This window comes from Canis lupus, chromosome 11, assembly GCF_048164855.1.
Source record: "Canis lupus baileyi chromosome 11, mCanLup2.hap1, whole genome shotgun sequence".
NCBI classification, from domain to species: Eukaryota; Metazoa; Chordata; class Mammalia; order Carnivora; family Canidae; genus Canis; species Canis lupus.
Genome location: NC_132848.1, coordinates 71,762,227 through 71,901,989, shown reverse-complemented (window position 1 = coordinate 71,901,989; position 139,763 = coordinate 71,762,227). Strand labels below are relative to the sequence as shown.

General features: G+C 56.2%; 2 protein-coding genes and 2 long non-coding RNA genes across 4 annotated transcripts; 3 read left to right on the top strand and 1 right to left on the bottom strand.

Annotated features, from left to right (window-relative positions):
- Positions 1 to 36,530: 36,530 nt before the first annotated feature.
- LOC140600461 (uncharacterized) lies at positions 36,531 to 43,986 on the bottom strand. Its single transcript, XR_012003738.1, has 3 exons — positions 40,744 to 43,986; positions 39,411 to 40,431; positions 36,531 to 37,191 (listed from the first exon to the last, which is right to left on the bottom strand). It is a non-coding gene; the product is annotated as an uncharacterized lncRNA (long non-coding RNA).
- A 3,074-nt stretch (positions 43,987 to 47,060) lies between these two features.
- LOC140600462 (uncharacterized) lies at positions 47,061 to 51,579 on the top strand. The gene is made up of 2 exons (XR_012003739.1): positions 47,061 to 47,690; positions 50,811 to 51,579. It is a non-coding gene; the product is annotated as an uncharacterized lncRNA (long non-coding RNA).
- LOC140600486 (uncharacterized) lies at positions 48,155 to 51,579 on the top strand. Its single transcript, XM_072768764.1, has 3 exons — positions 48,155 to 48,242; positions 48,702 to 49,566; positions 49,982 to 51,579. The coding sequence occupies exons 1-3, from the start codon at positions 48,155 to 48,157 to the stop codon at positions 50,061 to 50,063; spliced, it is 1,035 nt and encodes a 344-aa protein (XP_072624865.1). The 3' UTR covers positions 50,064 to 51,579.
- A 1,520-nt stretch (positions 51,580 to 53,099) lies between these two features.
- On the top strand, positions 53,100 to 131,849 carry TGFA (transforming growth factor alpha). Its single transcript, XM_072768740.1, has 6 exons — positions 53,100 to 53,415; positions 79,105 to 79,158; positions 116,976 to 117,096; positions 126,171 to 126,320; positions 128,011 to 128,120; positions 129,119 to 131,849. Exons 1-6 carry the CDS (start codon positions 53,376 to 53,378, stop codon positions 129,124 to 129,126), a joined length of 483 nt encoding a protein of 160 aa, XP_072624841.1. The 5' UTR covers positions 53,100 to 53,375; the 3' UTR covers positions 129,127 to 131,849.
- The last annotated feature ends 7,914 nt before the right edge of the window (positions 131,850 to 139,763 follow it).

Here is a 139,763-nt window from a genome sequence, read left to right as displayed (position 1 = left end):
TCGAAGTTGGAAATAATTCTTCAAGTTGGATTTTTTTTTTTTTTTTTCAAAATTCGAATTGCCCCGAATTTTGGAGCATTTCTCCACTGGGCTCTCCTCGCCACTGTGGCTACTGAGAAGCACAAAGCCACTAGATTCCTTTTATCTGTGATCTGGTTTTCCTCTCTGGGAGCTTGGAGGATCTTACATTCCGACAGTCCTCGGTGACGCCCCGTCACGTGGATTTGCAGGCTCCCACTGGGCCCTTCGAGTCTGGAAAGTCAGGTTCTTCAGTTCTGGGGATTTCCTTAAACTATTTCTGATGATCTGGTCCCCTTAGCCTCCCCCGTTCTCTTTTAAAAATTCCTCTTGGTCAGATTTTGGGTCTATTCCACTTGCCCTCTAACTTCTCATGTCATCTCTCTTCATTTGTATTTCTTTGTTCTTTTGCTCCACTTTCCAGGAAATTTCTTCCTGGAAGAAACTTAGCATCTGGTTTTTCTACTGAGTGTCTCATTTCTGCCATCCTGCTTTAATTTTCAGGAGCTTTTTTGTTATTGTTATTATCGGGGTGGGGGGTTGGGTGGACACAGAGTTCTCGCTTCATCGACGTCGTCTCTCCTTGTTCTCCAGGAGTATTAATGGTGGTTCTAAAAGAGAAGTTTTCTTCTTACTCACATTCATTCCATTTCTTTTAGATTATTTTTTTTCTTCTCTGAGAGAGAGGGAGAGGGTGGGGCGGGGCAGAGGGAGAGACAGAGGATCTCAGGCAGGCTCCATGCCCAGTGTGGAGCCCAACCTCACAGCCTGAGATCATGACCTGAGCCGAAATCAAGAGACGCTTAGGGGGCTGAGGCACCCAGGCGCCCCTAGGCTCCCTTGCACCTATTTGCTGGGCCTCTCTATCCCACAGCAGAGAACTCCCCCAAGGTCTGAGCAGCCTCGACTGTCTGCTCTTGACTAACACTGGGCTCTGAAAACAGCGACTGGGAAGTCCTGGACGTGTGAAGGCCTTGGCAGGTGGGATCCTGTTCCGGGGGGTCACAGGTTGTGTACCGGGCACCTGCCACTGGCCTCCTTCTCGGGCTGGCCGGGCTCCCCAGGAGGAGCCTGCATGTCCCTCCCGCCCCGAGCCTGTTCCCCGGCAACACACAGGCCTCGGCTTCCCTCTGTGCGGAAAGGCCTGTGCCTGGTGCCACGTTGGTGCAGCCCCGGGGCGCCCGGAAGGAAGAAGCCTCACCGCTCCTTGCCAGCTCTCCACCCCCCAACCCCGGCTTCGTATGTGAGCCCCTCCCGTACCCCCTGTTCTGAAGGCGCCCGGTGTAGCCCATTCCTGAGCCCTTGGAGGGCTTGGAAGGTGAGTCGGGCTGGCCGCCCCCGCAGTCTGCGGACGGCTCCACCAGTTCTGCTCCCGGGGCTCCTGCACAGCCGCCTGGTTCCCAGCTTCACAGTTTTTGTGGCTCTTGTTCTCCCCATCGCCCGTCATGAGTTTGTTTTCGTTTTGTTTTAAAGTTTCTTCACTGGGGAGAAATGCGAGGCGTATATTCTATTCAATCGGGCACCTGGACCCGGAGCGTCTCAAAGCCCGTTATCCAAACCCAGTGACAGCCAACATTTTCGATTATTTATTGTGATCTGGGCAGTCATCTAAATACTCACACGTACTAACTCATTTAAACTCTCATATCGGCCCTAAGAGATAAGGACGATCATTTTCAAATGGGGAAACTGAGGCCCAGAGCTATTATGGAAGACCTCCCAATCAGTACGTGATAACGCTGGGATTCAAGCCCCTAAATGTGGGCCCACATCTACACACAGTCTTGCTCGAGAAATGTTCCTGTATTTACTCTAGGACCCAGTGACGAAAAGATGTAGCGTGATCTGCTCCGATTCTCTTCAGCAACTTGTTTCTAGTTAAACTGTACCTTTGTTCACTCTGCCTGTCTTGCACCAGGCACTGTGTTCTGCTCTCGTGTGGTTTTCAGTGCGTCCGTGTGTTGTGGGTATTACTGGGCACACTGTACGTATGAGGACCCCAGGGCCCCGGCCGGGTGGGGGGCAAGGAACCTACTGAAACCTCTCGTAGTAACTGGAAGACAGGAGATGCAGATGCAAGACCACATGGCTTCAAAGCCAAGGAGGGCTTCGGGCGGGCTCAGAATTTTGGAAGGTAATGGTCAGCACCAGGAAGCAGATCGTGCTCCACGTGCCCAGACATTTAATAAAACGCCCGTGGTTCGTTACTTTGGTTTTCTTCTTCAATCACACGCATGTTGGATCCCTTTTGTCTGCGACTCACATCTCCAGGTTTCTCTGTACATACGAGTAGGTTCCAGGATGGGGTTAAATGTATTTGCATGAGGTGGTAGGGAGGAAGCTGGGCAAGGCCTAGAAGGCCGTCAGACCGCGATGCAGGTGGGCTGCCGGGTGACGGAGAGAGGGACAGGGGGTGCGGTGACCTAGACTGACGCCGAGTCAAAGGAAAGCTTCGGCAGATACACTGAAGGGTCCCCCGTCTTCACGACAGTCAGTCACCGGCTGACAAATGTGTTACAGATTTTAGGCACAAAGGTGGACCCACCTCAGTGACAGTCCCCATAACCAGAGGTCCACGGGGTGTGTTTTCACGGCAGCCATCGTCATCTGCTCTGCATTGCTGAAACCATTTTATTTCAGCCTCACATTTTTAAAAAGATGTTATTTATTTATTTGAGAGCGAAGGAGAAGGCAGGCTGGAGGGAGAGGGAGAGAGAACCTACACCGAGCACAGAGCCCAGCGCGGGGCTTGAGCTCAGGACCCCGACGCCGTAACCTGAGCGGAAATCGAGAGTCGGCCACGTGAGCGACTGAGCCACCCTTGGAATTCTAGACCCAAAATCGTTTTTCCTTAGAACTTTGAAGGAATTGGATCCGTTGTCTTTTAAAATCCGGTTGTGGACAAGCAACCTGATGACAATCTGATTCCTGATTTTTATGTTTTTCAGATTTATTTATTCATTTGAGAAAAAGAGCGACAGCCCGCGAGCATGAGTGGGGGAGGGGCAGGGGGAGAGGGAGCACGCGGGAGCCCAGCAAGGTGCTTGACCTCAGGACCCCGAGACCATGACCTGAGCCAAAATCAAGAATTAGCCGCTCAACCGACTGAGCCGCCGAGGGGCCCTTGTTTTCTGATTTTTAACGACTGTCTCTTTGCCTCCCCCCCTCCCCCTCCCCCCCATCCCTCCCTCTCCTCCCCGCCCCCCAACTCCCTGCCCTGCTCCCTCTCCTGGCTCTGGGACGTACCCTCCCCTCAAAATGCAGAGAGTCATTAAAGATGTGTGTGGGGGTCAATACTGCTTGGACTTTTAAAATCCGGAAATTTGGTTTCTTTTGAGCCTTAGGGAAGTATCTTAAATTATTATTTTTTTTATCCACTTTCTCTATTTCTCCTCCGGAACGTCCTCCTCTCAGGAAGTATTCGACTTCCTGGATTGATACTTTCAGGCCTTTTACCTTTCCTCCCGGGTTTCCAGCTCTTGGCCTTATGTCCTAGGAAAGCGCTTGGACTTGATCCTCCAACTGCTCTATTCATTTTTTTCTAAACAATTTTCTGTTTCTTTCCAACGGCGCCCTGCTCTTGTTTTTGTCCGTATCCGCACGACATCTTGAAAACCCTGCGGATGCTCATCAGAGGGCTGCTTTCACGTTTTCTCCCCTTGGCCTGGTCCCTTCCCAGTGATGTTGTGCGGCTGTTGTTCCACACTCAGGTGTCTGTCTTCTGTCTGGTGATCGCCAATTCCTCCCTCGTGATGGGAGGCGGTGTCGCCCTTTCCTTGCTTCAGCCGCTCTGCTCGGCCTCTGCTGGGAGTGGGCCGTGCTGGCGGGGTCCCCCGCGGGCGCCTCGCTCTTTAGGATGAGCGCGGAGACCGCCTGACCCGAGCTGGGTCTTCCCGGTGCACGCGGAGCGCTCGCCTCACCAGCACCGGGACACCGTCCCCCCGGCCCCGCAGTCCCATGTGGCCCCTGGACAGAAGTTCCATTTATCTAGAGAAGAGCCTACATTGTGGGCCTGAAGGAAAAGGCTAGGCTCCTTCCTACAGCTGACCTCTTGGCAAAGGAGCTGAAAAGCTTGCTGCCTCGTCCTCTCAGCTCTCTGATGGTTCTAGAAAAACCAGGTGGGAATGGTGACAGCGGTCGCTTTCCACGTCCTCAGCAGAAGGGGCCCCTCCACCGGTTGCTCTTGGAGGTCGTGCTGTGGGTCCCTCACCGCGGCCCCTGGCCCGGGGAGCCGCTGCGTCCCTCGCCCGGACGGCTGTTGCAGCCTTCCCCTCTTCCTCCTGAAAACTCCCTCTCAGCTGAGGCATTTGCCTCCCGTTTCACTGACTGCAAAGAAACCTTCCACCAACGCCCGACGGGACACGAGCGCCGGCCCGTGTCTCCTCTCTGCCCTCCTCCCGTGACAGCGTGGACAGCCCGTCGTCCCCGCGGAGACACATCCTCCCCTGTCCACCGGGCCTCGTGCCACCTGCCGGCTGGGTGACACCCCTGCCTGTGCCCCCCTTGCCCCTCCGCCCCCCTCCGCCTGCAGCCGTCCGGGCGCCGTCTGGGCCTCTCCAGTACCCTCTCTGGCAGGGCGTGCGTCTGTGTGCTTTCTCACGTGGTCGTGTGGGGCTTTATCGCCTCCAGAAGCGGGGAGGCGGGCCTAATGAGGCTCCTTGAACCTTGGGCGTTTTCTGGAAACCTGCTCCCAGGGACGGCTGCAGTCAGGCAGGTGGCTGGTCCCTGCCGCCAGCAGAGGGCAGTCCCGGCACCCCAACAAGCACCTGCGTGACGGGCACTCCTGGCGGGCGCCTCCGCAGGGGACAGAGGGAGGCCTCGGTCATCGCTACTGCGCAGCGGCCGGGAAGCTCCGATGGACTCGGCTTGGAAACCAACCGGAGCCAAGGGGTGAACGTGAACATGATCTTGGGTAACTGTACGTGGGTTTGGCTGCTGCGCCGACAGGGTGTTCATCAGTGAAGAGGGCCGCACTCCCACTGCCAGCTGGCTCGGCTCCTGCCCGGGCCGCACCACCGCCTCTCAGGGTGACCTGCAGACGCTAATTCACGTCTCGGTGCCCGTCCACGTGGTAGATACCGTCAAGCCCTCCCCTCAAATGTAAAACCCACGGGGACCCAGGCAGCGAGGGGGGGTTACTCCAGCCCGAGAGGTAAGTTCGTGCAAAGACCGGATTCCTAGGTTAGAGGCGAGAACCCACGTGATCATCTAATAGGTGCAGACAAGGCGTTTGACCAAATCCGACGCTGCTTGTGATGGAAACATTGCACAATCGAGGAACGGACGGGAACGTCCTCCGTCCGGGAAAGAACATCTTTGAAAATTCCACAGCTGGCGGCGGGCTTCGTGGAGAGAAACCAAATGCTCTCCCGCTAAGCTCAGGAGCAAGACAAGCTCTGTTCTCCCCAGTTCCAATCTAGAACGTACCGGAAGCTCTAGCACGGGCAACAAGACAGGGAGAAGTAAGACTCGGTTTGCAGATGACACGCTGTGACCTGGAAAGGTTGGTGTGGGAGCCGTCCTGGCCACCGTCCCGGCCCGCTGGCTTCCGTGGGTCCCCACGTGCTCCAGCTCGGCCGCCGCGGCTGCTAGTGAGGCCGGGCGACCGGGTGTCAGGCCCATAAGGCCCCTCCTCCGTCCAAGGCCTGGGCCTCTTCGTGGGTCAGCGGACCCTCTGCCCGCACCCCGGGCTGGGAAGCCGCCCTCAGCCCACCCAGCAAGGTGCCCCGTTGAGCCGCGAGCCTCGCACTTCCCCGAGTCGTGCTGCAGATGGGCTGTGCGGCGTCCCGGGCGACACCGGGGGTCCCAGGCCGCGGCCCTCCCGGCGGGCCGGCCATCCAAGGCGGGACGTGGCAGGAAGGCTGCGCCAGGCGCCTGGAGACCAGAGCACAGGGAGCAGTGATTCGCACCGGATTCCTAGCGGACGGCTGTCCCCAGGATCCGAGGGTCGGGTGGGTCGCCGTCCAGGGAGCGGAAGCAGGGCAGAAATCGGAGGCCGCGGGGCGCAGGCGTAGACGCCCGTGCTGGCGGGGGCTGTGGAGCAGCCTCGGGGCCGAGCGCCCCGTCCTGGTCCGTGCAGCGGACGGCCCCATCCTGGCCCGGCGGGGACGCCTCTGGGGACCTCGGACCCAAGGGACCAGCCCAGGCCCTGGACACTGGGGGGGCGGGTTGGGCAGCTTCGCGGAGCCTCACTTTCTGAGAGAATGAGCAACACTCCTGAAGGCCCCCTGCCAGGTCCACCCACCGGTGGTTGTTGATAGAGGCCGAGTCTAGACGCCCGCGTCCCAGTGCGCGGGTGCAGCCCCCGGCCGAGGGCCCAGCTCAGCGGGAAGCAGCCCTCATCCTCGTTGTCGTGCGTCTTCCATAAAAGTCCTTGACGTGCAGGTGAGTGGCTGTCGCCAGGGCTCATGCTTCCACCGGCGCGTATTACAGGTGAGGGGGTGGCCGGGCAGCCAGACGCCGCGGCCGAGGCCCCGTGGAGGCCCACCTGGGTCAGGGTGGGAACGCCGAGGGGTGCCCCGTGGGCTGCGCTCAGTCCCAACCCCGCCCCGGTCGCCCCAGTGGAAACCGCGTCTCCACCCCGGGCTGCCGGGCACACACCCCCTTGCTTTCTGACGTCGTTGAGTCTCGGGCTGCAAATTTCTGTGACGTGTAACCAGACGTTCCAAGCACAAGGCAGCCCCACGCATGCTGCTGTGCGGATTTCGTGTGTCGTGGGAGGAGCGTTCACAGGCCCCCACGCACGCGGCCTGTGTTCGAGTCACGGCCCCGCCGCTCGGGTGCATGTGGCCACCGCCGATCTCCCCAAGGCCCTTGACTCCCCACTTGCTCCCCCGTCAAGGGGAGGCCCCGCTCCACGTCGCGGGGGTCCATGCGGGTTAAGGAAGGACCATCCAAGAAGGGGTCCTGTCCCTGTTGTTCCCTAGTGGAAGGAAGAGAGGACACGCCAGCGGAGGGCCAGGAGAGGGCTGCTGGCTGCCTGGGGAAGGAGGCCCACCGTGGGCGCTTTGTTCCCGTGGGACCGGGGACGACTCAGGGCTTCGTCTCAAGAGGATTCGGTCACACGGCGGAGCCTCCAGCTTGGAAGTACACGATTTGTCTCCCCCTCCCTCTGCCATCGCAGCCTTTCCTGCAACCCCGAGTAGGGCCTGACCCCCGGACAGCTGGTCATCCCCGCCCCGCCAGCCTCAGCCAGGCGGCCGCAGAGAGAGCCCCGTCTCCTCCGCCTGGAGACGGGGGCAGCCCGGAGCCCAGGTTGACGTCGGGCACGGTGTCCTCAGGGCTCCGCAGGCTGAGCGGGGCCCTGCGCCGCGTCCCCACCTTGCGCCTTTCCGTGGCCGCCGTGTGCAGAGCGGGGCAGCAGATGTGTCCACGGCCCCGGCTGCCCCGGATGCTGGGCCCTGAGGACCCGGGTCACCAAGCCAGGTGCTGAGCCACGGGGCTTCCCACAGTCACAGCAGCCGGGCCCGACATGGCATAAAGAGGAGCATCGTCCTGGCAGCAGAGACGGTTCCATGCACACGGCTGGGGGTGGGACCGCGTCTTACTACCTGCCCTCGCGGCTCCGATGCCCAGGGAACTCCCCGCGAGTCACGGAAGTCCTTCCTTTCTGTCGCGACAACCGCGCAGCGCGAGCCGTCCAAGCCCCGTGCGCGGGCAGCAGCGCTGTCTGCACAGTGTCCCACAGACCCAGCTGCACATTAACCTTTTTTGTTCCTGCGCCGAGAGACCATCGCCAAGACGTCTGGCTCATTCCTTTCTTTGTCCGTGGGTCCGACCTGACCGGCTGATGACCCTTAACCTCGTCCACGGTCAGCACCCCCTCCCTCTCCGAGCTCCCCGTCCAGTCGCCCCCGAAGTAGCAGCCGGCAGGGGCCCCACCACCCACGTGACCGAGGTAATCGGGGTGGACACCAGTAAACAACTTCCTCTTGTTTCCTGCCTCCAACTTATCCACACATACCCCCCCCCCATCTTTAGCTCTGTCCCTCCAGACTCCAAGACCCGGGCGTCTGGACCAGGGCCCAAGCCAGGCTCTCCCCTGCGTCCCTGATTTGTGGTTTGCACCTTGCCTTTGGGACCCGGCTCTGCTAGGCAGCTCCTCCCTTCCCAGAACCTTCAGGCACCCCCTGCTCTACTGGCTCTTCCCCTTCATCCTGGAACTGCTGAGGTCCTTCCTACCCTAAAGCATGAGTACAAGACCCGCCAGCCAGCTCCTGCCCCAGCCCCCCGTCCCCGTGAGGTCAAGCTTTGAGAAGCGAGTGGACACGTGCTCTCCCTCCTCCCTCGCTCCCTTCACTCCCTCCTCTGCATTCAAGCTCCTGCCTGAGCACCTCGATGCAGCTGCTCTGGAAAAGGCTCCTCGGCTCCTGGGAGGCCAAATCCAGGGGCCCTGTCCTCTCCCGCGGGGCCCTTTCCTGCGGAGTCTGTGCACTGGTCACTTCTGTCTCCCAAGTCCCAACCCCCCCCCCCCCCGTTGTTTCCAAGACCACCCTCCCCTCTCCTCCTGCCTTGTTCCTCTGCAGGTTCCCTTCTTGGCAGGCTGCGCTTCCCTCTCTGTTCTCAGCACGTGACCTCCTTCCTCGTCACTTTACTACCATGTTGTACGGAGGCCGTTCAGACAAGTGGCACCAGCCTCGGCTTCTCCGCTGTGCCTCCTCGCGCTGGCGTCACTGCTCGGGAGGTGCCTCCACTTGGAGGATCCGTAAGCGTCTTGAACCCAATACACCTAAAATCCATCTTCCTTTCCCCCTTTCTGAGAACTGCTCCTGCTCCCGTGTTCCCAATCGTAGAGTATAGTCACTTCTTAAAATCCCAAGCTACAGGGGCGCCCGGGTGACTCGGTCCCTTAAGCATCCAACTCTCTTGATTTTGCCTCGGATCCAGATCTCAGGGTCACGAGATCAAGCCCTGTGTCCAGCCCCATGTCAGGCTCCTTGCTGGGCAAGGGGTCTGCTTAAGGTTCTCTCAGGGCGCCTTGGTGGCTCAGTCAGTTAAACACCTGCCTTTGGCTCAGGTCATGATCCCGGGGCCTGGGATCGAGTCCCACGTGGGGAAATCTCTGTTCAGCGGGGGAGCCTGCTTCTCCCTCCCCCGCTCCCCCTGCTTGTGCTCTCTCTCTCTCTCTCTCTCTCTGAGTCAAATAAATAAAATCTTTTTTTTAAAAAAAAGACTCTCTTCCTCTCTCCCTGCCCCTCCCCCCTTGCTTGCTCTCCTTCTCTCTCAAAAAACAAAAACAAAAACAAACCCAAGCTCTAAACCGACCGTCTAGACTCCTTCCTTTCTTTCATTCCCCGTTCTCCAGCCATCACCTATGTCAATGTCATCCCCTAAATATCCCTAGGATTTGTTCTTTCTCCCCGTGCATCCTACCACTATCTCTTCTCAATAACTTTTCATTTTGTTAGATTCCATTTGGGTCATGTTCAAATGCCCCCGAACGCATAGCTTCTAGAACAGTCTGCATAAAAGAAACGTCTTATTGTTTTGCTTCCATGTGTAACAGGAACAGATAAATTTAAAGTTTTAAAATTCCTGCCTGACTTCTGCTTCTGGGAAGATAGAGTAGATGCAGTTTTATTTATTCCTCCTGCTAAATACAACTAAAAACCCTGAATAGTATATGGCAAACCAATGTTAAAAAAAAAGAGCCTGAAAGGTATAGAGAAGAGGGTGGACAAGCTAGGGACCTTGAAATCCAAGAAACCTCCATAGTGATGTCAGAGAAAATCACCTAAAACAAAAGATCTAAATAAGATCCAGAGCTTCAAAACACAATATTAAAATATCCAGGTTTTTTTTTTAAGATTTTATTTATTTATTCATGAGAGACACAGAGAGAGAGGCAGAGACACAGGCAGAGGGAGAAGCAGGCTCCACGCTGGGAACCTGATGTGGGACTCGATCCTGGGTCTCCAGGATCACGCCCTGGGCCGAAGGCAGGTGCCAAACCGCTGAGCCACCCGGGGATTCCCCCCAGTGGATGGTCTTAATAGCAGAATGGAAGGACAGAGGAAAGAATTTGTAATCTGGAACATAAAACAATAGAAATGGGCAAATCTGAATAAAAGAGAGAAAATAAGGTGAAAAAAAGAATGAGCAGAACCTCAGGGACCCGTGGAACTATAACAGAAGGCGTAACATTTGTCTTATTAGAATCTTGGGAGCAGAGAAGAAAGAGGGCAGGACTGAGAAAGCGGTTGAAGAAATAAAGGCTGGAAAATCCTCGAATTTGGTGAGATATAAACCTGTAGATTCGAGAAACTAAGTGAATCCCAAACAGGACAAGCCCAAAGAAATCCAGACCAAGACACATCCTAACTAAAGACTGAATGTTTCCCCGCAGATTGGGAACGAGGCAAGGATGTCTGTTTGCTCCACTATTGTTTAACATGTTCTCAAAGTCCTGCTGGTGCAACAGAAGAAAAAAAAGGAAATAAAAGCATACAAATTGAAAGAGAGAACGTAAATGCGACCCTATTTGCAGATGACTTGAGTGTCCACATGGAAAATCCCAAGGAATATACCCCAAAATATGTGTTAGACCTTCCTAGGACTAATAAACCTTCTAGGATCCAGCAAGATCACAGGGTAAAAGATAAACCTATGAAGACTGTATTTCTATATACCGGGGATGAACACAAGGACCCTGGAATTAAAAATGCGATACCATTGAGAATCACTGAAAAGAAAAGAAATACTTAGATATAAATCAAACAAAACATGTGCAAGACTTCTGTGCCGAACAGACCGCCATACTGATGAAAGAAATCAAAGCAGATCTAAAATAGTAGGAGGGACATAATGTGTTTATGGGTTAAAACACTCAACATAGTAAAGATGTCAATTCTTTCCAGATTGATATACTAGCTGAACATGATTCCTATCACAATCTCGGCAGGATTTTTAAAAATATAGACAAGATTACTCTAAAATTTATAGGGAAAGGCAAAGGAACTAGAATAGCTCTAACGATTTTGGGAGGAAAAAAAGAAGAAGAAAGTAGGAGGAATTAGGCTACCCAATTTCAAGACTGACATAGTTACAGTAACTAAGACAGAATTCATACTAATGAAGGGCGAGACACATAGATCAATGAGACAGAACACGGAACACAGAAATACATCCACATGAATTTGCCCAGTTCATTTTTGACAAAGAAAAAGAAGCAATTTAATAATAGCCTTTTAAACAAATGATGCTGGAATGCCCGGGTGGCTCAGCGGTTGAGCGTCTGCCTTCGGCCCAGGGCATGATCCCACAGTCATGGGATCGAGTCCCGCATCGGGCTCCCTGCATGGGGCCTGCTTCTCCCTCTGCCTGTGTCTCTGCCTCTCTCTGTGTCTCTCATGAATAAATAAATAAAATCTTAATAAAATAAATAAAATAAAATAAAATTATTCTGGAACAATTAGCTATCATAAGAAAAATGAAAAGAACCTTTATCTAAATCTCCCCTCTTACATAAAAATTAACTCAACACTGGATCGTGAACTTAAATCTAAAACTATAAAACTTTTAGAAAAAGAAAAAAAAAAAACCATAGGAGAAAAATCTTTGAGATCTAGGCCGGGCAAATTCTTAGGCTTGACCCCAAAAGCACAACCCGTAAAAGGAAAAGTTGATAAATTTGACTTTACCAAAGTTAAAAATGTTTGCTCTACGAAAGGCCCTGTCAAATGGCTGGGAAGACAAGCTATAGGGTGGGAGAAAATATTTTTAAACCACAGAGCTGACAAAAGACAAGTATCTGAAATAAAGAGCTCTCAAAACTCAATGGTTAAAAAAAAAAAAAAAAAGCAAACAATTCAGTTAGAAAACGGCCCAAAGCCATGGAGAAAAGTTCCACGGAAGAGGATGCAGAACCGGTAAGCGCGCGGCAGCGGCTCCGAGCCCCTAGCCAGCAAGGAAACGCGATTCAAACCGCAGCGAGGTGTCACGACATACTTAGCACAAGGACGCAAATTTTGAGAACCATGCTAACGGGGCCCAACGCCGGCCGGGACGCCGGAACTGGACACGATGCCGACGGCAGCGGAGAGCGACGCGGCGGCCCGGGACAGTCTGGCAGCTTCTCTAGAACTCGGGGACGCAGCCGCCAGCGGGCCAGGTGCTGCGCCCCTGGTGCTTATCCCAGAGAATCGACGACTTCTGCTCACACGCAGACTTGCACACCAGGCGTTTACAGCTGCTTTACCTTGATGGCCCCGACCTGGGCACAACCCAGGCGTGTTGCAGGGGTTGAAAATAGGGAAACAAACGGCAGCACGTCCTTGCATGGAAACTGCTGCCCTGGCATGACTTTGGCGTCGCCCTGCACCCCAACTCCCGAGGTGACGGGTCGCTAGGTGGGGCGCGGGAGTGCTCGTGTCATGAGCCCCCACGGGGTCAGCGTCTCCCAAGGGAGGCTCCGGCCAGAAGCCCCGCCGGTAGCCAGGGGACCCCGGGAAACAGGAGCGGTCGTGCCTGGCATTGGGCTTGCAGGCCTGAGCGCCCTGCGGGGACCCGGCACTGCCGACCACTCACGGAGAGGCCAGGCTTCCTGTGGCAGCCCAGGCAGGCTGGGGCCACGACGCAGAATGAAGGGGGTCGCCGCCAGCGACACACGCGGTGACCTGGACCAGCCTCTGGGAGTTAAGCCGAACGGAAGGAGCCCATCCCCCGGTGTCGCGCTGTACAATCCCGCGTCTTCAAGGGTCTCAGGGCCACACAGCTGCAGCCCGGTGGGGCCGGGAGCTCCCGAGGGGCCCAGGGACAGGACAGACGTGGCCCCCGAGGTGAGCTGCGAGGACGCCCGTGCTGCTGGGCACGTACCTCGACCGCATCAGTGACCGACTCACGGTCACTGCACCAGGGCTGGCCCCTCGGGGAGGACGCCTGGATCTTGTCGGCCAAAGAAGTGCATGTGATAGAACAGGACAGGGAGAGAGGGGAAGACAGCGAGACAGACAGACAGGGGTGAAGGGGCAAGAAGCGGAGGAAAAAGCAGAGAAATTTAGACCTAAGCACTCGCCCTAAGAGACTGAGGACGCGAGGGCCCACACCTACACGGACGTGCGCGGACCTGGAGGGCGTGAGCTCAGGGAAGTGAGTCAGTCGGAGGACAGTCAGCACAGGGCCTCACACGGGGATACAGGGACTAGTGAAAGGGACCGAAGGGACAAACTGAGGGTCTGTGCAGGGGAGGCGGGTGCGGGGAGGGCGTAGCCGGGTGACGGGCCTGACGGAGGACTGAGCACGGGCTCACGCGCAGCTGATGAATTATTGAAAACTACATCTGAAGCCAATGATGTGCTAATGCTGGTAAATTGAAATGAAATCATAAATAAATAAATATGTATAAATAAATAAAATCTGGAAAAAAAGACTGATGAGAAGTCAAAGTCTGGGCGTAAGAAGAATATTTTACAAAGGATTTAGGCCATATTTTGGCCGCTTTGCTGAGTAATCCCCTCTTCCAGATCTAGAGAAAAAGCTTAGTAAATACCTGCCTATGTTAGTTATCAATCTTTTTTTGGCGGGATCGTGTGTGTTTGGCCGGGACCCCACAGCAGGGTCTGCAGGCAGCCTGGCGTGTTCGGGTCGGGCTGGTGGTTTGTCTGGGTTTCGCCCCTACAACTCTGACAAGAGGAGCCCCGGCGTCCACCCCCAGGTGCCGTGGCCGGGCGGGCGGCAGGTGGGGTCCACGGGAGCTTGGAAAGTCCCCGGAGAAGAGGGAACTGCGGACATCGAGCTGGCACCGGGGCGGGGGCGGCGCTCAGGGCCGGGGGCCGCGTGGGGCCGCCCTTCAGGGGCCTCCCTGTGAGCGGGGCTCGGCCCATCTGCTCATCCTGGGAATCGGCATCAGCTCCGAGCAGAACCCGTCCCGGAGGGGGCGGCGGCGGAGACGGACCGAGGTGGAGCCTCTGGCCCGCAGAGCCGGTCAGGGCGGGGGCCTGGGGGTCGAGTGGGCCGCCCGCCCGCCCACCGCTGCAGCGGGTCTGCGCTCAGCCGGGGCCCAGGGCAGGTGGCTGGCGGCAGAGGAGGGGAGAGGGTGTGCAAGGCCGCCGTCATCCTGGGGCGCAGGTCACAGCCGCCAGCCTGAGTTCTGAGAGCTCAAGGCTGAGGCTGCAGGGCCCGGGAGGGGAGCTGGGAGGGGGGGACCCGGGCCGGGGAGGGGAGCGCTTCCCCCAAGGGCCCCGAGCGCCCGGAAGGCGGGAAGAGCCGGGCACCCCAGTTCCCTCAGGAAGGCCAATCTCCTGCCCGGGAATCGGATTCTGGAAGGAAGCGGAAGGAGGGCCTGGAGCTGCGGGGCCCTGGGGCCAGAGGGGGCCTGACTCAGCCTGAGGCCGTGGCGGGTGGGGTGGGGTGCAGAGGAGCGGGCGGCCTGGGTCCCCGGTAGGTCAGAGAAGGTGGGGAGCGGGGCCTCGGGGCCTGAGCCTGCAGGTGCCGCCTGCCCTCTGGTGCTGGCCTCCCCTCCCCTCCCCTCCCTCCGCTCCCCCGCCCCTCGCGGCCCCCTGCGGGCAGCTCATCCAGACCCAGAACTTCCTTTTCTTTCCTTTGAACCCGCTTAGGTCCGTGAGAACCCGTTGGGGCCCCAGCTGCGGCCTGGGCAGGGGACTTGGGCCACGGGCACCCCAGGCGGCCCCTGGTGACATGGAAGCCCTGGGCACCGACTGGGCCCCGTGCCCTCTCCCGGGCCTACAGGGCCGCCCCCATGCCACCCTGACTGGGTGGTCTCCCCCGAGCCCACCCAGGTCTTCTCCCCACCGAGGCTCTGGCCCCAGCCCGTGGGAGGCCCTCCTTCTGGCCAAGCTGCAGGACGCCCCCCCCCACCTCCCCCCTGCCTCTGCTGCACCCCTTCTCTGGGCTGTGGCCGACATAGAAGCTCTCCGGGTGGAAGAGCCAACCAACCCCAGAGAGAGAGAGTGACCAGCCCCCAGCTGGTGGGTGCAGCCGGTGCATGGCCCCCGGGTCACCGCTGTGCCCTGGGCCGCCCAGCCCCAGGCCAAGGGGTCGCGGTGCCAGGGCTCCTGGGCCTCTGGCTGTGCCCTGGGACCAGGCCAGCCCCTAGTCCCCTCCCGTGCACGCCAGCTGAGTCCCACCCGCGGACGTGCTTCTAGCCTGTGTCCCGGGTTCCAGAGCCGTGGCCCCAAGGACCCACCTCTCCGCGTGGGACCCGCGTTCCTGGAAGGCAGAAACCAGCTGCTTGGCTTCCGTATGTTGTGCAACGACTTGTGATTCGTGGAAGACAGTCAGGACCGGCGACCACAGCAAGGGGAAGAGAGAGGGAAACAGAGTCACCTCCCACCCTTCCTGGGGGGGGTGGGCTGTGCAGGAGGCGCCTCCCACACCTCCCGGGGCCGGGCAAAGGAGACGAGGCCAACTTCCTCATAAACCAAACACTGTCCCCCGGGGCCCCTGGGGACCAGAGCCAGCAGCGGCCTCCATTCAGCTCTAGTGGGTCCCCTCGGATTGAACTCGGAGGGAAGGAGGTGAGGACGGGAGGCCGGGCCCGGCGGTGGTGGTGGCAGCAGCCTCCGGACCCCTGTGTGGGAAGTGGGGCTCCATAACCCGGTGGAGGCCACCAGCCTCTCCCCCTCTTCCCCTAAAGCCTCAATAAGCACCCGACTTTCTGCCTTAACTCCCTTTCCACTTGGAAGATGTAAGATGGTTTCTGTTTTGTCCACAGAAATCTGGTGGCGTGTGTTGTGTAGGAAAGGCGGGCCTAGAATAAAGTGACCCGCAGAGCTCCTCCTTAAAAGGGTGACGAAGATCGGAAAACCAAACAAAGCAGAAACTAAAGTCAGGATGGCAATAATAATATCAAATAAAGAAGAATACGGAACATTCTATCAAGACAAGATGCGAATCACAAAGAAGATAGAAGGTTCATGAATATTTATGTTCTGCATGAAACAGCCCCTCCATAGGAACAATAAAAATCTTAGAAATTGATAGGACTATAAAGTGAACAGTGACATTACCATTTCTTTTATGCATTTTGATTAATCAAGCTGACCCACAAATAAAGGAATTAAATAATGCAATCGACAAGCTTTTCACATAGTCTACAAAAACTTAATTCATATCCCTATAAGACAGCCATTAGACATTCATAAAGTAAGGTAATATATTTGGTCGTAAAAGAAATTCCAATAAGTTCTTAAATGTAGACTCTCTTTGACCATAATCCAGCAAAACAAAGCATTACTAAGAAAAATATTAAATAATAGAATCCAAGTACCAGGAAATTAAGCAATATTCTTCCAAATAACCCTTGGGTAATAAAGGAAATAAAACATGTAATTAAATAGTGTTTTGAAAATAACCATAAATAATAACACCGGGTTTCAGAACTTCTGGCATGTGACAAAGCCATACTCAGAAAAAATAAAAAATAAAAAAAATCTTATTCTAGAATGCTATTATTATTTTTCTAAAGAAATAATGAAAATAATGAATTAAGTACTCATCTCAAGAAGCAGAGTTTTGTTGTTGTTTGTTTCCTCTGTAATTACGGAGGGTGGTTTCATCTCCTTACTCACCGACCTCTGACAGCCTTCACCGTATAATCTTTTTCTCCCAGATTCATTGAAGTATAATCAACAAACAAAAATTGTGTCTATGTTCAAGATATGCAACTCTGATTTTCGTATATATTGGGAAAGGGTCACTACAATCAAGCTCATTAACACATCTATTACCTCATATGGTTACTGTCTTTTCCTCCCTATTATTTCCGTGTCCGTGAGTGGCGACCGACCCCCCGTGCCCCTCAAGTGTGCGTACGGAGTTGTTAACCAAGGTCACCGTCCTGTACTGAGCTCTCAAGAACTGGCTCATCTTGTGAGACTGAACCTTTGTACCCTTTGACCATCGCCTCCCCAATTTCCTCTCCTCCCAGCCCCCATTCTCCCCTCTGCTCCTACATGTTTGGCTATTTTAGACTAAGAAGCAACGTGCTTTTTTTTTTTTAATATGACATAAATGTGAACCTATTAAAAAGTATTAATACAATGAAAGCAGGACTTAATTCATTGAAAAACAGAAAAGTATCATTGATAGTTCAATCCAATCTGGGCTCCTTAAAACAAAAACACATTGGACAACACCTAAAAGAGGAAGTAAAAATAAATAAAAAATAGTAAATAAGTAAAAAATACTTATTTTTTTTACTAGGTAAAAAATACTTATTTTTTTTTCTAAGTAAAAAATAAATGAATAAACTTTATAAAAAGGAGAGAGAAAGAAAAAGAAAAAACTGCTGGCTGGTTGGAGGATCTTGATGAAATGGGCTGATTTTCAAATTTTAGTCCAGAATAGACTAAACAGGAGGAGAAAGTCTGATGGTACTGAAAGAAATTTAAAAGTCGTAGAAGGAAACCTGTAGTCCCAGAGTTTGGATGACCCCTTGGACGCCTCTAGGGCACCACTCGGAGTCCTCCAGACCTTAGTTCTTCTCTCAGCGCAGGTGCCGCGGGACCCTGAGCAGCCAAGGTAAGAAGCAGTCCGTGACCTTTGGGGCAACCTCCACCAGGCTGGTGGAAACAGGTGGGTAAATGCCCCCCCATTTCTTCCCCCAGGAGCAAGCCCTGAGCTGCGCGTCCTACAGTTCACGCTGCCCATCGATGGAGCATCCTGGATCAGTGAGTCAGCCTGATAACACACCCTAGCTTTGCCTCTCCGCCTTTCCCTGTTTCATCTCCCTGTCCCTCCCTCACTCCCATCCCAATCCCAGACCTACTCCCAGATGAACAATCATACATGAGCCTTGGTCTCAGGCTCTGCTCTGTTTAGTTTTGTTTTTTTTCCAATTGGCTTTTGATTTCATTTTCAGTTTGAAAATCTTAGTTTTTACGTTGGCATGTTTAATTCCTCTATATTTAAGGTGGTTACTAATACATTTGCATTCACGTTGACTTAATATGTGCCTATAATTTTTTTAAAGATTTTTGTATTTTTTAGAGAAGTTTTAGGTTTGCAGTAAAACTGAGAGGAAGGCACGGATTCCCTGTGTACCCCCACCGCCTAGCCTCCCCCGTCATTAACATCGCTCACTAGATGCACATTCATTACACTGACCACCCTACATTGACACGTCATGATCACCCAAAGCCCATTATTTACCTTGGGTTCATTCTTGGTGTCGTACATTCTATGGGTTTGGACAAGTGTATATAACGTGACCCCATCATCATAACATCATGCAGAGTATTTTCCTTGTCTTGAAAGTCTTCTGTGCTCCATCCATTCCTCTCTCCCCCATCTCCCTCCAACTCTGACAACCACATATCTTTTTACTGTCTCCATAATTTTGCCTTTTCCAGATTTTTGTATAGTTGGAATCACATCATATGTAGCCTTTTCCGATTGGTTTCTTTCACTTAGTAATATGCATTTAAGTTTTCTCTGTGTCTCCTCATGCCTTGATAGCTCATTATTTTTTAGCACGGAATATTCCATTGTCTTGGATGCCCATTCACCTACAGAAGGGCTTCTTGGTTGCCTCTAAGTTTTGGCAATTATGAATAAGGCTGCTCTAAACAGCTACGTGTAGGTTTTAGGTGGACGTAGGCTTTCAACACCTCTAGGTAAACACCAGGGAGTATGATTGCTGCATCATATGGTAAGAGTATGTTTACTTTTATAAGAGACTGCTGAACTGTCTTCCAAAGTGGCTGCACGTCTTTGCCTTCTCACCAGCAATATGCAAGAGTCCTTGTTGCTCCACGTCCTTGTGGCATTTGGGGTGGTCCATGGTCCAGATTTTGGCCATTCTAATAAATGCATACGCGTATCTCATTGTTTTAATTTGCATGTCCCTGATGACACATGATGTGGAGCATCTTGCCGTGTGCTTATTTACCATCAGTATATCTTCTCTGAGGGGGCTTTGTCCCATTTTTTAAAATTCGGTTGTTTTCTTATTGTTAAGTGTCAAGAGTTCTTTGTGTATTTTGGAGCGACTGAGTGGCTCAGTCAGTTAAGCGTCTACTTTTGGTTCAGGTCATGTGTCCAGGGTCCTGGGATAGAGCCTCACGTTGGACTCCACACTCAGCAGGGAATCTGCTTCCCCCCTTGCCCTTTCCCCTCCTTGTGCTCTCTCTCAGATAAATAAGTAAAATCCTTAAAAAAAATAAAATAAAATCCTTTGTATATTTTGAATAACATTCCGTTATCAGATGTATCTTTTGCAAATACTTTCTCCAACTCTGTGGTTTATCTTATTCTCTTGACATTATTTTTAGCAGCACAGAAGTTTTTAATTTTAATCAAATCCTGCTTATCAACTCTTTATTTCAGGCCCATGATTTTGGTGTTGTATCCAGAAAGTCCTCACCATACCCAAGGTCAACCAGGTTTTCTTCCATCATCTTCTAAGAGTTTTATAGTTTTGTTTTTTATGGTTAGACCTCTGATCCATTTTGAGTTAATTTTTGCAAAGGGCATAGGTCTTTACCTAGATTTATTTTTTTGCATGTGGATGTTCAGCTGTTCCTGCATCATTTGTTGAAGGTGCTATCTTGGCTCCATTGTATTGCTTTTTCTTTCCTTTTTTTTTTTTTAAAGATCTTATTTATTTATTCATGAGAGACACAAAGAGAGAGAGAGAGAGAGGCAGAGACACAGGCAGAGGGAGAAGCAGGCTCCACGCAGGGAGCCTGACATAGGACTCGATCCTGAGACTCCAGGATCATGCCCTGGACCAAAGGCAGGCACCAAACTACTGAGCCACCAGGGATCCCCCTGCTTTTTCTTTTTTGCCAAAGATCAGTAGTCTGCATTTATGGGGTCTATTTCTGGGCTCTCTATTCTGTTCTATTGATCTATTTGCCTTGTCTTTTGCCAATACCACAATATCTTGATTGCTGTAGCTTTATAGTTAAGTCTTAACATTGGGTAGGTAGTGCCAGTCCTCCAACTTTGTTCTTCTTCAATATTGTGTGGCTATTCTGGGTCTTTTGCCTCTCTGTGTAAACTTTAGAATCAGTTTGTCAATATTCATAGAATAACTTCCTGGGATTTTGATTGAGATGGCCTTGAATCTAGAGATGAATTTTGGAAAAACTGATCTCTTAACAATACTGAGTCTTCATATCTGTAAACATGGAATATTTCTTCATTTATTTAGTTATTCTTTGATTTTGTTAATCATAGTTTTGTAGTTTTCCTCATATTGATTATATATATATATTAGATTTATACCAAACTATTTAATTTGGGGGGTGCCGATATAAATGGCATTATGTTTTAAATTTCAAATTACACATATTCATTACTAATATCCAGGAAAGTGATGGACTTCTGTCAATGTGATGGATTACATTAGTTGATTTTTACATGTCAAACCATCCTTGCATATCTGGGATAAATCCCACTTGGTCATGGCACAAAATCCACATCCCACAAAATTAAAAACTCCTGTGCTGCTACAGATAATGTCAAGAGAATAAGAAGGTAAACCTCAGAGTTGGAGAAAGTATTTACATAGAGTTCTTTTGTGTATTGTTAGGTTCAATGTGCTAATACTTTTTTTTTTTAATTTTTATTTATTTATGATAGTCACAGAGAGAGAGAGAGAGAGACAGAGACACAGGCAGAGGGAGAAGCAGACTCCATGCACCGGGAGCCCGATGTGGGATTCGATCCCGGGTCTCCAGGATCGCGCCCTGGGCCAAAGGCAAGCGCTAAACCGCTGCGCCACCCAGGGATCCCAATGTGCTAATACTTTGTTGTAGATTTTTGCGTCTATGTCCATGAGAGAGATTGCTCTGTAATTTCCTTGTAATGTCTTTGTCTGGTTTCAGTTATTAAGATAGTACCGTTAGTGTGTCTGGGTGGCTCAGTTGGTTAAGTGTCAGACTCTTGGTTAAGTGTCATGATCTCAGGGTTGTGAGATCAAATCCCACATCAGGCTCCATGCTGGGATCCTGCTTAAGATTCTCTCCCTCCCTCTCCCACTGCCCCTCCCCCCTCTAAAAAATAAAACAAAATGAGCTAGGAAGCATTCAACTCTGTTTCTATCCTCTGAAAGAGATTGTAGAGAATTAGTATAATCTCTTCCTAAACATTTGGTGGAATTCACCAGTGAATCCGTCTGGGCTTCATGCTTTCTGTTTTGGGAGGTGACTAATTATTGATTCAATTTCTTTATTAGATACAGGCCTATTCAGATTGTCAGTTTCCTATTGTGTGAGTTCAGAAGATTGTATCTTTCAAGAAATTGGTCCATTTCATCTAAGCTATGAAACTTGTGAGCATAGAATTATTTATAGTATTCCTGTATTGTCTTTTTAAATTAGAGAGCTCTGTAGTGATATCCCCTCTTTCATTTCTGATATTAGTAATTTGTGTCCTGTCAAATTATTTTTCTTAGTTAGTCTGGGCAGGGGCTTATTGATTTTATTGATCTTTTCAAAGAACCAGGTTTGGGTTTTGTTGATTTTCTTTATTGATTTCCTATTCTCAATTTCATTGACTTGTGTTCTAATTCTTATTTCTTTTATTTTGCTTACTTTGGGTTTAATTTACTCTTCTTTTTCTAGTTTCCACAGGTGGAAACTTAGATTATTGATTTTAGGTCTTTCTTCTTTTCTAGTACATGCTTTCAATGATACAAATTTCCTTCTAAGCACTTTTGCTGTATCCCACAAATTTTCACAAGCTGTGTTTTCATTTCCATTTCATCTATAACATTTTAAAATTTTCTCTTGAGATTTCTTCTTTGATCCATGTGTTATTTAGAAGTGTGTTGTTTAATCTCCACATATTTTGGGATTTTCCAGTTATTTCTCTGTTTTTGATTTCTAGTTTAATCCCATTGTAGTCTGAGAACAGACATTGTATAATTTCTATTCTTTTAAGTTCATTAAGATATGCTTTGGGGCCCAGAATATGGTCTATCCTGGTGAATGTTCCACGTGAGCTTGAGAAGGTGTATTCTGCAGTTGTTGCATGAAATCAACTAGAGATGTCAGTTACATCCAGTTGATTGACAGTGTTGTTGAATTCAGCTATGTTTTCACTGACTTTCTGCTTTTTTTGGGTCTATTTCTAACAGAGGAGTGTTAAAATCTCCAATTATGATAGTGGATTCATCTATTTCTCCTTTCAGTTCTAGGCTCTGCTTTTAGGGAAACCCAAGCTAAGATAGTTGGCACCAGGAGTGGTCCTAGAAAGTGGACCTTCAAGAAGGGACTTTGTTGATGGGTCATTCACAGGTCATATGGCCATCAAGTCCCCATAGCTGGTGATAAGTGGATTGTGATAATTCCTGACACACATTGACATCAAAATTACCAAGTATCTTACCTATGGTTGACTGGGTTAAAGTACAGATGAAAGGTGAAGTGTTAGGTTTGGAGGGGCAGGTGCTTGAATTATTGGAGGTGATTGGAATTATAAGGATTTTGAAGTTGTTTAGTTTTTATCAATTAAATTGGAAGTCTTGAAAAAAATAAAATGATGGAATCAGGACAGCCAATTCTCAGCACACAAAGCATGCTGTGTAAGCCAGATTGCTTCTATAGAAACCTTTACTGAAACCCCACTCTCATTTCCAGTGGCTATAGGACACACCATGTCAAAAATCTGGCCCAGGATCTAATTGTGCTATCAGAATAGAAAAGGAAGCAATATGTATCCGTAATATGTGTCGCATGTTAGAGTCAGAGCCCTGATACAAGAAAGAATGAATTTGTGAGACAAGGATGAGGACATTCGAATGTATGACTCTAATGATTTTAAACCCCTAGATCCCCCCTGAATTGTCTTCCCTAGGAGAATGGCTGCCTCTCCCTAATCAGGGGGAGCAATCTCCTCTTGCCTGGAGACTCTGCAAAGACCTCAGCTGAGGCAGATACCTTGCAGTGTCGACTCTCATCCCTTCTACTTATGCTCAGGCTGACAACCATGATCATGTCTCAGACCAGCCCGAGGCTATAAATATGGTTCTTGCTCCAGGAATTATAAGACCTAATTCACAGGTATTGGCAAGAAACAGGGGGAACATCTGGAACTGGAGCTTGAAGACATGAGATGTAAGGATACAAAATATAAGGCTGGGCAGAGACTAAACACTGAGGAGAAGCACTCCCCAGTGACTTGGGATGTAGTATTCTGAAAGGACAGATTCAAACAATTTGATGGAAAGTTATGTCACGCCATTAAGAAAAAATAATGAAGGAAAGTTTTTAAAAATTGCTCCAGAGTGGGGTGCCTGGGTGGCTCAGTAGGTTAAGCGTCTGCCTTTGGCTCAGGTCATGATCCCAGGGTCCTGGGCTCGTGCTCCCTGCTCAACAGGGAGTCTGCTTCTCCCTCTCCCTTTACCCACCCCCCCACTCATTCCTTCTCTCTCTCTCAAATAAATGAATAAAATCTTTACAAAAATAAATAAACTGCCCCAGAGAGTATAAAACTATAAGGGCTTTCTGCTTTATAAAATAAACCAATTTATAAAATAAAGCTAACATAGCCCTGAAGATGAAAGTGACAATAAAAATTACAGATCAATTTCTATTATCAGTACAGGGAGGAAATTCCTAAATAAAATATTAGCAAATCTTTTTGAACTGTATAATTTTGAAAATATACCACAGAGTATCCAGATAAGTGTTTATTCCAGACTCCAATGGGACAATCAGAAATAATACATTCAGAGGGAAGACGTGTTCCTGCCTGATGGTACTGTACCAAACTGTCTGCAGGATTCATCTGTCATCTTTTGGAATAAATTATTGTTCTGCTTTCTATGAAAGAATATTTTAATATGAATAATAGGAGAGTGCTTAGTAGTTATGCTCTAAAAATATATATTAAAAACAAAGGTTTTACTAAATATCACTAATAACTTGTTCAAAATATCCAATGGAAAGAAAGATTCCCAATGACCACAGTTACAGAAACTGCAAAATATCTAAAAAATAAATTTCATATGAAATAAGCAGCAATTTGCCCACTTAGACAATACAATATACAAATAAACAATATATTACAACAAATGACATTAGTTGAGATAGTCTTGGAGCAATAAAAGCTTGGTGACAAAAAGATTGATGAAAAACATTAGAAAGTCTAGAAACAGATCAAAATATACATAACACTATAGTGTGTGATAAAGGTGATCTTTCAAACTAATTAAATAAAGAATAAAATTTTCAATAATTGGTAAAATGGCTAACCATTTGGGAAAAAAATGAAGTTCCTACGTCACACAATAATTCAGCATCTCAACGAGTAGATTAAAGATGTAAATGTAAAAAGTGAAATTATAAAAACCCTTAAGGAAAATAAAGAAATAGTTACATATATTTTGGGGGTGGGGAAGGACTTTCTAAGACAGATGTTATGAAAGAACTAGATCACTAAATTTCAACAACATAAAAAGACATCAAAAAAATTCCTAAGATTAATAGTCAAATATCAGTTTGGGAGAAGATATTTGCAATTAGTAAAGGAAGCAAAGATTCTACATCCATAGTATATGTAATGCATTTATAAATTAATAGGAAAAAGATGAATGGTGGGAGAGAAAAATGAACAAAAAACATGAGCATGAAATTCACAAAAGACAAAAAAACACATGATACATGAAAAATTGGTCAAGGTCAATAATGACCAGGAAATGCCCACCTGGGTGGCTCAGTTGGTTGAGCATCTGACTCTCGATTTTGGCTCAAGTCTCGATCTCAGGCTTGTGAGATGGAGCCCCAGGTAGAGCTCTGCGCTCAGCATGGAGTCTGCTGCTGTTATCTCCTGCCCCACCTCCTGCTTGTGGGCACACATGTGTGCGCTCTCTCTCTCTCTCTCACTCAAATAAATAAGTAAACCTTTTTGAAAATGACCAGGATGGGGATCCCTGGGTGGCTCAGCAGTTGGGTGCCTGCCTTTGGTCTGGGGTGTGATTCTGGGGTCCCGGGATCGAGTCCCACGTCGGGCTCCCGGCATGGAGCCTGCTTCTCCCTCTGCCTGTCTCTCTCTCTCTCTCTCTCATGAATAAATAAATAAATAAAATATATTTTTAAAAAATGACCAGGAAATGCAAATTTTTAAAAATGAGATACCATTGTACACCTAGCAATTTGATAAACACTTAACAATGAAAATAATAACTAGAATTATAGATGACATAGGAAATGAGTGTCTTCCTACCCTGCTAATTTGAGTATAACAGGCACAAACTCTTTGAAGGACAATTTGGAAATAAAGATCAAAAACTCGAATAATGTTTATATATTTTTGAACCAGAAATTGAACATGTGGTGTCCATTCCAGGGCATTTGTATTAAAAATATGCACTTTGACTTAAAAAAAAAAAAAAAAAGCTTTGACCTCAAAAACCTCATGGCCATTAGCAAAAGCAATAGAAGAAATCTAAATCTAAAACAATAGGGAATACATTAAATATATTAATATGTATTGTTGTATACAATCCTAGGCAAACATTAAAAATAATGTCTTGCAGGCATCCTTAGTGACTTGGAAAAGCAATTTTCTACTGTTAAATGAGAAATCCGTTTACTAAGTATGCGTACCACATTTTTAGTTTCATAAAACAAAATATAACAAGATATATGTCAATAGGGTAACACTGGCTTGTGGAATTCCTGTGTAGTTTCTATTATCTTTCATTACTCTCTGCCTTTTCTAATAGGCAACATAGCACTTTTATAATGTTTTAGGAAACCATAAATGCTATAACAAACAAACCTACAAGCTACCATAGGGTCATAGGCCAGAAGTGGCTTGTTGGCTGCCCAGGACACAAGCGGCAATAGGAAATCGAAAATGAAGTTATTATTCTTACATTAATTACTATTATTATGGAGGCACAATTGCAGTCTGTGGGCTGCCGAGTTCCTGTTATTACCTGAGTCTAGGGCTTGAGGGAGTCTCCTAGGCCCTCTGGTCTCTCCCGTCAGCACATCTGCGAGCAGCGCACAAACATCCCCTTCCGGGTGAATTAGAAGCGCAGCAAAGACCATCCTGGCTTCGGGATGGATAGACGGAGCCAGGGGGAAGGAGGTCTCCCCATCAGGGCAGGGAGCCGGAGCCTCAGAGCCTAACCCGCCCTGCCCCCGGGAGGGCTGTCACCCAGCGCCCTGCAGGGACCCTCTCGGGAGAGCCCAGTGCTTGACCCCGGGACCAGGAGCGCTCTGCCCCACAAACACTCTTGTTCCGACGGGGCCTTGCTGGCAGTCAGAAGGCCTTCCACGAGGTCGAGGCAAAATCCGCGGCCAGGAACTGCCACCCGCTGGCCTGGGTCAGAGGACACGGGATTCCCCGCGACCTTCTGCGCGGCCCTGGGTTTTGCTGGACTTCCAGCAGTTGTGCGACCCGCGGGAGAAGGGACTCCTTGAATCCAGAACAGCTCTCCATGCCCTGCCTTTTTATTTTTTTAATTTAACAGCTTTTGTGGTAAAGATTCACATGCCCTAAGTGTGCAATTCAGTGATTTTCAGTAACTTTACAGCTTGCCAACTCTTACCGCACTCTAATTCTAGAATCTTCCCATGGCCCCAAGAAGAAACTGCCCTGCCCTCTCCCCTCCCTACCTGTCCCCTTGGCTTCTGGTTTCACGCGGGGACCTGTCACGAGCGCATCTCTTGACTACATTGGAGACTAGCATTCGCCTCCACACTTTCTTTGTGAACTATTCACACGAGTCTTCCCTGTTTTCTCAGGCCCAATTCTGGGGACCCCTGGCTAGCGGGGGTTGGAAGCTGCAGTGGGTTCCGCTCCGTGGCTCTGCCGAGAGGCCACCGTCCAGGCCGTCCCCGCCCACCCCGGCAAGCGTGGCCAGCGTGTCTCAGCAGCAGGAGCAGGCCCTCAGGCGAGCGAGGACCTGCGGGCCCCCAGAGGGACGACTGCTGGGGAGGCTCCGGCCCCTCCGCTCTCACCGGGAGCAGAAGCCTTACACTGTGAGAATACAGCCGTCGTTCCCCAGTCGGGCCACAGGCTCCTGATTAATTCCCTCGTGCCCCCCTCAGGACCATCCCAGGGCAGTCCCTCAGCCCGCTGCACGCCCAGCCCGCCCCGCAAATGGTTTGGGGTCGTTTCCTAACCCTCCTTCTGCAAGGGGGCCTGTCGCCACTATGGTTGAGCCAAACTGGGGTGTCCAAGGCCTCCCTCCCTCCCAGGGTGCTCAAGGCCTCCACCCAAACTACCGCTCCCCGACGTATCTCTGAGAGAAGGCGTCCCCTCTGGAAGTCTCAAATCGCTGTTTCTGGGGGTGGAGCGAAGGTGAGCGGTGAGAAAAACCTCGGAAAAGTGGAAAGAAAGCCCAGGAAAGGGGTTGAATTTCCCTGGGGCTTGCCTGAATCTGCAGCCTCCCCGCCCCCGGCCCACTGCAGCCATCCTCCTCCCCTAACAGCTTCTCTAAACATCCGTGACGTTCACAGCCCAGAGGCACGGGCTCACCAAAATCCTGGGATCTCATCGCGGGACCAAAGAACAGTTCCCCGCCGCCCCGACACTTGGCGACCGCGTTGCTGAAGGCGGTTCCCTGTCCCCGGGACACGTGTCCTGCCATCCAGCAGGAATGCCGAGGCTGCGTAAGCACAAAGCTGCAACTTGAAGCGATGGAGCAGACATCAGAGCCGGCCTGGGAGGGGTGCCGGAATGCTCAGGCCAATGATCTAAACAAAGACGATAAATATGCTAAGGCTCCAGCGGGGAAGTCGGCAGCTCCCAAGACCCAAGGAGGACACATGCAGGGAGGTGGAAGTCCTCAGAAAGAATTTTTCTGAAAGAAAGCTAGAAACAGAACACGGTGACAGGAATGGAGACTGCCTTTGACAGGCTGCTCGTAGACACCGGACACAGCTACGGAGAGAATCTGAGTTCCGGGTTATCTCAACACAATCCTTCAAAACAGAAGAGCGAAGAGGAAAAAAGGCTGAGGAAACAGAACAAAATACCCAAGGATGTGGCACAACCAGAGAAGGCGTAACGTTCACGTCATGAGAACGCCAGGAGGCAAGAGAAAGGAACGGAAGAAATATTTGAAACAATAATGACAGATTTTCCCCCAAAATGGCTTTCAGGTTGAGAAAGCTTAGAGAACACCGAGGAAGGCGGATGCCCAAGGGTTATACCTAAGCGTGTCATTTTCAAATTACAGAAAAACTGGAGGTAGATTTTAAAAATCATGAAAGAAGCTAGAGGTAAACAAAACCAAAACCAAAACCCAGCTTCTCGACAGAGGGACAAGGTCACCTCCGACTTCGCCTCCGGGACCTGCAAGCGAAGGGGCAGCGCAGCCAGACATGCCGGGTGTCCGGCGTCCGGTGCCGTGAGCCTGACCCTCAAACATGAGGGCGAAGTAAAGACTTTCTCGGACAAACAAAACTTGAGGGAACCCGTTGCCAGTAGAGCTGCTTCACGATAAGTGGTAAAAGAAGTCCTTTAGAAAAAAAAAAAAAAAGAAAAAGAAAAAAAAAGTCCTTTAGAGGGAAGGAAAAGAGTGAGTCAGAAAGCCAGGCCTACAGCAGGAAAGGAAGAGCTTCAAAGAAGCGAGTGAAGGAGGAAGAATACAGCGCCGGGAAGGTGCGCGGCCCAGCGGCGGGTGTGCCGGCCGTGATTCGCAGCCGATGGCTCGACCGTGGTTGTGCTCTCTGACTCTGACACCATCGACGGGGGAGCAGTTCGACGCCGACTTGGGTGCTGGGAAAATGTGACTGATGAGCGGAGAGCAGAGGAAGAGGGGGGCCCGCTTGGGGAGCCCCGTGGAAGCCCCGTGCACAGCTCGCCGCGAGGCATCGTGTCCCACACTCTCTGCAAGACGGCTCGCCCCCGACGACACCCAGCTGCGGGGCATGAGACCCGCTCCGTCGGTTGGCCGGCCGAGTCCGGGTGTCAGCCCGGGTCACGAGCTCCGTGGCGTGAGACCAAGCCCTACGGCAGGCTCAGCTCGGAGTCGGCCCCACATTCTCTCTGCCCCTCCCACTCGCACTCTCCTCTAAAACAAATAAATAAATCTCTAAAAACAGAAAAATCAAATTACTGGGGTGCCCCGGTGGTGCAGTCGGTTGGGCATCCAACTCTTGGTTCGGGCTGTGAGACCAAGGACCCGGGGAGACGCCTCCCTGAGCTCGGAGTCCACTTGAAATGCTCTCTCCTCCTCCCTCTGTGTCTCACACTTGTGCGCTCGCTCTCTCTCTCTCTCTCAAATAAATAAGTAGATAAATCTTTTTTTAAAAAATCACACTCCTGACATCCTAGAGCTTCCAACCCCTGACTGTGACTACACTTTCCAAAGACAGATCCGAAGGTGCACATAAACTCAGGAAGTTTTTAAGAAGCTCCAGCTCTGTGTTCTGGTTTGGAGTTTTCAGATTCTCCTCTTCACCAAGAACTCGACTCCAGCATCGCAGAATCAGCTTTGATCCCAGGAAGGGAAATTGCGAGGTTTATGCTTCCTGTCAGACCACGGTGCTTGAGTTTACAGATAACAGTATCCACAGGCTTTATTTTTTTTAAGATTTTATTTATTTATTCATGAGAGACACAGAGAGAGGCAGAGACCCAGGCAGAGGGAGAAGCAGGCTCCATGCAGGGAGCCCGACGTGGGACTCGATCCCGGGACCCTGGGGTCACGCCCTGGACCAAAGGCAGGTGGCAAACAGCTGAGCCACCCAGGAATCCCTATCCCACAGATTTTAAATATGTGCTTAAAGTTAGTAATAATAAAACATATTTTATTATTCAATAGGCTGGTTAAGAAGGAAAAATATAGGGCAGCCCGGGTGGCTCAGCAGTTTAGCGTCACCTTCAGCCCAGGGTGTGACCCGGGTCCCGGGATCGAGTCCCACGTCGGGCTCCCTGCATGGAGCCTGCTTCTCCCTCTGCCTGGGTCTCTGCCTCTCTCTGTGTCTCTCATGAATAAATAAATAAAATCTTTTTTTAAAAAAAAGAAGGAAAAATATATGTATTTACAAGCATACACACAGCAAGCATATATATATTTACAAATACATGTGTCTATATATAATACACGCTCCTCTGTTGGCATAGCAACAGAGATGGGCAGCAGGAGAAGGGTCTTCACGTGCGACATTAGGATAAAGATCAACTTAATGCAGTTGAAGTAGATGCTTTAAGCAGCACAATGCGGGCAGGTCGGCCGAGGCCTCATCAGGATACAAGTTCTCCGTGGCTCCTGATGTCCTGTCGCGGCATCTCCGAGAATCAGCTCCCAAACTGGAAAGTGACTTCATGGTTCAAAAGTATTGACCATTTTGCTTCTCTCTCTTAGCACCTGGTGGTCAAACTGACACTTTGGTGCAGAACTAATTGTGTTGGAGAGCCCAGCACCCATCCCTTCTGCTGTGGGTCGAAGGTGCGCCTTGCTGATGTCTCTTACCCCCTTGGAGCTAGTAGCAAACAGTCGACAACAACCTAGGGAGCTTCTACAGAAGACTGGGTTTATCTATTAATTTGTGTATGACCTTCCCTAAAATGTGGCACAGGGGTGCAGTCACAGCAGTTTTAGCGAGCCAGGGGGACAGCAACTGCCCTCAGCGAGCCCGTGGGGCCCATAGGAAGCCGTGCCGCGTCGCGTGGACTCTGCGTGGTGAAGGCTGGATTATTTTTACAGCTACCCCAACTGGACAAGGACAGCCACCACTCCGAGCAAGCGCGTGGGGCTTGTGAGGGTTTGCTATTAGCTGCTTGAGAAATACCTACACTTGGGTGATGGCAAGGGTGTCACAAGGGTGTCATTGGCTTGCTTAAAATAGCTTGTTATTTCCCGCAGGAATCTTGAGTTTAGCAGCATTTATAACCTCCAGAGGCCCTACTAGTTACTCCCTCATCACCCAGCCCTGCGTGCACCCACCATGTCCAAATGCATAGGAGGTGTAAGAAGGTGTGCAGAGAACGAGTTGGGCATTTTGGTTTTAGGCATTTGCTCTTAAAGGCTGTGCGGAATCCAAACTGTGGAAGTTGGGAAGGCTAAAGGGGGTTGTGCAGGTACATGCTGTCTTGGGGCCATTCAGAGACGGATATGACCACGGATATCTTGTTTGGGTTCCACCAACCCCACAAGTGGAGCACATGCATAATATCAGAGGAGACTGCAATGAAATCTCCAGATGGCCGTGTGTAGGGTTGACAAATTAGCTTGTTTAAAACAGGACACGAGGACTGCAACCAGCAGAAGTGAAATAAAATATTCTTAAAAAGGTGCTAAAGGTCGTATTCAGAGACTATTTATAACGGGAAGCTCTCACAGAGTAGACAAATTCAATCCATGGTCTACGAGCAACAAAACCCACGGGCTATGCGTGTCAGGAATATCGGCTGCAGTGACAGGACATGAAGGAGAAACAGGAACCGCCAGTGAGGGCACCTGGGGGCTCAGCCGCGTAGGCTTCCGACTCTTCGTTTCAGCTCAGGGCATAATCTCGGGCTCGTGAGATCCGCCCACATCAGGCTCTGTGCTCAGAGGAGAGTCTGCTTGGGATTCTCTCCCTCTCTCTCTCTCTCTGAAAAAAAAAAAAAAAAAAAAGGAACTGCCAATGAATATATTAAGAAATGATCAGCCTCACTAATATCTGAAGAAACGCAAAGTAAGGGACGCCTGGGTGGCTCAGCGGTTGAGCGTCTGCCTTCGGCCCGGGGCCTGATCCTGGAGTCCCAGGGTCGGGTCCCGCATCGGGCTCCCTGCATGGAGCCTATTGTCCCTCTGCCTCTGTCTCTGACTCTCTCTGTGTGTCTCTCATGAATAAATAAAAATAAATAAAATATTTAAAAAAAAAGAAATGCAAAGTCAAAGTTGGCAAAGGTAAAGAAATAGTGAAAAAGTTGTTTACAGAGTGCTCATGACAACATGGAAGGTGATTATTCATAATTTTCAGGTGGAAACGTAACCTCCATGGTGGCCAAACTGTCATTTGGGTCGCCCTTAATTAGAAGCCACGGGCCTACTCAGGAAACCCGAGTATTGCCCTTGGTACCCAGGCCAGGCTTCCAAAGCCGGAGACAGCGAGGCTGAGACTGGACACCCGCCCACAGCATACCCACTGTGACCACCGCAGGCTGCTGAGGTCCCCTGACCTTGACCTTGACCATCGTGTTTTTTCTTAAAAGGGAAATAGTCTGAGAAAGGCACAGAAACAATTTTAAAATAGACTGATAACGTGTTTGTCCCAGTGTGTTGATTTGATGGCCCCAGGTCCTATGCAAGGGGCTAGGGCATCTATGGGCGAGTTCCCGAATGCCCTGATCTTGAGGCCATTTTTCAACATTAGATCCACCACTCGGACTTAGTTCACCACTACCACATTAGTTAAAAACTGGATACTGATGTTTCTCTAGATCACATTTCGACGCGCAGCAGAGCACTAGAGCGATTCCTGCGGAGGTTGAGGTTAACACAGTTGTGGTCTGAAGCATGGGTGGGTCGCCAGATGGATGCAATCTGTTATTTACGGCTGTGTGATTGAGACGAAACCACCTAATCCCAAAAGCTTTAATTACAGAAATGATAATTTGCCTTTTCCTGCTGGTTTTCAGTATGGGTAGGACAAAATCTCAGCTAATAAGCAGGCCTCTGGCTTCATGCGGGCTTAAAATGCGTGCCTCCTGCCCGACTGCTATCTCCAGCTGCTTACTTGACATCTTTGCTTAGCTATCTCCTCTTAGACTCAGCTTGTCCAAAAGTGACATTCTCGCCACAAAACAATCATGTTCTAGTTCCTAAGCAACTAGAACAACGCCTGGTACATGGTTGTCGTTGTGTTCCCCTTGTCAGTGAAATGGCTTTTCCAAACTCCCAGTGGCCCGCGCCAAAAATCTCTCTCTCTCACGTATCCGTCAATCTCGCCGTTCCAATCCACCAGCAGTATTTTTCCGCGCACTCCCCCCGACTCCACAGGAATCACCCTGTTCCGAGTCACCTCTTTCCTCCACCTGCAGCATTGCGGGAGCCTTGTGCCCGACCCTACTGTGTGTACTCCCGCACCCTCGTCCTGTGCTCAACGTCATGGCCAAGGTGGTCCTTGTCAAACATAACTCAGGCCACGTCACGCCTCTGCCTAACGCCGCTAGTGGCTCCCATCGACTCGAACAATGAGCAAAGTCCTTCAAATGGCCCACGGGGCCCTGCACAGCCTGCCCCGCTTCCAATTCTGTCTCCACTACTCCCCCTGCTTCCCTTGCCCTCCTGTTATTCCCCCTCAAGGCCACATTCCCCTGCATCAGGGCCTTTGCACTGACTTTCCCTCACCCCAGATCACTCTATCCCAAATGTCTGCACTGCTCACTCCCTCCCCTCCTTTAGACCTTTGCTCAAATGTCATCTCTTAGTGAAATCTTCCCTGAATACCCCTTTTAAAAAGAGCTACTTGCCCACCTTGTTCTCTCTCCCTCTCCCGTTTTATTTTACTCCATAGTACTTATCACATCACATAGTTTATATTTTATTAGTTTATCATCTATTAACTAGAATGTGAGCCACACGAGGGCAAGAGCTTTTTGGAGGTTATTTTCTACCACCGTAGCATGAGCGCCTAGAATGGTGCCTGGTGTAAAAGCGCTCGGTGTTGATGAATAAATGAATGAATGCACTTTGATAGCCTCTCAACTGTATTTACATCAAACAGTGTGAAGGCTCTGGGTGCTATTAGCATGTTTTCTAGTAAAGAACACAGCCACATTTTGCTGTGGGAGTCAATAAAGGGCCAAACATCATTATGTTTTTACCTCATAAACATCAAGATGTCCCCAGTGCAAAGGCTGAGTCCTTATGCATGTGATTACTGTCGTTCTACTTAAGGACATAACCTCAAAACTGCTGTGGGTGTTTTTCCAGAAGTATTGGTCACCAACAACTTGAAAGGCGTATGACTCAATGTTCTACTATTGCTTCCACTGCAGCCCTGGGGGGATAGCTGGTTGAAACTGTCTCTTTGTTTGCCACAGTCCTGTGGGACCACAAATGCACGTCCCGCTGACCATAAGGGCCAGGTGATCAACGGGTGTGTCCCCCTGGCAGCGGCCACAAAAGCCAGGGCATGTGCCCAAACCTCTTCCAGGAAGACACCGATGACCTGGAGCAGGCCAGCGGGAGAAGGTAGAGATGGTCCCTGCCAGCCTCCTCGGCCTCCCCCGTCTCCAGGAGGGCCACAGGCAGCCCCTAGATGTGTGATACATGGAAGCCTGGCCCTGGGCAGCAGCTTTTGAAGTGGGCACATAGGTTTTATTCAGGGGGCGACTGGGAGATGGGTGCCTCTGTCTGCTTCCCCTTTGCTGAGCCCTGGGGCGTAGCCATAGCAGGTCCTCATGAGTCCCTTAGGATTCTCTCTCTTTTTTTTGCAATAGTCTTGTGGGTCTTCTGGATGCTTTTAGGGATAGGTGTCTGGGCCCATCCCTTGGGTGGAGGTCGTGAGAGTTGTGGTACTGGATGCTGAGTCCAAACCCCTTGCTCACCATGGAGAAGCTGGGAGTTGTGTGTTCCCTCCCAACTGTATGGAACTGTGCCTAGAGTGAAGGTTATGACGGGAAGGTTCCAGCCTTGTCTGCCCGTTGTGATGTGGGTGTTTTCTCACTTTCTCAACGTGTAGGAATCATTCAGCTAGTTTCTAGATTTCTCTCAGAGGGAATTGAGGAAATTTATCCATGTGTAGCTAGAGATGTGGGGTGTCCGTGGGAGGAGGTGAGTTCAGGAGCCTCCTAGGTTGCCATCTAGAACTGGAACCTCCAGGAAAAAAACCTTCCTGACATGTGTCTCGGCAATGGTTTTTTGCATATGACACCAAAATCATAGGCAACAAAAGCAAAATAAAGAGTTGGGACAATACAGAAAAAAAATATTTGCAGCAAAGGAAATCACAGCAAAATGATAAGGCACCTAAAGGACGGGAGAAAATATTTGCAACTACATATCTGAGAAGGGGTTAACATCCAAAATATGTAACAAACTCCTAAACTCAAGAGCAAAAAAGAACAAATAATCAGATTTAAAAATGGGCAATGGATCTGAATAGACATTTCTCCAAGGAAGACATACAAATGGCCAACGGGCATATAAAAAGGTGCTCGGCATCACTAATCATCAGAGGAACACAAATCAAAACCATAATGACACATCACCTCACTCCTGCCAGGATGCCTCTTATTAATTAAAAAAAAAATCAGCGTGTGTGACAATGTGGAGAAAGGGGAACAAGGGTACACGGAGGTGGAAATGTAAATTGGAATACAGCATAGAGGTCCCCAAAGAATTAAAAATAGAGCTGCCGTGTGATCCAGCAATCTCACTTCTGGGGTATTCATCCCCAGGAATAGAAACTGGGATCTTGAAGAGATATCCACACTCCCGTGTTCGCTGCAGCAGCACCCACAATAGCTAAGGTGTGGAAACAACCTGAAGTCTAGTGACAGATAAATAGGAAAGAAAACCTGGTCTACACATACGGCTATCGACCTGAGGTTTGTGCCCACCCCACCATGGATTCCTAGGTTGAGATCCTAACCCCCAAGACGATAGCGTTAGGACTGGAGTCTTCCAGCCGTGGTGAGGGCATGAAGGTGGAGCTCTCCTACGAGGGATTAGTGCGCTTTGCAAGAGGCCTGAGAGAGCCCACCTCTCCCTCCCACCGCGTGAGGACGCAGTGAAAACACACCAACTATGAACCAGGAAATGGATCGGACACGGGATCTGTCAGTACCTTGGTCACGGACTTCCCAGCCTCCACAATGTGGAACTTATTTATGAGCTACCCCGTCTCTTCCATTATAGCAGCCTAAGCAGACGGAGCCACAGGCAATGGAGTGCTTTCGGCCTTAAAAACGAAGAAAACTCTGCCTTCTGTGACAACATGGATGGACCTGGAGGCGCTAAGTGAAGTAAGCCAGACACAGAGACGTATCCTGTATGACTTCACTCGTATACGAGGCAAAGTCACTGAAGCAGGGAGTAGAGCGGTGATTTCCAGAGCTGAGGAGGGGGATGCAATGGGGAGGGGATCGCCCAAGAGCACAAAGCTTCAGTTCATAAGAGCAATAAGGTAAATAAGAGATTTACTACACAGCATTGTACCTATAATAACAATACTGCATTTTGGGACACCTGGGCGGCTCAGTGGATGGGCGCCTGCCTTCAGCCCAGGGCGTGATCCTGGAGACCCGGGATCGAGTCCCATGTCGGGTTCCCTGCATGGAGCCTGCTTCTCCCTCTGCGTGTGTCTCTGACTCTCTGTGTGTCTCTCATGAATAAATAAATAAAATCTTAAAAAAAAAAACAATACTGCATTTTATACTTAAAATTTGCCAAGAAAGTAGATCTTATGTTAAGTGGTCCTACTACACATGCACACTTTTATATAATAATATAAATACTACTACTACTACTACTACTACTACTACTACTAACAGACATGGAAGAAAACTTTGGGAGGTGATGGATATGTCTATGGCTCTGATGACGGTGATGGTTTCACTTATGCCCCAAGTTGTATGCGTTGAATATGCACAACTTTTTACATGTCAATCATAACTCAATAAAAAAAACACAATGTAGTGACATATAACAATAATTATTTTACTATATCCTTTTGTTCCTGTGGGTCAGGAATGCAGGCAGGACTTAGCTCTATGCTCCTGGGGTCTCATGCAGTCGTAGTCGGATGATGGCTGGAGCTCGGACGCCGGGGAACTGGAGCCTCTGGGGCCTTTCTCTCTTTTCATGAGAGATACTGCCCTGTAACTGATAGAATTATGAATAGCCCTTCACTTTCACTCTAAATAGGATAAATTAAATGATCACCCTAGGAAATACCACGTCTTCTTGCATTTTATTGAAGTGCTAACCTTCCTGAAATTTGCTTCTAGTTCTACCATAGGTTGTTCCCAAGAATCTTCAGAATTCTATTGATCCGTAGGATTTTTTACATATGCCCCATTTTCAGGTGTAAACAGTAGGACTTGGGTTTTTTTCCCCTTCATCTTGAACGAAGATGGTCTTTCCAGATAGATGTTGGTCATCAGGGAGCAAAAGTGTGTTGCCCTCGGCCACATTCTCAGTCCACTGTGTGATGAGCGTCTCCTCTTCAGCCCTGGAGTACGAGCTGGCACGCAGAGCGTCCAGATCAAATTTCAGTTTCTGGCAGGCACGCACCTGCCGTGGCTCCATTCTCCTGAGGCAGCACGTTCCCCCACCTAATTCTCCAGTCGTCTCACCCGAGGAGTCACCTGCAAACCCACAGTGGATAGTGCATACTGCCATTAGTGAGCCTCCTGCCCCCACCCCTGCCTGTTGTGCTTAACTTGTGAATAAATAGTGCACCTCCCAGGATATAATACAAAATTGCTGGTTCTCCTTCCTCCCATCCCTCCCCCATGTGTCCACACACTTCCTGACCAGTTATTTCCTGGGAGGAGCTGCCTCCAAATAGATGCCGCATCAGCATCCTCGAAGAGCAGCACTTCCATGGCATGAATATCCGCCTCGTGTTCTACTAGGTACAGACCTTGAATCTCCGGGTCTCTGACAAAATGTAGGGCAACTGGCTTCCTCTAGACCTCTATTGCGTGAGATTTTACCTGCATCGCTTTGCACCAATCCCACGTGTCCCACTTTAGAATTCATGAAAATGCTTTCTAAATTTACTTAAACCATTGATTGGGTTGAAGTTTCTAGTATTTTTTGAGTTCTTGTCTTCCTCTTCATTTTCATAAATATCATTTAAAAAAAAAGTTGGGCCGTCTCATTCGCTGCTGGCTAAATGGCATTTAAAGCTAGAAGTCACTTCTCGGTGGCTACCTATTTTTATATGTGTGTCATTAGGGAGAGAGGCAAGTTGCCAGAAATCTGTGAAATAGGACTGTTTGGTTTGGGTTGGGCAAGGATGGCGTAAGGAAACAGAGTCCAGGCCACAGAGAGGGCTATTGTCTCATCACGTATCATGAGCTATTTCTACAGGACCTGATTTTGTCCACACACCTCAGATGTCACTCGCGATTTCATCACAAAAAGACCCCTCTTCCTACCTCCCCTCCCTCAGGAGACGCTTTTCTAACCACCGAACCACCGCCTTTCCCACCAGTTGAAACCCCAGAGAGTGGAGGCCTCCCCGCAGCACGTTCTCCGCGAGGTGAGAGCTGCAGTGCCCACTGCTTGCTTCCCAAGCCTGCTTCCTGGGTTTATTCTTTTGCAAGCATTTGACCAGGTGGTTAAAGTTGGGAAAACACAAGAGAAAAGGGTGGTCTGGGGGGACCCTCAGAGGTAGAGGGTGAGCTTCATCAACATATCTAATGCAGAGGGGCTGGGGCTCACCCTTAGCAAAAGGGTCTCTATTCTTCTTACCTTTAAAAAAATCCCAAACACCAAAACACCCTTTTTTTTTTTTTTTTTCAAAATTTGTGATTTTAGACTTGCAGGGCTGAGGTAGACTTCTCAAAAACATGTTGGGTGGCGGTAGTTTTATGATTTTGCTTTGGTAAAAGCTTCCAACAAGGGAGTTTGTGTTATCGGAAGATCGAGGAATTTTTCAAAGATTCACTCATTTATCTGTGCAGTGAACATTGGTTGAGAATCGGCCACATTGTAGGCTGTGCTAGGTATGCAAGTTTCCAAAAGGGGAAGGTGGACGTAAAACTGACAATTTTGGAAGTCCTTGTGTAATTGTAATTGTGGTGTGAGTATAATGGTCATGAATTTAGCTAAAAGACCCCTCTACTTCTCCTACGTCAAATTAAATATTGCTTAAGAATCCACGTGCCCAGGTTGTTGAGGTTCACCCTGGTGGTTCCTGCTACCCTGGAGCTGATGCCATCCAGGAAAACAGGGTAGGGCCCATAGCTCAGGCCGGATGGCTCCCACTTTGGCGGCCCCGTATCCTGACCCGCGTGCCCCTGCAGCGGCAGTCCATTCTTCTGACGTTCCATTCTCTCCTGACCACGAAAGGCCACCGAAGAGCCCACGTTGGGAGACGGAGAGCCTTCAGCCCCAATCCCTCATGGTTCCAAAGTCCACTTTGGCTTGGGAGCCCAAGAGACCTAGTGAGGGGTGGGGAAGCATGGAAGGGCGTCAGTATCTGCACTTCGGGGTCAGATAAAACACCCTGAGATGGGAACAAAGGAAATACTAGGAGCGCCCTTGAGAAGCCGGCACGGTACTAGCAGAGTCCACGGGTGGCCTTGACCGTGTCTGAGCAAACAGGAGCCTGCCTGGAGGACATTTAGGCTGAGCCAGGAAAGGGAGTAGGAGTTAACTAGGAAAGTTTTAGACTCAGTAGCATGGAAGGGCGCGGGGGCGGGGGGTGGGGTGGGGGCAGAGTCTGTGTGTGTTCTGAGAATGTTGTTGCGGGTGAGAAGTCTATTGATGAATTGGAAGGATGAACTTTTGATTATGATCATGGCTTGGCGAGTTGGGCTACTTCAACTAAATCTCGTGTTGAGATATTTCTTACCTTCCTGGAACTTTTGGAGACATTCCCAAGGAAACAGGTGTTGGCTCTTGCTTCCTAGCTGAGTTGTGTAAGCGGCAAGGCACCCAGAGAGGTCTCCCAAATTTTAGGTTGTTCAGAATGATCTACAGGTAAATCATTAAACGTGTTCCAGGCTCTTCTTTGTTCTGCCTTCAATTTCTTTCAAATCATTCACCACCATCATACGTGTGAGAACGTGTCTGCGGGTGAGATTCCTGTGTGCGAAGAGCCGCGCAGGTGGAGCCCCTCCCAGAGGAAGGCATGCTCGTCATTCCTCGCGCCCTTAGTCACTTGCTGCTCCAGCTAGCTGCTCGTGGCTGTCATGTTCTAAGGTTGGTTTATTGTTTTTTTTTAATTGTTCCTTTCTCTCTCTCGTTTTTAAAATAAGTTTTTAGGAATAAAAAATGGGCAAAGCCAGCTTTCTTTTCAGAATCAAAATGCCAAACAAATGGAAAAATTATGGTATTTAACCTTTCCCAGTTTGAGCCCCCACAAATAAAGCAGCCAAGTCTTACATTTTCTTTCTTTTTTTTTCCCCTAGTTTCACATTTTCATCAGCCCTTTTACATACGATCCATCTTCTCTAATTTGGTTCCAAGTTTCAACTTCATTGCCAATTTTGCCAATCCCACTGTTACTTGGAAAGAAAAAGCTTTCTCTGTTACCCAGAAAACTATAGAAAGGACAAAGTGGAATATGAGAGTCAATGTGACTCATGGGGGCCACTTAGTCCTCATGTGAATCTGGTTGCTAACATTTCTATTATTTTGTGACAATGATGCCCAACTGTCATTTCTGTGAAAAACGGGGGGAATTCCTTTCTTTTTCATGCAGGTATTACATAAAACAGCAGTCTCATCAGCTGAGCTGGCAGGGAAAATCCAAAGAGGCCAAGAAAGTTCTGAGATCTGAATAATTAAGGTCACAAGAGGACCATGTCTTTAATTCCTCTTTGCTGAGGGTCCTGGTGGTGGTCACGCCCTCGCCTGGAGGGAGGGACGGCCTGTAAGAGAGAAGCAGTGACTTTCATTTAGCTTGTGGAGGGTACAGGAGGAGGGCAAATGTGTACCGAGCCCACTCTGGGCCACGCCCTGGACTTGGAACTCAGGGGCCAAGATTCGGATGCTCGCCTCGACTCCTCCTGGCTGTGTGACCCCGACAAACCCCCCAGTCCCCCGGGGTCTTGGTAGTACGTCTATGAGACAGGGCTACACCCGCAGCTCACCACACAAGGTTGAGGTAAGGATCAAGTGAGCTAATTATTCGGAAGCTCTGTGTAAGCAGTAGCACGAGCGCGAGATGTTGGTTATCTTACTCGGTGTGATCCAACAGCGATACCGCAGAACCTGTCCCTCCTAGGAGGTCCCGTCCGGGGGAATTCCAAGGTCTCGCCCAACTGGAGAAGCAGGTCACTTGGCAGATTCCTGTCTGGCATCAGGAAGCCCGTGCTAGCCAGCCGGCCAGATCGTCGTGATACCTAAGTCAAGGATCGGGCGAGAGCTACCGGAGGCAGACACACTCGTTCTTCGATGCAGGATGCGGTCTCAGGACGCAGGTGAAGGCTGGGTCACCGGCAGGAACCCGGTTGTGCTGAGCTCTTTCCTACTGTATTTGTAAACGTGTATTAAAATTAAATTAAATCTATTAAAAACCAGAGATCCAGCCACATGAGAGTAAGAAGTAGAACGGCAGCACAGAGTACCCCTCAGGCCAGGACTCCTGTTACCGTGGTTAGTGGAGAAGGACATGCGCGCTCCCAGGGGAAAAAACGAAGTGAATCCCGTGTGCACAAAGGCCAACTAAATGTAGATTAAAACCAATAAATAAAATGTTGACATACTGTCCTAAGACCGAGGGCAGCATCCAAGACCTCACCCGTCGGAACTACGTGTGCAGTCACCGGAAAGCTCCCCGCGTCCCGTTGCCGGTGGCCGGCGGGAGGCGGCGGGACAAGGCCGAGTGAGGGCAAAGGGCGGAGGTCGGCGCCGTGGGGCGCGGGCGGCCAGAGGGGCAGGGCAGAGGCAGGGCCGGGAGGACCAACAGAAGGTTCTGGAGCTGGTCTACAGCCAGAGAAACGGCCGTGGTGACGTGTCGCGCAGACCTCCAAACGACCTGTTACTGACCGTGCCTTCCGGTTATTTCTCAGAGGAGTCACTTCTGTTCTAGAAATAGCTCATCTCCCCATCGTAGGGAGAAATGCTCCGTCTCCCCTGGAACGCTGAGAAGTTCGTGACGTGCGGCCGAATGGCTCAGTGCGATCTCAGCTACGTCTCGAGACCCACTGGCTTGCTCTTCTTCTCCGCTCCCGCGGGGGCCGCTGACAGCTCGGCGGCCCCGGAGCAGTGGGCACCGGCCCTGCTGGGGGTCGGAGGGCCCAGGCTCCAGAGAGCGTCCCTGCAGGAGCTGACTGAGGAATTCTCCGGATCTGGCGCGTGACAAGCGGGTGTCACTTGAGATATGATGTCAGAGGCAGGCAGGGGACGATTACACGGGTATGAGCTAGCCTCACCTTTCTCACCTTTCCCTCCGCACCTACCGCTCGTTGGCACACCGCGCACAAGGTGGTGGGGTCACCTGCCATCACGGTGGCCCTTCTCGGTCTCACACGTCCAGAGGGCCCGTCAGACTCTGAGGCCGGGACGGATGTGCGGCGCAGAAGCCCCTCCGGTGGGGCTCTCCGTCCCCCTTTGTTGTTGATACTGCAGTGGCTTCTCGAGAACAAGCCAGCGTCAGGCCGGACACCTCGGTCCCCCGAAGCGGGGCTTCGCCAGGGCAAGGCATGCCGGGTGCCGCACCACCGTCCCGAGCCAGGCGTCAGGCTCTGAGTACCCCTCGTCTGGCTCCGGCCGCATCAAGGGCTCCGCGCCGAGGGGCAGGGTATCCCCGGGGTACGGTGAGAGAGTCAGCACGTGGGAAGGCTCGGGAAGCTTTGGCTCGGTAGTGCCAGGACTGGGATCCGAACCCAGAAACTACGAAAGCCCGTGCCACTCGAGCCGTGTGACTGCGGCCTTCGGAGCCCAGGCCCCGCAGTCTCGCAGCCTTTTGATGCAGAAGCATCTTGGCTTTTACGGTGTAAAGAGTCCGTTGCCCGAGAAGCCCTCCACACTTCTGCAGGCCTCCCCAAGAGACGGGGATTGGACGAGGAGCTGAAGGGAAGAGGGACGAGGGGCGGAAGGGAAGGAGGCCGGGCCGTGGCCCCGAGTCTGTGGGTACTCCCAGCCTATGCTGGGCTTGTTGCAAAAGGTCAAAGGTCACTTGTTCCAGCTGACCAAGGCACTGGGAATGCCCCATTTCGTGGGAAATGAATGGACGATTGAGGTGCCTACTCAGTCACTGCCACTTCTTAGCTTTTAAGCCCCATAAATCGAAAATAAATAAATAAATAAACAAACAAGGAAGCTCTTTACGACTCCCCTCAGCCATCCAGCGTGATTGATTTTTATTCAGGGAAGATGCCAAAAAGTCCCCGATTCACTACAATTTGCTTTTTTTTGTAAGAAGCTGAGAAGTGGGAAAACTCAAATGTTTTTGCTGTCCTTCATCTGAACGCTTCTAATCCAAAGTAAACAGGGGACCTCTGTCCTTTGTGTCGGACGGTGGCAGACACAGGGCCCTTGTCCGCGGAGCGCAGACGGGCCCATCACAGGCCCGGCGCACACTGGGGCCCTGTGTCCCTGGAGCCATGGGGCCTGATTCCTGCCACCATGGCTGTGGCGCCCGCAGTTGGTGTTCACTCTTCAGCCGCCGCCACCCCGCGATCATCTCCACCGCGACAAGAAAGGAGAGACCCCCCTGGCTTTCCCCGCCACCCCGAATCCCTCCAAACCGCCTTCACTGCCTTCCTCTCTGAAAGAAACCAGGGCTGCGCCCCCACGGCCTGGTCTGCTTCTCCTCGCGCGGATCCCGCCGTGTTCGGGGCCGGCCGGCACGTGGCTCCTGCACACCGGCTAGGGATGCGTTGTGAAGAATCCCCCGGACACGGCAACTGGATGAAAGACTCCAGTGTGAGACGTGGTGCAATGAACGTCGATGAATGCTCATTTCAGCTGCTGCTAACCCGGGTCCTTGCGTAGCCTCAGGAAGCCTGTCCACTCGAAGAACTCGGCCTGTGAACGTAGGCAGACGTAGGTATGGACGTAGTACAGCAGAGCAGTGCGGAAGCGCGGGGAAGACGCCTCACAGTTTACAGCAGAGTCTCTGCAAAACGTACATGTGACCCCAGAACTGATGATTTCTACCGACTTGGCTGGGGAAATACCGAATAGGGGAACCCGCTTCCCACACAACTGGTGGGAGCGTTCAGTTGTTGAACTTTTCTGTAGGGCAGTTGGGGTCCTATCTCGTGTGTGCATGGGGGTGGGGGGGAGGGTTAAAATACGCGTAAGAACCTACTACGAAGCTAAAATAATGCAAAGCAGTTGGGGGACAGAGAGAGACAGATTAGTGACAGAGAATGTAAAGCCTGGGGCGGGCGGGCCCAAGAATAGAGCAGATCTGTGGTGCGGTGAAGGGATTAGTGCAAACCCGCAGAAACAATGGGGAAGGGGCGCGGGGCGGGGGGGGGGGGGCGGGGGGGGGCTCAGCAGTTCAGCGTCTGTCTTTGGCCCAGACCGTGACCCCGGGGTCTTGGGATCGAGTCCCGCGTCAGGCTCCCTGCATGGAGCCTGCTTCTCCCTCTGCCTGGGTCTCTGCCTCTCTCTGTGTCTCTCATGAATAAATAAATAAAATCTTCGGAAAGAAAAAAAAGAAAGAATGTGGAAAGTTAATGAGTACCAAAAACCTTAAAGTCCTCCACCACCAAACCGAATTGTACCAAGAACGTTCATTTGCATCGTTGGTTGCTTCCTGCCTGCTAACAGGAATGCTTCTAAAGCTGCAAATTAAGGATTTTATCGGTGCCCATTTGACACAGGTATTCCTTATGCTAGTGAAGTAGCCTATTTCTAGTTAACTAAGAAATTTTCCCATAACTATAGAGATAACTATATTTTATCTTTGATTTTAAAATGTGAAAAAGATGTCTAATTACACGTGGGACGTGTGTTAACTAGACACCTTGTGGTGATCATTTTGCACCATATACAAATATTGAATCATTATGTCATGTAGCTAAAATTAACGTGTTATATGTCCATTATATCTCAATTTAAAAGGTAATTATTGGGATCCCTGGGTGGCACAGCGGTTTGGCGCCTGCCTTTGGCCCAGGGCGCGATCCTGGAGTCCCGGGATCGAATCCCATGTCAGGCTCCCGGTGCATGGAGCCTGCTTCTCCCTCTGCCTGTGTCTCTGCCTCTCTCTCTCTCTCTATCCCTCTCTGTGTGACTATCATAGACTAAAAAAAAAAAAAAAAAATTCTAAAAAAAAATAAAAGGTAATTATTTACCTTGATAAAATATTGCCTGAATTACCAGAATAAATTCTGCTTGGTCACAGGAAATTGCGTATTTTGGTTTGTTCGTTCTTTTTTTTGCTAAGTAAGCTCCATGCTCCAAAACAGGGCTCGAACTCACAACCCCGAGATCAAGACCTGAGCTGAGATCGAGAGTCGGCTGCTTCCTCCGCTGACCCACCCAGGTGCTCGGGTCGTAGTAAATTGGTTTAAATAATGTTGTGAATCTGACGTGCTAGCATTTTATCTACCTTTTTTCATCTGTGCTCTCAAGTCAGATGGGTCTGTAGCTTGGTTTTTCACCTTCTTTTTGTTTATTTTTACTACTTTTGTTAGTCTGAGATACCAGGGTTACTTTAATTTGAAATACTGAACTGGGTGGGGTGCCTGGGTGGCGCAGGCCGTTATAGCACCCCCTTCTTAGTCGGGCTCAAGTGCCGATCCCAGGGTCTTGAGATCCAGCCACAGGTCGGCTGGGTCAGCCAGAGACTGTCTCTCCCTCGCCCTTGGCCCCTCCCCCTTCTTCCTCTCTAAAATAAATAAATCAATCTTTAAAAAAAATGGAAAGAAAGACTGAATTGGGACGCTTTCTATCCACTTTTATGTTCTGGGCCGTTTTAAACAGCAAGGACATTAGATTACGCAAGAACTAAGAGAAATACACTTTATGACTGTGGAACAGGCACCTTTCATGGAGTAATTATCTGACAATTTTTCCTTTTCTCCTCTGATTCTTAGTCTTTTCCAGTTTCTACTTCTTAAGCCAATTTGGCATTTACATCTGTGTAGAAAAGTGAATCATTTCAGTGAGATTTTTCAAATTCATTGAGTTACACATACTATATTCTCATAAATAAGAAATCTCTTCTGCGTATGTTCTATCCTACTTCTCATCCGCAACACCGTACATGTTTCCTCTTCACTCTTCACGACTGGTCTTGCCATGCTTTTACTATTCTTCTCAAAAATGCTCTTGCATTTATTCTCTGGTATTTGCTTTTCCTAATTCATTAATTTGTGCCTTAATTGTGACCCTGTATTTCTGCCTTCCTTAGATTTCTCTTTTTTTTAATTTTCTATTTCAGTTAAATTGTTATTTCATTTACTTTGTTATTTCTTTTTTTTTTAAATATTTTATTTATTTATGACAGATACAGAGAGAGAGAGGCAGAGACACAGGCAGAGGGAGAAGCAGGCTCCATGCACCGGGAGCCCAATGTGGGATTCGATCCCGGGTCTCCAGGATCACGCCCTGGGCCAAAGGCAGGCGCCAGACCGCTGCACCACCCAGGGATCCCTACTTTGTTATTTCTTAATAATAAGATTTGTGGCTACAGATTTTTCTTTGCATAGCTTTGGCTGAATCTCAACTGTTTTCATCACTTACTTTGTAGCACGATTTTAATTTTCTCTTCGATCCTACAGTAACTTAGGAAAAAAACCTTTCATTTCCAAGTGACTGTATGTAAATTGTCCTTTTGTTATTAAGTTCTAACCTAATTGTATTACAGTTACTGACTGTAGCCTAAACAGTTTTTCCTTCTTGGAATTTGTTAAGGTTTCATTGGAGGGTCGGCATACAACGGATCCTTAAATGTCTTCTAAGGATACTGGAAAGGAATGTATTCATATTTGCAGAACAGGACACCTTGCTCTGTATGTATTAGATTAATTGTATTAGATAAACTATTCGAATTCATCCTGACTTCACCTAATGTTTACCGTTTTCGGGTACCACAGGCAGAAAGAGACGTTCAGGCTTCATAAAACACAGCCATTATCTATCGCTGCGTAACAAACCAGCCCAAAATTTATGGTTTAAAACAGTGACATTTGATTCTTTGTCAGGGTTCTGTGAGTTGCCTGGTTCCGCTGTCACAGCGAATGCGGCTGGCGGACCGGCCGGCGCTGGGCCAAGGAACGGCGGCTTGGTCCTGCTGCGTGCGGCCTCCCGTCCTCTAGGAGACGCGTTGCGCTGCCTCTCCCACGAGGGCAGAAGCGTTCCAGGAGAGCGAGCTCCAATGCACGGGAGCGTTTCTAAGTCTCTGCCGATACCACCCTGTTGACTAAAGTCCCACTGAACTGAGCAAGCACGTGGCCCAGGGTGGGAGGCGACGGTACACGGCCACGGGTAACCGGGAACACGCTTCCACGGGAGCCACGAAGGTGACCTCGGCCACACAAATGGGTCATAATTTGTCCTGTAGTTCTCCTAGATCTCTAATGGTTTTTGCCAAAATAATCCTGTTTATATACTCCTTTTTTTTTTTTTTGGTGCAAATTTTCATTTTCTCGTAATGATATTATCTCATCAGATTTCTTTTACTTGGCATAGACAGGGCAGTTGTGTGCGTGTGTGTGTGTGTTTAAGATTTTAATTTGTTTATTCCTGAGAGACCCAGAGAGAGGCAGAGACCCAGGCAGCGGGAGAAGCAGGCTCCACGCAGGGAGCCCGACGCGGGACTCGATCCCGGGACCCTGGTCACCGCTTGAGCCGAAGGCGGACGCTCCACCGCTGAGCCGCTCAGGCGTCTGTTTTGCATTTATTTTTTCTTCTGTTTTTTGATTTTTGTAGCAGCGCCGAGTGCGGCCCTTAAAAGCCCCGCGTTGTATTTTGTCTTCTAAAAGGTGAGTTAAAACTGCCAACGCTCGGTGGGAGCCCAGATGCCTCCGTGCTCCCTGCGCCCATCCAGCGTCCGGGCTTCGCTCCTGGCGGTTCCCTCGGACTCTGACACTTCCTCCAAGGGTCTGGATCCGTGCGCGCGTCTGCCGCGGACGAGAACCGCCGGCGGCTCCTCGGCGCAGCCGGACCAGGTGAGGGCGGTCGGCGGCTCCGCCGTCCTCCGCCTCCACGGAGCCCGGGCCTCGAGGTGAGGGCGCGGCCGGGCCGCAGCTGCCCCGCGGGTCTCCCCTCAGGCGTCGTCTCCGGGCGCCCGGCGGGGGGGGGGGGGGGGGGGCGGCCCTCAGGCCCAGGCGTGACCCCGGGTCGCGGGATCGAGGCCTGCCCGACTCTCCCCGCGCCGCCGGGCTCCCCTCGGCTCCCCCGGGCGCAGGACGGTGTCCCGGCACCTCGGCCCCGACGGAAGGAGGGCGGCGGCCCCCGCGGCGGCCCGGGGAGCGGTTCCTCCCCCACCCAGAGGCCTGACGGGGACCCCCCCCCCCCCCCCGACATTGCTCTTACCGGGCGGAGGGGCGGAGGCAGCCGCGGAGAGCCGGGCCGGCCACGCCACCGGGGTCACGGCGGGGTCACGGCGGGGTCACGGCGGGGGTCACAGAGACCACGTGTCCCGGTGTCCAGAGGTCAGTGGCCTTCTGCGGCCCCGCGGGGCGGTTGATGCTCGTTGGAGGCGCAGCCCCTGCGGCCGCCCGGGGCGGGGGGAGGCCTTCAAGGACCACGGCCCTGGGAGGACAACCGCCTGCCCGCGAGCCTCCCCCCATCCCCTCCCCCCTGCGGTTCCCCCTCCCCCATCCCCTTGCGCCCCTCCCCTTGGTCCCTCTCCCCCTTCCTCCCCGCTCCCTGTCCTCCTCCTCCCCTCCCCTCCTCCCCCCTCCCCATCCCCTTCCCCCCCCCCGCTGTCCCTCTCCCCCATCCCCTTCCCCCCCCCCCGCGGTCCCCCTCCCCCTTCCCCCTCCCCATCCCCTCCCCCCCCGCGGTCCCCCTCCCTCCTCCCCATCCCCTTCCCCCCCAGGGTCCCCCCCTCCTCCCCCCCCTCTGTCCCCCTCCCCCCTCCCCTTCCCCTCCCCCCCGCGGTCCCCCTCCCCCTCCCCCCTCCCCTCCCCCCCGCGGTCCCCCTCCCCCCTTTCCTCCCCACTCCCTGCCCTCCCCCCTCCCCCTCCCCTCCTCCCCCCTCCTCCCCGCCCCTCGCCGGCCCTGCCCGCAGCCCCCGCCCCTCGGGGTGCCCCGGGGAGCCCTACCGCCGGCGGCTGCGCTCTTCCAGCTCCCGGGTCTCGTCCCCGCAAGTCCGTGTGTCCTTCCCTCGAGCTCGAGGCGAATTCCCGGGGTTCTTCGTCCGACTGGGCGCCCCCGGGGAGGACGCCGCGGGGCGCCGGGGCCCAGGCGAGGCGCAGGGAGAGGCCGCGACGCGGGCGGAGGGCGCCGCGGGCTCCCGGGGCCGCCGCGGACTCGACCTGGGACCCGGGGTCACGGCCTGGGCCCCCCGGAGGGCGCGTGTGTGCGTCGGGGTGCGGCGCCCGGAGCCCCCGCGGCGGTGTAGACCGTGACGCCCCGGGCCGCGGAGGGACGAGGCAGCCCCGCCGACCTGCGGGCGGGGACCGCGGACGAGGACGAGGCTCCGATTTCCTGGGCTTAGAGGCAAGCGCTAGACTGACGGCGGAGGCCGCAGACGCCTCCCGGGCATTGCCGTGTGCTCCTGGACCCCCTGACCCAGCAGACCCCCCCCAAGCACAGGTCTCCAGTCGGTCACCTCGGGCCGGTGCCCCCGACCGCTGCTGCCACCGCGGGAGGCCCCAAGCCGCCTTGCTCGGGGCAGCGTGTCTGCAGGAATCGCCCCCAACGGCGCTGTGGCCCCGCAGCCGAGCTTCCTCCCTCGGAACGTCCAGGCCCAAGCAGCGCCGCGGGTCCTCAAGAGGTTGGACGGAGGGCTTCCCCCCACCCGGCCACTGCCCTGCGGGGCATTCACCCCAAAGACACAGATGCAGTGAAACGCGGGGACACCCGCCCCCGGTGTTGGCAGCGGCAGTGTCCTCGGGGGCCACACTGCGGAGGAGCCTCGGGGTCCTGGGAGGGTGAGCGGATGCAGAAGCTTGGTCTGTACACACAGTGCACCATGAGCGGCCTCAGAAAGGATGAACACCCGCGGGTGCTGCGCCGGGGTCGGACCTGGAGGGCATGAGGCTGAGTGACCTAAGTCAGTTAGAGAAGGACAGTCATCCTAGGGTCTCACTCATGGTGGAATATAGGAAATCGTGAAAGGGACCATACGGTAAAGGAGGGGAACTGAGTGGGAAAAATCAGAGAGGAAGGCAAACCATGAGAGACTCCGGACTCTGGGAAACAAAGGGTTGCAGAAGGGGAGGCGGGCGGGGGGATGGGGTGATGGGTTGACGGGGTGACGGGCGCAGAGGAGGGCACGTGATGGGGTGAGCACTGGTGTTATACTATATGTTGGCAAATTGAATGTACGTAATTTTTTTTTTAAAGGAATCAAATCCAAAAAAATAAAAAAGAACGTCCAGGCCATTTACTCACCAGCATGTTGGGTAACTGCCGAGCTCCACAGTAAGCTCAGCTGGCTTGAATCATTCAGGAAAGACTCCGAGGCTTGCGGCCCCAGTCACTTCCCAGATGAGTCAGGAGAGAGGGAGAGGCTCATTGCAGCCAAGGGGGGTGACTCCTTAAACACAGGCCCCGTAACACGTATGTAGACGGAAAGAAAGGGAAAACGGACAGTGGGATGTTACCAGCCTGAGAACACCACCAGCTCTCTTGTGCGCACAGGGAGGAGAGGCTGACGTTGGCTTGGCACAGGAGGGGCCGTGCTCGAGCTCGCGGCCCAGGCGTACTCCTAGAGCGAAGGCCACATGTTCCTCGGGTACCACAGGCACCTTCAGGGCCTGGCGAGACAGCTGCCACGCCGCGAGGCGCAGAGCGCCAGAACTCCACTCAGCTCAGCCGGCGTCGTAGTCCACGCTGCTGACACACGGAAACATCACGCCGTCCTTGGGGGAAAAGGATTTCTTGACTTTAAATGGCATCCTGAAATCCCCTCCCCCATCATTCCTTTTACAGGCTGAGAAACTAAATTCATCGTTCCTGAGGAAGCTGTGAAACGACCCCATAGGAAGGCACGCTCGCACTCACACATACACACACGCTCACAGCAGGCGCGAGCAAAGGCACGATACGGAAATGATAAAATAAGGGTAATGCCAGCAAATTGAGAGAGAGGAACGGTATTTCCACTGAGAGAGATTTTCTTTAAACAACAGCTGTAACTTCTTAAAAAAAAGATTTTATTTATTCATTACAGACACACAGAGAGGCAGAGACACAAGCCAAGGGAGAAGCAGGCTCCCTGCGGGGAGCCTGATGTGGGACTCGATCCCGGGACCCCAGGGTCACACCCTGAGCCGAAGGCGGACTCTCAACCACTGAGCCACCCGGGCGCCCCGATGACTATAACTTTTGATAAGGGATACTGCGCTAAGCATGCAGATGAATGCTTGCGCCTAGTCCCCACATCAACCCAATGAGTCCAATATCATCCTTCTTAAAAGTGTGGAAACTGAGGCAGCTTAGCAAAGAAGCCAGCACATCGGCCTTGGAACCAGCTCCTCGTGCTTTCTAGGTCAGGCTCTGCCACTTGCCGGCCTTGCAACTCCGGGTTGCTAAACGCTCTAGGTCTCATTTTCAAATAAAAGGAAGATAAGGACGATGGAATCCATCTTGTTGTTGAGGATTGTTGTTGGGAGGATTGAATGAGATCTAGAAGATCCCAAGGCAGGGTGTTCGCATGTTAGGATATCAGGATTCCTCATAGCTCTATAAATAAATGTTCAAAAATTATCTCAATTCAGTTCACCAAGATGTTTTGTAAGAAAATGCTGATGATCTGTTCGACATGAGTGAGCTGAATGGTTCATAAAACCGTGGATGCGGACTGGCTCTTGAACACGTTGGCGGAGAATTAAGGATTTCAAAGCACTGGATGTACTTTGATTGGAGTACTCTGTAGTTTACTAGATACCAAATTATCTCTTGATTAAAAAGATTTTATAGTCCCGAAGGGGACAAGCTCATGGGTTTGATTGTGCTGCTACTTCCCCCCACCCACGACTTTGCGCGCGGGCAGCGGCCAGAGAAGGCGAGGCTGCTGAACCCGCCCCTTGCCAGGCTGGGCAGCAGGCTGGCAGCCAGAGTGGACTTGAGCGCATCCCGGCAGGGAGCAGGCCTCGCTGGGCGGCCCGGAGAACAGGACAAGGGCAGTGAGGACTGACGTCCCCCCTCCCGGAACCGGGCTGGCTAGCCTGGGAAGGAGGCAGAAGAGCCCCCCAACAGGGCAGCAGCAGCCAGGAGGTGGGCCCTGCAGGCGTCGGGGGGCGGGGGGTGCTCCCTGGGCCGGCGGTGGGGACTCTGGAAAAGACGTGCCGCAGGACTCCCCGCACACCTCTCGCTGCAGACTGTCAAGGGCAGGAGGGACAGCAAGGTGTCCTCTGACGGAGACCTGGAAAGCAGTCGTTTCCGAAGGCCTCTTCCAGCACCGCTGTTCCGGCCCAAATGTTGAGGCCGATGGCCCGATGTGTCCTTTTTGAAACGAGGCCCCTCTGCTCCTATGAAACAAACTTAACAAGACTCAACGGTGAGAGTCCAAGTTTTAGGCCAGGAAAACAGCAAGGGATTCCCTCACCCCCCAAAGAAAGTGGGTCCACCCTAAGCAGCCAGGCTGGAGGCGGCGAGAGAGGAGAGGTGGTACCTCAGCTTGGGGCATCCGAGAAGATGGGTCACTTCCTGGGGGCATAGTGTCCCCTATGGCCCGTCCTCAGGGAACCTGGGCTAGTCCCCAAGAAACCCATGGGTCTTCCATTCTCTACCCAGACTGTCTCCACTTGCCCAGATTTCAAGCCACATATCCCCAAAGGGCCACCCAGGCGGCTGCTGCCCCAGCAGCCCCCGTCTGGGTCCCCTTGCTGCGCTACCCTGTTCTCCCCTGGCGGGCTGGGCTGGGTGCGCTGGGGCAGCAGTCATGGTGTGGGACCAGGGACCCCTGAGGGACCCTCCTCACGACGGAGCCCAGGCCCTGTAGGCGACAGGCGGCTGCTCTTTTTTTTTTTTTTTTTTTTTTTTTTTTCAGGCGGCTGCTCTTAACGCTGTGCTGTTGTGCTGTGGCCGCGCGTCCCTGCGGTCACGACCTCCCCACCGGGATGGGGCGAGCTGGGAGACCGGGCGGCGCAAATTCTCTGCTGGGCTCTGGGGAGACCCGCCTCCCGCCGAGTGTGAGCAGGCGACGGCCAAGCTCTCGGGTCCCGCCGCGGGTCCTGCTCCCCACCCCTGCCCACAGCACCCCTGCCCGCAGACCCCCTGCACCGTCCCCGCCCGCAGCGCCCCTGCCCACAGACCCCTCGCAGCGCCCCCCCAGCGCCCCCGCCCGCAGCGCCCCCGCCCGCAGCACCCCTGCCCGCAGCGCCCCCCCCCCCGCACGGCGCGGCGGCTCCGAGGCGGGGTCTGAGGTCTGAGGTCGGCGCTTCCTGCTCCCGCCGCGGGGCTCCCACGTCCCGCTCGCCCCGCCCCGCCCCGCCCCGCCCCGCCCCCGCCCCGGGCCCGTGGGGGCGCCCCAGGCGGGCGGGAGGGGGTCCGCGCGGCCGGGTCGCGGGGGGTGGGGAGCCGACGGCAACCGCCGCCCCGTTTCCGCCCGCCGGCCGCGCGCCAGGGCAGGGGAGCGGCGCGGAGAGCGCCCGGTCCTGCCTCCGCCCGCCCGCGCCGGGGGCCGGCCTTGCCTCGCCGGCGCCTTTTTCCCCGCAGCGCGGCGCCGCTCCGCCACTCGGGCTGGCACCGCAGGTGGGCGGGAGGCCGGGCGCTGCAGCCGCCGCCGCGGAAGATGGTGCCCTCGGCCGGACGGCTCGCCCTGCTCGCGCTGGGTACGTAGCTGCCCGCCCCCCGCACCTGCCGCCCCGCGCCCCGCCCCGCCCCCGCCCCTCCCCCCCCTCCGCCGGGCCGGGCCGGGGTCGCGGGGTCGCGGGGCCGGGGCCGGGGGCCGGGCTGGGCCGCGCGGGGCGGGGGGCGGCGGGGGCGGCGGGGGCGGCGGGGCCCGGGCCGGTGCGTCCGCCTCAACTTTAATCCGCGGCGGGGCGGGCACCGTGGCCTCGCCAACCCGCCAACCCGCCGCCCCCCGCCCCCCGCCCCGGCCCGCGCCCCCCCCGCGCACCTGCCCCCCCGCACCTGGGCGCCCCCTGCACCTGCCCCCCCGCGGGTCCCCGGCTGCCCACGGCGGGTGCAGCGAGCGCCCGCGCCCTCCGCCCTGAGTCCGGGCCCCGGGACCCCCCTGCCGCGGGCCGGCGTCCGGGGCTGCGCGGGCGGGGAAGGGCCAACTTCCCGGAGCCGCGGCGGAGCGGTGCGGCCGCCCTCGGAGCTCGCCCTCGGCGGCAGGCGGGACGCGGGGCCCGGGGCCGGGCCGGGGTCGGGGTCGCGGTCGGGGTGGGGTCGGGTCGCAGCCCCCGCCGGGTTCGTGGGCGCGGCTCGGGCGCCGGGGCTCGCTCGCCGCAGGTGCCCGGGGCTCAGCCCCGCAGAGCCAGTTGCCCGACCCGCGTCGGCCCCCGCGCCCCGCCGTGCGCCCCCCGCGCCCCGCCGTGCGCCCCCCGCGCCCCCCCCGTGCCCTCTCGTGCGCCCCCCGCGCCCCCGCCCCCCAGCGCGCAGACGGAGCCGCGGCCTCCCGGTGTCGCCGGGCGCAGCCGGGGCGGGGGCGGCGGGGATCCAGGCCGGGGAAGCCGCCGAGCACCGGGCGGGGAGCCTGGAGCCGGGAGCCGGGAGCCGGGAGCCGGGAGCCGGGCCGCCCGCGCCGACACTCACCGACAGGTGGCAGGACCGGGGCGGCCCCCCAGCCTCCCTTTCCCCAGAGCCCTTCCAAGTTTCTGTGCCGAGGGCGGCTCTGACCCGAGACCCTGGGGAGGCAGCAGGACCCCGCCGCCCGCCACAGGCCCCCGCGCCGCCCCCCTGCCCGGCCCCCGGCAGCCCAGCCCGCGACCAGGGCAGCGGTGCCCCGGGCCAAGCGCGCACCCGCCTGAGGTCCTCGCCGGCGGTGCCGGAGGCCTTACCATGCCCATTTCACAGACGGGAAAGTGAAGCCCAGAGGCCCGCAGTAGGAAGTACCGGCCGGGGTTATTGGAGTGTGGGACACTGGACGGTTTGAAATGTCAGCTGACTGCGGTCGGTGGAGCCCCCCGCTCTCAGCTTTGGCACTTTTCTTCTTCTTTTTTTTTAAGATTTTATTTATTCACGAGACACAGAGAGAGAGCGAAAGAGAGACAGAGACACAGGCAGAGGGAGAAGCAGGCTCCATGCAGGGAGCCCGATCAGGACTCGATCCCGGGACCCCAGGATCAGGCCCTGGGCCAAAGGTGGTGCCAAACGGCTGAGCCACCCAGGGATCCCCAGAAGGAGACATTGCATGCAGTTGTATACCCCAGAACTCGCTGTTGATTTGGGTCTTCCATGGACTCCTAGGATCTCAAGGTGGCCTGAGGTTATTCGGTGAAAATTAGAAGCAGGAAATGATGAAGCTGTGCAGATTGGAGGGCGCCTTTGAAAGCTGCCCCGCCTCCCCCATCCTACTACATGCACTCATCATGTTATTTTGCCTCTTTGCCCAAGAGCTGAACCTGACCCTTGTTTCCTCCATTGAGAAACAAATGTGTAATGTAAGCCTAAAAAGATTGGCCAATATGTAGAAGCTGGTTCACACGACTCCAAAAGATGAGCAGCTGGGGCGGGGGGAGTGGCGGGGGGGGAAGCAGAGGAAAAGAAGACAGGAGTGCCAGTATTTTATTTTATTTTATTTTATTTTATATTTCTATTTTTTTAAAGCCATCCGTTCCAACGGTTGACTCCAGCTCCTGCCCCCCACCTCGCTTTCTGCTAGATTACTAAGTAGCGCTCAGCGACGCCACATGCATCCTTAATTTGCACATTTCCTCCAGGGCTGCTTCCCTCTCTAATTTTTCTCAAATTAGTTGAAGGCAGTACGGGCAAATCAGCAAATCTGGAAAACTGAGATCGCTCCCCTCCTTCCTAACCCCCGGAGGGACAGTCTGAGAGGGTCCCGGTTGTCTGGAGTCGCAGCCGATGCTCCGGATTCCGTGGAGTGTGAGCCTTGACTGATGTTTTGGCGGAGACGGTGGCTTAAATGGCAGCGCGGGAAACGTCATCCGGGTTCCTGTGGCGCTGCCCTCCTTGGCAGGTGTCCGTCCTTGGCCGGGCACACCTCTCGGGGGCTTGGTGGCTCCTGCCGCATGTCCTCCTCCGTGAGCGGCGAGCAGCGTGTGTGATCCGGGGCAGGTGACTCCGCTTTTCTGTGCTTTGTGTGTCTCCTCTGTGACCCGGTGCCGCTCACAGGGCGGTTGAATATATTCCGTGAGCGTAGAACGGTGTGTGTCTTGTCGTAAGAGCTGCAGTCACCTCAATGCCGTCATCATCATCATCGTTGTTACGACTTTGAGCCCCACAGAATTCCAGATGTCCTAGCAGGTTGTGTCCGTTCTGTAGCTGGGACAGGTTGTCTTATCCCCGCCCTTCCTAAGCCAGGAATTATCAGCTAACCTAAAAACCTACTTAATGATTTTACAGAGTCTCGTTTGCCAGGAGCAAATGAGATTCAAGCAAGTTTGGAATTGTTTTCTTGGGCATCATGAGTTCTTTAATTTTTGATGCAAAACATTTGTATTTCCTCCTTAACGTTCGATGGTCAGTTTATTGAAGTCACACTATGCTCCAGTTTTCTTAGTGGGAACAAAAAAAACTGCATCCAGGGACACCTGGGTGGCTCAGCGGTTGAGCACCTGCCTTCGGCCCAGGGCGTGACCCTGGAGTCCTGGCATCGAGTCCCACGTCGGGCTCCCTGCATGGAGCCTGCTTCTGCCTCTGCCTGTGTCTCTACCTCTCTCTGTGTATGTGTCTCTCATGAATAAATAAATAAAATCTTAAAAAAAAAAAAAAACTGCACCCACCTCACAGGTTGTAACAAGCATCAGATAAGGTGGTAAATACAGAAGCTGTTTCTAAACTATACAGAGAGAGAACTACACACAGGATGAAGTAGGTTTTGTAACCCAGAAGTAAACATGGTTACGTTCCTGGCAGCTCCCAGAAGTGGGGCTGAGTGTAGCCCACGGAAGGGTCCTATTAGGACCCTGAGTGTTGTGAGGATGGTAGAGATGAAGCAGGTGGGCGGCCCTGTGCGTTGGGGACCGAGGGCCGAGTAGGGGGCATGAACCAAGACGGTCGTCTTCGCCCGTACGTGGAAGTGACCTGTTGCAGAGCCGACGGGGCGGGGCGGGGGGGAGGGTCTACCCAGGACACGTGTTGTCCTCAGTGGGCAGCCGCAAGTGGGGAGAGTTAGAACGTGGGCCGTAGGTGCATCTGGAAGCCTCTGAGGCTGAGTCTTCCGTATTTGCTTTTCCAAAACTTGGTTTCCTAGGATAAAGAGATCTTTCTGTAAATATTCAGTGTCCCCTGCAAAGGGGACCTTTCTTGCAGGAGCAAGTGATGCTTTGTTACTATGGTAACATAGGAAAACGAGCTGACTTTTCCATTAGGCCTATCTCTGAGGGCCTTTTGAAAGTGTGTTTGAACAAAGTCCTACTCTGTGGGCTGAAAGGGATGGGCGGCGGGACGTGGAGGTTGGGTCAGCCGACAGGGGCGAGCCCCACGCGCCGGAGTGGGCACCCTGTGCTCGGCTTCGCCCGTGAAAGCTCTGAGGACCTTGCAGAGCAGCGCCCTGAGTCCCGGCCACCTGCGGGCTCGGTGCACCAGGCTGTCCAGCGGGAGGGGGGAGGGTTTGCACGCGTGCCACGCGTCCAGGTGGGGCTCGTGCTGCCGGCGGGCAGGAGAGACGGACGCTTGGAGAACCGCGGTAGCTCTGAGGCCACGTCCTGGCCTAGCCAGCCGCCTTTTATCCAGAGTCGGGGGCCCGTGCCACAGCCGTGGTTGAGGAGCCATTGCCGAAGGCTGGGACTCTCGACCAGGTCTCTCAACTGTCGGGAGCGTTCTTGGCCTTTGCCCCCGCAACTGTGCTAGTCCTTGGTTAGTAGACGGAAGCTGACTGACCCTAAGCGTGTCGCACTTTCTTTTTTTGGGAGGTTGCCCAAGCCCAAAATTGACCATTGTCTTGCTACCGTTTCAAATACTTTCAATCCCTTCATTTTAAAGTATGAACTTAATTCTGTGCTAAAGGCTCACGTGCTTACGGTTGCATCTAGGGGTGCCTGTGGCTCAGTGGGGTCGGCGTCAGACTCTTGATTTTTGGTTTCAGTCCTGAAACCAGTCCTTGGGGTCCTGAGATGAGGCCCTGCGACGGGCTCCATGCTCGGCACAGAGTCTGCTTGAGATTCTCTCTCTCTCCCTCTGCCTCTGCCTCTGCCCCTCCTCCTGCTGCTGCTTGTTCTCTCTCGCTAAATAAATAAATAAATTCTAAAAATTGCATCTAGATAGAGAATTTGAGTACTTTTATGGTGACTTCTGGTTTTGTTTTGCTTTTTCCCCCCTTGTGAAATGTCAAGTATAAAAATCTTCCATAGAATCAGGAAAGCCTAAAATCTAGGCCAGCAGAAGCATCTCTGAGGAGCTCTCCAAGTACAAGGCACAGTCCTTCAGACCAGCTCTAAAATCTGGGTAGTGTTGGGGCACCTGGGTGGCTCAGCTGGTTAAAAGCAAAGGGTCCTGGGGTTGAGCCCCACATCCAGTCAGGCCCCACCTCCCGCTCGGTGCTCAGTGCGGAGTCTGAGTGAGATGTCTTCCCTCTGCAACACCCCCTCCACCCCTGCCGCCCTTCACCACTCACAAGCTTGTGTGCACGTGCATGCTCTCACTCGTAAATTTAAAAAAAAAAAATTTTTTTTTTGAAATACAAATCTGGGTTGTCTTTTGAAACATCATGAATTGGTTGTATTAAATATGACTTAGAAAAAGTTGGGAGTTTGTTGAAATGGAATTTTATGTATTTGCTAGTGCAATATTGTAAGGTCTTGAGAGAGGTTGTGGGAGGACCTGTTTTACTGCACTCTAGCATGTTCTTCCTTAAATCTTTGGCAATTGTTTGATCCCCCCCACCCCCCGACCCAATTCTCATATGTTTAAATTTGAGGTTGTTAACCATGGAATTGATTGGATTTTTGCTTTCTTTTCTTTTGTTTCATTTAATTTTCTATGCTCATTAGCATTTCACATCACTCTTTTTTCCCCCCTTAAATCAGAGGAAACACCGTTCCACATGGAGTCTCTCCCCTAGTCGAGTGAATTCTATGCACAGCACTTTTGCTTTTCATGCTTTCTTGTCCCCTTTCTTACCTTGAAGAGCTCTCACTTACCCCCACCTTGTTGTTTGCGTTTCTCAAGTACTTGTGGAGAGATGGTTAGGGCTTCCTCAAGAAGGGATGGACACACAACCCCCTTGTGTATCCGGCTTGTATGACTTACGGAACACCAGCCTGCCAATGCCTTGCCTTTCCTGGTTTTAATCTTTGAATATGTTGACTTTCCTGGCTGGGAACCCTAGCAGCAGAGTTCTGGTCCCTCCATGTCCTGCTGCGGACCAATCCTGGCCGGTGCTTGTCCTCTTTGGTAGCGTGCGGGTGCTTTGGAGGCGGAGATCCGAGGTCTCCATCTCTGCCCTTAGCCCACGGAGCTAAGCTGACCCCGTTGGGGTGCCCAGTACTGGATTCTCCAGGGGATAGACTCAGTCGGCAAATACTTGGCCACAGAGTTAACATCCATACTGAGAAACTCTTCATTGTAATAATCAAACGGGGTCGCATATGAAGTCTAGCAACACAGATGCAGTTAGTCTTCAGAATCCCCGTGTTACGGTTATTTTTTAAAAATAGATTAGGATTTAGTGTCTTTAATGATCGCAGAATCATTTTTTCCCTCTAGATCATTTAGAAGATTCTGGAAAGCATGAGAGAAACAGTGTTTCCGTGACCTGTAGTCCCACACACACACACCCCCCCCCAACAATAACCACGTTTTGTTATATATGGCTGAGCGTATAGGGAGATACTGTTTGAAAGCGTCTGTGTTTCTGATGGACTTGTGCTGTTTTAACTTCTTGTTTTTGCAACTTAACAACCCTTATGATAAACATTTTTTTATGTCATTAAACATTCATTCTTAGCGTCATTACATCATTCTTAGAGGCCCAGAAGTAATCTGCTAACTATATTTACTATAATTTAACCCGTTCTGAAACGCTTTTGGCCCTATAGATTTTCCCCATTTTTCACTGTTATGAAGAATCCACGCGCTATTGTCGGGAACGTAAGTCGATGCGACTTTCCGGGAAGGCAGCGTGGCAGTGGCCGTCACTCTTAAGGGGGCATAACTTGGGTCATTAGTTCTACCTTTTGATACAATCCTACGTAAATACTTGCCTAAATGTGCAAAGACAAAATGTAAAGGATGGCGATTGTTGATTCAGTTTATAACAGTAACAAGTTGCCGTACCTACTGCTGTAATTATTTAAGGAGATTCCTTAAATAAGTCATGTGACGGACAATGATTTACCATGTATCTGTTTAAAAGAATAAAGGTTCATGACATCTTAGGTTGAGAAAGGCATAGAACCCTATGCATGATGGCCTGCCTTGGTTTGAATTGGTTAGATTTTTTGTAACAAGCTGATATTAAATCCATAATGCCTGAGGTTCCGGAAGGTAAAGGATACAACAGATGTTTTTGTACTTAAGTGTTTGGCCCATCTTTATTTAGGATAAATTCCTAGCAATTGGCCTTTTCTCCCACAAGCAGTGTATAAATGCCATTTTCTTGAATCTTCCCTAACACAAGAAGTTAGTTTTAACACTTGCCAAGTTGATTGGAAAAAAAAAATAAAAAAAAAGACCTCCGCCCAGTCTTCATAGTATTTGTTAGCATGACTCAGTTTATTCGTTGGCCATGTCCTCTTGTTCGCACCTTAACCTTTTCAATGTTTTTTCTTATTGATTGATTATCCTTTTCTTAGAGCTTTGTAACACTTTATATAAAAAGGATTTTGATACTTTGTAATATCCTGTTTATTGTATGTCTTTTACTGATTATGGTGTTTTTTATTTTTATCAAAAGGTTATTTTTATGTAGCAGGAACTAGAAAAATAAGCCTTTCCCATAAGGTTTCTACCTTCACTTACACATTTAGGAAAACCTCCCCTGGCCTAAGATACGGCAAATATTTGCTTATTTTTCTCTCCTAAGTCTCTCTTATATTATGTTGACCTATTGGACCCAGAATTTATTCTCATGTATGGTGTAAGGTACAACTTAACATCTCATTAAAAAAAAAAAAAACATAGCCAAACACTTACCAGTCCCAATTGCTATTTATGGAATAATCTATCTTGTCTACTGTGGTTTGAAATTCCATTTATATCACGTGCTAAATTCTTAGAAGTACTTGAATCTGTAGAATTTTATTTTGGTTCTGCTATTTTGCATTTTTGCACTTACTGTGAACTTGTTCATTCATGTGTTCTGCAAACATGTATTGAGCACCTGTTGTTTGCCGAGAGCGCTCCTAGAGGCTAGGGAATCCGCTTAGAATAAGACACGGAGCTTGTGTTTTAGTGAGTTGGACACTTCCCACTGCTCTCTATTGTAACTGGCTGTTGCTAGTATTTAAAGCTTAAAAAAATATATATATATATATATTTATTTATTTATATTTATATTGTAATGGTTTATTTATATTTATATTGTAATGGTTTTTGTTGATTCTGGTAGTCCTTCAGTTTATTCCCTTAGGTTTGCAGGCACATGATCATATAATCTGGAATAGTGACATCTTTGCCTCCTTCCTTTTAATATTTTTATCTTTTATTACTTAGTGCACCGACTGGAACTTCAAGAACATTTTTTTAAAAGTCAGTAGATATGCTTGTGCTTTTCTTGACTCACTGCTACGTTTGCATCATTTAACAGTTAAGTATGAGGATGACTTTGTTGTGAGAATGTCTCTATACGTGCATATGTATGAAAATGTGTGTGTGTCTGCTTACGAACCCACTTTATCGCGTTAGTAAAATGTACTTCTCTTCACAACTTTCTAAAATATTTGGCATTTTGCTTTGTTTTTCAAAGAAGAGGAGATAATATGAGCTGTGGGTTTTGGTTTTTTTTTCAGATGTTTTGAGGACTTTTATTGATTCGCTTATGTTAGAGGCATCCTTGAATTCCCAGGATGCACCCTCTGTGGTATTATTCTCTGGGCTTACCTCTAGATTTGATCTGTTCTGAAGTGTTTGGGGACCTTGGTTTTCTCTTCTTTTCTTTTCTTTTTTTTTAGGTTTTGATAGCAACAATGTATCAGCTTTATAAAATACATTTTTTAAAGATTTTATTTCTTTATTTGACAGAGAGGGAGGGAGAGAGAGAGCGTGAGCTGGGGGAGAGGCGGAGGGAGAAGCAGGCTCCCTGCGGGGAACCCGACTCGGGACTCGATCCCGGGACCCTGGGGTCAGGCCCTGAGCCGAAGGCGGATGCTCAACCGCTGAGCCCCCCGGGCGTCCCTATAAAATACACTTTAAAACCTTCCATCTGTTTTATGCTCTCAAATAGGTGAAATATCATGGATGTAAGTGGCTTTGTGAAGGCTTGAAAGAAATTGCTAGCGGTCAGTTTAAGTTCTCCTCCCCGTGAGTCATTGGTAATTATCTTCCTCACAATCTCTTCAATTTGGATTTCTAAATTTTGGGCATAGATTTTATAAATAATCTCCTTTTAACTTGAAGTCTTCTTGTGCATCTGTGGCCCATGTGACTTTACCAAACAGCAAAATTAAGTAAGCACCTAGGCCCCCAAATAAAATACATTTTCAAGTTTGTTTTTCTGGATATAATGCTTTAGGGGGGAGGGAACCTTTCTTTTTAATCTTAAACCAAATTCACGTGAGGGCTTCATTTTAATAGCGTGCCCAGGAGCCCGGGGAAGGAACTCGTTCATCTGCCTAACCGCACGCAGTGCCGTTTCTGAGATGGACGCTGCGCGGCCTTGTACTTCGTAGCAAAGGCCGCTGACTCCTTTCTGTTGGTTCCTTCAGCTTGAAAAAGTTTCAAAACCTCCAGGTTCGCTGGTGTGTCCATTAGATGCTACTCGGGCGTTTGAAACAAGACAACCAGTGCTCCTGTGGGAGATTTTTGCTGCTGTTGGCTCATTTCCTCTGGGGTTATTTTTTAAGATCGGAACGTCTAGGTGAAAACTGGATTCTTACAAAGACACCATATCTCCAGCTTGGGTTCTTTTAGGGCCTTTGATCCAAGTTTGAATGAGGTCAGTAAACAATTCTCCTGGGCACTTAAAGGACAGACGCACCTCTCCTGCTCCTTCGTCATCTCCTGCCAGGTCAGAGGCATTCTCCGGGTAATTACTGCACTTCCGAGAGGCGCAGGAGATTAACTGGCTAAATGGTGCACGAAATGTGGTGACACAAAAGCGGCTGAAGCTGATAAATGGGAGGTTTGCAATTACACACTCTGCTCCCTCCCCCTGCCAGGCACTGGGAACCAACCCGGCAGAAACACACCCAACGTACGTCTCTTGGTAGAAAGAAAACGCCTAAGACCTGTAAATTTTACCAGGGCCGTGGCTCCGAGGCGCGGGCATGTAAGCCAGGGTCCAGCCTGTTCACCCTCCAAGTCCCTGAGCTCAGGTGGCAACTCTGGGCTGGAGCACTTCTCACCTGGAACAGTTTCTGGATTATTATTTTTGCACTGGGGGAGCATGTCATCGGGCCGGTTTGTATGCTGTTCACGCTCCCTGCCAGCAAATTTGAACAATGACAGATGTTTTTTGCACATAGCAGACCTTGAGTGTTATAATTAGTGTTTCAGGGGATGACTCATAGGCCCCTGAACCGAAATGAAAGCAAGCTTGGGGCCTGAGCATTATTTAGGGAGGTGAGGTAAACTCCTAGGCCACACAGATGGGAACTCCTCCTGGATCTAGACTCTCTCTGAGCCCCATCAGCCACTCCCCAGCCATGCAGAGAAAACCCCAAAACACACACACTTCTGGGGCAGGCCACTTACCATTCAGAGAACCTGCACGCACTCTGGCCAGGACCTCCCTACCTGGGCCTTCGTGAAGTCTCACGTGCTCTTCTTCCAAAGCGGTATCAAAATCAGAATCTACAAAGAGAAGAATCAAGAAGCGCCCCCAAATCAGACTCCCCAGAGACCTCCTCTTACTAGGTTCAACTAGCAACTATCCTATCAGATCTCTTTCTCTCCATGGGTAGAGATTTTCATATACTCACCTTTTCCTTTTTGTTTTTTAAGATTTTATTTATTTATTCATGAGAGACACAGAGAGAGAGAGGTAGAGACACAGGCAGAGGGAGAAGCAGGCTCCATGCCGGGAGCCCGACGCAGGACTCGATCCCGGGACCCCGGGGTCAAGCCCTGGGCCGAAGGCAGGTGCTAAACCACTGAGCCACCCAGGGATCCCCTCACCTTTTCCTTTAAAGAAAAAAAAGGCATTTGGTATTTTTTCAATTTGCTTTTTATTTACAGTACGTAGGGAAAATCTTTCTGTGGCAAAAATACAAATATATCTATCGACCTCTTCTTTTTTTTTTGATGACTGCACACATTCCGTTATAGAACTCTGCCGTTGTGTATTTACCCATCCTTTATGGATAGAGATGTGGATTATCTCAAACTCAAATCCTCAAACCCCAAGTGAAAACTCTTATAGCTACATCATTACCAGTATCTTCTATGGCCAGATCCCTAGAAATGGACTAGGAGGTCAAAAGGGACACGCTCTTTTCAACCCACTTAATACGTTCTGACCATCTGCCCTCCAGAAAAGCTGTACAGATTCATACTTCTGCCTCCTGTTGCGGATGCCTATTTGTTGGCAAACGAGCCCTGTGATTAATATCACAATTTTCTAGATTCTGCTCGTTGCGTTGGCAAAATGGTATCTCATTGTTTTAATTTGTATTTGTTAAAAACCAACGTTTGGTACATTGGCTGCTTTTTCACGTTTGAGCCTTTGAATTCATTTTCTTGTGAATCAGACTAGGTTTAGGGCATGTCATTTTCTTACTGATTTGTGAACAGTTCTTAAGATATTGAAAACGTTCCCTTCATTCTGCTGGTCACACTTGGATGTGTTGTGCTTTACAGAAAACCACTTTGTTCTTGTCTTCCAAGGCCTTAGAATTTGTTTGTTCCTTTATTACCCCTACTTGGGGGCAGGAAGGGATTTGCTGTCCCTCTTTGAAATCTCATTCCCCCTTCTACTTTTTTATTTTTTTATTTTTTTTTATTCGTGATAGACATAGAGCGAGAGGCAGAGACACAGGCAGAGGAAGAAGCAGGCTCCACGCAGGGAGCCCGATACTGGACTCGATCCCGGGACCCCGGGGTCACGTCCGGGCCGAAGGCAGCGCTCAACCGCTGAGCCCCCCAGGGATCCCCATACCTGTGCTCTAGATCTAATTTGCTTCTCTAAGTTTTCCCAAGACGAAAACTTAGATCAATGATTTTAGATCGTTCTTCTCTTTCTAGAGCATTCATGCGGTGACGTCCGTTTGTCTCTAAGCACCGTTCTGGCCGCGTCCCACAAATGAGCTGCATTTCCATTTTTACTCGGTCCGCAGCATTATGCTCCTGGGGTGTCCCCCTGAGCCCCGTGTTCTGGAGGAGTGTCCCGTTTCATTGCCGGCACCGGGGGATTTTCCGGCTGTTTGTGTCGACGGGCTTGCGGCACCTGCGTCCCGGCAGCGAGCGGAGCTGCCAACTGTCTGGCCACCGCGACGGCTGGCGCCCGTCCTGAGAGGTGGGCGCAGGGCCCGGCGCTGAAGGCCGCCCATGTGTGGCTGTCGGGGCCCTCGGGCTGGCCCAAGGATGGTGCCCGTCCTCTCTGATGCCCGCCGGTGGCTCGGTCCCCTCCGACGGCGGGTGCCGAGTGTGATGGGAGCGGTGGCTGCACCTGTGCCCGCTGCCGAGCCCTTCTTAGTGAGCAGGACACTGTCTCCGGGTCGCTGGGGCCCGCAGGTCGTCCCTGGTGGAGCCTCAGGCCGCCGGGCGCCCAGCGCACAACCTCCCGTTTGCCCCACGAGCGACCAGTCGGTGCGTCGCGCCCCTTCCCTCCGCGCCCGCCGTCACTCCAGGTTCCCAGGCTAGCGCCGTGTGCGCCTCGAGATGGTGGATCTTGCACACGGGACACCGCTTCAAGGTCTTGTTTGGAATCCTCTGTGGGGCGTGAGGTTTTTGACAGCAGGACCCCCAGCGAACCCTCAGCTGGGGCTTAGGCTTTGGGGCCGGGCGGCCGCTGCGGCGTGGGCTCGCTCGCCTTCCTCCCCGCGACAGCAAACTAGGCGGCCCTGCCTCTGTGGACCTCAGCCACGGGAGCAGGAGGCGCGTGGAGCTCCCCGCCGTGGTCCCCGCGGCTGCGGTCGCTGCTGCCCAACCCAGGACCCAGCCGCTCCCGGGCCCGCCCACCCAGACCCTGGTCACTGGGCCTGTGCTGCGGAGCCCGGTGCTGGCGAGCACAGTGGGAGCCACCAGCTCCAAATGGGGGGGGTCTTCAGTTGTCTGGGGGGTCTTGGGCTCCAGGTGGGTCATGCATGGGGCAGACCATCGCGGGGCGCCTGTGGGCTTGGTCCCCCCGAGCCTCACCCCCGGGCGCGGGATCCCCGCCTGTCGCAAGGCTGGCAGGTCTGCAGCCAGATGGGAGGCACGCGGTGGGCGCCGTGTGCTGGGCAGCGGGCTGGTGGGGCACGAGGCGAGGCCGCCGGGGAGTGGAGGCCACCACCACACGGCCCTGGCCCTGCTTTCTGGGTCTCATATGTGGGGCACGAGCCCCCCAAGCCCACGCACCCCCCGGGACGTAAGGCGCTTATCCCTTCCACGGGGGGAGCTGAAGCTCTGCAACGGGACAGGCCGAGGATTCGCACCCGGGGCCCTTGCTGCCCTGGCCATCCTGCTGCTCTGTGGCGCTCACGGTGGGCTGTGGGTGTAGGAAGTGCCGTCCTGTGGCCGACGTGAGGCCAAATGATCTCACAGCCTCTCCCTGAAGGTTTGCGTTCAGCACAGGGGCAGTGATGGCCCTGCCGCCGTCCCCCCAGCCAGCTGGGCAGGTGCCCTGGACCGCGTCATCCCGAGGCCTGGGCCAGGCGGGCCGCTCGGCCTCCTCGCCTGCCCAGGCGACACGGCCCGGGCGTTAGCAGGAGACGGCAGAGCCTTTGCCACTTCTTGGTTGACACGTTTGGCTGGTCGCCGCCCCGCAGGTGGAAGCTGCATTGGCACAGTTGCTAGCAGCTGCCACGTTACGGCTCTTCCCCTCGACGTTCCCGGGGACGCGGCCCCCCTCGTGTGCAGGGACCTCACCCGGGGGCGGCATTCATCTGTGGCCCTTGTGACCCAGAGAGGATCGTGGGGCATCCGGGTCCTCAGGTGTGAGCGGGTCCGTGCGTGACATGTCACCAGTGCCCATTAAAGGCAGGTGTTTTTCCCCGTGAGGCGACGTAAAGGGGCCGTGCCCTGCGTCGGGCCCCCAGGTGCCCTGCGTGGAGTCCGCGGCGGCCGCTTCACTTTCACAGGCGACCTGCCCCAGGGCCTCTTCTTGCTGACCCAGAGACATGCAAACTAGCTTCCAGCGTCTGTTTGGCAGCGAGCCTTGACGGGGGCGGCGTGCTCCCCCGAGCGGTGGGGAGGCCCCGCCAAGCTCACTCCCCCAAAGTACACGCCGCGCCTCAGCCCCCAGCGGCCCTGCCCCGGAGCCGCGTCGGAGCATCTGTGCCTTACCTGTTTATTCTGTGCATCCGTGACCAGGATGCGTCCCCTCGGTACCGGAAAGGCCCAAGAGATTATTTTTCAGGGTCTAGGAATACTCAAAAACGTTTCCATATATTGGGGTGCCTACGTCCATCGAGCGTCCGACTCTTGATTTCTGCTCAGGTCGTGATCTCAGGGTCATGCGATCGAGCCCTGGGTCGGGCTCCCGGCTGGGCCTGCAGCCTGCTTAGGATTCGCTCTCTGTCTCTCTCTTTCTCTCAAGAGAAAAAAATAAAGTTTCCGTATAAATCAGCAGTGATTGCCCGTTGGCGTCGATGGAGCACTTTTGCAATGACAAAAGTCATTTCTGAGAAAAAAAAACAAAAAAACAAAACCCGAGATTTTTGAAAATCACCGTTTCATTTAAAGGACCTTGCTTGACGACCCTTCCCTGGACCGCTCTCCAGCTCGAGTCCTCGGCCCCGCCGCCCCCGGGAGAGTAAGGGGAGGAAAGGCCGAGGCTTCGGGCGGCAAGGACACCGGCCGCCTCCGGCGCTGGACCCCCAGACAGCACCTCCTCATAGCAGCCCTGTCGCCCTGAGAGCAGGGGGCCGGCGGGGCTTCCGCGGAGCGTGTCGGGCCGCGCGGGGCTGCCTGGATCTGCGCTGCCGTCGCCCCATCCCCACACCCGCTACCTGATCACTCTTCCTGCGACCGGTGCTCTTGCGGGGTGACGTTCACCAGCAGAACAAGAAGAAAGGCCCCGTGGGTCCGAGTGCCCCCCGCCCATCGGCTCGCACCCCGGCCCGAGGCCCGGGCCATAAGGGCGGGACATAGCTGGGATGACCCTGGGATCGTCCAGCAGTGACGACAGCCACACCCGACCCTTAGATGGGCCTCCCCTAGTCAGGGGACGGGCTGGCCTGGGGGGGCGTCTGCAGGCTAAGGATGGAGCCGCTGTGTCTGTGCCCACAGCCGGTGGGCCCGGGGGATGGGGGAGACGGGGTCTGACCTGGGGTGTGCCTCACGGGGTGGGCAGGCGCCCAGGGAGGGGACCCGGGGGCAAGGAAGCAGGGCCTGGGCCCCGGGGCATCCCCGCTCGGCAGGACCCACTTGGGGGCCGGGACGTCACCCCCTGTTCCACCTTCTAGACAAAGTTGTTGACTTTTGCATAAAAGTGCGTATCAGCACCCAGTGAGGTCATCGCCCCGTGTCTCCAGCCGCATGTCCCCCAGGGGTCAGGGGGTGGCCAAGGGCTGGGCCAAGGTTGCTGCCGAGGCGGGACGTTGAGGGTGGAGACCCAGAGCCCAGAGTAGGCCTGCGGTCTGTCCATTTGCAGCCTGCGTGCTGTGGCGGCAGGTGGCTGCAGCCGTCGTGAGCCCGGGAGGCCCCAGTCCAGCCCGTGGGCCGCGTGGGAGGCGCGTGGTAAGCAGGGTGCACCCAGCAAGCTCCCAGGAGCTCCCACGTGAGCCCGGGTCGTCGTCCAGGCACCAGCGCCTCTCAGCTCCTCCTGGACGTGGAACGTGGGTCGCGGCTCCGAGCCTGCAGCTACCTGGACAGGGTTCCGAGGCCCCGGCCGGGGCTGCCCCGGGGCACACACGTCACCCGGGGTGGAGACCTCCAGGGGAGCCCGGGGACGCTGCACAGACTGGAAGGGAGCCATCAGTGAAAGCCCCTCGGGGAAGTGAGAACATCAGGATCAAGAGACCATGGACTCGTGTGGCTTCGACACCGTGGGTGTTGAGCCTGCCGGCGGGTCTCTCCACCCCGTGCTCTCGGGCGGTTGTTTGCATGTTTGCCTTTTAATTTTTCGAGAGGGACGGGGGTCCTCCGTCTGAGGTGGACGGGCAAGGTTTGGGAAGACGTTGACGTTTGAACCAGGTCTTGAAGGTCGCCCTCGGCCTAGGAGGGTGGAGAGGACGCAGGGGCAGGTGTGGACAGCGGGAGAAGGCCAGGGAGTCTTCTTTCCACCCTGTCGTATGGAACCGACCGCGTCTCGCGTCCCCACCCCTCACCTGGACTTCTCGGTGGCCTCATCCCCGCTCTTCCAATTTCCAGTCTTGCCTCCACAAGGCTTCTTCCCTTCCCGGTGTCCCGGGCGATGCTCCTGACACGTACATCCAGTGCTGTCGTCCCTCCGCTCAAACGTGTCCAGCGTGGAACCCAGACACCTGGCTGTCCCCTGGCCTCTCCCCAGCCTTGTGTCCCACCACCGTCCTGTTCCACCTTCTTGCTCTTCCTTGAACACGTGGAGTTCACTCCTAGCTCAGCACCTTGGCCTTTGCTGTTCCCTCAGCTTTGGGTGCTCTTCCCCCCGGCATTTGCAGGACTGGTTCCCTCATTCTGTTCAAGTCGCCATTAGATGTCACCGGTTGCGACCCTGCGACTCTATCTCCCTGTCCTCCTCTCTCTCTCATCATCATCCCATGATGAAGGAAATGCTCCGGTGTCTGGACTATTCCTTGGAGAGCTCCCGCCACAGAAACGTTCTACAGGTGTCTTCTTATTCCAGAATGAAAGAACCTAGATTTTACAGAGTCTGCGTTAGCCGCTCCTGCTCAGCTAGGACCCCAAGGGTTGGCCTCTGTGGGTCGCACTCCCTGACCACCTCCGGATGGTCTGACGGGTTGAGCTCGGAAAGGAACCGAATTCGTTCAACAGGTGCTGTCGAGAGCTCGCCCCGTGTCGAGCGCTGCTCTCCGCGCCCGGGGTTCAGCCAGCTGAGAAAGTCCATCTCCCCCGACACATCACTTGTTACCATGGAGATGGGAGATAAGCCCACGTATGACCGTGTTGGAGACGGAGGGGAAGCCGCTTGCTTCATCACCTTGCTGGGAGGTCTTCCCGGAAGGATGATGTTGGGCAATTCAAAGCCCCCCCGCCCCGTGCTCTCTCGTTCTTTCTCTGCCTGAATTACTGTTTGCAAGGACAGGAGGAGGGCCGTGGAGTTGGTCTCCGTGACGGCGGCTTCACTGGGGTCCGATCAAGGCCGAGCCTGGCACCCACCGGGGAGCCCACGCTCAGATGTAGCCAGAGAGCCAAGAAGCTGGGTGAAACCACCGTCTAGCAGGTCTTGTTTTCTGCTGCCTCGGCCTCGGAGCTGACAGCCGGTGGACAGCTTTGAAGATTGTGTTCACGGCCCATCCTCAGCTGAGACCGCGTGTCCACGACGTGTTACCTGTCGTACGTTAGGAGTCGCCGGAGCAAGGCCAATGGCCCCGGAACCGCGATACCGGGTTTCCTTGGTTTTCACAAGGCCTCAGGTCCCCGCCACAGCCTTCCCAGGAGGACATTTTCCCTGAACTTAGGGAAGCCCCAGGACGGGACACGTTGGAACGTAGAGTAAATAATCCAGCTTCATAGTGTTAGAATCATCACCGGCTGTTTTTCTAACGGACTTTTGTTTCTTTATTTTTTTAGTAGTTTCAGGTTTAATAGAAAAATTGAGTGTAAAGTACAGAGAATTCCCATAACTTCCCCTACTATCACCCTCTCGCTTGAGACGGTACATATGCTACAATCGACGAGCCAATGTCAGCACATTGTTATTAACAAAAGTTAATGTTTTTCTAACCAAACAAGCAAGCAGCAGAATTGGGCCTATAAGTACAGGGAACAAATGGGTGGTTTCCAGGGGGGTGGGTGTGGGCAAAAAGGGCGCAGAGCGGTGTCCAGGCTCCCAGGCACAGAGTGACTGTGGTCACGGGGCGCCAGGCACAGCAGACGGAGGAGACCCGTGGGATCTGGTGTGTCTCGTGGGGACAGCGGAGGCGCGTTGGCGGCGAGCACAGCACGACCTTTAGGAGTGGTCGCATCGCTGTGCGTGCACCTGAAACTCATGTGATGCTGTGGGCCAGCCGTGCTCAAGAAATAATAATAATAGTCCAGAGAAGAGCATTAAGAAGTACCGATCGGCCCCACGGACTCAACCACAGGGTCGTTTAGAGCCATGACTGATGGCCGACAGTCACGGCTGAAGGGCGGACCATCCCGTTCTGCAGTGTGGGCGGTACTCGCGGGAAGAGCTCGGGTCTGAGCCTACAAGAGAAACATTCAGAAGGAGAAACCCCAAACTGCTGAGAAAAATGGTATCGCGCCCCCCCCCCACACACACACACAAAAAATGTTCATACTTTCTAACGTTGAATTTAACCTGAAATCCGCAGTCTGCACTAGCGCTGATTCTCTGTGTCGTCCGTTCTGGGACGTGTGGCGGACGAGCCCCCGGCCGTCGTGAGTCCCGTGGGGTTGCTGCTCTGCCCCGAGTCCCCGTCTTTCCCTGTTGATCTCCGCGTCCCTCCTCCACCGCTGGCACCGACCCGTCTTCTCAGTCTCCGTATGTTTCCTTTTCTGGGATGTCCTAGAGTCGGACTCGCAGTTTAGAGCCCCTTTGGATTGGCTTATTTCACGTAATACGATGTGTCCAGTTCTCCAGTGTCTGGATGCACCACGGTCTGTCCTTCACCCCGAGGGGCCTCCTGGCTCCTTACAAGTGTCGGCGGTCAGGCCGCTGCACGCGTGTGCGCAGGTTTCCCTGTGGACCCGAGTTCCTGGTCATTTGGGTCAATACCAAGAAGCTCTGCTGCTGGACCACATGGTCCCACGAGGTTGCACTTTGCCGAGAACCACTCAGCTGTCCCCCAAGCAGCTGTACCGTCTCACCCGCGGGTTTGCTTCTCACATCACCTTCATTTATGGAGTCTGGTTGTTTCCTAGGCAATGCCTCGGAAGCACGCCGAGCGTCCGCCGACACCCTCTTCTCACCGCGCTCCCCTCCGGCCCGACGCGCAGGGCGCCCCCCACGTAGCTCCCGGGCACCCTCCCGCTCTTGCCTCAGCTGACCCGTCCCAGTGCAAAGTGTCCTCTTTCCGCTGCTCCCTCTTCCCTTTTGCTTCTCATCCCGACCCTCCCGACCCTCTTGAGCCTCTGCGGAACCCCGAGACTGTGAACCACCGGGATCAGGGGCTGTTTGTGCTCCGCCCGTCTCATGACAAGGGGTGGGCTTCCTGCCGTGCAGCCCGGGCACTTCGGGTTCCCACGGGGAGACCAACAGTCGTAAGGATGGAGGGAATCCCGGGGGGAAGCATCCGTTAAAGGAGAGCGAAAAAAAAAAAAAAAGGAGAGCGAGCCGATGAGTAGGACGCGGCTGGAGGCCGTTCACGGGCTCCCACGAGGGCCGCCACCCCGGGTCTGGGCTGAGGCTGCGCACCCTGCGCTTGGAGGGCCGCCCGGCAGGTGCAGAGCCTCCCACCCGCGTGCGCTATGGACCCCGCACGGCGTGGATCCCGTGTGTGGCGGCCCTGCTCTCCCTGCCCCGGTAGCAGCAGTGCCCCGGTCGTGGCGGCAGCGGGATCCACCCCCACAGGTGTCCAGAGCCGCGAGGCGCTGCCGGTGGGGGGGCTGCTCGGGCTGTCCTCGCAGGCTGCCTAGCGCCTCCTCCCCCGTGTCCGGGCCTTTCCCACCCGGGCGCTCCCCCTCCCACCCCCGCGTCCGGGGCCCGGGGAAGCACTGTGCTGCGGATTGAGAAATGAGGGGTCACAAGAACTGCAGGGTGTTTTCCCCTCAGCTCTTCAGACTGCAGTTCCCAGAACGCGTTCCCTCTGCTTGCCCTGCTTCCCTCTCGGGCCTCGTGTGCTGCAGCGAGTCCTCCCGACGGCGTCGCCCCAGAGCCCCAGGCTCCGTCCACCCCCCGTTCCCAGGCCGAAGTCCCCCCATGTCCCATTGCTCCTGGTCGTGGCCCGGGCACCATGGTGCGATCTGCACATGGCTCTGGGGGTGTCCCGGGAGCGGCAGCGGGGAGGCCGGAGCTGTCGCCACGGGCTGCTCCGTGCAGGAATCAAGGATCGCTTATTTTGTCACCTCCTCCCAGTGTGGCACCTGCTCCTGCGCCAGTTGCTGGGGTGGCTGTGCTGGGGCCTGAGGGGCCCAGGGCTTGGCCTGGCTCGACGGGGGCTACGGGGCCGACCGCGCTGTTCCGAGGTCCAGGCAGGGCCTGGCGGGGGACGGAGACGCGGCACGGGGACGGACCTCGTGGATGGGGCGGGGCCCTCGCGTCCCATTGGACGCTCCCGGAGCTGCCATTCCATTTCTGAGTTTCCTGGCGGCCGGGTACCGACTCCCCGGGCCCACCTGGTCCTTGTGGGTGCAGCCGGCGCCCCTGCCGCTCTGGCCTGGCCTGGGCTCCAGCCCGTGCCTGCTCCCACTTTCCCTGGGACAGTCCCGCGTAGCCTCGCCATCCGGGGCCCGGGGTTCCCTCGGGGTTCCCGCGCCCCACGTGCCGTCGCTTCCCGGCACCTCACCGCTCGGCCCTGGCCCAGCCGTGGCTGACTGAGCAGCCTCGACCCTCCAGCCAGCGGGGAGGGCAAAGGGTGGACCTGCGTGGGGGGGGACACGGGGCCGGTCCTGCCCGACGTGATGCGGGGCGCATCCTCAAGAGCCCATTTTTTCGATAAAGACATTTTGCCCTGAAAGCTCCTTGTTTCGGAGGTCGGGTCCTCTTAGAGCAGGTCAGCGCGGCACGTCGAGGAGGCTGATGAGGCCTGAGCTGGGGCATCGGCAGGGGGGCGGGCGGGCGGGGGCGCTGGGCTCGAATGCGGGGTGGGGGGTGGATGATGCTGTGGTTCCCCAGCCCCGCCCCGAAGCCAACAGGAGCAGCAGCTCAGGGATGAGGCGACCTTGCGTTTGAACACGGGGCTTGGGGTTGGGGTCGGGTGCAGGGCAGCATCCGTGGGAACCTGCGATGGTGGGGCCCATCCCACCCCCTTTGCTCTCGTGTGGGACGGTCTGTTTCTCTGTGTGTGGAGCCTTGCGGAGGCCGCGCGAGCAGCTGTCGTCCCTACGTAGGACTGAGGATGCCAAGGGCTGGGCAAGGCCAGTGATGGGACACGGCCAGGGCCTGACAGCAAGGGCAGCAGTAGTGGGGGGCTGAGTGGGGTCAGACCCTCCTGCTCTGACCTAACGACTGCATCAGGAAGGAAAACGGTCCAGGGTTGCACGCGAGCCACCCGTCTGCTCATCTCATCTCCGGGACCCCAAAGGTCCCCCCTCGGTACTTGGGCTGTTCCCCATCCGCAGATGCATCGACAGGGTTGCGGGGAACCCCTAGGAGCACCCGGGCAGCACCGGCTTCCGTAATGTCGTGGTCATGAAGTGCGGCCTTAGGCACGTCCAGTGGCCTCAGCACTGACGCCCCCAGGTCGTCAGGAGGGCGGCCGGGCACCAGGCCCACTGACCCGAGCGCATCCCTCGTGGGTCGTGAGCTGGTCCAGACGGTGCTGAGACGGAGCTGGGGCGAGCTCGTGGAGGACCAGACGAGGGCCTCGCTCTGTGCTGACGTTTGCCGTGAACGTCCTGCCGACCTGAAGGACAGTGACGGCAAAGCAAGCTCGCTCGCCGGGTTTGCTCCGTGGGATCCTCACCCAAGGCAGGGCCCCACCTGCAAGGAGTGCGTGTGCGGCCGTGTGTCCGCCCGCGGCCCCGGCCCCAGCCCTGGATCCTCCCCGGTTCCTGGAGTTCAAGGCCGGCAGGCGTCCGGGCCCAGCTCGGGCATCCACAGACGCAGAGCCTGCAAGGCGGGGCGGCGAAGCGAGCGCCGGGGCTGACCCCCCGCAGTGACCCCGCGGCTTGGGCTCCTGGCCTCTGTCCCCCGCGTCACGGCGCACGCCTGTCCCCTCGCGGGAGAGCACACGGGGAGCTGGTGTGCGTCCCCCGTGCTTCATGGAGGAGTGCGAGCCAAGTCGGGCCCCGTGGGCTGAGCCTGCAGCACCTGTCACCCGTGAGCTGGGTGACCTGGGGCACATGCTTCGTCCCCTGCGCCCTGACTTCCTCCAAAATGGGAGCGCGGTGGTACCGCCTTCCTGGACTTGCTTTGACCGCAGAGACTCCGCGGGGCACGTGGTCAGTGCCGGAGCTCACACTGCGGCTCGCGGGGACGCATGGGCGGGAATCCTAGGACGGAGCCACGTGCGGACAGAGCGGGAGGCCCCTGAGGCACAGAGACATGTCCCACATCGCGGCTGCGTCTGGGCAAAGGGGTCAGGACCTCACAGGCCCAGGTCTGTAACCGGAAGCTGCCCCTTCCCCGCGCGGTTGGCTTGTTTGCATCGCGACACGCCACCTGCCGCACGGCAGACCTTTCAAATGACTTCCCTGGGGGACACTCTGCTCGGGGGGCGGGTCCCACCTGCCCTGTAAAAGCAGTGACCAGATGCTGGGACGGTGAAAGAAAGGGCGCTCTGTGCCGCAGGCCCGTCTCCCGGGGTGATTCATTCCCACGTCACGTATTTTCTGCGCTCTCCCTGCTGTCCCCAGAGCGTCCCGATCCCGTCCGGCCAGTTCTTCCACAAATCCCTGTGCCGCCGGGCCCGACACCCTCCGAGGTGTCACTGAGGCCTCTGGGCGCCGGGCAAGCGTGAGCCGTGGGCCCCCTCCGTGGAGAGGAGCCGTGGGCCGCCCTCCGTGCGCCGCGCCAGCCGGGACGTGGGTGGACAGTCTCGCGGGGACAAGCTCACTGCCCCCCGGTCCCTCCAGCGCCTCCTGGTCCCAACCGCGCTGTGTCTTCTTTCTCTTTCTTCTACTCGGTTGTTTTTTTTCTTCTTCTTCTTTTTTCTTTTTTTTCGTTTTTTTTTTTTCTTTTTTTCTCTTTTTTTTTTCTACTCAGTTCTTACCCTGAAACCAGCGTTGCCACCTGAGCCAAAACCTCTTAGGTTTAAAAATCCTGAGGTCAGGCCTCGTCCCAGCGTCCGCTGTGCCGTTGAAATCGCGCCGTGTTTGCGGGTAAAGCTTGATGTGGGATGAAATTCCTGTCCCCGAGGCCCGGGTGTCGCGTGGCCCCTTCAGGCCCTGCTGTGCCCACACGGTCGCCCCTGCAAGTCCTCGGTAGACCTCAGCCCTGCTGCGGGGCCCTCGCTCTCGGTACCCTCGGCCTTCTGCGCTGCTGCTGCGCCCCTCATGACCGTCCAGCCCTGGGTACCGGGCCACGGGGGTGGGGGGTCCTGGCTGCACCCCCAGCACCCACCCTCCCCCTCTGCACCCCTCTTCCGCCTGCATTGGCTCCTGACCTGCAGGACCCGGGCGTCCTCCTCCAGAAGGACCCTCCCTCCGTCCCCCGACACCAGCCTCACCCTCACCCTTTGGCTCGGGTGCCCTGGCTCATGGATCTTAATATGGAGGAGACGTGCAGCTCTTGACTTCTGGGGGGAACAGTGGACCCCAAGGTGGACTGGGCTGGAGCCTGGGTCGGAGCCTGCCAGATGCCAGGGCGGGGTTCCCGGGGGCCTGAGGTGCTTCTCCCAGACTGGACGCCAGAGCAGGTGTCACGAGGGTGTCCTGATCCCACGTGCGGGTGCGGGGCTGCCCCGGGGGCCCAGGGCACGGAGGGCCAGCACCTCGGGACAGCCCGGCCCGTCAGTGCACAGGCTGCGCGGTGGCTCCGGTCTGTGAACCCACAGGACACGTGGATGAGCCTCTTTTTTGACTTTCTGTTGGAAACTTTAAGTTCGGAACAGCTGAGCCCTAAGCACCGCAGTCCTTGCCCCGAGGGCCGGCCCGGGCGTCCGCGCTTCTTCGGGTGAGGATCAGCTTTCATGGGTCATTTCTTTTCCCCACTTCACCGCTTCCCCTTTTCTCTTTCCTGAAGTCTGTGATCCAGGGATCCCCCTATTTGCAGCTACTTAGGCAGGAATGATGCAAAGGCAGCTGCCGGGGGGCCTGTGGCAGGCAAGAGGACCCGTGGCCGGGCCGCGGCCTCCATCTGAGCCCTGTGTGGCCTTGAAGCCGCCGTGGTGGCGCCGGTGCCGTCCCCACTCAGGTGCCCTGTTCTTCGGTCGGGCCGCAGGGCCTGCCGGGACACAGGTTCCTGGACGGCCTCCACCCGGCTGCCCGCTCGCCGTGGGGGGATCAGAGGCACAGACGCCTCCGGAACAGAGGCATGGACTTGGCCGGGGCCCGCGGGGTCTGCCGTTCGTGCACCCTGGGGCTGTGGCCGGGACCGGCGGGTGGCGGGTAGGGCGAGTGCGGTGCTGACTCGGCGCCGGCCTGGGCCTGGGCGGACCTGGGCTCGCGCTGACTCCAGGGCCTGGGACAGCCCTCGCCCCTGCAGGCCTCGCTGCCTCCTGTGAAACCACGTGTTTGCAGGGGGACGGGGGGCGGGTGGCAGGGAGGCCGGGAGACGCGGCATCGAGGGTGACGGTGGGACCAACTGAGGCATGAGCCTGCGGGCCAGGCCTGGAGAGCAGAGGCCTCCCCCTCATCAGCACCAGCTGTGGCCGAACCCGGTTGGGGGGGCAGCGCGGGGCGGCTGCTGCTGCCTGTGGGATTCCGGGGGTGTGCAAGGGAACCTCCCTGCGGCTCCGATCACAGGGAGAGACCCAGTGGCCCTCTCTGTGGGACGACAGGTGTCACACACTCCGACTGGTTCCCACCGTGCCCCGGGGCTGGCCGCGCCGCAGGGAGGATCCACGGTGCACAGCCCGCCTGGGGGCGAGGGTCCCGCCGCCTGGTCCCGGCCGTCCTGGCTCCACCCACGGAGAGGACACAGCGGGCACGGACGCGGCGACTACCTCATGGTTCGGGGACACCTTGTGGCGGCCGTCGGCGCCTCCTCCAAGGTACGCGAGGAGTCGTCGCCATCTGCGTGTCCCTCGGGCCACAGAGTGTGTGGTCGCCAGACGCGGGTCCGAGTCCTTCCAGAGCTTTCCCGCCGGGACGGCTTGCAGGGGGAGGCGCGGAGGGACCGGAGCAGCTCCAGCCCGCAGCGCCCTCCCCGTGGCCCGTGGTCCGCACCGCCTCCCCCCTGCCGCTGGCCGGTGCGCGGCCCCGTGCGTGTCTTTGCTCCTCGGCCCTAGGAAGCCCGTCTGATTTCGCGCACGCGGTTGCGTAGGCCCCGGGAGGTTCCTTCCTCGTGGGCGCCGTGCCGCTGTTTCCAGGATCCCCTGGCGCCGTGGCGTGAGGGCACCGAGCATCCCCGCCGGCGGGCGTGTGCGAGGGCCCCCCCCAAGGTCTCACGGCGTCCCCTGCTCGCCTGCGACCCGAGGGCGGGCTGTGATGCTCTGCGGTTGCAGCCTTGGAAATCTTCACGTCTTACCTTTAAATTTGTATTTTGTGCGTGAAATCCCGCAAGCCCCCTGACCGCCACCTCCCTGCCTCCCCGAGGGCTCGCGGCCCCGCCGCCGCCCTGGGAGGGCCCAGACCCGAGGTGTGGGTGTGAGGGGCTTGCACCCCAGGGCGCCCGCAGTACGGCGCGGCGGCAGGTGCCGTCATCCCGAGCTGGCAGCTCCGTGGCAAGGCCAGTGGGTGACCAGGCAGGGACGAGGCCCCCTCGGGGTCCCCCAGCGTCCTGGCGGGGAGGCTGTGATGCCCTCGCGGTCGCTGTCTGCGGGGTCGGGGTCCCCGGGGAGGAGCAGTACTAGGGTGCCCTGCCCCGCGGGTCACAGCGCGTCGTCCGCACGTGCTCACGTGTCCCTGGGCCGCGGGTCCCCCAGGAATCCACGTGCCTCGAGAGAGGCGGCGTAAAGCCCGAAAGGGCCGTGGCCACGGCCGGCGACACCGATGCACTTAACGCCCCTGAATTGGACGCTTAAAATGGTTGCAAAGTAAATCTTTTGTTTCGAGACAACTTCAAAAGTTACAGAGTAGCAAAGAAACAAACCGGAGCGCAGGGGCGCGGGCGGGCAGAGGGAGGCGGGAAGGACGGAATCGGCTGGCACTGAGCTGCCCCAGCGGCGGTCCTTGCCCTGGGCCCCCCGGTTCCCGGCCAGCCCGGCCGTCGCCCCTCCAGCGCCGCCCCCCGGCCCTGAAGGCTTTGCCAGCGGATGCTCACCTGTCCTCTTCTCCCCGCACAGGTGTCCTGCTGGCCGCGGGCCAGGCCCTGGAGAACAGCACGTCCGCCCTGAGCGGTGAGTCCTGCCCGGGGGTGCGCGGCGAGCGGGGGGAGCGGGCGGGCCGGTTCGTGGGGCCTCCCTCTGGGCGTCCCCAGGGGCCCCGGCCTGGGCTCGGCGGGCTGTGCCCCAGGGTCCCGGGTGCAGGGGCAGGGGCGGGCGGGCAGGGGCGCCGTGGAGCTGGGGACTCTCAGAGGGAGGTGCCCCGAGAGGGGAGCCGGGGTTCCCGAGCCGCGGTCTGCTCCTGCCCGCTGGTCTCTGTTCGCTGCTCTGGGGGTCACCTCGGGACATTTCGAGGGACCTTGCCCTGGCTTCAGAGTCCTGGGCGGCGTGGGAAGAGTGGGAGGCCACGCTCCGGGCCCGGAGCATCCGCCGCTGGCGTGTCTGGCGCTTCGCGGCGCCCGGTGCACTCGTAGTTGTGTGGGGCCGCCGCGGGGGGAAGCGACGTGACTGCTGCTCTCTAAGCCGCGGCTTTGAGTTGTACGTTTCTCCACGTTGCTGCAAAGCCTTGAGATGCATCTTTTTAAAACGTCACCCTCGGGCGCCCGGATGGCGCGGTCGGGGAAGCCGCTGGCTCTCGGTCGGGCTCAGGCTGCGGTTGGGGTAGTGGGGCCGCGCCCCGCGTCGGGCTCCTCGCTCAGCGCCTGAGGTCCCCCACCCCTCCCCCAGGCTTGTAGGGGACTTGCTCCCCCCACCCCGTAACTAATAAGTGGATCTTTCTGAAAACGTCGGGATCCACGAAAACGGACTGTGTGGTTCAGTTCGCTGCTCCCTGCTGGGCCTCACATGGCGTCCAGTTAAATCACGGTGCCCCCCCCCCCGCACACCCAGGGCCTTTCCCTTCGGTCGGGGGCTTTCCTCGGGGTGCTCCCTGGGACACGAATATCCTTGTGACCCCCGCGGCGAGTCGCCAGCTAGCCCTCCGCGTGCAGGGAGCCAAGTTCCTCGCCGGCAGTGTGAGTCCCGGGCCCCCGCTGGATGCCCCCCACATAGTCACCCGAGGGAGGTGTGCGCGGGGAGGGGCGGTTCCTGTGCGTTCACGGTCCTCCAACCGGCCGCACGGCGCCCCTGTACCCTGCTCGTCTCTTCCACTCCTTGTCCCTCCAAATGCGGGGAGACGATGCTGCCTCTGTAGCCCTGAACCCTCCCCTCGGAGCCATCACCCTTGAGGCACTCGAACCCCGAAGGTGTCCAAGCCACTTGGGGGCCTATGATGCCACGGAAGAGGATGCCTGGCTCCCCCGTGTTCCGCTCGACCAGGGTGGGCGGGCGCATCCCAGAGCGGTGCCCCCGAGGCCCGGGGTCAACCAGAGTGTCCACCTTTCCTCCCCTGTCAGCGAGGGCTCAGCTGTGCGTCTGTGGGGGGTGTGGTGGGGGCCCCCTGGCTGCCTCCGGGCGTCCCGGCTCACATCCTCAGCCCCATGGTCCTCGCTGTAGGAGCCGAGAGGCCAAGAGCCAGCTCCTGTCCTGAGTCACCTGCGGGTGGTGAGTCGCAGTGACGGCAGACGCTGATGCACCCCAGCGCCGCTGCCTGCTGCCTCCTGCCCCTCTGCAGCCCCTCACGCCGGCGGCGGAGCCCCGGGGCCACCCCGGAGCCTGTCCCCTCAGGCGCCGCTCCTGCCCAGGCCCTGGGGGGCCTCCCGGTGTTTCGGGGACAAGCGTGGGAAGACCTGCCGTGCTCATCCCGGAGCGCCGGTCCTTGCTGCGCTGCTGACCAGCCTCTGTTCCCGTTTCTGAATTTGCTTCTGCGCGAACGTCTCTGTCCCAACGAGTCCCCGATGTTCACTCTTCCTCTTCACGGCGTGTCGCCAGAGAGCCGGTCACGCCCTGCAGGGCTTCACAGCCCCCGTGACGGGCAGAGGGCGCCGTGTGCCGGCTGAGAGCAGGGGCAGTGCCACAGCCCCGAGCACCGGGCGGGCACCGGGAGAGCCCAGCGTCAACAGGGGCCTGTGGAGGGGGGACGTGGGCTGCTTGCCCGGCCCCCGCGGGCCCCTCAGCTGTGGGCCTCGGGCCCGGGCAGGTGGATGGAGCAGCTCTCGCCGTTTGTACTCCCGCTCCACCTGCCCCGCGGGACCCAGGCCGGAGTCCGGAGAGGGCTGGGCCAGGGGACAAGTCCAGACGGCGGCGGTGGTGTCACGGCCCCCTCGCCGAGGGCTGGGGCTTTGCAACCGCATCAGCTTGTTTGCTTCACTTCCTCTTCCTTGAGGGCAGCCGTACTTCTCTCGGAGACGCCCCAGCCCCGGGAGGCCTCGACCACCCCCGCACACCCCACTCTGACCAGACGCAGCCGAAATCCTGTTGCGGGTGCAGCGCAAACGGGGGGGCCAACCCCCAGCCACTCCCTCCACCCCCGCCATTGGCGTGTGTGTCGCACTCTTGGCCTCGTCAATAAGCAACGCCGTTTGCGACCGAGCTCGGTGGGAATCTGCGTACGTGCAGGAGAAGTAAGCGTGAAATGAACCCGCACACGCCCGTTGCCCAGCTTCAGCCACGAGCATCGGCTGCCGCTTTTCTTTCCTCGGTTCTCACACCGTTTGGATTTTCTCCCTTGGCGGGGACGTGTGAGAGTAGAGTCTGTGTCACTTGTGAATGTTACTTAGAGCCCAGACGAGGACTTGGGAAACAAAGCCAGAGTCGCATCACAGCCACGAAAGCAAGAGGAGCCCTCTTGTCAGATCCTTAAATCCGGAGGGTAGAGGACGCTGCGTTCGGTTTTGGGTTGTGCTTCGCTTAATCTGCTTTTCCTTTAATGTCTTCATATTTTGCTCTCTACTTACATTGCCTTACACTACTTACACTGCTCGTCGAGTGTGCTCCTTAGTGTCCTGGGAGACTGACTCGCACCTCTGCGTCCCTCCTCCCGACCCCTTTGTGCTCTGGATGTCGGCAGGCACCTTCCTAAGTCTCAGAGCTGTCCACTTAGCTGCAAAGACGGGCTGTTGTAGGACAGACGCTGCAAAGCTCCATCCATGACGTGACTGTGCAAGTCTCTTCGCTCTTAACGGGCGACAGGCCTCGGAAACAGTAACGGACATAAAAAGGTTTTCATACGGGCAGCCTCGGTGGCGCAGCAGTTTAGCGCCGCCTGTGGCCCGGGGCGTGATCCTGGAGACCCGGGATCGAGTCCCACGTCGGGCTCCCGGTGCATGGAGCCTGCTTCTCCCTCTGCCTGTGTCTCTGCCTCTCTCTCTCTGCATCTCTATGAATGAATAAGTAAAAATCTTTAAAAAAAAAAAAAAAAAAGGTTTTCATACACTCTCGAGTGCTCACACCGGAGGCCTAATCAGGATTCCGCTCTCACGTTTCGATGGAGCAGCACGGAGAGAGTTGCAGACCCTGAGCGCCAGTCGAGCGTGGGGCATGAACCCCCAGGAACGTGTGGCTTTCTTGTGCTTTCGGGGGCGGGAGGAAGTTCCATGATCTTATCACTTGAAAGTTGCCCTTGGCCTTTCTTGTTGAGGTTTCGTTGGTTTCTCCCAATCTTCCTCCCTCTCAGATTCCTAAATGTGAGGCGTAAACTATGCCAGATGCATAGGAAGCTGCATTAGTGTGGCCAGTAAGTGCTTTTCAGACATCTCCTTTGGGGGGGACGCTGGGGAGACACACGCCTTGGGCTGGCGGTCAGGAGTCGGGGCGTTGGGCCCAGCCGGTCGTGTTGCTGAGCCCCTGGGCAAGTTGTTTGTCTGTCTCCCGTTTGGATCGGAGTTTCCTCACCTGTTGGACTTGAATCGGGAGGAAAGAGCCTGTGAGATGTTTCACGTGACCACTCTGATAAGTTGGTAGACATTGCCCGGAAGGCTCTGTTGGGAAGGGTTGGAAGGCTGCCTTCAGGCTCTCCGGAAATACGGCCACGATCCATGCCTGACACCCGCCATGGACCCACGGCAGGGAGGCAAGAGTGCGACGGCCTTGTATTTCATCCTCTTGGAATCAGGTGTCCTTTTGCATTTAGGTTCTCAAATTCTAGTTGCTGGGGCCAACGGAGCAGTCCTCCCCGACCCTTGTCCTATCGTGTCCCCACCACACGATAGCACGGGAACTCGTAATCCAGCCTCATAATGACCGAAGGCCACCTCAGCTGACCGCTTAGTGGGGGATTTAGGAACCGAATGCTATGGGAGTGAAGTCAGTAGTCTGGGGTTAAGGCGAAATTTTTATCTGGTTGGTTGTTAATTTGTAAAGCATGCAGAGAAACCTAGCTGGAGGCGGAAAGAGGGTGGCATCACCTGCAGCTTAGAACACCTGTCACACCCTCCCAAGAAAGGAGTTATGACCTGTCTTCAAAAGGAACCTTTTAACGCCCCTTAAAAGGGGCAGAACACAGCCGGTGAAGTTGCTGGGTGGCTCCTTGCTTAACCCTCTGAAATACTGCGCATTTCCCAGGCCGCCCGTCTGGTTCTCATGTTTTCGTGAGACTCGCTGTAATGGCCGAGGGGTGTGGCGAGGCCCTTCTCAGACACCTGGCAGCAGGCTCCGAGCTTCCCCCTGCCGTCCGCCTTGCCCGACGTGTGTGCCTCGCGGAACATCCGAACCTCCGAACGTCTCCTTGCCGTCACCCGTGTCTAACACCACCCAGCTGGAGTGGGGGAGTGTTTGAAGGCTCCCTTAGGGTAGAGTCTCAGGGCTTTTTCAGAGGTGGTGGTGAAAGGACATGGAAGTATCTTATTATGCGGTGGTGGTTTATCATGGGGAAGGTCTCCGGGACCCCCGGCTTGGGGAGACGGTGGTCAGACTCGGGTGAGGACGTTGGGCCTAACTCTGCGGAGCGGGCGAGCTCCGGCTGGGGGTGCACGGAGGGAGGGAAATCAGATGACAGGAAAAAGCCTCTGAAGGCGTTGCCTGTTTGGGAAACAGGTAGAACACGGGCCGGCCGGCAACCAGGAGATCTGTTTATTGCTCATCTCGCCTAACAAAAGCTTTTCAGAACTGCACACTGCTTCCCCGTTCCATTGTCTGGAGTTTTCCCACGTGGAACTGAAGTCATTCTAAAATTAGAAGGCTCACGTGTTCTACCCAGGTACACAGTTCACTGTTCCAGATACGTGTCTGTAGCGCAGGAGGTGCGGCCTGCCTTGGAAGGGGAAGCGCCTACACCTGCGTGTGCTGGGACTTGCTCGTTTCAGAGAAGGTCTGGAGGATCGTGGGGCCTCCGCAGAGAGCGAGGGATTCTTTGCGTGCCTCTCTAGGATCTATCCCTGTCGTGCCGTTGCTCATTTCACCTTCTACGTTTTGCAAAGGAAACGATGCTGGATGAGAGGGAGGGTGGCTCAGGGTAGCAGACAGGCCTTAGGATGTGAAATCCATGATGACAGTTCTGACTCCCCAGCTGTGTGGCCTTAGTAGAGCTCCTCAAAACCCCAGAACCTCAGTTCCCCATCAATAAAATCGAAGAGCGGCATTAGGCAGTGTCCTTTCAAACCAGAAGTCACAAAATCACTCTCGTGGGTCACGGCCAACATTTTTTTTAAAAAATGAGATTGGAGAGCTGCGAATAGAGAATGTCAAGTACATCGTGTGAAGGAAGGACAAGGAATGTCTCATGATATTCTTGTTTTAGTTATGAATGGACTCCTTCTGACTGGCATTCCTCGTCATTTACCCGTATAAGCCGTCCCTGTATTGCACCCCCCGTGATGTCCAGGCCTGATTTCTTTAGTGTGAGAACTTGGACACTTAAAGTGCCATAAATCCCTCTAGACCAGCACAGTCTCCCCTCCACATACACCTAATTTCTTTATGCTTGTCGTGCTCACCTCTAATTTAAAGCAGTTATTTCCATCTACTCGCCTCTAGCAAGTCTTTCCAAAACACTCAACTTGTAATAGAAACAACAGCTGAGGCACAGGTATTTCATTTGCTTTATGTAATACGTAATTAAGTTACATAAGTACAACGAGTACAACCAAAGTAAACAGGTTTGGGGACAAAACATAAACGTCCTCTTGATAAATAGACAGCTTCACTGGTAAAAACAGAAATGGACTGGTAAACCAGACTAGCCAACGAGCTAAAATGTTGCATGCGGCGAGCGCTGGTCTTGATATTTCTAGGAAAGGACGGGATTGCATCAATCAAGAGCTTGGTTCAGGTTGAGCCCAGCTAAGAGACCATCTGCCATCTTTGAAAAGAGCAAGGCAAGTGACAAACTTGTGGATTTTTTAAAAAATCAAGGCCAATAGAAGCTTACTGTTCTCCCACTTTTTTAGTTTCGGGCATTTATTTAGCACACATTTATTAAATACCACCTCTTCCCAGGCACCCCAGGGTTAGACATGAGAATTAAAGAAGCCCGGACGTCAGAGGGCATAGGGTCAGACGGATAATGCGGATGACTTTTGTATCTCAAGATAAAGCATAAACATGGACAAAGCCTTGATCTATCAAGGTGGATTTCTCCGAGGACAACACCTGCTTTGACCGTATTCTGACTTCCAGCCCATATTTCTTATTCTTTGTCAAATCGTGTCTTACTCTTTCTTTTGTTCCTGCATCTACTGTGAGCTTGAAGACCATAGTCAGAAAACGTGAACGTCTCTCTGAAGGGTCCCGCTGTGAAGGGCCGCAGAGGAGCCTGCAGGGGGTCTTCAGCCACATCAGTGTAGAACTCTGTCTCCTCAAAAGGGAAAAAAGAGGCTCTGGGTCGGCAAACAGTGAGGAAACAGAAAGGAACAGGCAACGATTCCCCTACGGTCGCGGACAGAGCAGGATCAAGGGCGCTGTACGGGGCGGGCCCTGCAAGACGGAGTCTGCATGTGCTCACTTCCCCGCCAAGGTCCTTATTCAAGAGGATACTTCTCTTGTAGAAATCCAAAATGCCTTGGGCAAAAAAAAAAATACACCCACAGGGTGTAGACAAAGCCAAGAGTTGCTCGTTTAGTATCTCCAGCCTGGAAAGAGGAGTTAATTCTTGAAGGACACGACGCTGCACTTGTATCAGGCTCACTGTTTTGACTCAGCAAAGCCCCAACAGTTAAAAACAAAGAGCAGAGCAAAATAAAAAATAAAAAAATAAACACAAAGAGCAGAAAACTTTCGGATGAGATCTACGTTTCTGAAAAAGGAACGGCTCAGCAGGCCGATGAGTAAGATCTGGGCTGTCTGGCTATGGAAACAACAAGATGCCAGGTGACGCCTCAGACTTACGACGTTTTAAAGGTGCAATAAAAGCTACATATTGATTTGCGGGGGGAACAGTGCGTCTTGCTCGGTTGGGCCCCGGGCGCTGGGCTGCTTTTCCGCGTGATCGGTCCTCCTTCTGACTGTGCCAGGCACCGCATGTCGCAAGAACAGAATCTGGCGACACACCAGCGTAGGTAAAAGGGGATTGATTTTTAAGGAATCCGCCGTTTGTCTACCCGGTGCCTCCCGCGAAGATAATTCTATTTCAACTCATTCTGTCTCTGGTCTCTGTGCCTCCTCGCTCGGGGTCTCCAGAGAGAATCCTACTGGGTTGTCTCCCTTGATGAGGCGCCCGCCAGCTGCTGCGGCGGGTTGGCAGGGGAGTGAGCTCTGGGTAATGGGAATGTAGGTGATTGTGATCTCCTTTGTACTTTCCCGTTTTTTACCACGTCAGCAACGAGCATATTCTAATGCGATAATCAGGAAGAAAGGGATGGGGCCCTATTTTTAAAAGGGAAGAAGAGGCAGTAGCTGCTGTGTGCCTGCGAGTCTGGCGGCCAGGGTGGGTCATGCCAGGCCCTCCTGCACCGTCCCGTGACTGCGGCTGTCCCTACGGCTCAGGTGCGGTTTCTGGGGACCTGCCCTCCCCCGGGACCCCACAGCTTGAGGCCCACCCTGCTCCCCTGCATGGACGGCAGGCCCTCCAGGGACCTTTCTGTGGACAGATCGGCCCCGATCCAATAGTAACCCGTCCACCTCCCAGTTCTGGGGACGCTTCTCTCGGCTCTTGTCCCGCAGCCCCTTTGGCCCCTGGATCTTGATCGACTTTGCAAAAACTCGAAGTGCCTGACACTTCTGGGTTTCAGAAGAGAAGTTGGGCCGATCCGGGCCATGGGGTCAGTCCCTAGAATGTGAGTATTTGCAACTCGACTCTCCGGGCCATGGGGTCAGTCCCTAGAATGTGAGTATTTGCAACTCGACAGGCGAAGTTCAGATTGCGCCTCTGCCACCTACCAGCTGTGAGACCTCGGGTAAACGACCTGACCTCTCTGTACCTCGGCTTCCCTGCCTGTAACAGGAATCTAGTAGCACCTGCTCCTCTGCTCCTGGGGCTCCCCTGAGGAGGGAGAGCTGCTGCACCGGGCACTCGGAGCTGTGCGCGTATACAGTAGGCGCTCCAAACGCGAACGGCCGCTGCTGCCTTGCTCCTTTGGTTATTGCTGGCACGTGTATCAGGCTCATAGGTGCCTTCTCCTGAGGGCAGGGACGCCCCTTCCCTCGGACTCTTGCTCCTCCTCAGCCGGATGGTGCCGGTCCTGGGAGTCTGTGCTCGTGGTGCAGGCGGAATGGGAGAGGGGGTCAAAAGGTACAAATCCCCAGTCCTAAATAAGTCCCAGGGATGTAACGTGCAGCAGGGGGAGCGCGGTCAATAACGTCGCGTTTCACGTTGTGTGGCCGTGTGGTGACGGGGCACTGGGCTCACCGCGGTGCGCGGTTCAGGGTTTACATTTAGTCCTAAAGGAAGCCTCTTACAGGTTTCTCTGAAATGACCATTAGTAGGCTAATGAACTGCAAGGGATCAAAGCTGCAGGAGGTCGAGGTGACAAGGTCCGTCCGTCCGTGGAGATGAAAGCAGGGCCCCAGGCTGTGTGCAGTGCTCCCCACCCGCCAGCTGCCGGTGCATCCAGTCGGGGTGGCTCCTAGGTTAGAAATTCCCACGTTATTCTCAGGGCTTAAGCGGTCCTTGATTTCAGCTTCTCATTAGCAGGTCAGGGAATTGTGCCTTTTTCATCTGTTTCAGTGCAGCTTGATGGAAAAGTGCTTAAAAATACAGAGGAGGTGAATGCGATGGCACGCGGGGTCCGGGCCTTACCTGCCCCTTGGGGACGTGAGCTCGGGTGAGTTCCGTCACCACTCTGTGGCTCAGTTTCCCCCCCCCCCCCCCGTAGAGTGAACAACCCGGCCTGCCTCGCAGCATCCTTATGAGGACTCAGCAAGATGGCATACGGGAGGGAGGCGGTTGAACCATGCCAGGGCGTCCGTCACATAAACCTTTCGGTTTAGATTTGCAAAGCTAGACAAGCAGCAGCAGCCACGGAGAGGTGGTATGTGACGTACCAGGAGGGCCTGAGCTGGCTGGCGGCACACACACAGTCAGGGTCTGAGGGCTGTAGCGGCAAGGGCTCGGGGCCGTGGCCTGGTCACACTCAGCGGGTCGGGAAGCCCACTCGGCCACGGGGAAGTGGCGTCACGGAACCTGCCACTGCAGCAGATGCCGAAGTGCTCAGTGTCGCTTTTGGAATTACAGTACCCAGCGCAGAGGAAGCAGAGTGGCCCTGGGGACGGGCAGCTGGGAGCGGGGACATCCAGGGGGAACGGAGGGACCCTGGAGGGCAGCCACCCGCGGAAAGGCTGGGGGCCAGCCAAGGCTCCAGACGACAGGAAAGGAAGGTCGAGAAGGTCCTGGCTTCCTGGGCCAGGCGCCCGGCACGTGTCCCGGGGCCCAGCAGTGAGCACCGTGTGGTCGCTTGCCCGAGGAACCCGCAGTCTCCCGCTCGCCACGCGGAAGCCCCCAGACGCCGTATGAACAGGCTGCTCGGACCTCGTGGGCGGGGTTCGGGGAGCAGCCGATGCCCACGTGTGGGGACTGTTTAGAGTGGCTTCTCTGAGAACCGTGCGCTCCTAATTCCCCTTTTACTTGTAATGATCTGAGAATCCCAGGGGGAGCCCAGGTTAGAGACGCAGAAAGGCAGGGAAATAATTAGACCGTTACGCTGAGGGCACAGCTAATTGAGGAGCCGGAGCTGCTGGGATTCAGTGGCTCTTAGGATTAACATCCCGGTGACAACATGGAAGAAAATCGTATCTTCTCAAAAAGAAAAGGAAAAATAGTTCTTCGGTCCCCCCGAGAAAGGGGATATGATACCGAAGGGATCTGTGGCCCAATTTGAGCTGAGTCGGTCTTTCTTTCGGTATTTTCACGTTAAGAGTATTTGCTAGCCTCACGGTTGAATGGGAGGGCGTGGTGCAGAGGGCTGTGCGGGCGTCGAGCCAGACGCGGGGCCCCGAGTGCGGGCGACTTGAAATGAGCAAGTGCCCCCCGCGGTGAGTGGGGCCGCGGCGGGAGGGCCGGGCGGGCTGCAGGGCGAGCCTTCAGGAGGTCCCCTGCGTCGGGCCTCAGCTCAGCCGCGGCGGGAGGCCAGGGGGTGCGTGTTTGGAGGATCCGGGATCTCTCACCTGCGGACCACGGGAAGGAGTACGGTCTCCAGACCATTCTTCAGCAAGTTAAGTTTAGCATCTGTCGAGGATTCTGAAGCAGTGACGTGTCTAGGCCCCTATCACCCCCGTGCGCCTCGAGCCACGTCGGCTTCTCTAAAAGGGTGACGGGCGCTCGTGGTCAGGAGAGAGCAGAGGAGGCCCCAGACACCTGTGTTCGCCGAGCTTGAAGGAAGGGGCTCAGCTGAGGGGTCCCGCTCCCCACTGCTCACCCTGCAAGTTAAACGTCTTCCTCGGCGGAGCGTGTCGGTGCCACAGAGCTGTCCGAACAGTCGCCCCTGTAAGAAGTCCCCGGAGGTGGGCTTCTGCCGTTAATTCTGCAGATTAACTTACGCTGTTACCCTTAGCGTAAGTCGTGTAATTAGACAACCAGGATGGTATCCGGGGAATGGGCTTTGCCACTGACAGGATTTGTAGATGTCGCTGTATTTTTATTGGTGTCCAAAGACTTAGACAGTTTTTAAAAATCTGGCACAAGGAGGATACTGGGTTCACGTTTTGTTCTTAGGTGATTGAGGGCCCAGTGCTCAGTGTATTTTCCCTGAAGAAAGTTCGACTTTGTTCTTTTAAGTAAGCTCCACCCCCCACCTGGGGCTTGAGGGTGAGACCCCGGGACCAAGAGCTGCTGCGTGCGCCACTGACCGGGCCCCGGGAGAGGATGTGTCCAGCAGCGCCTGGCAGCCGTCGGAGCGGCACCGTTCAGGACTGCACCCACAAGTGGCCCTGGAGCTCTTGCCAGTGGCTCGTCCCAATCGAGCTGTGCCAAGAATATGTCCTACTCACCAGGCTTGGCAGACTGCTCACCCATTCTTCTTTTTAAGAACTCCCTATTACTGTTTGTATTGGTGGTGTATTGGGATGACACTGTCTTGTCTATGTCGGGTTAGATATTCAAGTCAATCTCACTTCCCACCACCAAAGGTGGCTTCTAGAAAAGTAGAATCACTGATAATGGTGCACATTTATTTTTACCAGACAGCACAGCTCTAGAACCTTGCAGCACCTTGGTTACCTCTTGCTCCGCTTCCCTCCGTCCTGGACCTTTCCCTGAATGGCAGCCCCTTGGGTCCTCTCTCCGTGTCACCCCAATTTTCTGCTGTAGCCCAGCTGTCTAATGCTTTCTTGTAAAAGCGTACCTGTGAAAATGCCCTGCTTGGGCAGTGCTGACCTGTCCTTGAAGATCTAGGTCATACCATGGCTCAGTTGGCCCAGCATTGGACTCTTGGCTTTGGCTCAGGTCATGATCTCAGGGTCATGAGATAAAGGCCCACGCTCAGGCTCAGCACTCAGCAGGGAGTCTGTTTGAGATTCCCTCCCTCCATCCACGCATGCTTGCTCACTTTCTCCTCCTCCTTTCTCCCTCTCTCTCTAAAAATAAATTAATTTAAAAAAAAACACACACACAGAAAGTTAACGCAGCATTGGGCTTACTTCTACAAGTAGAGGCCATAGGCTGCTAGCATAAAAATCACAGAGATGAAAAAAAAAAAAAAATCACAGAGATGCTTATAAAAATTAATACCCCCAGGGGCACCTGGGTGGCTCAGTGGTTGAGCACCTGCCTTTGGCTCAGGTCGTGATCCCGAGGTCCTGGGATCAAATCCCACATTGGGCTTCTCCCTCTGCCTGTGTCTCGGCCTCTCTCTGTGTGTCTCTCATGAATAAATAAATTTTAAAAAATTTAATATCCCCAGACTTCACTCCAGACTGACAGTTTCAGTCAGGAAATATTGGGTTGTGCTGCAGTGACAAATCTCACTGCCTTAAGAGCAAAAGTTTAATTCTTATTCATAGTCCACCATGGGCCCTGGGTCACTCTCCAGGGAAACTGACGGTTCAGATTAGCCCTTCGTATCAGTGAGGGAGGTGTAAGGTCTAGTGCCAGCTGTTGACCTGCTTACCCAGATATGTGTCGCTCTTCAGTGTTGATATCTCATTGTCTGAAGCACTTACGTGGCCATCCAAACTTCCAGGCGGTGAGGAAGACCAAGACTTCTGTGTGCCTAGAGGAGTAGAGGTAGGTGTACATTGCTACACAAGCTTAATGTGAATCTCAAAGGTAAGGTCCAGGAATCTCCATTTCCAGCTCCCTTGGTGATCTCTGTTGACACTATAATTTAAGGACCATTGAGAAGGACAAGAGTTCTCAGCCTTAGCTGCTCGTTAGAATTACCCAGCGAATTTTAAAAACAATGACGCCCTGGACCTACCCCCCAGAGATCCTCATTCACAAGGCCTGCGGGAGAGTCCAAGCATCGGGATTTTCTCAGTCTTCCTAGGGGACTCTAGTATGTGTCCAGGGAAGAAAGCCACAGGCGTAAGAAAAAGAACAAGGGCCTTGGAATCCTGACTGTGATCCTGACTGAGCCTCAGCTTGCGTATCTGCCGATTGTAGTGAAGATCAAACAAGTGTGAAATCTTTGCCAGCTACAGTAGTGAATAAATATTGTCTATTAGTGTACACTGCAGGTGTGGACATTTATATAAACAGAGGTTGTGCACTTGCCATTTACTCCCTGCCCCGCCCCCAACAAAGCCAGCAGAAGGAGGAAAGTGTCCTCCACACCTCTGCATCTGCCTCCTCTCACAGTCAGTAAGCAGCCGGGCCTTCTCCCTCCCTCCTGCAGATCTTAGTGACAAAGGGGAGAAAAGCAGGGGGAAAAAATCTCCTTCCCCGCACCTGCATTACTCTCCCTGGCCTGTGGCAAGCCCTTAGTCCTTAGGCGAAGGCTGAGGCTTTTGTTCCACTAGAGCCTTTCCCAAGCCCCTTCCCTTTACTCTCCCTTCGCTCTGAGACTCGTAATCCACTATAGCCCTATTTCCAACCTCGTCCTGTTGCTCCTTCCCACTGACACTCCAGTCCCGTGCCAGGGCAGACAGTGAGCACCCCGGCCCTGGGGGAGGCCCCTTCCTACTCTCCGATGGGTTGAGCAGCAGATGAAACCCATATCCTCAGAAAGTGGGTCTCCAGCGCCTTGTCTTATGGCAGTGTCGTTGGGGCTGGAAGATTCGAGAACACTCAGTTTGAGAGGTAAAGTATGCAGTAGGTCAGACCAGCTTCTGTGAGCTGGTCTAGCATTCTCACCCACTCTGTAGTATCTTGTTTCCTACAGTTTAATATTTCGTATTAGCTTAGATCCTGAAATCCACCCAACTGGTTTACAAGCAACTTCTTGAAACGCTGCTGTTCTGGTCACCTGGAGATTGCCTCAGAAGTCGGTTTCCTTTAGTTATCAAAGCACCACGTTGCCTTTTTTTTCCATTGACACAGCTAAGAGTTAATGCCGAAATAAGCTGTTTTTAATTATTTTTCCTCTCATGTACAGCAGTTTTCAAGGCAGAACAATGCAAGAGTCCCTCGCAGGAAATGAATGCAATACTGCTTATAAAAATACAGATTTGTGCATTTGATATGAATCGTGGGCTTATGCAAGGGTCGAAAGAAGCCCTCGGCCTACTCAGCTATGATGCACGTCCTCTGAAAGGTTCTTACTGGTGTGACTCATTCCACTGAGGTCCTCGGCAGAGGAGCCTGGCCGTCCGGCATCGGGTTGTAGGCCCCCCCAGGCTGTCGAGAAGCTGCAGGCCGCTTCCTACCTCCGCCAGCCTGAGCCTCCTCCCCGCCGTGGGCTCTTTGTCAGGGGGCCTGGGATGCCACGTGCCCCAGGGAAAGATGTTCGAGGAGCACCTCGGTGCCCGGGACCCCTGGGGCCCCACGGAGGAGGGGCGGTCGCTGTGGCTTTCATGGGTTGGTGTGCGATGCTGGGTCTAGAAGCAATTCTGAACACTGGCTGGACGCCCCCGAGGTGCTCCACAGCTTACCGTGCGCCTCTGTGTCCGGGGCGGCCCGGCGGCACCTGCGGGCACCAGGTTAGAGCAGGGGCGGCAGCAGTGTCCTTGCCTCCGGGGGCTCCCCTCCCTCCGCCCCTGCTCCCCTCCTGTCTCCAGGCTTCTGCACTCGCTGCTCCTTCAGCCCGGTGCTCTGCGCCCAGGCCCCCTCCCGGACCCCCTGGGTCCTTCAGAGCTCACACCTACCTGCTTCCCCTCTGCAAAGAGGTCCTGCTGAGGTGACCTCCCGCAGCAGCCCTGGGTCACGCCTGGGCCCGAGGCCTCCCAGGTGCTCACGCTGTCGTGATGTCATTTCTTCTCTTATCATCTGCGGCCTCCCCCAGGAGACCTAAGTTCCTTGAAGGCATGATGGTGTGTGGTTCACGCGTGTGTCCCCACTGTCCAGCACGGGCTCAGCACGCAGGAGGCACGTGGGAGTGTGTGAATACCGAGCGCGACCCTGTACTTTGCATCATCGCGTTTTTATGACATTCACTATTGATACACGAGGAACAGCGGCCCGCAGGGTTTCGGTGACTTGCCCAAGGTCAGAATTAGTAAAGAGCTGAGATGTGACTTCCGACCGCCTGCCTACAAAAGTGTGTGCCAGAGTCCGATCTGAGGTTACGGTTCAGTCTTAAATTTTTGCCTTATTCTGTACCTTTTGTAGATTTATTAGTAGAAAGTATTTGGTTTATTCTTGTGACTCAAAACTTTTTTGTCTAGGGCTTATGAAAACAGATCATTTCCCACAGTTTTATGCAAAAGAATTTGGTAGCAACAAGGAAATACTCTGATAGAAGCATATTTTGGAGAGAGTCGTGGATGTGCGCTGGAGCACGGAGATTTCCGATGATCCTAATTTGAGAAAAAGGCAAGTGTTAAAGTCTAGTTTTTGGGAAACAGTAAAAATAATTATGGCAGCACACGGAAAGCAGGGCCAAGCTCCAGACAACACCGATGACACTCTGGTAGCAACACTTACCGCAGCGGAGCGTCAGAGGTGGACACGTGTGGGTGTGGAAGCCACTCCGCAGTGTTGCTCAGATCTGTGCAGCAGCCAGACTTTTAGACTAGAGGACGGACAAAGGGTGCTCAGTAAACTTGGTTGGAAAGGAAATACATGGCTGCTTTCACAAACTGTATAATTATATACCCAGGAAACACAAACTACCAGAATGCCTATTAGAAATGTTAAGAGTATTTAGTAGGGTGCGAGTAAGAAAATAAATAATCAGTGGTTTTTCTGTAAACCATCAATAACCAATTAAAAATATAGGGGGGGAGGATCACCTTCAAAATAGCTGTGAAATATAGGGATAGTGGATGGCTGTGTCAGTTAAGTGCCCAACTCTTGATTTAGGCTCAGGTCGTGATCTCAGGGTCCTGGGACTGAGCCCCGTGCTGGGAGTCAGCTTGAGATTCTGTCTCTCTCCCTCTCTCTGACCCTCCCCCCACTCAAGCTGGCGCACTCTCTCTCTTTTTCTCTAAAATAAATCTTTTTTAAAAAGAGTTGTGAAATATGGATTATGTAGGAATAAACTTCAAAAGATGTTGAGGATCTATTTGAAGATTGCCATAAAACTTTCCTTTTGAGATAATTTGTTTGACTAAATAAAGAGACTTGTGCCTCGATAGGGAAGTGTAATGTTATAAAATTGTCAGTTCTTCCCATTATTACTTTGGAAACTTAAGCAAGTGCTAGTCTTTCAGAATAGGTAAGAGGGAATTTGACTAAAGGTTTTTAAAGCTTACCTTAATAAGGCACAAGAAAATATTGCTTTGAAAGGTAGAAGGATTTGTACTATCAAATATTAATGAATAAAACTGCTCTAATTAAAATGTAGTGACACCAGCACAAAAATAGATCGATTCAAGCTAGTACAGGAAGCCCCTGAAGAGAGCCAGTTCCACAAATGAGGTTTGATGTGGTATAAAGCAGCATTTCACATCCCTCGGGAAAAGAAGGGACGAGGTCACATGTAAGTCTGGGGTCAGAGGCTAAACACTGAAAAAGAAATAAAGTTAAATAGGAAAACCTAATATTCTAAAATAAGTTCTAGTCTATTGGAATATCGCTTAATGGAAGTGTGAAATTTCTCTTAAGAAAATAAGAGTCAATAAATAAATAAGAAATAATAGTCAATAGGTGACTATTCCTATAACTTATTTTTTTTTAAAGAGAACTAATCAGAACATTGAAAACTGAAACCATAAAGGAAAATAGGTAGATAGAAATTACAATTTTGTGACCATCACTCAAAAAAAAAAAAAAAAAACCTCCCATAGAGAAAATCCGTAGGCAATATTTGCCAATATTTAAATCCTTATGTTTTTTAAAGATTTATTTATTTATTTTTATTTATGATAGACACAGAGAGAGTATTTAAATCCTTAAAGAGGATTTAATCCTATCTTTCATAACAAAGTACTCTTACAAACCCGTAACAAAAACCTTCAACAAACCAGTAAGAGAACAAGCAAAGTACTTGAATAGTTAAGTCGTGAAATAACAACTGTGACCAACAGACGCTGAAAAAGACGCTGAAAAAGACGCATAGCCTCTCTGGTCATCAGAGAAATGCAAATTAATGTGAGATGTCGTTTTCATTGATCAAATTGGGGAAAATAAGGGTAAGTGTTGGTGAACAAAGTGGGTGAGGTTGGAGACTGGTGTGGTTGGTGAGTTGTCACAGCTTGTATGAGGGCCGTCCGGCAACACTCACCATGAGGCCTTATTTCTTTTATTTATTTATTTATTTATTTATTTATTTATTTATTTATTTATTTATTTATGTATTTTTACCATGAGGCCTTAAAATGCCCTGCTCACCCACTGACCCAGAAAGAATTTACCCTACGGCAATGATGGGGAGATTTGGGCAGTGTCTTGGCTACAGTGACGCTGATTGCAGCAAGACACTGAGCAGGAAAACTCCAGGCACTGAGGGGGTGGGAGGTGCCGGGGAGGGTGGGGAATTGCTTGGGGGAGGGGACGGGCAGGACCCGTGTCCACGTTGCTGGGCCTCACCGAACACTGAGTGCCCGGGGCACTAGCCGAGGGTCAGACGAGGCCTGCGTGTGAATAAACAAGGGGCAGCGATGCACCTGACTATTGTTTGGGTTGGGTTTTGTTTTTCCCATTTTTGAGGGATGTTTTTCAACCTTGAATCTTCCCAGTGACTATGAATCTGGGGCCGGATTTACAGCTTTACTTATTCAGCATCTGCTTAGGTTAGGCCAGTGCCGGTGGACGTGGCGGTTTGCTTCCATCGCTAACCCGTCGGGTTATAACTGTACGAACAGAACGGCGCTTTCTTCTTCCTACTGCTCTACTTAGTTCTGCGTTTCAGAAGGGCCGTCAGGTGCGCAGATACTCTTCGAAGGACGGCAGGTGACTGGACGCGCACAGTGTTCTGTCCTTTGGGTGGGGTGGGATGAATGACAGTCCCCCAAAGATGTCCACGCCCCGAGCCCCAGAATTTGTGACAAATGGGACTTTGTAGTCGGATTAGGCTGAGGGCTCTGGGTGGAGAGATCACCCCAGATCGTCCGCGTCAGGCTACCGCAGCCGAACGCCCACAGGGGAGAGAAGCAGGAAGGTCTGAAGAGTGACACCTTAATGACACCTCGATTTTGGCCCATCCAGGCTCCCGACCTCCCGAACCGTAGCATGACACAGTCATGTGACGTCGCTAAGTTTGTGATGATTTGTTACAGCCGCAAACAGAAACTAATACATTTGGAAAAGACGGAAAAATCCAATCTCTGTACCTGAGCCGGAGCTATACAGAGATTATATATCTGGGCTGGTCCTGGTCCTGGGTGAGACGTTCAGAGATCTGGATTTGGGTCCCAAGCTCCCTTGTTCTCATTGTCTTCATCCCTACAGGTCACTTCTTGCCCCAAGTTCTGTTCCTCCTTAAGGATCTGTTCAGCACCATTAGCTACATGGCTGTTGTGACGCCGATAAATCCGGGTGGGGCTGGCGAGCAGATTTCGGTTTGTTTGTTTGTTTGGGAATCGGGCCACACTACTGTTAGCACTTCCCTTCCTGGGGTGTGCGCTGGGCGTGTGGCACGTTCTCGTACGGGGGACCCCAGAATGTCGCACCGAGCACGGTGGAGGTGAGAAGAGACGCACGCGGAGGCGAGCAGCCGTTAGGACTATGACAAGAAGGCGGCGAGGGAACCCGACCCCAGGCGCACGACCTCCCGCGATGGCCCGAGATCCTCCTGTGGGGTCTTCTGGAAGATCCGTCCTGCTCAGACCCGTCCTCCGATTGGCTGCAAAGTTGTGCGCACAGAGAATGAGAAGCGCGAGGCCACAGCAGCGCGGCGGGCCCTGCCTTGGGACAGGACGGGTGTCCACTGCTTGGCCCCCAGACCCGCAGGAGCTGCCCGGGAGAGTGGGCCACCCACAGGCCCACGGAGGCACCCGGTCGGTGGGGCCGGAGGAGCCCGCAGCGTCAGCACGGCGTGCACGGCGTGCGGGTGTGCGCTGTGTGCTGGGGCCGTCTCGGGTTTTCTCCAGAACGTTCCTTCCCCGTGCGCACGGGAACCAGGACCAATACCCATCACGGCTGGGGCTGGAGCACGTGAAAGGTAAAGAGGTGCGTGCGGCCCTCCGAGTGCCGCCTGTGCCCACAAGGGATCAGGACCACGTTTCAAAATAAGAATCGGTCCCGTCACCTCGGGGAACAGACGAGCGGCGAACTCGGCGTCCACGCCCCAAGCGAGTGTGTGCATCGGGAGCGGCGTGGAAGGCAGCATTGGGTTTCGGAGCACACGTGGAGCACGGTCGGTGAGAACCAAGTGGGGGTCGCGGTCGCAACTCGTCATCCCGACGTGAGGAGAGGTTGTGCAATGGAACTCGGGGTTTGAAGTCAAACACGGGAATACGGAAAACCCCTACTTTACACAGACGCCCTTTAATAGTCTAAAAGGACGTCAGGGAACACTGAGGTGAGCAAAGCCGCCCCGCTCAGTGGAAAGGGGGGTCCCAGGCTTGGCTAACCCGACGGGCTGGGGTCGCTGCGTGGCTCTCGTACCAACCACCAGCGTCACCTTGGGCAAGTCACTTAACCTCTGGAGTCTGTCTCCTTGTCTGATAAACGGGAGACGTAATACCCGCTTGTATGGACGTCGTCACCCTGACAAACGGGCGATGGGCGACACACGCAGCTGCTCATCCTGTCGGCGCCCGGCCGCTGGGGCGCACTCGTCAGCTCAGACGATGCCGAGGCTGTGCCACGGGACCAGGATCCAGGACAGAACTCGCCAAGTCCCACTCCAGAGCCCCCTCCCGAGGGCCCACCTTGGCCAGGTGCGGAGGAGCAGGTGCATGCTGGGCACCTGTTGAGGTTCACGGCGGGCCGAGGACGGGCCGAGGAAGGCGCAGCCGGCGTGAGACGCGCTCCGTTGCTCCTCTTCCCCTTCCCAGTCCCTTATTGTGCCGGGGCCACGGTTCGTCTACACTCTTCCTTCCTTCCCTCCGGTCCTTCTTAATATCTTTGGTTTTGTGTCCTACGGGGCGTCTTCTCTCCTGTAGTGAGTTTTCCTGCACAGGTGACATAACCCACTGAGTTAATAGTTGGTGACAAAAGTCATAGAGGTGCAGGTCTCACCTGAAACTCACTGGAGACGTACCTTTGTGCAGCTCGTTTCCAGACTTCGTGACTTGTTACCCACGCTGAGTGGCCGGGCCGCCCGCGAGTTCCCGGGGGACGGAGGTGGGGACGCAGCAGGGTCATGGTCTTCATCTCAGGGCAAGGAAGCTGTAGGGGAGCCTTTCCTTGGGGGGTCAGAGCAGAGCAAAGAGGGCCGCTCACGCCTCGGAGCAGAGCCCTTGTGAGAAGGGAGGGTGCACGGGACCCTGTTAGGCCGCTGCCTCCGGAAGGGGGGCCCTGGCTGGCCGGGCACAGGGGACGCAACCCTTCACAGCGTTCGTGCGTGTTCCTCTTGAATTTCTATGAAGGTAAAGAGAACTAATGTCTTTAAAAGCCACGTAGACCGATTCGTAGAACGGGGACACTCATGCAAGCCCAGGCGGGCCTCGGCGGAAGCCTCTGGAGTGGAGCAGGTGCGCCCAGCTGGGACGTCCTGAGCGGTGCGGGTCCCCTGCGCGCCCCGGCCAGCCTGCTGACACCTGTCGCCTCTGCGATGCAGGTCGGGCCGGGCGGCTGCCTCCCAGGGCCATGCCTGACGCCAGGGACCCCAGACCGTGTCCTCAGCCGCGCTCTTGGGGGCCTTCCCAGCTCAGTGGTGGGGCCCGGGGAGCTAGGAGCGCCCTCTCCGGGGCGGCACGTGGGGTGGGGGGGCCCGCGCCGCTCCCGAGCTTGGGTGCACGCACGGAGCCTTGTTGCAAAGCAGGCGGTCGTGTTGTGTGCGCCAGCGGACGTGACCGGCGACCCCGGGGCCGAGCGCACTGGCTGTTTTCCTGGGTGACCACAGGGAGCGGCTCGGTGGGGAGGGAGGCGCGGGCTGGTGCGGACACGCAGGCCGGGAGCACCCGGGCACCCCTGGGCTCGCGACGCCCGCCCACCCGCCCGCCCGTGGCCGCAGCGCCAGGCCGCGCTCTCTGAGCTGAGGGCAAAATAGGGCAGGAAGTCAGAGGAGACCAGCTCACAGCCCCTGGGCTATTTACCCAGCGTGATGCTGAAAGACACTTGTGTTTTTTGGAAGTTCCGTCCCCTGGCAGGGAAATAAAACCTCCTTTTTAGGCGAGAAAGATTGATGTCCAACGACATCAAAGGAACATGTGAGTAAAAGGAAGCTCTGTGCGCCGCGAGGGAGCACAAGGACTTGCACTGTGCTTGTGCCCCCCCAGAGCAGGCGCCTTATCAGGCCCGAACAGCACGACGCGAAAATAAACCTGTTGTAACGGGGCGAAAGCTCAGCCGCTCCCGCCGGCCGGGCGCGAGGCGTCGGGTTAGTGGCCACGGACGGGAGGAGGACACGCGAGGGGAGGCGCCGGCTTTCAGCTCCGCGGAAGAGTAGGGTCCGTCCTGGCGCGACCGGCCCGGAGCGCATCCTCCGTCCGCGGCGGCTGCGGGGCCGGGCTCGTGCGTCCAGGGTCTTCCCGGTGCGTCTGCTTAGTTGCTCGCGGAGCTTTCTGTGGACTCTCGGAGTCCAGGGGGGAGTTTCTTAATTTTTTCCTCCTAATGTATTTACACGCGTCCTCAAATTCTGCTCCCTAACAGGATCACCCGGGGAGCCGTACAAAATCCCATTGTCCCAGCTGCAGCCCGGAATAGTTAAACCATGACTCCCGGGGGTGCATCTAAACGTGGGTATTTTTCCAAGGTGGTTCCCGGGTGCAGCCAGGAGTGAGACGCTCGGTCCCAGAGCAGCACTTCTCAGCTTGACGGGTTGTGGGGCAGCTGCGGGGAGACGGGGTCGGGTCAGAACGCAGGTCCTCGCTCCGCGGTTCTGGGGTGGGGCCTGGCACTCTGCATCTCCCACCAGCCCCCGGGCAGTGCCCACACTATAGAACCTGCAGGGACGCCTGAGCGTAGGCCTTCGGCCCAGGGCGTGACCCCGGGGTCCCGGGATCGAGTCCCACATCGGGCTCCCTGCATGGAGCCTGCTTCTCCCTCTGCCTGGGTCCCTGCCTCTCTGGGTCTCTCATGGATAAATAAATAAAATCTTTAAAAAAACAAAGAACGTGCAGCTAGACAGCAGATCGTAGACACCGTGATTATAAGATGCTGCGCGGGTTCCCACTTGTCCCTTGACTGCTGCTGCCGCTTTGTAAACAAGCAGCAAAGCCACCCAAGTTCTTTCTCTTCCTTTTCCTGCAAGGTTGGTTTTTCTGTTTTAGGTTTGATTACATGCCAACCCCAAAGGAAAAGCCCCCGTTCCCCAGACACTGCCCGACGGTTTTCTTGTCCCGGAGAGCGCGCGCCGCCCCCGAGCTGGCCACGGGGTCTCTGGCCGTGGAGTGGGTGGCGGGGCGCTGCGGTCGGCAGGGTGGCACCCTGTGACGTCTGCCCCGGAGGCTCGCCCAGCTGTGGGAACGCTCCCCGGGCCGCCCGGGAGGCCTGGTCTCGTGCTTCGTCGGGTGGGGAGGGCAGATCTTAGTAAACACCGTGTGGGAAGAGGAATGGCACGGCCGAGAATGAGGCTAAGGAAGGGGTGTGTGAAACGCCAGGTTGCGCGAGGCCAGGGTGCCCGGGAGCAGCATTCCACCGCCCACCTCCCCGCCAGCTGGTGGGAGAAGGCCTCACCTGCCGACGGAGGGACGTGGGCGCCCGGCTGCGGCCTGTGCAAGCCTCCCGCGGGTGAAGGGGCACACTCCGGGGGCGCCTGCTTTGGGCCTGGGACCCCTAAGCCACTTTGCCCGGATCCAGTGACTGCCTGTGCCCCGAGGGGCCGACCGTGTGGGTCTCAGCGAGGCAGCCCTGTGAAACCTGGCCCACGTCGCCCCCCGCCAGTGTGACCTCGAGTCAGGCGGCCGCCACGCACCCGGAGCCTCACCGCCTGCACCCCTGCAGCTGTGCACCTGCCCCACATCGGGGCACCGACCCCCCGGATCTGCTGCACCGTGCAAGACCCCCGTTCAAGCTCGCCTCCTCCTATGAGCCTTCTCAGCTCAAACCTCCTGCAGACGATCACCCCGTATTCTTGACTCCGTCCCACCGTAATGACAGACAGCGCACTTTAACTCCTCTGAGGCTCCGTCCTCCCTGAAGGCTTCTCTCACCCACCGTCACACTTCTGGTAGAATCGTAATTTTAATATGAAGGGGACCTTGCCTATACAGGAAAACCCGTTTTGCAGAGGAGTAAGCTGAGACTCCGGGAAGGGAATGATTTCCCAAAGTCGCCAGGAGTGGACGTCCCAGCCTCCCCAGGACACAGGCCGCCAACGCGGAGGGTCTTGCGTTGCCTCCCGTGCAGCGTCCAGGCGGACTGTTGCAGCGGCCCGACCGGCCAGGCCCGTCCCTGTGAGGGGCAGGTAACCCTGAGCTGGGGTTAGTGCAAGCAGATACAAACCCCGCAAGGTGCTTGTGTGAGGAGCTCCGTGGAACTTCACTGCCGGATGCACAAAGGAGACTCGAATAAACGGAAAAACATAGCGCTTGTGACTAGGAAATCTTCATATTTACGTGACCCGTTATCCCTAAGCTCATTTAAAATGTCAGTCTCCAAAAGATGAGGCTACGGGGGACGGACCTTGTAAATGATGCAAAGATCATCAGGACAAAGTAAACCTGAGAACATCCGTCCTTAAAACATGAGAGATGGCGGCAAAGGAGAATGAGGGATTTGTACGGCCAGTGAACCGTGTTACGAGGTTACGATAAATAACACGGTTTGGTACTGATGCGGAAATACCCAGAATCTCAGTGGAACTAAATAGACCACAAAAGGAGTGTTTAATGTGTGATAGAGGGAACATTTCAGACCGATAGGGAAGCCATGAACCGGATAATAAGGGGCAATGGGAAAATCGGTTGGCTATTCAGAAAATAATAAAGTATACACTGTACGCTAAAATTGCAGATGGTTTAGGATTAAATGTGAACCCGGGCGCCTGGGTGGCTCAGTTGGTTAAGGGTCTGCCTTCGGCTCAGGTCACGATCCCGGGGTCCTGGGGTGGAGCCCTGCGTCGGGTTCTCTGCTCAGTGAGGAGCCTGCTTATGCTTGCTCTGCCTCTGTCTGTCAAGTAAATAAATAAAATATTTTTTTTTAAATGTAAACCGGGGATCCCTGGGTGGCTCAGTGGTTTGGCGCCTGCCTTTGGCCCAGGGAGTCCCAGGATCGAGTCCCACGTCAGCTCCCGGCATGGAGCCTGCTTCTCCTTCCTCCTGTGTCTCTGCCCCCGCCCCATCATGAATAAATAAATAAATCTTAAAAAAAATTTAAACCATTAAATAGTAGAAGAAAAAGTAGGTAAATATATAATCTTAAGGGAAGACCTCTAGACATAATGCAAGGTGACTTCTGCATAAACAAAATGAAGATCCAACCACAAGTTATTTGCAATATCTATGTAACAGGCTACCGACTTCTAATTATTTTAAAGACCTCTTACAAACAAACAGGAAAGGACGTATCAGTAGGAAAATGAGCAAAAGATATAAACAGCTAATTAACTGGAGTTGAAATACAAATGCTAATGGTAATCATCTGAAAAAACAGTGGGCATCACAGGAAATCAAGAAAGTGCACTATGAGACTCCCATCTACCTGCATGGACTTGGCCAAGAGGAAAGTGGGAGATGGTATCTCGTGTTGGGAAGGATGCAGAGGGCCCTTCACCTCCCTCTTAGGGGGAGTGTAAATTGGGGCGAACCTCCTGGAACGCAGCTTGACGTTCTTAGAAATAAGCATTCCTTTTGTCGCACTAATTCTGCTCCCAGGAAAGTCGTCACAGATGTGCACGAACAAAAAGATGTACGTGGAAGGATATCCGGTTCTGCATTATTCACAAAACTGAGGCGTGGGGAAGCCGTCACGGGGTCCGCCGAGACTGAGGCAGCCGTATCAGTGGGAAACTTCAGCCGTTGAAGGTTTCTTGGCCTTGTAACGCTGAGGTGGGGAAGCGTTCACAGCCGTGTCACTCGATTTCCTCCTGGGGACAAAGTGGGGACACAGAATAAGGAAAAGACGAAGGTTATCGCTCAGTAGTGATTATCTATGTGAGACGGGCTCGCAGCGACTTACACTTTAATCTTTATCGTTTTTTATCTTTCTTTGTGCTTTGCTGTTAGCTCAAGTCTTCTGCCTCGAACACAGGTTGCTTTTGCAATTTCATAAGTTCCTAAAACGGGGGCGGGGGCGGGGAGGTGGAGCTGCCGTAAGAATCTGGGTGGGATTTACTCAGAGGTTTTTGAGAGACCACTTAGGGGCCTGTGATTGGGGTCTGGTGCCACCCGGAGGAGTGCACCCTGGAGGCACCCAAACAAAGATCCAAGGAGGCGCAGTACCCCGCCCTGTTCCCTGGGTCCTTCCCGTAGGAACTGGTGTGGAATAGATGTGAATGTTGGATTGTTTCACCACCCAGGTCTACAGAGCACATTTTTGCTATGTTGTCTGGAGGCAGAACATAGACCTTCCCCATTTTTACGAAGAGTCTCACAGGCGGGCACATGCGGGAGAGACCCACTTCAGTGAGGAGAGGAGGCAGTGACTTACTGACCTGGCAGGTGGGGAAAATATATTCAGGACACGGGAATTAAGAGACTTGCTCTGTGAGCCTTTGCCTTTCAAATGCCATCGCCTAGATAACGTGGGAAAGTAGAAGATCCAAAGAGTCTTCAATTCCAGGAGGGGACAGCGTGGTTGGGAGCTGTGATTTCCTATTGAAGGGTGTGGTGTTTGCCCTGCTGCAGCTAATTAGCAAGTATCTGGTTTTTCTTGACCATCCATCCAACAACGTATGATGCAGAAGAGCCAACACAGCGACCGGAGTGGTCCTGCTGCCTATATAAAGATGACAGGTAACTATGACCGTGGCCTATAAAGATTCCATCAGGAGACAGACTATATCACGTAAAGACAGGAAAATAAATACATGTTTGGCCAAAGAGCCGCCCTACCTGCACCGTATGTCCCTAAACAGAAATTCGGAGGAGGCGATAAAGACACAAATAAAACTGTAAGAGCAGATGCTATGGAGGGGGTAGCAGGTGTCGTTTGAAAATTAAATAACACTCAGCCCTTTGAATTGATTCTCAGCTCTCAGATACAATATTGAATCTATTTTTAAATTTCACAAAATGTTCAAGGAGGCCATGAAGTCATGTTTGTCAGCTCGGGGAGAGCCTGAGTTAAGAAAGAGCAGTAATGATGTGGAGCATAGCATGGCTGTAAACAATACTTAAGACCTCAGGTAACTATAGCCCCGGAGCTCACGTTGGAGGCGGCCGATAGATTAAACTTGAAATTTTAATTCCCCTGTGTCTTGTGGGCTTGTCGGGAAAATGTTTTTGAAAATGGGAATAAATAGATGACTCCAGTGAGTTGGGTGGGTGATTCCAATGCTGCGGGCGTCAGAGACCCGGCGGAAATGAATGGTATTGGAATCCGTCACTGGACGATTGTGCCTCATTCTGGAGCTCACCAACTGGGGCTCTTTGGTCGCCGCAATCAATTCTAACTCGAGCAAAAACGACCTCGTGGGAAGGCTGTTGGAAGCCCACAAAACTGGCGGAAAAGCTGGAGAATCGTTATTGGAAATGAAGAGTAACCAAGGATGCTCCAGGGAGCCAGGAATTGGGCACCACACACTCCATCCCCAAACAAGGATGGGGCTCAGCAAGCCACAGTCGGGTGTGTGAACGCCACCTGCACTATCCCTCTGTCTTCTCAAGATTCAAATTCTAGAGAAGAGGGCACATAAGAGAGGTTAGGGCATCTGACTGTAGCCTTAAAGCAGTGTCAACCCATGATGGGAGAGGTAATTCCCCAAAAGAAAATCGGTGCTCTTGGGAAGTAGAAAAATGTTTGCCAGGCAGCCCCAAATTGTTGAGCGCACACTCAACAGGGACCTGAATGTTTGATTGAAACGTAAAAGGAAGCAGCATCAAACCTAATATCATCATGGATCAATTCCGGAGATGATTTACCCGCGTAATTAATACTGGCCGGATGCTGATTACAAAGTAGTCATAAGGATAGAATGTGGCTTGACGGCAAACTTCAGATTGGTACGTTTTCTGGAAATTTCAGTGTGCCACAAATGGAACACCTGAAAAAATTCCTTACATACCCATTGGTTGTGGTGTTGCCCCGAAAGATAGGGAAGACAACAGGGTCACCTGCTGCTTTGAATGCAACTTGACCAGAAGGGACATCAGGTTGATCTGTGTGTCATTTTAAAGTCTATAGCCATGAAAGAAGGAAGCACTGGGCGTAGTTCAACTTCGGCAAAGCAGAGTCTACAAAAATTCAGAGAAAAACCAGATGGGATCGCATGATTAGACTTCTAAAAAGGAACATGGCCTGGGGAGCTTGGACCCTGTAATGGTTCCACTTTGATGGTCAGAGGATGCAGAGAAAGACGAGGCGTCCACGTTTAAAGACCCAAGTGCATCTGGGTTCTCCAACGCTGTCTCCCGTACCACCTAATAAGTTGCGCAGAGACGATCAAAAGAAAGAGGTGTCCCAAGAGGTATGACAAAGAACGGTACTGAATGACACTTTGTTGGGTGAACAAGGATGTTGGTGCTTCCTGGGTGGCAGGTGTGACTGTGGGTGCTGGCAGGTGTTCGTGAGAACGTCCGGAAAACTGAAGGACGGAGAACCTGAGGGTTGCCCACGTGGCTGTTGGCCACACACAGGTAAAGGGCATTTTAAAACCATATTTGGGAACAGACAGGTGAAAAGGGAAGGGGTAGGTCCATCCTTTGGGGCAGGTCAAATACGGTTAGAGCAGAACCAGGAAAAGGCTCCTCCTAACTATGATTCTGTCTTCATATCTTCTGTCGAGGAGAAGGGTCCTTGACAGATGAAGAGAGGATGAAGCCAAAGTACATAAGAAGCAGAAGGTGAGCAAGGATCTTAGTAAAAGACCACCTCATGCTATAAATGGGTTTATTTTCAAGGGTACAATGAATAACACCTCAGGATACCGAGGAAAGTCGTAGGAAAGATCATTCCACCCCTGTTGGTGATTTTTTAAGAAATAGTAGCAAATATGAAAACTGCTCGGAAGGTGGAAAAAGGCAAATATGTTTCTGACATGAAGGGGAAACACCTGAAGAGTCTGTAGACTATAGAGGATAAAACCTGATGATTCTCTGAAGGAAACCGTAGACCAAGCTATCGCAGCAGAGAGTGGATACTCGGCCCCGAACGAACCCACCAAAAAGGAGTTAGAGCGACCTTCTTTTTCTTTTTCTTTTTCTTTTTCTTTTTCTTTTTCTTTCCTTTTTCTTTTTTTTTTTTTTTTTTTTTGCAGCATTATAGGACAATGAAGGAAATCCTGCTGCCAGGGTCATGCTGTCGAGAAGATACAGTCTGATTTCAGCAAAGCACGTGACAAAAATAAGTATTCAGTAGGACAAGCTGGAGAAATGGGAGTGGGAAGGGTGGCTGGTCAGCAAAGTGGAGCAACGACCGGCACCTCCGGAAATGACCGGACCCCCAGGCATAGCCTGCCCGGGTTCACCGGGGAGCCTTCAGGAAGGTTAGGAAGTTTTCAGCCAGAACATCCCAGAAGGTGTCCACTGCTGTACTCGCAGTGACCTGGGGTGCCTGCGGGATTATCTCCCGCTCCCGGTGAGAATTCCAAGAACATATTGAAGAAAGAGCTGGAAGGCAGAGACGACGGGCAGCCCGCAGTGATCGCAGTGATCGCTGGAGCATCCGATGATATAACAAAAGCTCAAAGAGGAAAAAGCCCTTTGCCAGAACGTTGGATCAAAGCCAATCAACCAGGTTAAATTGAACAGTGACGAGCTTAACGCTATTTAGGTTAAGAATGATTTAATTAGGGGGAAAAGGGGAGAGATTTAATTAGGAAGGATAGGAGGCCGCGTTTGACAGCAGATTGTGTGGAGAAAAGCAAGAGGCCTTAGGTGACCACAAGTTTATATAACCCAGGAGCATTCCAGGACCGCTGGCAAAATCGATGGAGAATTAAGTTAAATTAGTGTGGAAATCAGATCGTCGAAGGTGGTATTTCTGCTGTGTCCTGTTCCCGTGGCCTCCAGCTTCAGAGCCTGGGCTCTGAGGTCACGCTGCCTGCTTTTAGGTTTCCTCTCCGCCTGTTCTAGCTCCATGCCTTTGGGGGGGCCCTAAACTTCTCCAAATCCACAATCGCCATCTGCAAAATGGGTATAAAATAGAACTGTGATGTCACAGGGGTTTTCTAAGAATTAATCTAGATGGTCCGTGTAGGAGTCTTAGCACAGAGGCCACCCCTGACGCCTTTGGTAAATGCTTGTTAGTGGAGTTGTTGTTGGGGCTCCGACCGGGGCTCCCCCACCACCTGGAAGCTTGCGGAAGCCGGATCCTGGCCCATTCACCCAACTCGGGGCGAGAGGCCTCCGTTCCCTGCCACGGCGACCTCCTGTGGCTTCCCCGGGTGGGCGCAGAGAGGCAGGGGCCGCACGTGCGCAGTGGAGGCTGTGGGGCCTCTTCTGGCCTAGCCTCCCGGGTGCAGCCCCCCAACGGGGTGGGAGGGACATCACGGGCCGTGGATCCGGGATGTGGGGACCCCCCCTAGAGACTGGCCGTCACGGGCCATTGCCACACGGACACACGTTCGGTGGCCGACGGCAGGTGGGCGGAAGGCGCTTGCCCTGCGTGGGCCCGAGGCTGGGGCTCCAGGCAGCAGGCAGAGCTACCTGCAGGGCTTCACGGGTTTTACTTTTGATGGAAAAGAAGCGTTTTGATGAAATAGAAGGTCTTTGTTCTGCAACCAGTGTGGCTTGGAGAAGGTACCAAGAGAGCAAATGACCTTGGTGTTTCTGGAATCCCCCAGCGTTCCGCCTTTTAAGAACAAAGGTCCAACTCGGTTGGTTTATACTCAGCCTGTGGGGCTTAAACCAAGAATTCCCAACTTTTTTTTTCCTTTTTTTTTTTTTTAAATTTTTATTTATTTATGATAGTCACAGAGAGAGAAAGAGAGGCAGAGACACAGGCAGAGGGAGAAGCAGGCTCCATGCACCAGGAGCCCGATGTGGGACTCGATCCCGGGTCTCCAGGATCACGCCCTGAGCCAAAGGCAGGTGCCAAACTGCTGCGCCACCCAGGGATCCCAAGAATTCCCAACTTTATAGGAGGCAGAGCCTTTAGATCCGAGAAGGGGCAGGAACACTGGCGTGGAGTTTTCCTCCCTGGGACCCAGGCAGACCTGGAGGACAGGGAGGGGGACACAGCCCCAGGGACGTAGGCCGGTGGGGCTGGGGCACCAGGGTACTCCGGGAGCGCCAGCAGCCCTGGGCTGTGGTGCACACGGGGAGAAGGGACAAGTGCCCATTTTTCAAGTAGCCTCCAGGAGAAACTTCTGAGTGTTTGTGGGGGTGGGAGCTAGCGGCGTGTGGGTCGCCCGGTGTGCACGTCGTGTAGGACGTGCCCGGCTTCCGGGGTGACGCTCTCCCTCCTCTCTTCTCCCTCTGCCCCGGGACGTGCTGCCGGAGTGATCGGAGTGATCGCTGGGATCTGAAGCTAGGGGCGCTCCGCAGAACTCCTGCCACTGAATGTGCAGATGGGCCCCGTTCTGCCCCGGGAGGCGGGGGGATTGTCAGGAGCACAGTCCTGCGGTGGAGGCAGGGCCCGGCATGCGGTGAGGGGAGGCTGCATGGCGGGGGGCGCAGGGGGCTCCGTGGGCTCGGACCGAGGCCTCAAGTCGGGGCCACCCCGCGGACGAGTGCAGTCCGCCGTCGCCTGCAAGAGGGCACGGTGCCTGGCCGACAGGGGACCACACCGGTAGACGTCCTCCTTGCCCGAGAGGAAAGGCTCTGCTGCGCTTGCTCGGTCATCAGGTTCGTCAGGTATTTGAAGCCAGTACATTTAAACTTTCCCTTTTCTGTCTTTATTTGGGCCTAAAACACTGAGCAGGACCGCACAGCTTTTGGCGCAACCTGCCTTCGCTCCCCCGTCACACTGCACAACGTAGATTCGTGTCTGTAGAGACGGCGGAGAAAGAAATCACTGGCCACGTGAAAAGATGCGTTCTATGAGAAGAGCAATCTGGTTTTTGTTGTTGTTTTTTTTAATTTCATTTAGGTATTTATTTGAGAGAGAGCATGCACAAGCATGGTAAATATCTCCCAGAACTCGGAGAATTAAAAAAAAAAAAAAAAAACCAGAATAAATGAGGAAAAAAGAAATCTGGAAAATAGAACTAGATGATCCAATATACAGAACAAGGATTCCAGAAGAAGAAAACAAACCAGGGTTGACAACATCATCGAAGGGATCATTAAAGAGAACTTTCTCAAGCCGAAAGCGACTTGTTGATAATGTTAAGACTTATTAACATATTAACATTCAGTGCAATTTGACAATTTTCATTTTTTAAAAAAAAGAAATGGTAGGAGGCCCGCGGGGTCTGCACAGAGGGACTCGAGTTGCCGCTCGCCTGCAGAGCCGTCAGCCTGGGTGAGAGCACAGAACGGTGTTTTTAAGATATTTCATTGATAGACAAACGCCTCACGTGCCGCCCTTCCTGGAAAAAAAAAATCTTTATAAAAATCCTCTTTGGCTAAGTAAACAATTGTATTATTAAAAACCCCAAAACCAGGAAGACAGAAGAACAAGTGATAATGTGCGTCCAAGTGACTTGTCAGTCTGGTTACACTAAATACAAAAGAAAGTACAAGTTACATATAAAAATAATGTGGGAAGGACATGAAATCAAGTTATAATAATGACTAGAGGGACGCCTGGGTGGCTCAGCGGTTGAGCATCTGCCTTTGGCTCAGGTCGTGATCCTAGGATCCTGGGATCGAGTCCCGCGTCGGGCTCCCTGCACGGAGCCTGCTTCTCCCTCTGCCTGTGTCTCCCTCTCTCTCTCTGTCTCTCATAGATAAATAAATAAAATCTTTAAAAAAATAAATAAGTAAATAATGGCTAGAAACCGGGGACAGGAGGAAGGAGGCAGGAAGAGTGCCCTACCTGGCTGGGCTAATGAAACATCGGATGTCCTCCTTAATCAGTAAATCAGTTAATTTTTTTTAACGTAAATCTTTACGTTAAAATCACGTTAAGTAGTTTTTTTGTTTTTACTTCTAAATTGGTTTCTTAATCAATAGATTGAGAAGAGAATACGTATTCTCAATCACTACAAGAGGACAGAGGTCAAAGAAACATCGTCCCATATGCAAAGGACAAGCAAGGAAAATTAACGGGAAATGCTAAGCACTTGCGGGGACGGCGGTTATTCCTCAGCGAAAAGCCAACAAGTAATCTCTGTAGGTTTTTGGTGTTTTCTAGAACGTCTGCCGTGAACTTGTAGGACTTCTTAAATAACAAGCCATGGAACTCCTTGTGGGGTTGTTGTAAAAGTTGTTTTACATAGAATTAGGCTCCAGGACACACAGGGTGGGTACGAGGCCCCCGATGAGACGCGCCCGGGCGGCCCCGTGTCTTCCCGGCTGCAGGGGTTTGCTATCCTGTGGGACGCGATCCTGTGGGACGCAGGGCCCTCGCCTTCCGTCTCTTGGACTGAAATCGTCATCGTCGTCGGGAGCTGTCGGGCCTCGGTGTGCTTGTCGGAAGGGCTCTGACGCCCCAGGGTCACCTTGGCCCCGGCAGCGGGGTCCGGCCTCGTATCCGAGGGTCAGACCTTGACCCGGGGAAGCCGGTTTTTAGGGCTATGGAGCTTTGCCCTAAATTCACCTCTGGGTGCCTCAATCTCACTTAAAATGAAGAGCATCTTCCATCCATCCAGACCACATCTGCCGACTGTAAATGAAAAAAGGCATCTGTCTAAAGCTCCGCGGGAATAGAGTGTTCTAGAAAAACAGTCACCCGGGTAGTGATTACATGTACTCAGGGTGGAAGGCTTGACGGGATTATGGTTCAAAGACTCGACAGCAGGAAGCGTTTTTTCCTAGGGGTGGGCTGAGGCTTTCCTGCCAACCCCCTTACCTAGCAATCCCGACGTTAATGAGGAGGAGAACAGGGGGCCGGGCAGCCCTGGGCTCCGACGGGGCTGCTCCTTCAACAAAGCCCGACAGAATCCCCCGTCCAGAGGGACCCCGCGCCCGTTCCCAGGGCCGTTCCCGGGGCCGTTCCCGTTCTGCTTCAAGGCTGGCTGATGGGCCTGACACTGACGCTGACTGCGTAGACGCGGCTCGCAGTGCGGTTCCAGATGCTGTTGGCCCCCAGGAGGATGTAATTAGAATAAGGGGCTTTCTGGGTGGAAGACGTGAAAGAAAGAAATGCTCTCTTTGAAATCAAGTCGTTAAATAATAGACGGGGGCGGGCGGGGGGCGGGGGTGGTGGTTCGCCTTTCGGTCTTCAAAGCGAAGTCGTGACCTGCAATTTCCTTAATGGGTTCTGTGCTTCCGACTGCTGGGCCGAGGCGAGGCGGGGAGAGGACAAGCCGGAGGCCGAAGGAGGGGCAGCCCGGGGAGCCGGCGGGGGGTGGGGGCGGGGGCGGGTGGGCGTACCCCCCTTCTGTCCCGTCTTTTACTCCGGGATGGACCCGGACGCCGACTGGGGACTCCTGGGGCGCCTCCCCCCCCGCCCCTCCCCACGCGCTCTGGGGACGGGGCCGTGTCGCTGTGGAGCAGGGGCGAGCCGGACGCCGGCCGTGGCACGGGTGTGGACGTCGTCGGGTGAGACTCCCCGGTGTGGGCCTGTGGCTCCAGGACCAGGATCGGACTGGGTTCCTGAAGCCTCGGTGCCAAGTAAAGCCTCGTTGCCGTGGGACCGGACGCGCTTCTGCTTCTAGAACAGTCCCAGGACTTCGTGTTTCCTGCTCATCCCTGATTTGTCTGTTCTTCAAATGGAAGAGGTGTCCTCCCGACGCAAGGTGCCCTTAAGGGTTTCTTGACCCCCGACTCCCCCACGTTCTCTGTGTCCCCCCCGCCCCGAGCGACAGTGTGCTGTTAGAGCGAGAGCTTTCGCGACAGCCGGCCTGGCTCTGGCTTCTCCACATAGCACACCGGGCTAGTACCTTTGCGAGGATTACCTGGAGTTCTCTGGATGCCGCGCCGGGCAGTGGTGTAGACAGCCGTAGACAACTCACTAACGGTCGCCGTGGTTGACGCCGTCACCGTCATTAGGACCTGCAGAGTCCGACCTCAGAAGATCCCACCGGGCTGCGAACGCTAAGCCCAGGCCCTTCGGGGCGTGAACCCAGCAAAGGATTTCTGCGCCTGCGTCCGTCCTCCGCTCCCGCGTGCAGATAATACGTTCCACGCGTGGAGTCCCCGCTGTCCCGAAGCAGTCCTGCCTCCGGGTGCTCCTCTTGGAAGCGCCCCCTCCGCTGCCCGGAGCTGCCTAGGCTGCCCCGCAGATCGTGCGCCGACCCCGCGTCCTTCCCGGCCGGGGCAGCACCCTCACTTTCCGCGGCCCCGAGTCAGAGATGCCGTCCGTGTGTCCCGCTTCCCAGGCAGCTGCCTTGAGCAGGTTACCCACACCGAGCGGGGACGTAGCGCTCACCCCGCGGCCCGGCTGGAGATGTAACAGGAGGACGCGTGGCGAGCCCCGGGGACGGAGGGTCTAAACCGGGAGGGGGGTGGGCAGGCGCCCGGGTTAGGCTTAGACGGCGTCAGAAGGTCGGTGAAGGGTCCGTAACCTGCGTTCGGGGGAACCCGCACCTTCGGTACAGGCGTTGCCGTCAGGAGGTTGAGGACCGTGGGTGGGACGACGGCGGCAGAAGTGGCCCGGCCTCCCCTGCGCCCAGCACAGCCCCGTGGGGGCCCAGCGCGCGGAGAGGGCTGCCTTTCGTCGCTTCCCGAAAGCGAATGTCCCGTCTCGAGCTGTTTGCAGGCTGCTCCCCACGCTGTCTTTAAAGCATCCCCTGCTCTCGGTTTTAACCAACGTTCCGGATGATGGCGTGGGACGGGCAGGTGTCTGGGACGGGAGCTTGCCCTCCCCCGTAAGGCGGCCGGGACGCCTCCTCCGCGCTCTGGGGCTCCCGCCGCCCGCGTCCCAGCCGCCCCCTGGCTCGGCCCAGTCCCGCAGCCGCAGGAAACCCGGCCCCTTCCCGGGGGCCCTCCTCTCCGCGGAGAAGGCCGGCAGCGCCCCCACGCTCACTCCTGACGATGCCCTTCGCCCTCGGGATGCCTGTGATCTCCCGGATGCTCACTGTGCCCTCGAGGCCCAGGGACGCGTCTCTACCCCGTCCAGGGGGGCGGCTGCTGGCCCGAGGCGAGCCCCCGGGCCCAGAACGGAGCCCGGCCGGGGCGAGAGGCCCTGGGTCCGCGGCATCTGTGTGCGCCCCCCCTCCCCGCTCACCTGCCGCGGCTGCTCGCCCACTCCCCGCCTCACTCAGGGAACCCACGGCCCTTCCTCCAGGACGTTCCAGGAGCCTTACTGGGTTTTGCCTCCGTGTCTGAGGAGAGAATGTTTGGTCGCAGGTCAGGAACCTCGGCTGGAAGTTCCTACTAGAGAGCCCGGTGTCCACAGCAAACTGTGGCGAGGTCAGCCCCGGTCCTGGAGGGAGGGATGAGGCGGCTTTGGAGGGAGCTTTGCCGTGGGGACGTGTCCGCGACCCCGGGCACCGGGACACAGAGTGGGGAACCTCCCCGAGCAGCCCAGAGAGCCCGGTGAGGGCCCCCCGACGGCCGGGTGGCCACCCCGCTGCCTGGGAACCGCAGGACGGCTGGCCTGGCCCTGCCGAGCCAGGGAGCCCCCCCCCCGCCCCGTCGGGTCCCTGCGCCTCGTGCCCAGGCTGCAGCTGCAGACGCCCTTCACTGTGAAGCAGGCCCCAGGCCCATGGCCGGGTGCGGGGTCCCCGGGCTCAGCTCCGCGGCCCCCCCGAGAGGCGTCTGCAGCGATGTGCACGGGCCGCGCCCTCGGCAACTCCAGCTGGGGTCGCGTGGGGTCGGCGCAGGGTCAGTTCCAAAAGCTTTGGTTGGGACCAGCCCCGGGCCTGGAGGAGAGCAAGCCCGCCGCGCCCCCACCCGGGCTTCGGGCCCCCCCTCCGCGCACCCAGTGCCCATCAGGGCCCTGCACGGGGCACACACGGGGCACACATGGGCCTTCGGGGCGGCTGGGCCTCCCCCTGCAGACCCTGGGGTGCAGCACAGCAACCGGAGGAAGCGGCGCTCGCACCTCGCACGGGCTCCGACGGGTCAGCAAAGGTCTCTAGCGCCGTCGTGGCTCCGTCATCCGGAGAAACAGTGTGAAGATGAACAGGTTTCGGGGCCACCGCGGCTGAGGGGCACCCAGGGCCCGTCCTCCGGGTCCCTGACCCCGCGCCGTGGAGCCAGTGTGCGTGGGCTGCAGGCAGGCCTTGCTCGTCGCCCGGCTCCAGGCCTCAGGGCCACGCAGGGCTTGCACGGGGCTTGCACGGGGCTTGCAGGGCTTGCGGGGCTTGCATCCTGCTCTGTCTCCAGAAGGTGGGACATGTGGAGCCCTGGGGGAAGGGCAGAGCCGAAGCCAAGCCTGCGTGTGTGGCCGCTTCCCAGGCTGGGGCGGGGCTGGGCTCTGGGTGCCCTGGGGCCACTGCACCTGCGTGACCTCTCCTGCCCCTGCCTGCCCCCTTCCCCCCCAACGCGTTGGCCTGGTGGCTCCTTCTCTGTTGCTGGGCCTGCATCTGTCCCCTCCGCCCCCCTTCCCTTCCCTTCTCTGTCTCGCTCACCTGTTGGTAGAGACCCTCCCTTTATGACCCCATGTTGGTAGAGACTCTCGGGTCGTCTCGGAGCCGTGGCCAAGCGTCCACAGGGCCGGGCTACCGGGGAACGCAGGGTGGGGCCTTGTCCTTGCCCGAGGGCCCTGGAGAGCCGTGTCCCTGAGGGCAGATCCAGACTCGTCCTCCTGGGTGGCCGTGGACCTGACCCCGGGCCACGAAGGGCGGAGGCGCAGGGCAGGCCTTCCTGCCACCAGGTCGTGAGCACCTGGGTCGTGAGCACCTGGGTCGTGACCTGCCGCCACAAGGGTTCCCCTTGCTCTTCTGAGAGGCCTTTGTCTCTGAACAATGTTCCGCGTGTGACACAAGCCAGGCCTCCCGTCCCTGCGCAGCACGGTCCCTGGCACCTGCGAACCTACCGTGATCCCACCTCAACAAACCTGATTCACAGGAGATCACCTGGGGGCACTGGGGGGCTCAGCGGTGGAGCATCTGCCTTCTGCTTGGGTCGTGATCCCGGGTCCTGGGATCGAGTCCTGCATCAGGCCCTCTGCTCCTCCCTTTGCCTCCACCTGCTGCTCCCCCTGCTTATCCTCTTTATCTTTCTCTCTCAAATAAACAAAATCTTAAAAAGAAAAATCCCCTGGAGAGCCTGTCACAGGTCCTTGGGCGCCTCCCAAGACCCTGATTCAGTAGGTCCAGGAGCAGGGTGTGACCTTGGCTCTCCGAGGGTCTCCAGGGACATGACCTTGGCTCTCCAAGGGACTCCAGGGCGTGACCTTGGCTCTCCAAGGGGCTCCAGGGCATGACCTTGGCTCTCTGACGCTCCAGGGGCTCCCAGGGGGGCCGCCCTCCCCACGCCCGGCCTCCCGTGTGTGTCTATGCTGCTCCCCCCGGGCTCCTGGGCTCCAGGCCCCTCCCGGCCCCGGCGCCTCCTCACTGGCCACAGGCTTGTCCGTACCTGAGCTGTTGCCTACGTCAGCCGCGGGCTCGTCCTCTACAAACCACGTTGGAAACGTACCTATTTCATTTAGGGTAACGCATCCCGAGGCCCTTTCGCGCCGTCCCCTGTTGCCGCTCGGCCTCACCTCGGGGGTCGGGCACCGCCCCGTGACTGCCTTCTGGCTTCTTGCCTCTGAAACGCGGTTCTGGGAAGGCTCTCTTGAAACAAAGGTCGCTGTCGCTTTGCAAAAGTTAAGGTGCGGCCGTGCAGGGCAGGCCCTAAACGCTGGGTCCCTCGGAGAGTCCGTTCAGTGTTCGACAAGGGAGGGGCACGGTGCACCCTGCGGGGAGGCACGAGGGCCCGGTGCCCGAGGTCCCGCCCCGGAGACGGGGAGTGCCGAGGACCCCGTGCAGGGGGAGCGGGCGGCGGGGGCCGCGGGTCTGAGCCGCATGTCCTTCTCTCCGCAGCACGCCCGCCCGTGGCCGCCGCCGTGGTGTCCCACTTCAACGACTGCCCGGACTCCCACAGCCAGTTCTGCTTCCATGGAACCTGCAGGTTTCTGGTGCAGGAGGACAAGCCCGCGTGCGTGTAAGTGTCCCCTGCTGTCCTGAGGTCCCGGGGCTGGGGGCGTCGCTGCAGCCCGTGGGAGGAACGGGGACATCCCCACCACCTGCCTGAGCCCCCGGAGCTGGGGGGGACGGTCCGCACAGCAGGCTGAGCGACACCTGCTTCAAAGCCCGGGGTTGAAGCTCCGGATTCCAGTGGTGGGACCCCGGGGTCGCCGGGGAGTGGGGGCGGGTGGGAGCCTGGGGATCTGCGTCTGTAACAAGCACCCGGGGTCACGCTTGGGTTCGGCCGACTCTGAAAATCCCCGGGTCCAGGCGTAATTCCCTCGTTGGGGCTTCCGGAGGGCGGGGCGCCGGGTGGGGGCCCGGGGCTCGCTGTGCTCGGCGCCCGTGCCCGGGCTCTTGAGGGAAGCTTCCCTGAGCGGCCGGGGGGGGGGGGGGGGTTGCCCGGCGGGGAGGACGGGGAGGCGCCCCAGGCCTGGGCGTCGGGGGACCTGCGGTGGCTCCAGCGGGGAGACGACACTGGAGACAAGTCGGAGGCCGGGGCCTGTGTTCTCCAGGCGGAGGGTTCACGCTGGTCTGGGGAAGGGGTGTTTAAGAAGCGCCGTCTGTCCATCTGCCCGTGTAGAACCCCCGGGGGGGCAGTCCTCAGCTGCGGGGCTCCGGGCCCTCCGGGGCGTCCAGGGACGGCAGCCCGGCCCCCACCCTCTCGGCACCGGCGCCCCCGCCTCACAGTTGCCACCATCGCGAGCCTCCAGGTGGCCCCTGGGGGTGGGAGGGAACAAAACCCGCCCTCCGCCCCCATGGGAAGCCACCCACCGTGCGGTCGCCGCCGTTTCCGTGGGTCACAACTGGTAGAAAGGCAGCCGTTGCCCGGTCCAGCGTCACAGAACCAGTGAGGGACGCCACAACGTCAGCGGGAGCTAGGATCTGGGCCCTGCGCTTCCGCGGACCCCGGTCCAGGCCCGCTCCCTGGGCTCGGCCACGCGTCCCCATCAGGACCCCATGAGTCGGGCACACAGAGGTCGCGCCCAGGTTGCAGAGCAGGAGCTCCCAGCCACGGTGCCGCGGGTGTGCGTCCGCCCGCCCGATGCTGTGCTTCTGTGCTCCGGAGGCGCAGCTGCATGGACGCGGGCAGGGCCTGGAGCCTCACCGGGGGGCTGCCCCGGCCGCGTCCCAGCCCGTGAACACAAAGCACGACGACGATTACTCAGGATTACCATTTCTATTAAATTATACGCAAGGGCCCCCGGGGGCTGACGGCACCGCGTTGTCAGCAGCACAGCGTGTGCGGGACGCTCGAGCCCACAAAGGCCGCGGTGCGCCAGGAAGCCCCGGTGTGGCCGGGACCCTCGGCGGGGACCCTCGGGCCCTCCGGCAGCGCCCAGTGCACCCAGCTGCGCGGCGGAGGCTCCTCTTTGGAGAAAGACGGCGAGTCCCTGCCGAGTGGGGACCAAGTTTCAGCGAGTTCCTCCCCGGCGCCTTCCGCACCGGCCGGGGCTGCCGCAAGTGCTTCGAGAGCCGCCCGCCGGGAGCAGCACCGTCCGCGGCGACAGAGCCCCGGGCCGCGGCGGTCGCCTCTGAAGGCAGGAGGCCCGGGGGGTTTTGTCCTCTTCGTTCTGGAAGCCCGGGGAGCTCACCGTCCACCACGTCTACACAGCACTGCGTGTTCACAGTCAGGACGCCTGAGCCCCCGCCGCCCCCCACCCCCGTTCACGCTGTAAATGTTACTAATCACGAGCTTTCTGGAAAAGCCGTAGCCGCGTGCAGGGCCTGGCTCCCCGCGCCCGCCTGCAGGGCCGCACGGAGTCCTCACGGCCCCCTTCTCACCTGGGAGTCCTTGTCCTTGCTGCATAGACGACCGCCTGGGCGGCCCCGCGGAAGCCGTCGGCCCAGGGCCCCCGAGCTGGTAAATGGCTGAGCTGAGGGTTCAGTCCGCTCGATTCTAGGCCCCAAACTCGTGTTCTCAGCTCCTGCCCCACGCGGCTCTCTGTTCGGCCCTAAAAAGCTCACCTGTTTAAACAAAGAGACGGCAGGTCCCCGATGGAGTCACCTGTGCTAAGCCCCCGCCGCCGTCCCCCAGGAGCGAGCTCAGCCGGTCGCCCGGGACGCCCCGGGGCAGCTCCTGTGACAGCACGTGCCTGAGGGGCCCCGTGTGCCCCGAGAGACGCCGCCCACGCAGGTGCCTCCCCCGGCTTCTACCTGCCGGGCTGACGGGAGGTCACACGTCGCTGCAGGACGCCGACGGGATCTCGACATTCGCTCAGTTCAGTCTTGCTCTTGAACGTCTCGAATCACTAGGCTCTTCTGTTTCCAAGAGAGGCATTGGCGTCTGCCCGCCGCGCACACAGGGACGTCGGGGTCGCCCCCAGCCCTCCGCCCAGACCACCCGGCAAGTGCGGGATCTCCAGAAACAGCCGGGCCGTCCCTGTGGTTCGGAAAGGCCGACCACCTGTCGGGAGGCACAGCCCTGCGAGCACTGAGCGCCGCCTGACCTCAGTTTCCCCAGCAGACCTTGGCAGCCCAGGGGGCGGTAATCGGCCCACAGGTGTGTTCTACGTGGCAGCAGGGGACGATCTGCGTCATCCTTGAGGAGTTGCAGGAAGTTACCAGCATTTCAGAGGTCAAGTTTCTTTTTTTTTTTAAGATTTTATTTATTTATTCATGAGAGAAGAGAGAGAGAGAGAGAGAGAGAGACCAGGATACAAGCAGAGGGAGAAGCAGGCTCCATGCAGGGAACCCAATGTGGGACTTGATCCCAGGTCTCCAGGATCACACCCTGGGCCGAAGGTGGCGCTAAACTGCTGAGCTCCCCAGGGATCCCCAGAGGTCAAGTTTCACTGACCCACCACCCTGTCCCCATCTCATCCCCATCCCATCCCATCTCTGTCCCCATCCCATCACATCCCTGAACCTATCCCAGCCCCCGTCCCCATCCCATCCCCATCCCATCCCCATCTCATCCCCATCCCATCCCCATCCAATCTCCATCCCCATCCCATCCCCATCCCGTCCCCATCCCATCCTCATCCCATACCTGTCCCCATCCCCATCCCACATCCGTCCCCATCCCATACCCATCCCCATCCCTATCCCAATCCCATACCCGTCCCCATCCCATCCCTGTCCCCATCCCATACCCATCCCATCCCCATCCCCATCCCATCCCTGTCCCTGTCCCATCGCCACCCCATCCCCATCCCCATCCCGTGCCGTCCCAGCTCGCCCTCCCTGGGTCTCACCCCCATGGCTCCCCACTGCCCCGTGCTGACCCGGGTGTGGGCCCTGACCCACTCTGCTCACCGTGTAAGCTTGGATGCCTGGTGGGGACAAACACGGACCCTTGTGTCTGCAGTTCCTAGAAGACTGGGATAACTAATCCCCCCCAGAGCGGGAACTCCCAGTCTGGGCCGAGAGCGGAACCTTCTGTCCCCACTCGCGTGAACCGCCCCTTGGGTTGCTGACACTCACTCCGGCCAATAAAACCAGCCTTCCTTCGAGGCTGGCCGGCCGCGTCACGGCCTTAGAAAGGCCCGTAGTGACCCGAGATCATAATCGAAGAAGCGGGGGCTCCTTCTAAGCTACTGTCGTGCCTCAGCCTTGTTTTCTATGAGAAGACGGTCCTCAGGATTCCGGAGAACCTGGAATGACGTCTCACCCCGAAGCGTGAGCCGAAGGCAGAGCACACAGCCCGTCAGACGTCAGACGCAGCCGACGGTAGTGAGCGAAGTCTTGGGCCCCACGTTTCGGCTGAACCGCGGGCGGTGCTTGCGGCTTCCTTCGGTAGGTCCCCGCGGGGACAGCAGGAGCACGCGGGAACGGATTTCCAAGGACAGCAAAGCCCCAGGAGTGCGGGGTCGGGACTTGCACGGCCTTTCCACCGGGACACACTCAGCCCGGGGGCCGCTGCCTGCGGGGCCTTGGAACAACGGAGAACCGTCGCTCAGGTGACCTGTCCTGAGGGTTCCCGGGGCTCAGCCCGTGGCAGCCGGTCCGCGGCTTCCCTCCTGCAGCGTGCTCTGCGGTGCCCGAACCCCGACTTCACATTCCCGCAGCAAACATGGGTTTGCTGTCCAGGGGCCAGGCCGGGCACGTTGTCGGGGGCTCCGCACAGAGGCCAGCGTTGTGCGGGGACGTGCCCTCCGCCCCGGCCGGCTGCGACGCGACTGAGGAGGGGAGCGGGAGGTGGAGGTGCAGGCAGGCGGGGCCCGGGCCACATGGTGCAGGTCTACGTCCTGGCGGGCGGCGGCCGGTGCAGGGGCCACGCAGTCGACGTTGGGGCGCCGGGCGGTGCCGTTGGCAGGGCCTGCGACTCTTGATCTCGGGGTCTTGAGTTCAAGCCCCACGTTGGGCGTGGAGCTAAGGCAAAAAACAGGGAGAAGTCACGAGGTCGTGCCATCCGTAGGCCTGGAGAAGGGGCGCGTCCTCACTCCCGCGCTGCCCCCAGCAGGAGCGCACCCCAGGGCCCCGCAGGCACCAGGCGACGACGAACGGGCCTCGAGCCCGTGTGGCTCCACGGTCTGTTCCGTGAGGCGTCCCGTTGCGGGGCCCTGTCCCCAGCACATTGTCTGCAGCACAAACAGGCGCGTACAGTCGGGTGACGGCCTGTCGGGGTCCGTGATGCCAGAGCTGGATACGGCCTGAGCCGGAAGGGTTTGGGACACACATCGTTGTGCGACATTTGAAACGACCTCCCGGTCCTCTAACGACGTGGTGACGAGATGGAAATGACATGGCGAGACAAGACTGCAAAAAAAAAAAAAAAAAAAAAGGAAACGACAATATTAAAAACTACATAGAAATAGCTCAAAAAGGAACATGTCAGTTTGCCACTAGGGGACGTGGGGTCAACGAGTGTGGGCTTTTTTTTTTTTCCTGCTTTATTGTAATATATGCCCTTCCCAGTTTGCGTAGAAACGTTCCTTTTCCAGCTGGAGAAAATTTATAAGAAAAAAAAGAAAACGTTTGGGAGCATAGGCCTCTACGCATCATCATATTCCTTGGAAATTGGAAAAGAGCCCTGTGACCGGGGGAAGGGAGCACGTCCGTGGACGGCAAGGCTCGCACGCAGGCCCGCGGCCGGGGAGACAGAAAAGGCGCCTCGAGGATCATTTCTCTCTTCTCGTTCACGCGGGGAGGCCTCCAGCCACAGTTCGCTCCTAGGAGAAGCACCGAAGCCGTCTTGACGGGGGAACAAAAATGGAAAGGCCTCGGGGCCCCCTGGCCGGGGCCACTGCCTTCCTCTGCGGCCCCCTTGGTGCCCGCGGCCCGGCCGGCCTCCCGCGGGTTCTGACGCCGCGGCCCGGACCTGGGGGTGGTGTCGGGCTCCCGAGGCGACGGCAGCGGGCAGCCAACCTGGATGTCGCTAGGAGGCCCTCATGGTGGGTGGCTCCCGGCTCCGCCTCCGCCTCCTCACCATTACCTCTGGCCTTTCCTCCAAGCCACCGTTCTCAGGCCTGGGCGGAGGGACCCGAGGACCGCGGCCGGCAGCTCTCGCGCCCCTGACGCAGTTGGCCGCTCGGGGCGAGGACCTGCTCTTCCCCGAGCGCGCCCAGGCCGGGACCCGCAGGGCCGTGGTCGGGCGCAGCCGCGTCCCCCGGGCCTCTCGGGCAGTGCTCGCCACCCGCACGCTCGGCTCCCTGAGCCCCTGAGGCTGAGACGTGCGTGATCACGGAGACGTGCCGGTGGACACGACGGCTTCCAACGAGCCGGAGCCCCTCCAGGGGCAGCTTGGGGCCGGGTGGGCTGGCAAGGGCCCGGCACACAAACGGGGGGGCTCCCCTGGGAGGAAGACGGGGGGAAGCCGGCAGCAGGTGAGCCAGCCGGGGTGTGTCTCCCGCGCGTGGGGGTGGATGGCGCAGCGGGGGAGCCGGGGGGACTGGCGGCGCCACAGCGAGGGGACCGAGCAGTCCGCCGTTCCCTCTGCACTGAGGCTCGGAGCTTGGCGCGAAAGCACTGCCCCAGGTTGCCCTCCGCGCCATGAAGACCGTGGCAGGACCCCAGAAAGGTCGCCTCCCTGGGGGATCATTAGGTCTTAACCCTGGCAGCCCCCCACCCCCTCGTCCCTAAGCAGCCCCGGCCTCACCTGCATGCGTGACTGTTGGGAGTAAGAGACGCGGCTTCCCGGAGGAGCGGGGCGCGGGGCAGGAAGGCCGCCTTGTGCGCATCGGCCCGAGGCCACCGTCGTTTAACCGGGATCCTCGGAGCCCCGCGCCGATGGTCCGCGCGGCAGGTGTGCAGAGGCCCCAGTGGGAGGTGTCAGGGGTCGTGTCTCCAGAGCCTGCAGGCCAGAGGAGGGGCGCCCGGACCCGCTGCACAGCCTGGGGAGCTGCGTGGACCCCCTGGGGACGTGCCATGGCCTGGCGCAGGCTCCCGTGAGGGCCCTGAGCCCCCTGAGACCCCAGAAGTGCAGGCTCCCCGGCAGCCTCCTGTGCTGGCCTAGGGGCAGGGGCCAGGCCGCGGAGGACGGCGGCCCGAGGGCCGGGATCCTGGGGCGCCTGGGGCAGGCAGGGGCCCCTCGAGGTGCGGCCTGACGGCGGCGGGGACGGGGCGGCGGAGAGCGGTCGTCCCGGTGGCCGTGCGTCCGTCTGTGGGTCCATCCGTGTGTCTGTGTGCCTGTGCTGAGCACCGCTTGACGCGGGCGGGTGGCAGGTGGGCTGGGCGCAGGTGACGGGGACACCACGGGGAGGGGGCAGGTGTGGGGGGGCAGGCACCCAACAGGGTCAGGCCTTGGCGAGAGCTTGGCCGGTGGGGCCCCGTGGCTCAGAGGATGAGAGGTTTGGGCTTCAGGGCTGACCCCACGGGGCTGTGGGCCTGGGTGGGGCTGGGGGGCTGGGGGGGGTGCTGCGGGGCTGTGGGGCTCAGGGGCTACGGGGTGGGTCCTGCTGAGGCCTGTGCCTCCGCGCCCCCACCCCCCACCCCCACCCCCACCCGCGCAGGCGCTCTCTCGCCCTCCTGGCCTCCTCCTGAAATAAGTCACTTTCAAAAGCGGGGAGGGGTTAATCCACGGTCCCCTGGTTCCACCGTTGCAGTGTTGGGGGGCGCAGCCTGGAATGCGCAGGAAGCCAGGCGGGGCGGGAGCCTGTCCCCAGAGTCACCTGTCCCCGAGCCACCTGTCCCCAGAGCCATGTGTCCCTGAGCCATTGTCCCCCAGCCACCTGTCCCCAGCCACCTGTCCCCAGTCACCTGTCCCCCAGCCACCTGTCCCGAGCCACCTGTCCCCCAGCCACCTGTCCCCAGTCACCTGTCCCCCAGCCACCTGTCTCCAGTCACCTGTCCCCAGTCACCTGTCCCCCCAGCCACCTGTCCTCCAGCCACCTGTGTCCCCAGCCACCTGTCCCCAGTCACCTGTCCCCCCAGCCATCTGTCCCCCAGCCACCTGTCCCGAGCCACCTGTCCCCAGTCACCTGTCCCCCAGCCACCTGTCCCCAGCCACCTGTCCCCCAGCCACCTGTCCCCAGTCACCTGTCCCCAGTCACCTGTCCCCCCAGCCACCTGTCCCCAGTCACCTGTCCCCCAGCCACCTGTCCCCAGTCACCTGTCCCCAGTCACCTGTCCCCCCAGCCACCTGTCCTCCAGCCACCTGTGTCCCCAGCCACCTGTCCCCAGTCACCTGTCCCCCCAGCCACCTGTCCCCAGTCACCTGTCCCCCAGCCACCTGTCCCCAGTCACCTGTCCCCAGTCACCTGTCCCCCCAGCCACCTGTCCTCCAGCCACCTGTGTCCCCAGCCACCTGTCCCCAGTCACCTGTCCCCCCAGCCACCTGTCCCCCAGCCACCTGTGTCCCCAGCCACCTGTCCGTGAGCCACCTGTCCCCCGAGCTGGACGGGTGCCTCGACCACCGTGCGTGGATGGGGGGAGCATGTGTGCCAGGCCAGGACCCCTAAAAGAAGGACGAGGGCCCAACCGCAACCCGCAGACCCCGGCCAGGAGTCCCAGAGCAGCGTCCGCCGTCCCCGGAGGCCTCGGGCAGCGCGTCCCGTGCGCCTTGGTGATGGCGCACTCTGCTGCTCTGGCCCGAGCGTCGCCACATCAACGCGAAGAGAAGCCTGTGCCGCAGAGACGACACCGTGTTGGGGCCCTCCCGCCCCCGGGCTTAGGGGACCGCAAAGCCCTGCACGATGCAGCCGGACCCCGCAGCCCCTTCGTCTCCCTCGTCCTTCGAGGTGAAGGTCACAGACCAGCGTCCAGAGGGGCCTCCCGGGAAGAAAAGGGAGAAGGTGGCTGCCGTGGCCACGTTGGGGGAAACAGAGGTCGGCCTCCATGTGCGACGTGGGGCGCAAGTCCCTGCGGGAAGGAGGCCCCCCGAGGCCGCGGTGACCCCACATTCTGTACAGTAGCCAAGTCAGCAGGACGGAGGGACCCGTGCGGGGGCCGCGAGCAAGTATCTTCTGTTGAAAAGAATCGGGGCTGGGGGGGGACCACCTGCATCGGGAAACGACCATCCCCTCCTCGGCCGACCCAGTCCCAGGGGCTCACCCCGTGGCGGCCCCAGGGATGGGGGTCCGGGAGGCAGCGGGAGCGAGAGCTGCACGCAGGGAGCAGCCTGGGCCTCCACGCACACGCACACGGGAGAGCGAAGGAGCCTGTGATACCCGTGATCGTGATGCCGTGCCCTCTACGGGGCCGTGCTCTCTATGGGGGGGGGTCATGCCCTCTATGGGGGCCGTGCTCTCTACGGGGCCGTGCCCTCTCCGGGGGCCGCTTGCCCGCAGCTCCAGCTCCGTCCTGCCCCCACGGATCCTCCAGGGGGAGCAGGCCGGCGTCGCTGGAACGGGCTGGCTTCTCAGGCCCTGCCTTCGCAGAGGTGGCCCAGCCCCGCTGCAGCACGAGCCCCGCGTGCCCCCCGCCTCCGTGCATGCTCAGGGCTAACGGAATTCGATGAAGACGGTGGCACAGCAAAGCGCAGCCCGTGCGTGTCTCCTGCTGGGTTAGCGTGTTTTCCACTCGTCGTCAAACTCCGAATACGTGCACTTAGTTCAGAAACAGCCCGGATTCCTGTGGGCTGCCAGAGGGGCCTGGGGACCTAACTCACCGGCCTCCCTGTCGCCGCGTCTGACTCGGTGACGACGGAGCGCCTTTTCCTTTCTTCCCCAGCTGCCACTCCGGGTACGTCGGGGCGCGCTGTGAGCACGCCGACCTCCTGGCCGTGGTGGCCGCCAGCCAGAAGAAGCAGGCCATCACCGCCCTGGTGGTGGTCTCCATCGTGGCCCTGGCCGTCCTCATCATCGCGTGTGTGCTGATACAGTAAGTAGGTGCTGCCCCCGACGGCGGGCCCCGCGGGCATCTGTGGGCGCCCAGCTCACGGCCACCTGCCCGAGTGGAGGAAGGGCCCATCCCGGGAGGGTCCCCACTGCGGTCACCGGACGCCGGTGCACAGCAGGTGCATGCAGTGTCCCCGGGGCTGGGCTTGCAGGCCTCGCGGTGACGTGCCGGGGGACTGGGAGGGCTCCAGACTCCTCCGCACCGGGGCTCTCTGCGGGTCCCACGGCTGCGGCGAAGGTTGGGGTTGCCGCGTGGACAGGTCCCCGATGGCCCTTCCCTCTGCACTCGCCTCCCTGCCACCCCTCGCCCTGCATCCCCGGGGGCCCTCCTGCGCCTCCACCAAGGGAGGCCCCTGCCCTGCGTCCTGGCCCGGCTCTCCGCAGAGGGGGACGCCCCCGTGCTGTGGTGGCAGCGTGGGCCGCGGGCCTCCCCGGAAGTGCCCACACACGCCCGTCACGGAGCAGGCCCTGTGCGTCATCGGCTCGGGTGCCGCACCTCTGTAGCACCGGGGCCGGGGAGGGGCTGCGTGGTGACGAAGGGGAGACGGAGGCCCCGAGGGGCCGGGACAGACGGTTGTGAGGCCCTGGCCTGCGTTGGTTAGTGGCCGTTGGGGCGACACGCACGCCTCTGGGGCCACAGTGAGCGAGTGCTGTCGACGGAGCCTCGGGGGCAGGGGTGAGGCTGCCCTCCCCGCCCCTTGCCCTTCGCCGTGTGTCCCGCCCGCGTGCTGGGAAGGGCAGCAGTCGGGCCTGCGCCCCACGAGGGTGCCCCCCAGGGCCGCCCACCTGCGCCCGCCGTCGCTCCCAGGCGCCTGCCTGGCCAGGGGTCCCAGAGCCTCGGGGACAAGCTGGGGGCCCCGGGAGCTTGTCCCGGGGGATCTAGAAGGGGGTTTTCCCAGGGTCTCTGCAGACGGGAACGAGGCGGGAAGGCAGGGCGGCCTCTCTCCCAGGGAGGCAGCGGGTCCTCGTCCCTCTGCCCCTCCCCGGCCCACCCTTGCTCGAGGCCGGGAGCCCCCACCCCACCGGCTGCCGGGGCTGCAGCCTGCGGCCTCCTGACTCGCGGTTGGTCGCGACCAGCTTGTGTGGAGGCCTCGCCTCACCGCCTGGGTGACCCTTGCTAGGACGTGGCTGGACCCAGCCCCCCGCCAGCTGCCCGCGGAAGGGAACCCTGGACCCCCCGGGCCTCGGCCTCGCGACTCAGGAGGGCGCCGTGCCACACAGACGGCGCTGGCCGCCAGGACGGAGGGTCACAGGCTCTCGCTCCGCTGCCTCGAGATGCGGGGCCCCGGGCTGGGGACCATGAGACGCCAGCGGGCCCCGGGAGGGCGGCCCAGCGACGGGCCCGCTTCCTCGCTGGCTCCTGGGCCCCCGCCCAGCAGGAAGCCCTGCCCGTTCCCGTGAGGTGGGCGGAGACTGTCCACCCCCCCCCCCCCCCCGTGCCCGCGGGGACAGCTCCAGGGGTCTCCACGTCAGCTGCGTCCCACGCGGCGCTTGCTTCTCTGCCCGCCAGCCCGCGTGCTGCTCCGCCGCGGCCCGAACGGCCTGCACCCAACTGGAAGGCTGTGCGCCGAGCTGCACGCCCGCCCGGGGCCCCCGCGGGAAGGCCGGGCACGCGCCACGGCGCCCCCGTGCCCGAGCCCCGCACAGCCGCGTCCTCTGCCCTCTGCCCACAGCTGCTGCCAGGTCCGGAAGCACTGTGAGTGGTGCCAGGCCCTCCTGTGCCGGCACGAGAAGCCCAGCGCCCTGCTGAAGGGAAGGGCCGCCTGCTGCCACTCGGAGACAGGTAAGGGGCGTAAGGGGCCGCGCCAGGGGCACAGCGGGCGGAGGAGCCCCCTTCCCCCTTCCCTCACCTCCCCGGGGCAGGGGCCGGGCAGGGGCGGCTTGTTCAATCTCCAGGAGCCTCTTGAGGATGCTAACGCGTTAACCCTTATCATGGCCTTGGGAGGGTTTGTGAATGACGTGGGTAAACTGAGTCAGCCAAAGGTGTGCTTGGGTCCGACCGTGAGCCACAGGGGCCTCTGCGGGCCCCACTCCCCATCTCCCCCACGGCCTCGGAGGACCATCCATAGAGCTGGTGAAGCTTCCGTGTTGTCGGGCACCAGGAGGAACGTTGCTTGAGCCTTTTAAGAGGACTTGCAGATGCTGCGCCATCTGTGTGCACCTCGGGGCGGACATAACGGGAGGAAGTGTCCGGGCCCCGGGGAGTCAGCGGTGGGGCACCTGCCTTCAGCTCAGGGCGTGACCCCGGGGTCTGGGGCTCCCTGCAGGGATCCTGCTTCTCCCTCCGCCTGGGTCTCTGCCTCTCTCTGTCTCAGGAATTAATGGATAAAATCCCCCCCAAAAAAATGGGTGGAGGAAGCTTCTCACCAATGTTCCTCTCTGCCCACATCTGGGAGGACGTGAGCCCTGAGCCTTGGAAGGGTCTGGCCTCCCAGAGACGCCCCGGCCGAAGCTCCCCGGGACGCTGTCCTCCCCACTCGGGAGGGACGGGGAGGGAGCAGGGCAGGGAGACGTCGGGGAGCTGGCCTCCAGAGCCCCCCCCCATTGGGAGACACTAGGGGGCCCGAGGGGAAGCCGCCCTCCCCCACGGGCTGGCCACGTCCTCCAGGGCACCGGGCCCCCAGCGCAGCCGTGCCCCCACCCCCCGCCCCCACCGGCCCGGCCTGTGGCTCCAGGGGCACAGTGTCAGGAGCCGCGGCCCCGGTGGTGGAGGCCGGAGACCGAGGCGAGGCCCGAGAGCCTGTGGACGGCCCAGGAGTCACCGTGTGTCCTTCCTTGCAGCCGTCTGAGGAGCCGGGGCGTCTGGCCGGGTCGCCGTGGCAGCCGAGGGGAGCGGCTTCTCCGGGACCAGCCGACAGACCTCGCCACCCTGCCAGCCCCCCCCCCGCCCCCGCGCAGCCTGTCTTCCACGGCCCCCCCGCGACTGTCGGGAGCTCTGAGCTTGGGGTCGTCGGGTGCGACCCAGACGAGACATCGGGGGCCACGGCGATAGGACGGGTCCCAGCACAACCGCACGGGTGACCCGGCTGCGCCGTGTGCCTGGGCCGCGGGTGTCCTGCAGGTCACGGAGGCCTCCCTTCCGCGGCCCCGTCCCTCGGCGGCGTGTTCCCGCCAGCCCCGGAGGGTGCCAGCCGGCCCCGAGGGCTTCCCCACACCCGCCTCCGGGAGGAGAAGGCGGGAAGGGGGCTGCTTGTCCCGTGTCCGGACAGGCCACCGCAGCCCGGAGACAACCCCTGGACCGTGGGGTCGGCGCGGGTCTCCCAAGGCGGCGTAAAGAGCCCCAGCCCTTCCAGACGCCCGCGTGCGCGCCACGGTGGTGCCCGTGGAGTTGCGCGGCCGCTCGGGGCAGCTGAGGCTCCGGGACGGGCCCGGGCGCACAGCGGGTCAGTGCCCCCAGGCAGCCCCGCCGCCGGCCCCACGGCTCACTGGGTCCCCGCAGCCCAGCCAGGAGGCGCCGGGAGAGCCCGGGGACGCGGCCGCACCCGTGAAGGGGGCCGTCCTCCCCCACGTCATTGCCCCGTCGACCTGTCGCTTTATTTTTAAAAGGAAAAATTTAACTTTTCTATTTATTTTCCAGCATTAGGAGCAGCATCCCCGCGGTTTGTTTGGGTTTTTTTGTTTTTTGTTTTGGTTTTGGTTTTGCCCTTTCCATTCAGGATGCTGGTTTTAGTAACAAAAACTAACAAGTCACCTCCCCACGGGGCGGGTCTCACCCCCCCCCAGAAGGTGAAACTGTCCTGGGGGCGTCGCGATCCGCGGGCCTGCCTGGGGAGCCCACCGGTTCCCTCCAGCCGAGCAGCGGGATTTTCACTGAAATCGGTCATTTTCACTGAAACCAGCAAACAGCGGCGGTGAGGCAACGTGGGAGGCCCCTGTGCGGCGGACTCGACTCCCTAGTGTCTGGCGCAGAAGATCTCTGTGTACGGGCGCGCCTGGCTCCCCACGTCCCGAAAGGGACCTTTAAAATGTCAGGTTGGCTTAAATCTTCCATCGGGCGACCGTCCTCCGCGGACTCTCGTCCCCGGTCTGTCCGTTCCGCTGGACCGTCCCCAGGTCCTCCAGCCGAGGCGGGAGCGCCAGAGCCGCCCTAGGGCAGCAAGCGGCCGCCGGCGACCTTGGCGGGGACGGGCGGGGGCTGCGGCCGCTGTGTGGACCCCCCACGGGCCCCCCACGGCCCCCCCACGGCCCCCGGCCCTGTCCTCGGCCGATCGAGTCCGACGGGAGAGCCCCGGACCCGACTCTCCTCAGTCTTTCCCAGAGCAGTTGAGGCCGCGGGGCTCTGCTGACCGCTTGGCGGACCCCGGCTCAGGCTTGGGGCGTCCGGCCCTCGCGGAGACTGGGGAGGGCAGGACGGGAGCCTCTGGCTTCCCCGCGGGCCGTCGCCTTGGGCCAGGCCGTGGGCGGGGGAGGGGGGGGGAGGGCCTCCGTGGCTCCCGGGGCGGTGCCCTGAGACCGGCAGGTGCAGGACAGTCTGCGGCAGAGGCAAGGTGAGGGCGGGCGGGGCTGAGCGCCCCAGAAGCCCTGTGCGCCCCGGAAAGTGCAGGGGTCCGTGCCCTGCGGGGCGCCGGTGCTCCGGGAGCAGGTGGATGGGTGCCCCCTTCCGGGGGGCATCTCGGGACCGTGCCGATGGCTCCCTGCGTCTGCACCGCCCCGAAGCCCGGGGTTCTGATCAGGGCTCCCTTCCGGGGCGACCCGGCCACGGGGCGGGAGCGGGGCTGCTCCCCGCATCTGTCTTGGGAAGAGGAAAGGGGAGAGGGTCCTTGGGACTCTCCCGTGGGGCCTGGCCTGGCCCCGCAGGACACGTGGGCCTCCGGGTGAAGGGCACACGGCCCCCAGCCCTGGTCCCCGCAGGAGGAGGGATCAAGAGGCGCCGGGAGCCGGGCAGGTGCAGCCCCTGGGGACCGGTGCCCTCCGGGGCGGCGGGGGGGGGGGGGCGCTGGCATCTCCCAGGGCTCCCAGCCGGGTTGTCTTGGAACCTGGGCCACCAGCCGCCCCCCCCGCCGGGCAGTTCTGGCAGAAACGGACCAACAAGCTCCCCACGCAGCTCGCCCCTCCCCCCGCCGCCCTGTGGCTCGGGCCGGGCCCTGAGCCCCGCACCCGCTCAGCGGGGGACACGCAGGCCGCGGCGGGCGCCCCGGGCACGGGGGGACACAGACCTTTGGCCTTAATGCGGGGCCCAAGAGCCGCCCCAGCCGCGGCCCGCGGGGCTTCCCGAGGGATCTCGTGGGGAACACACGCGGCCCGAGAAGCAGCGCCTCCCCCCGCAGGGACCTCCCGAAGCATTCGGCTTTTCAGTACCTTTATTATAACAAACCTGATGCTTTTTTTTTTTTTTTTAGAACGTGTTACTCTGACTTCTGTATATGTTGCACTGAGAAGGTTAATATTTAATGTTTTAATTTATTTTGTGTGATAAGTTAATTTTGATTTCTGTAATGCGTTAATGTGATCAGCAGTTCTTTTCCTTAATATCTGAATTACACTTATTTAAAGACTGGTGAGCAGTACAAAACCCGTGTGTTTCTCAGTCCTGCGCGTTGTCCTCCGGTTGTCCTGCACCTTGTTGGGAAGGATGAAGCCATGAACCACCCCCCCCCCAAATCAAGGCTGCAGCTTTTCTCCCTGAGGTTGGCATGCCGCTGCAAAGCAAATTACAGCTTTTCTCCACAAACGTGGATGATGAGAAAAAATTAGATGCTCTTTTGCAAAGTGCGGGAATCCTAAAATTAGTGAGGGAGGCTCCCCGTCTGAAGAGACCGAGTCCTGCGAGGTCCCGGCTGTGCAGGTCCTTGTCCACACGTCTGACACTAAGCCGGCCGATGCAGAGGGAAATACAAGCACACAGTCCCTGCCCCCAGGGAACCGGGGCCTGGCTGAGACGCTGACGCAGAAGGTGGCCCTGGACCAGGTGCAGACCACATGCAAAAGGGGCTCAAGTTGTAAGGCAGAGAGCGCCGGGGCCCCAGGCGACCCCAGGCAGCCCCAGGCAACCCCAGGCCCCAGGCGACCCCAGGTGACCCCCAGGTGACCCTAGGCGATCACAGGTGACCCTAGGCCTCAGGCGACCCCAGGTGACCCCCAGGTGACCCCAGGCGATCACAGGTGACCCTAGGCCTCAGGCGACCCCAGGTGACCCCCAGGCCCCAGGCGACCGCAGGTGACCCCAGGCCTCAGGCGACCACAGGTGACCCCAGGCCCCAGGTGACCCCAGGCGACCCTAGGCCCGCTGCAGCCACACCGCCCTCGGGGGCCTGTCAGGAAGGCACATTTTCAGCCCCACCCCAGACCTACTAAACTGCAGAGGCGCTGGAGCCCCTTCTAGTTGCTTCCAATGGGTGCTCAGGTTTGAGAACCCCAGTGCTGCAGGGCTTGGCAGCAGGCAGGTGAGTGTGGGGCCTTGTCCTTAGGAGAAGCTTCCCCGAGGCCTGGCGGAGGAGGGAACCCGGGCGTGTGTCCCAACACAGGCCGCGGCGGTTCGGGTCTCAGAACTCACAGCCTTGACCTCAGGCCTGCATTTGCTTGGAGTTTCTCTGCCTGGGGCCGCTGACAGGGGAGCAGGCCTGCCTGCCCCCAGGGCCCCGTCCCTCGCCGCAGGGCCGTCCTACGGCTGTCCACCCGGGTCCCCCAGGCCCGCTGCCCCCACACCTGCACCCCGCACCTGCGACCCCTGCGTGCACCCCACACCTGCACCCCGCAGGGGCTCGTGCGGCAGCGGCCGGGAGCGGGTGGCAGTGGAGGGACGCCAGACCTTGGTCCCAAGGGATGCTCGGCTTCATGAGGGAGGCAAGCCTGGAGCACCTGCTGTCCCCCCCTCCCCCAGAGGTGAAGCAAGGCAGCCCCTGTCCCCAGTGCACCGGCCTGGTGGCTGCCCTTCAGCAGAGCCCTCAGCCCCTCCTGGGACCCAAAGGGCAGCCGCACCTGCACCTGGTGCTCCCTCCGCCCCTGGGCCCTGTTCCATCCCGGCGACTGGGGGCCGCTCCGCCTCCTCTCTACCCCGTGGGAGCCTCTCCCGGTGCCACTCCTCCCGCCTCCCTGATCCCAAGCCGAGGTGGTCCCGGGGTTCATGGGGCCCTGGGCTGTCGGGATCCCGGTCCCGGTGGGGCCCTGGGCTGTCCCCTCCTGCGGTGAAGCAAAGCAGTTGTCCCCCTTCATCCCGGGGACCAGCCGTTCCCTGCAAGGACCGGGGTCCCCACTGTCGGCCTCGTCTTGGTGGCCGTTGGCCCAGCCCGCCGTCGCCCCCCTCAGCGCGGCCCTGCCTCCTGCCTGCCCGGCAGCCCCGGAGCTCCGGCCCGCGTCCCCTCCCGCCTTCTGGAAGCCCCCTCCCCCTCTGCTCTCTGGGGACTTGCTAACGTCTCCGTGTAGCCGAGCGGATGTGCGCCACCTGGCCTGGCGGTGCCGTCGCCACTGAGCTAGTGACCCCCCATCAGCCCAGCCGCGGACCTGCCAGGCGGCACGTGCACATGTCTACAGTCCCCCCGATTCTCATCCAGGCCCTGCTGCCGTCCACACCCCACACCCCGTGAGCGGGTGGCCCGAGAGAGGCTGGGTGTCTGCAGCCCAGGCGCCTGGTACCCCCCCAGAGCCACCCCCACCCCCGTCCGGGCTCAGGGATCTCCCGTGTCCAGAGGCTGGTGCCCTGGGGAGGCTCGGAGGCGGGGCCTCCTTCGGGGTGGGGTCCCCTAGGGCAGAGAAGGGGCAGGAGCCTCGGGGGAACAGGGGCCCGTGGGGAGCACCCTGTGACCAGCACTGAGGTCGTGCACGAGTGGGCGATGGCTCTTCGGGAGGCAGATTTTACAACTGGGGGTAAAACCGCGGTGACGTTTATGCCGAAAGCCAGCAGGAGAGAGAAAAAGCAGACACGCCCGTGTCCCTTTACTCCAGCGGGAGCTTCGGCCGCGGCGCAGCGCCCTGCATGTTCCCGAAGGGGACCCTAGGTCTGCAGGGGAGCCCGCACCGGAGTGTGGGGGTCGGCGGGGGGAGCCTGCACCAGGGCGTGGGGGTCCCCACAGACACGGGCTCCCCCGGACACGAGGTTCCCGAGGACACAGGCTCCCATGGAACACGGGTTCACCCCAGACACAGGCTCCCCACGGACACGGGCCCCCCGAGGACACGGGCTCCCACGGACACGGGCTCGCCTCTCCCGACTGTCCTGCCGGCCCCGGGCTCCGAGAACGCCCAGCCACAGCCGCAGCAGTCGCGCCTCGAGAGCAGAGCCACCGGGGGGGACCGAGGGGGCCGCGGGGGAACCCGCTGGGGAGGCGGCTCCCTGGGCTCGTCCATGCGGCTCAGGGGCCAGCTTCTCCCCTTCCTTCTGAGAGAAGCAGGACGCATGGACTTTCCGCGGAGGGTCCCCTGCGTGACCGTGGTGCATGTGTGAGCAGGTCAGGCCCTCTGGCCTCCTGGCTGTGGGAGCGCGGCCGTTCCTTCCAGAACGCAGGGCTGGCGCCTCTGTCTGGGGAGCCGTCCTGGAGCCTCCCCGCGGCCGCGCACACCCCCCTCCCCGCGCTGCCCCCTCGGTGCCAGGCGCCTCCAGGGTCGAGACCTCTGTCCCGCGTGCAGCCTGGAGCCCGAGGGCAGACGGCCACACGTCGGGTGTAACCGGATCACCGGCTCCGTTGGCGGAGCGCGTGGTCGCCTGGGGCCGAGGAGCCGTGGCCTGGGGCCAGCGGGCCCTGCAGGTGACCGGATGGTGGCACTCGCCGTGGGCCGCACAGTCGGGCCCCACAGGTCCGCGGGCCATCGTGACCCCCTGCTTCCCGGTCTGGCGGAGAAGTGGGGCTTCCAGGCAAATATGCACCCCACGTCCCAAGCCGCGGCCGACGGAGACCGTGCCCAGCCCAGGTGCGTGCGACAGGGACACGTGCTCCCCCTTCCCCCCACGCTCATCAGGCCACAACTGGGAGGGCTCGCTCTAGGTGTGCACGGCGGCCCTTCGGCACACGTAGGTGCTGCGAGATGCTCACCACGGTGACGTCAGCTCCCACCTCCCGCCTCGAGCGGCCACCTCCGTGGGGTCGTAAGAACGGGTCCCGGCCGTGGGCAGCCTGTGCGGGGGCCATACGGCAGCGTCGAGGGCCGTCACCGTGGCCCCACTGTGGCTCCTGCAACCCCCGCCAGCTCAGCTCCTCTCCTCCTTTCACACAGAGGTGACACCGGGTCGTGTTTGTCCTCCTCCGGCTGGCGCCTCGCGGAGCACCTCCGGGGCCCGGCCCGTTGCCTCAAGGGTCTCGGGGAAACCTGCATGATAAGAAGGCACCCGGCTCGAATTCAGACCCAGGAACGAGTTTTCTGGTCGGGGGAGCGATGGTCTCAAGCTCGCTCTAATTGGAGGAGGAGGAGACCACATTCCGTAAACGAGCCCTTGTCGTGAAAAGTTGAGAAAATGAGCCGTCACTCCGTGGTCTTCCCTAATTAACACTGATGCTGTAGACAAGGACCAGCAAGAGTTTTTAGGACCCGGCACCGCAAACTCAGCCGCCGAGGCACCAGAACTACGAGCACTCCCGCGACGCTCGCCCCAATTACTTTTTAACGTACGAAGCGCCGGGTCTCGGTTTAGGACTTCGACTGCTGCAGACGGTGTCCTCCGTTCTGAAAACGAAGTATCACCACCAGGTTTAAGATTCGCCACTAAATTCCGCCACCACGTCATCAAAAGGAAAATAAGAGCTGTATTTGAATTCTTGGTACCGAGGGAAATAACACTGGAATCCACGTCCCACAGAAAGGGGCTAAGGGACCATGGGAAGACGAAAATGTATGATTTTATTTTATTTTTTTTTAAAGATTTTATTTATTTATTCATGATAGTCACACAGAGAGAGAGAGAGGCAGAGACACAGGCAGAGGGAGAAGCAGGCTCCATGCAGGGAGCCCGACGTGGGATTCGATCCCGGGTCTCCAGGATCACGCCCTGGGCCAAAAGTGGTGCCAAACCGCTGAGCCACCCGGGCTGCCCTCTGCCCATTTTTTAATTGGTTTATTTGTGTTTTGGGTGTTGAGTTGTATAAACGGAATAGAAGAAAACTTTAAAATCATACATTTTGGGATCCCTGGGTGGCACAGCAGTTTGGCACCTGCCTTTGGCCCAGGGTGTGATCCTGGAGACCTGGGATCGAATCCCACGTCGGGCTCCCTGCATGGAGCCTGCTTCTCCCTCTGCCTGTGTCTCTGCCTCTCTCTCTCTCTCTCTCTCTCTCCCTCTGTGACTATCATAAATAAATAGAAATTTTTTTAAAAAAGAGTTTCTCTTCTAAAAAAAAAAAAAAATTCTACTACTGGGTATTTACCCCAAGAATACAAAAAAGCTGACTTGAAAAGATGTGTGTCCCCCCGTGTTCACCGCAGCCTGATTTACGGTGGCCAAATTATGGAAGTAACCCAAGTGTGCATCCTTAATCGGTGAATGGATGAAGAAGAGGCGGTGTACGGATGCAACGGAAGAGTCCGCAGCCATAAAAAGGAACAAAATCTTGCCACTTGCAGCCACATGGGTGGAACTGGAGGGTATTACGCTAAGCAAAATAAGTCAGAGAAAGCAGATATCCTATGATGTCACCCATACGTGGAATTTAAGAAACAAAACAAATGAATAAAGAAAAAGAGACAAACCAAATAAACAGACTCTTGACCATAGAGAACAGGCTGAAGGTCGCCAGAGGGGAGGTGGTGAAGTGGGTGAAGGAGGTGTCGGGATGAGCACCGAGTAATGTACGGAGGCGTTGAATCCCTATACTGTACGCCTGGAATTAATGCAACACTGTATGTAAACCAAACTGGAACTAAAAAAACAAAAATCTTTTAGAAAGTGTTTTTTTAAAAAGTCTATTGGGCACCTGGGGGGCTCAGTGGTTGAGCATCTGTCTTTGGTCCAGGGTGTGACCCCCGGGTCCTGGGATCAAATCCCACGTCGGGCTCCCTGCAAGGAGCCTGCTTCTCCCTCAGCCTGTGTCTCTGCCTGTCTCTCTGTGTGTCTCCCATGAACAAATAAAATCTTTTTAAAAAAATTTTTAAAGTCTATTTTTTAAATTACTATATAATAAAATTAATGTTTTGCGTGTCTAAAAATTTTTTTCTTCTATTCAACTCCATATTTAAGACATAGCTGCCAATACCATGTACATTTATGTCATATGAGACGCTTCTCTTCATAGTTCAATAAAGTTTGAAAATGAAGGCAGATTGGGGCTCCTGGGGGGCTCGGTTGGATTTCAGCTCAGGTCATGATCTCAGGGTCCTGAGACTGAGCCCCGGGCTGGCCTCCAGGCTCAGCACGGAGTCTGCTTGAGATTCGCTCGTTCTCTCTCTCCCTCTCTCTCTCTCTCTCTTTTTCTCTAAAATAAATAACTACAATCTTTAAAATATATATATTTATTATTTTTTAAAATATATTTTGTATATATTTTATTGATATATAAATTATATTTTTTTGTTTTTTTAAGGCAGATTCTTTTCTTGTAGCAGGCTTGTCTCATTCAAATGTTTCTCCCCTCATTCCTCTAGGCATTTTTTACCCCTTTTTCCTGTGCCCGTGTAGAAATATACAAACATTTACACACATGCGGAGATCTTTTCCACAAATAATGGACTGCACTATAAATTTAACTATTCGATTTGCTGTTTTCACATGACAATTCGCTATGAACATTCCTCAATTCAATAGACTTCCTTTTAAATCATTCCTCCTAGAGGTCATACAGCAAGGCTTTGCATGGATCTACCACACTAGTTAGCCATCTGGCTTCTGGTAGACCTTCCATTTGTTCTCAGCTCTTTGCTTCCAAAAACAATGTTATACACAAATTCTACATAAATCTCTACACACTGGTACCCTCGTTCCCCTAGGATGGAGTCACATACAGACACGACTGAGTCAAAAGGAATGTACGTGTCCGATTAGAGGGGTATTTGGCCATCAGTAATGGAAACCGGCGGGATCCCGGGGTGGTGCAGCGGTTTAGTGCCGCCTGCAGCCCAGGGCGTGATCCTAGAGACCCGGGATCGAGTCCCCCGTCGGGCTCCCCGCATGGAGCCTGCTTCTCCCTCTGCCTGGGTCTCTGCTTCTCTCTGTGTCTCTCATGAATAAATAAATTAAATCTTAAAAAAAAAAAAAAAAGGCAGGCAGTGTGTCCGGCCACAGGCAGGGTCGGGCCGCATCGAGGGCCATTCGAAGCAAGCTTAGTAATCGATGGGGAGAAGGACTGTGACCTCAAAAATCTGTCAATATATTAAAAACTCCTACTACCCATTATAAGTGTGAAATAAAATGGGAAACTGTAAGGGGCGTTTAGTGCACTGTGCTCGGAACATCAGAAACACGGGGACTTGGGTCACCTGGAACCAGCTGGGCCTCCCGCGCCCGAGGTGCGGCCTGGGCGTCCTCCCGCCACCGCCGGCCGTCAGAGCCTTCCAAGCCGGGACCCGCTTCTGCCACTTTGTCACCTGTGCTGCCGAGGTCGTAAAGTCGCTCTGCAGCTTCCTTTACCGTGAATTCTTTTTACCACGGCTTCCTCTGGCCGCGGCCGCCCTCCGTCACCACCAGGTCCCCGCTCGGCTCACCTTGCCGCCGAGCGTGCTCCAGCTGCGCGTGTCCCCGGCCGGCTCCTTGCTCGCCCACCACGTCCGGCTCAAGTCTCACGTGTCGCAGTGTCACGCCTCGCGCCTTCCGTCTCTGCCGGCCAGTTCCTTGGACGGTCGTCACGGGGGTGACCAGGCAACAGCACAGCCACGCGGGGCCGCGGATGAGCGAGGGCCGCGCCGTGGATGTGGCCACCCACCGCCAAGCACCACCTAGACCCGGGCCGCACCCCACCGCCTGCAGATCCGGGTGCCCTCAGGTGCGCCCACGCGGGCCCGGGCCTCAGCCAGCCGCGTCACGGCCCACGGACAGCACCTCGGCGCCAGGCTGGTGCATGCCGAGCGCCCGGAGAGGCGGTTTTCAAGGTTTTGTCGTTTTGCCGCCAACGTCAGAATGTACCTCAGCGTGACGGCCTCAGGCAGAAGGGACCCTCGGGGCCCCGGGGCGGGCGTGTCCCGTGGGCGCCCAAGTCTTGGTTTCAGCTCAGGTCGTGATCGTGGGGCGGTGGGACGGGGCGCCCCGGGCTTGCACCGGGTGGGGCTGCGCTTGAGGCTCCCCCTCTCCCCCGGCCCCTCCCTTCCCGTCCTCTCTCTCAAACAAATAAATAAAATCTTGAAAAAGGAGAGAAGGGGTCCTTAAAGATCCCAGAACGTGATCCCACACCTTCTCCAGCACGTGTGTCATGAATGACGTCTCCTCCTTCAGCCTGAATGTGCTCGCGGAGCCGCTGGAGGCCCCGGCGGCTCTGGGGTCCTCGTCGGGGGGACCCCGGGCAGGAAAGCCCAGAAGCATCCTGGGCGGCCTCCATCGGGACAGTCACCAAGCCCGTCCCACGGAAAATCAGGA

What these genes read in the sequence shown, in the direction of transcription:
- LOC140600486 (XM_072768764.1), top strand. Translation starts at nt 48,155, where the DNA reads ATGCTCGTTGGAGGCGCAGCCCCTGCGGCCGCCCGGGGCGGGGGGAGG. An exon ending in GGGAGGACAACCGCCTGCCC is followed by an intron (nt 48,243 to 48,701) that starts GCGAGCCTCCCC and finishes CCCTGCCCGCAG; the next exon opens with CCCCCGCCCCTCGGGGTGCC. An exon ending in AGCCTCGGGGTCCTGGGAGG is followed by an intron (nt 49,567 to 49,981) that starts GTGAGCGGATGC and finishes TTTTTTTTAAAG; the next exon opens with GAATCAAATCCAAAAAAATA.
- TGFA (XM_072768740.1), top strand. Translation starts at nt 53,376, where the DNA reads ATGGTGCCCTCGGCCGGACGGCTCGCCCTGCTCGCGCTGG. An exon ending in GCTCGCCCTGCTCGCGCTGG is followed by an intron (nt 53,416 to 79,104) that starts GTACGTAGCTGC and finishes CTCCCCGCACAG; the next exon opens with GTGTCCTGCTGGCCGCGGGC. An exon ending in GAGGACAAGCCCGCGTGCGT is followed by an intron (nt 117,097 to 126,170) that starts GTAAGTGTCCCC and finishes TTTCTTCCCCAG; the next exon opens with CTGCCACTCCGGGTACGTCG.